Source organism: Leucopleurus acutus (genome assembly GCF_964270905.1).
Source record: "Leucopleurus acutus genome assembly, chromosome: 5".
NCBI lineage: Eukaryota > Metazoa > Chordata > Mammalia > Artiodactyla > Delphinidae > Leucopleurus > Leucopleurus acutus.
Window position 1 is genome coordinate 83,692,137 of NC_139147.1, and position 134,557 is coordinate 83,826,693.

General features: G+C 40.2%; 2 protein-coding genes and 1 pseudogene across 3 annotated transcripts in view; 1 reads left to right on the forward strand and 2 right to left on the reverse strand.

The window, feature by feature from the left end:
* Positions 1-2,303, forward strand: part of MAP6D1 (MAP6 domain containing 1) — a gene marked incomplete at both ends in the record, with an annotated part of 6,110 nt that extends 3,807 nt beyond the window's left edge. Inside the window, 2 exons of the mRNA XM_082840163.1 lie at positions 1,525-1,642; positions 2,223-2,303. Coding sequence (XP_082696289.1) covers positions 1,525-1,642; positions 2,223-2,303 — 199 coding nt within the window. The remainder of the gene's footprint in view (positions 1-1,524; positions 1,643-2,222) is intronic.
* A 3,483-nt stretch (positions 2,304-5,786) lies between these two features.
* On the reverse strand, positions 5,787-115,034 carry YEATS2 (YEATS domain containing 2). Its single transcript, XM_082840147.1, has 32 exons — positions 114,889-115,034; positions 95,712-95,785; positions 88,414-88,531; positions 84,395-84,492; positions 83,785-83,877; positions 79,630-79,875; positions 77,997-78,112; positions 65,280-65,441; positions 55,713-55,824; positions 51,997-52,045; positions 49,571-49,747; positions 48,351-48,593; positions 46,706-46,864; positions 45,049-45,152; positions 43,599-43,706; positions 42,946-43,128; positions 35,096-35,354; positions 32,786-32,947; positions 30,686-30,837; positions 29,764-29,922; positions 27,926-28,102; positions 26,669-26,855; positions 21,300-21,428; positions 20,711-20,809; positions 16,179-16,281; positions 14,942-15,015; positions 13,795-13,874; positions 12,643-12,844; positions 10,766-10,992; positions 9,807-9,881; positions 9,043-9,116; positions 5,787-7,656 (listed from the first exon to the last, which is right to left on the reverse strand). The coding sequence occupies exons 3-32, from the start codon at positions 88,511-88,513 to the stop codon at positions 7,548-7,550; spliced, it is 4,218 nt and encodes a 1,405-aa protein (XP_082696273.1). The 5' UTR covers positions 88,514-88,531; positions 95,712-95,785; positions 114,889-115,034; the 3' UTR covers positions 5,787-7,547.
* Positions 92,731-93,606, reverse strand: LOC309962022 (large ribosomal subunit protein eL29-like; annotated as a pseudogene). Its single transcript has one exon. The product of its transcript is annotated as a large ribosomal subunit protein eL29-like (transcript).
* Positions 115,035-134,557: the final 19,523 nt, after the last annotated feature.

Genomic DNA, 134,557 nt, shown 5'->3' on the forward strand with positions numbered 1-134,557 from the left:
TTGACTCAGCTAGTCCTGTGTTATCTCCTTGGCAGGCCATTAGCCTGCCCTCCTCATCTCCTGGGCAGTCACCAGGCCCTGCCAAGTCTGTCTTCAACATCCCTTCTCCATCCCCACTGCAGGCCTCCCTCTCACCTGGGCTCCAGCACCAGGCCTGTCCCACAAGGAACCACAGGCACTGCTCTAGCCCCTGGCTCTGGTCACCTCCTGCTCTGGGACCCCTGCAGCCACCCTGGGGCAGCAGGCTTGGGCTGCCAGACCCAAGGCTCAGTTCAGTGTGGGAACAGAAGGGCACACCAAGGGGAGGACCTGCTTCCCCAGGAGAAACAGAGTAGCAGATGGCTCGGGCAGCTGGTCTTTGAAACCTTGCAGCTTTGGAAGCAAAAGTTATCCAATAGGGCCTTGGCCCAATTCGCCTCCTGGTACCCGAGTGCTGGCCACAGACAGACACAGCTGCTCCCTGCACACGTGTCATGCCCAGTGGTGCCCAGCTGTGCTGCTAAGGAGAAAAGGCTGCTTTGTTGATCTCAGGGCCTGAAACCTGGCCAGGGCTGTGGATGGGGTGAGATAGGCTGGGCTGGACCCAGCCCAAATACGGATGCTGCCTCTGGCCATCTGGTCCCTTTTCCTCAGAACATCACCTTGGCCAGCAGCTCCTGTGGGCACAGGAGGTCTCTGCCATTTAGTAGGGGAGTTGATAGAATTAAAATAGGTTTTTTTTTCTTTTTTTTAAGAGGAACTGAGGAATTGAGTCTTTGTCAAAAGAATGCTACTCTGAGCACTTGGAGCTAGGCCGTGCCAGCCTTGTCACTTCCCTCCAGGTAGCCAACACCTACCCCCTGTGCAGACCACCGTCCCTCCCTGCTCCTGCGCATCAGTGCCCGCGGGCACAGCGCCAGGCTGTCTTTAGTTTCTTGAGATGGTCACTACGACTTATACTCTTTTGCAGGAGTTAATAAGACAAGTTATTAAAAACTAAACACAACACTGAGCCTCATTTTCTTCCTCAGTTGTAACCAGGTATGGAGGATCGTGCAGTGTGCTGTCCAGTCCGTCACCTCCTCTGGACATAAGGGCCACCAGCGACGTGGGCTGCAGGCGAGCGACTTTCGCTGGTTCTGGGCCTCTAGGGCCCCTTGAAGTGGCCCGGAGGCAAGATAGGGAGCCCTGGAGGGCAGGGCTGGAACGTGCTGTCTCTGAGGGCCAGCACACGCCGGGAGCTCGCAGTTCAGGATGAATAGGATCCAGTTGTTGACTGAGCTCTCTGCTTACTCCCCGTGCAGCCTGTGCCACTGCTCCCCAGCAGCGTGAGAGAAAATTCCCGCTGGAGCTGTCTGGGGTACACTTCGTCTGCTAGTTCTGCCTTTGTAAGGGGAGAAAGGAACATCTGCAGCCAAAGCAGCATCTCAGCAGTGGACATTGGTCAGGAATATTCCAGAAGCACAGGGCAAGGGCCGAGGCCTCTGAGGGGTCAGGGGAAGGGACGGGAGACCCTGTGCAAGGTTGTGATGTGTTCTGTTCCAGACAGGAATTCCAGGCTTGGACTGGAGTGAAGCCATCGAGATCCACAAAGGTGAAACCCGCCACAGTCATCACAACCCACAGCTCTGGATGGGACAGCAGCCCCGGGGCTGGCTTCCAGGTCAGTCCGAAGCTGGTGCTGCAGGGCGAGGGGCTGGGTGCCTGGCTGCAGGGGGTGTGAGGACAGAGGCTTTTCTTCCAGGTTAGGGACTAGGAGTCAGGTTTGGGTGGTGCAGGATGGCATTATGCCAGGGACAGTGGTGTCTCAACACCCAATTGTCACTCGCGAACAGAAAGCCAAGGTGCTGCTTTGTCGTTAGCCACATGTGTGTCCCCCTAGTGCTGACTTCTCTGGGGAGAAGGGTGTCCCCTCCCTTCTAAATCCCAATCTTACCCTTGGCCACTGAGCCCTAGTGACAAGCTGTCCAGGCCCCAGCGTTCATGTAAGGAGGAGCTGGAAGGGAGGTGGGGACCGTTCAGCTTCCTGACTCAACCCAAAAGAGGCTTCAGGGAGAAAAGAAGGTCCACGTGCTCCATCTGGCCAATGTCCCCTAACGCAGGAACCCCGCGTTAACTGCAGACCCTTCAGGTTAGCAGTCCCAACTCTCAAGGACAAAGAGGGGATTTTTTTCCTGGAGCTGTGGGGAGGGGGGAAGTCGAGGGAAAGGCCCGCTGATCTGTGGCCACATTTCATTTTCCAGGTCCCTGAGGTGAGGAAGAAGTTCACCCCTAACCCCTCAGCCATCTTTCAGGCCTCAGCTCCCCGGATCCTCAACGTGTGATTGCCCACGGAGAGGAGCGAGCAGCCACAGAGGATCAGAACCCACTGCCCGGGGACTGGGTGAGGTCTCAGGACCAGATGGCCCCTGCTGTCAGAGGGGGAGGGTCCTCCGTTCTCACCGTGGGGCACTACTTCCTCTCCAAGCTGCACGAGCCTGCGGGCAGAACAGAGGCACAGAGGGACACAGCACCACCCAGCTCAGCTCTGGGCCTCAGAGATGTGTGCGGAAGGCTTCAGATCTTTTTTAATTGCCTCTTTTGGCCACCCTTCATTTTTTAAATCTGAAGAACTTGATCAATTCTACTGTGAACTGAATTGGTCGTTGGGGGCTGAGGAATATGGACATAACAGGTCCTTGAAAGATCCAGTAATGTCCACGTTGTTGTTTTCGCAGGCTGCATGACAATTTTATAACCCATGGTAACCCAAGGTGGTGTCCTTGGATAGTCCCACCAACGGCCCCACATGTTCAGGCTGTAGAAGAAATCTTAGGTTATCACCTGCATGTGACTCATGATGATGCTAAGTAACCAGGAAGAAGTTTCCCAAAGAAGCAGAATATCAATCATAGGGTTTCAGTTTTAAAGACAATTTCTTTATGGCCAAGACGACCCTGGTTTTAACAAAACATTTCTTGGGATGAGTGAAGTACTGAGTGAATGACATTTACCTTAGTATTACTGACTCCAGTTTTGTTCCCTTAATGTATTGATGACTAGATGGGAACTACTATACTAAGAACTGGGAGCTTCTTTGGGAGAAGGGTGGCATTAGCTTCATTCCCTGAAAGACCTGAAAACGTCATCTCATTACAGGGAGCTCACTAGCTGTTGAGGCAGCTCATTCTGTTTTTGTTCTGTTTTTGGAAGGCCCTCTCCTTTCTTGACAAATTCCAGCCAGTGCAGCCACCTGGAACTAGCCTGGTCCCCTCTTTGCACAGCAGCCCTCGAAACATTTGAAGGAGTTTGTGTTCCTTTTAGAGATTAGAGGCACAAGCTAAGGACAGTTTCGGTAAGGAAGCTCAAGGATTTCCCTTTGGATCTTTACCTCTTTCCAGCCCTCAGGTGGCTTAGCCAGGTGAGCATTTACTTTCACCACAGGAGGTGGCATTCAGGTTTTAGAAGCAGCTCAGAGCGGAGGCGGAGCCCTGTTTCCAGCTCAGGCTGCGAGGGGCCATCAGTCCCCTCAGAGGTGCTAGCTCCCAGCTCTGGCACATTTCCAGCAAAGGAAATGTTGAGAGAATCATTTTAAAGGGAAAAGCAAAACCATATGCTTACACAAAGGGTCCTATTATTTCAGACTTCATTGGTTTGCATGTTAGATGCTTCTAAGGGAAAAGAGACTGCGTGCTGGGCATTCTGTGAGAAGCAAACAGATTAATGGTACAATCCCAGATTTTACTAAAACGCAAACATATTGTTTCAATTTAACATTTCTTTAAATTAATTATAAACACGAACGCCTTCTCATGTCTTCCTTTATCTCCTCTTAGTAAGAGGACTTCAATGTGCCATGGCTACTGCTGCTCTCCCTTGGAGGCTTGTAGATTCTGAGAACGCTGACCCTGGGCTGCAGTCGCACTGCTGTCGTATGTAGTAATATTTAACAGAACCCACGAACTTCCTCTTTTACACTTACCCATTTCCCCCCAACCCCGCTAGGAGCCTAGGGTAAAAGGACTGTCTTTGAAGCTAGTCTTGGGCTCAAATCTTGGCTTTTCCATTCACTAGCTGGGAGCAGTTTAAGCTTCTGTTTCCTTATCTGCAAAGTATGGGTAATGCCACTCCCCTCCCCACCCCCGCTAGAGAACGTGTTTATGTGCAGCGTGCTTAGTACAGTAAATGGCCAACAAAGCACAGCTGCTGTACTTATTCTCTCCTGCCCAAGCACCCCTTCCTGGGAGCCTGCTTTACTCCCATCTGCAGCTTTGGTCCATCTGATGCCACTGACAGGCCCTCTCAGTAGCCCCTGCCTGTGTCACACCACATAGCCAGCCATGCCCATCCCTCCCCCAGAGCCTGTCCCAAGAGCCCATTCACTGAGCTGGGGGTAAAGCAGGCTGCCCCATGCTGGCAGTGTTGGCACTGCAGCAGCGGTGGGAGCACCACTGCCTGAGAGAGGCCTGACCTCTGGAAGGCATCCTGCACACCCAGGAACAAACAGCTTTTCAAAAACACCCCAACCCAACAGCCTTCCTTACTAGACTTCATTAATTATTAGATCTGGATTCTGAAACAGCAGCTTCCTCCCACTAGGTCTTCATAAGGCCTTAACACTGAGATAATAGCCTCAGCCACGTGGTCCCAACTCACCTAGGTCATATGTATGATACAAACAGACGAAGACCGAAAGGAACGCACTGGAACACTGATGGTGGCCATCTTTGAGAAGGGGAACTATGGATAATTAAAAATTTTTTACACCTTACAATATTTGCTAAAAGTTTCTATATAATTAGCATTTTTATATTAAATTAAAAAGCAGTTTAATCTGCTTGTTAGGTAATTTTAGCCAAAGGAAAGAGTTGAAATTAATTATTCCATGACCAAAGTTAGCACTGCAGTAGCAGCCTTGACCAGCCGTGAGGAGGCCCAACCACAGGGAGGCCCCTGGGTCCTGTCACCACAGTCATTTAGACCAAGACTGATGGCTCCGTAGTGAGTCGAACTCAGAAAAACCCATTACAAACACTAATACTTTCATCCTTGTAATAACTCCAGGATTTTTGGCCAAACTCCAAAAAGCAGCTTTTGAGAGAACCTTGGCCATGCAGCCCACCCTGGGCCAACGGGGGACCCTTTGAGCAGGATCAGCTCCGCTGGCCTCACTCACACAGGCGCCTTCAGTCAGTTAAGAGGGAGTCCCCGATTAAGGTACTGTGACACTGTCCCGTGGCTCCTGTCAAAACCGTGGCTGACACAAATAACATTCAAGAAGGGGGCCTAGTCAATGCCCCTATTCTCCTTCCTCCAGACCATCAACTTTCTAAAGGTTGACACTAAGTGAAGCCTGGTCCCAGGAAAGCTACATACTTGGATTGTATTACAGGGCCTCCTCTCCAAAGAACTTCTTACCTGTGAAGAACCAAAGCTTTCAAAGCTTTTAGTTCTTATTAAGGGTGGATATAAATAATAGTCATTTCTGAAATATTTCTGTACTTGCTGTAATTTTTTAGCCACTGTGATAGCAGATGGTCCCAGCAGGACTGGGTCACAGGAGTAACTTCTTTCTGGCTTCAGCACAGACCCATTCTTGCCAGACGAACCAGTGTGCTTCTTGATTGGACAACAGGAGCTGTTTTAATCTTTGCCTTGGCTTTGAGGTAGTTTTCCTTTGCTCCAAGCTGTCAGAAACCACTATGGCCAGGACCAACATGCATTTTTCCAAAACTTTTTCAGATTTTTATATAACTGTAATCCTTATTTTAAGTAGCTGCAAATTCTTTTTGGAAAGAAGTGGAAGAATTAATTCAAGTACACAAACACCTATACCTTTGCCTCATCCCAGCTCTTTTTGACCTAATGTAAGAAAAACCCTACCAAAGTGTAGTGCTCCAAACTCAGAAAAACCCATCACAAATACTGAAAGATTTATTGTAGATATTTTTGTTACACAATTATGTTACATATTATGATACAAATACATTTCACTGCAACATTAACATATATGGGGACTGTTAAATCGCTTACTATTTCTTTTGCAAAAAGATAATTTCTTGAGGCTTTCACACCTGTAATAACTGACTCTGTTCTCATTTGGAGCAAATCTTCATCCTTTAGATCTGAGTCACAGTCCACTGCTGAATGAGTCTACACTTGCCCATTAACCTTGCTTGGAGTATTTTATGTATGGAATATCTGAGCCTTTACTACTGAACTGTTTTATTACTAAGTCAGGACATGCCCTATGCCTTACTGAGTAATTTCCCTCTGCTGTCCTCAGATGCTGAATAAAGGGCAGATTTCTTGTAGTTGCCTCCCTGCCTTCTCCTGACTCGAACATCTAGAGGATTCATGAAAACGTGAATTATGTTGCTTGGATAAGTTTCTTTGGCTCTGACTCACAGCTTTCAGTTTTTCTTGGAGCAGATTCCTAACTGCTGAGAATAAATTCTTTACTTCTACAGACTGTCAGGAGAATTGGGGTAAAGTGTCTATAATGAAACTGGACATCATGCAGGGCGCGGCTAACTTTCCTTTTTCCGACCACTTCTGCCTCCCACTGAGATGGCCTCTGCCTATGACACAATCTGTTCTCACTGCTTCTGAGCACTGACATCCCTGTGTCTTGCCTTTGACAGTCCTTTCTCTACCTTTAAGGCACTCACAAGTGTTTAAAACACTTTTCTTCTTGGGAAAAACTCCTTGACAGAGAAGAATAAGACACCAAATCCACTGGATAGGTTGAACTGTCCAAGGGGCTGCTTCCCACTGGCCACTCAACGTGGATTCAGCAGCAGAAGCTCCAGCAGACCACGCCAATGGTGAGGAACCAGCTCTCTGCCCGGCACACACTCAAAGCTGGCCTGAGTCTGCCAAGTGCCCGGGCTTTGTGGGTGCTGTCTATGGCTAAGAGCTTCTCAGTTGTAGTCAAACCTTTTCCTGACCTCTGCTGGGATCTGTCCATCCCTTGACAATGCTCTGAGACTGGTTGTAGTAATGCTCCTGTGTCCCATGAAAGAAGCATTCTCAGTCTGCAGCCTCCCAGGCTTGTGTGTCTTCCACACAGCATCACTGCTTCCTGAGCCGATGCTTGGGGTCTGAGTGCCGAAGCCCAGCCCTCCTCCAGATGTTATCAGGGTAACTAGAGGGTGGTGGTGGTGGTGCCTGTAACCCCAGCCCACAGAATGGGTGAAATCTCTAGCTTGCCCGACTCATTTTCTGCCTCCTGGAGGGAGACTCAGGCCCAAGGTGCCCACTGGAAAACACGCAGAGGACAGAAGGGCCTGATACATGGGGCCTGACCCTGCTCTGATGGAGACCCTGATGGAGCCTGCACGGAGAGGGAACAGATTCAAGCTGACAGAGCATGCATCCACTCATGGCTTCACTCTAGAATCGGGAAACAAACTTCTCTCCTAAAAGGATTTGACCTGGAACTGAACACTGGTGTTACTAAGTGGAGGCAATGGTTTAGTAGCCATCATACTCCGAGGCACACAGAAAACGACCTTCTCTCCCCAGTAGAAGAATCATCACAGTTCAAGACTTCGAATCCTGCTTTCCTAGGGGCATCTTCATTCTGTTCACTGATCTTCATTCAATATCCCCATGTGTTTGTTTGTGAGGAAGTCCAGAAAAGGAGTGTTGCAAATGGCCTGGTGAATATTACTCACTGTAATTTCTTTGGGAATCCTGGTCCAAGAAACAAAGATGTTAGTGATTCTCTCAAATATCTAAATAATTTAACCAATTAAGTTACCGAAAGGACCATCCCATGCACAGGCTCCAGTAGGTGGGGATGATGATGAGTGATAGGCATGGTTTAGGGCCACTCTGGGGATGGGGAGTGGGCAGGTGCCTTCTCTCTCCCCCTCTTCTTTCCCACTAATTCCTTTGACTCTGGTGGAGATGTGGCCTACCCTCTTCCCGGTCAGCCCTATTTAGTGCTCAAATATGACTTCCTACCACAGGCATGAGATGGATTTCAATAAGGTGGTTGAATGATTGATTAAGAAGAAGAAAAAAAGACTGGGGATTGAGAAAAGAAAAAGGAAGTAAAGCAGAACAGAACGTTATTGCTGTAATTCAGTCTCAGCCGAACGAAAGCTGAGTCAATGCACCACAGAGCCCAACTCTTAGAAAGATGGGAGATGGAGTTATGGCAGGCCAAGTGTGACGTTCAATGTTCTTATCAAAAGCACTCAGGTCACTCTATGTCTTCACATTTGGGACCAGAGAGGCGAGCAGGGGCTGCAGAGGCACTCCGCCCACTCCTGGATCTCCAGCAGGACAAGCAGCAGCATTACTAGAACTCCTTTGTTCCTCACTTTTTGTAAAGACCTCTCTACACTGCCTGATGTGTTACATTCCTGTTAAGTCTGACCTAATCATATTCCTCTGATTTAGGTCTCTTCATGTCCTCAGGTATTCTGTTAGTTATATAAATTTATGACAGCCTTTAAGCACAACAGAATAAAATAAATTTGTTTCCTTTGAAAGGAATGCCTGTCTATCATTCTTTCAGGGCCCAGGAAAAGAGCAAAATTCAGCGTCCCAATCAATGACAATTAGAGAGGCTGCAAAGAGCACTGGTGAGCCTGTGGGCATAGAGCCAGTGAGATCTAAGTTTAAATCTAGGTTCTATCATGTATTTGCTGGGAAAGCCAGGCAAGATTACATTTCAGAGCCCGGTTTCCTGATTTCTAAAATGGGAGCATGAGTTCTGAAATGAACAACAAATTAGGTAATATATGCAGTGCCTGGCCCTAAACCTGACACGAAAGAAACACTGCTTTTATCTTCAATGGCAACGAATTGGTATTTGTTCAACCCTGTAACATATGAGAGTCCTACTGAACAGGGTCTATGCAGTAGAGACGGGGAAGATACAGACCTCTCACAACCACGAGACTGTCTCAAAACAACCAAGTAGACCCCCAAGTCTGTCTGGCTCTGAGAATGTCCCAAGCACTGACACCTCCTACTGAACTGACTTAGGTCTAAAACATCATAATGGGCAACTAAACTGTGAGGAAATATCTGTCAGCCTGATACCACCAACTAAAGAGATAACAGTACCTGTTGTGAGACGCTGCCTGGTATCCAACCGCCAAAGCCTGTCTCAGGATGTCACTGACCAGCTGCTCTGTAGCCTACAACAGAAGATGCTGTTACTCTCAAAAGGGCCACCTGCTTGCTGGCAAGAAGGGATGCAGCTGACCCCATCCCATACCCTAAACTTGGAAACAGCTATATCTAAGGATCAAAAGTCCTTAAGGAAAAATTAAAGGTTCGAATAATAGACCACAAATAATAGCCCACAATTACAGAGGCTATGATTCTGAGAAATTATGAAGGGGGTAATTTTCATTAATCAGACATTATTTTTAAGGAGAACAGGTGAGGGCTATTTGTGAGGTATCCCTGCTCCTGGAGGAGATCTACCAGGAAAGGAACTGCTGAGCTAGGATCTGGCTGGGTAAGGAACCTGGGTTTGTCATCCTCTCACCGAGGGATGGGACAGTTGTGGCTACTGTTGTGACATGTGAGTCACCTCTTTAAGCACTGAGACCTATGACTCTCACCTCAGGCTACTTAAAAAGCACTTGAAATGGCACTGAAAGGTATCATTAGAGTGACATCAGCACAGAAACTCTTGTAGCACTACAATTTAATTCATTTAAAAATAAGAAGGAAAAAAAAGAGAAAACTTTAAGCCCGAATAAGCTGAGAAATCGTAAAGCCTGTCATCTCTGTTCCATTTCTGTCCTGCCTGGCTGGCCCCTCAGCACTTCAGCCCCTGACGGCAGCTCACGGCCCCTCTGCTGCCCGCAGGCACCCACCTTCAAAATCATATCTTCCACCACTGACGCATACACATTCCTATGCAGCGCCACAGGCTGCAGGGTGATCCCAATCTGGAAGAGCAGAAGAAAGCCATTTGTTCCTATGTCTTCATGAAAAACAAGCACGCTTCTGATACCCAAGATGATGTCCGGGTGGAAGAATAACTCCACAAACGTTCTGGACAAAACTCATGGAGAAGTAACACAGAATATAACCACCCGAAAATCTGTTATCCTACCACTCCATGTTTCTAAGGGATTATTAAAAATGCTATTATAATCCTGCTCTTACCCCCAAATCTCCTTCATGAGAGAACGTAGGATTTGCCATGAATTCTGACAGTGGGAGCAACATATTGGAAAGCCTGGAATCAGACTCTCAGGCCCTATTTGCAATAGGTGATAAAGATATACTTGGAAACGGCCCCACTTGTCATCTCCTTCTGTAGGTGAAAAAAAACTAGTCTTTCATCACTTGGGTCCCAGGCAGCCGTGCAGCAGGCAGATGCTGAAGTGAGGCTGCGTTCCACTGGAGGTAGGTAGATAATTCTCTCCTGTACCATAAGGGCACTGAGTGCCACGTCCACACCCTGGCAGGGCACTTGGGAGCTATTAGTGTCAGGGAGAGCTCATTATGACATGCCTCATGAGGGAAGGGTGCTTCTACTGAGGCAAATGAGAAAAGAGCAGATGAAAAGTAAAAAACTGCCTACATCTAGCTGCCTTTGCTTCAATTTCATGTTCAACGAGCAGCCTCTCTATACATGTAATTCATTTTCCTGCCCAAGGGCCCCGATGTAGGAAGGCAGGTGCCCAGAGAGCAGAGCCCAGGTTTACCAGGCAGAAGGAAATCATACACCTGCTTCACCAGAAAGTCTGGTGTCAGTTTCTAAGGCTGAACACCTTGCACCTTGCACCTGGTTAGGGATCCAGCAGCACAGGCCTTAGTCCCCTACCTTCTGTGTGATGTCACCAATAAATTCAGAGCCTGGTGTTGGTGGCAGGTAGAATTTCATTTCTTCCTGTTTCTCGTCCTGTTCTTTTTTGATGTTTATCTTTAACGGCTCTGCGAGGTTGAGGATGTCCACCTCCTCCTCATTCTCCGGCTCTCTTTTCTGAAACTGCTGCAGGTCCTCCAGTTTCCGGCAGAGGTTGTCAGCAGAGGAGAATGATGACGGGCACTCTAAATGAGAGGTAATCAGTCTTATGACAGCTGTGGTGACAAAAGAAAGGGACTGTCCATCTCCAAGGGACCAATAGCCTGAGACCCAGAGAAGAAGGGTAAGTATCAAGGGAGCTGACCTTCTTTCTGGTTCTAAAATTCTATGAATCTATAATTATGAGAACTAGTAATTCATAAGGGAGACAAGCACCAAGACAGGCATCTTGTGTTAAAACATATGTGCTATTAAGGACAATCTAAGTCAAAACAGCACATAATTCATACTTATGCCACCAAAAACGAGGCCATCCTCCCACTCCACTAATTTGTTTTCAGATTTTAAATCTGGAGAATTTAGAAATGCACAATGAAGAAATTAAAAATCATCCATGCTCTGCTTAGAGATAAGTACTACTAACATTTTAGTGTATACCATGCATCCAGTCTTTAATAAGTTGATTTATACAAAACCCAACAAAGAGTATTAGAAGTTTAAAGCCAGCAGGGGCTCTGGGAATCTTCTAGTGCATCCCTTTCACTTTATAGATAAATAAGTGAGGTCCAGACTGGGACAAGATGGAGTTAAGGGCAGCCAGCAGGATGGAGGTAGAGCATCCAGCTCCTGGCTTTCCCTGTTTTATTGGCAGGATGCTCACAGATCAGTCAGTCATATTAACAGAAAGCCTAGTACAGGTAAAGTATTGTGCTTTACATACACTACCGGTGAAGCACAGAAGTAATCGACATGGTCTCTGCTCTCCAAAGAGCTTAGATATAAATCTGACAAACTCTCAAGCTTCTGATATTAAATACCACTGGAGATCAGAGAAAGGAGAGGCCACCCTGTGTTAGGGCTCTGGGGAAAGCTTCATGGAGAAAATGGGACTTGTGCTAAGTCTTAAAGGAACCCCCCCAGACCCTCCCTGTGCTCCAGGTTCCCTCAGACTGGGAGGTGGAGCATCTGTTTTTCTACAGAAATGGGGCTGAGAGGAGAAAACACTCCTTATTCATTAAGGTGAAACTCAAAATATTTTCCCCATATGTCTTTTATACCCAGCTCCCCTGCACCCCTGCCCACATATAGCTCAGTTATTTGTGTCTTTATCATAAAACAATTCATTTTATCTGCAACATTATTAGTTGTTTAAACCTGTGTCTCCAGCACTGGGCAGTGCACTTCCAGGCTAGGTTTTGGAGATAAAGTAACAGATAAGACATCGTCCCCATCTTCAGGGAGAAGACTCGTCTGTGTGAGGGTGGCTATAAGGTCACAAAGGAAGAAGGCACTTCTACCACAAGGAAAGGAGTTAGATCAAGAAGGTCTTCAAAGGAGAAATGATGCTGAGGAAGGGGGCTCCTGAATGAACAGTGTGTTCCTGTTGCGTGTCACGGGCCAGAACATTCCTGGCTGGGGCACAACACTTGGGACACTTGGGCACAAATAGTTCTGTAGGGACCATCCTGGGGGGTGGGCGGGACACCCAGGGTGGGCTCCTGTTCTCTAAGGCAGCTCTTGGAGTCCTCAGGTCCCTTCACCTCAGCTGAAGGAAAGAGCATGGAAAACTGCTGGGGCTGACGTGGCCCGAAAACCATGGAGGCTGACAGGTGACCACGTGCTCCAAGGAAACACCTCTCGGCTGCTGATGGTGCCAGAGTCCCACCAGTGCTTACCTGGCTCGCTGTCAATCTGGGTCAGCACATCCTCGATCGAGTCCCCGTCGCTCCTCAGGCTTTCGGGGTCAGGTGGGGTGTAGCCATGGCAGCGACACCAGTGGGCAATGTGCTTGGTTTTAAGCGGGGTCAGGTGATGAAATCTTGGATTCTTTTCCAGTATTTCTTGTAAGACTTTTCGCATTGTCATCGCTCTTTGCCACTTAAAAAAATTGAGGTGGGGGGGGGAGAATTCTTCAACTTAGCGTGTTCAAATAAATCACCCAACTCTAAACTACCATGCTAACTTGTTAGAATCATTTTTTTCTAAGGAAAAAAAAATCTGATGGTGTTACTTCTCAGTTTTTTAAAAAAGTAAAAACTCTTACCTAATGCTTATAAAATAAAACTGAAATTCCTAGGTTTGGCCTACAAGGTGTTTCACCTGGTCTTAACCTGTGATCTCCCACTTCCCCAGCCTTCCCAGCCTTCCCCAAACTCATCACACAGACTTTCTCAAAGCTTCCTAAGCATGCCTCTGTACCTGCTACTTCCCTCTTATAACCTTACTGTCTGGCACAGTTGCTACCACACTGAGTAATAAATACTTGACTTAACTTTAATATAATTCTTTAAAATTTTTTAGAAACTTTTACCAATGCAGGAAAAAGTAGATCTTTCAAAGCCTAGCTACATGTCTTTGGAGAATGAGATTTTTAACTAAGGAAAAAGTTCTACCATCAAATATTTAACGAGGGACTTCCCTGGTGGTCCAGTGGTAAAGGAATCTGCCTTCCAATGCAGGGGACGCAAGTTCGATCCCTGGTAGGGGAGCTAAGATCCCACATGCCACAGGGCAACTAAGCCCTCACGCCGCAACTACTGAGCTCGAGCACCACAAACTACAGAGCCTGCGCGCCACAACTAGAGAGAGAAAACCCACATGCCACAACTAGAGAGAAGCCTGGCGCTGCAACGAAGAGCCAGTGTGCGGCAATGAAGACCCGGCACGGCCAAAAAATAAAGTTAAAAAAAAAAATTTAACGAAACATGCTGCAAAATTTATCATTGCCCCATGTGACGAGGTTTATGGAAGCAGCCAGAATGCACATGTGTTTTGGTTATTTTCTCTAATAGGCTCTCAGTGGTGGCCTGCAGCAAACATGGGATTACCTCAGCAGCTCTCCTTTTCCCAATGTTCCAGCCATAATACTGCTCCACAGATTTTGCAGAAAAACAGCTGGCATCTTCACCTAGAATGCACATATCCAGCAAACTCTGAATAAAGTTATGATTTAAATAAAATCTTATTTGCTGGAAGCATGTCCAAAAGTTTCTTTAGACCTCTTTATTGGCTATGTTCCTTAACAGGCAAGTTCAGATGCAACATAACACACTCATTCGTGTGTTCTCAAAACAACAGCCCTCCCTGGGAAATCAGCTTCTCTGGTAGAGAAAGTATCATGGCAGTAGACTACCTATTAAAATAAGTGGAAATGGCACTCCACTGGGAACAGGAGACCTGAGATATAGCCTTGGCCTTGCCATTCACTAAGCTGCCTTGGGCAACCTATATCATCTCTCTGGGCTTCAGTTTTCTTAACTGTAAAATGACACCACTGGGAAAGACGGTTCCAGAACTGCCTTTCAGCTCTAATATTCTGTATTTGTATCTGAATTTGTAAAAAAATTTTTTTCTTGCTGGGCTAGAAAAATCAGAGTTTACTCTGAGCTACCTTGAAATGACCCCTTTGAGGGGAAAAAAAATAGTTTCTTTGCTATTACAGCTGGAAAAAATAAGCAAGGTAGTCTGTACTTGGCCTATTGTTTTCATATTCCCATGAATGTGAAATGATAATCTGCTTCATCCCTTCCCTCTAAATGTTCGCGGGTGATCTTGCCCGAGAGCCGAAGCCTAAGTATCCACAGGCTGTCGGTCATGCCCTTGGTGAGGGCTGTTGATTCTGTCAGAGCAACTGGGGCTGAGAAGCAAACTGTTCAGTCTTGCTGACAATGGGCAGGGATAGAGGAGACATCACTGCAGGAGGTCTTGACAGTTGTTTATTTCTACAGAGTGAGTATTAGATGAAAGATAAAAAAATTCCTTCTGCAGATCAAACCGTGCAAATAGTAAGACTAACTGACCAAGATATTGTTAATTCTAAAACCCTGCAAATGAGCTACAGCTGTAGCTAAAACCCTCTATGATAACTACCATGTCAGTATTAATTACAACACCAAGTGATTCAAGTTGACTTAATATCCCAAGTACTTCACAGCTTTAAAAAAAAATGCATCCATATATTCAGTATTGTCTTACTTTTTGCAGTGATTAAAGGGATCTTCTTTACTACTGCTGTTAAGAGTTGCTGGATAGTCTCTAAATGGTCTATCCTGAGAAGGACAAAGAAAAGAAAATTAAGGTAGGGAATACACAGAGCAGTTTCTAACTGTGTGTGTGTGTGTGTGCGCATATAACACATATGAATTTATGTATATATTTCTCCTTTCCAAGGGAATTAAAATTTAAACCAACTATATTGGTATGTCCTTCCTTCTATGCATAGCCTTCTTTATAAATGAAGAGCATTCAATGCTTAAAAAGTCAACACTAAGATGAAACCCCAAGAATGACAAATTATGCAAACCTGACATTTCATTTTATCTATATTTTAAAATTAAATAGCCACGTAATCTTTTTGCAATGTGATTGTCAATAGAGTAGGGGATTCTATCATACAATGCCTATCTTAGGGGTTATTACAGTTCATGCTGTCATCTGTTATGTGAAAGTGGCTAAGCTTCTACCATTCCCAGCAGTTTGAAATACTTCAAAATATGCAGTCAGAGGTGGGTTCCCAATTCGGAAATTAGAAAATCTCTGGGAGTATTTTTAGAAGAAGCACTGATGGGCTTCCCTGGTGGTGCAGTGGTTGAGAGTCCGCCTGCCGATGCAGGGGACACAGGTTCGTGCCCTGGTCTGGGAAGATCCCACATGCCGCGGAGCGGCTAGGCCCGTGAGCCACGGCCGCTGAGCCTGCGCGTCCAGAGCCTATGCTCCACAACGGGAGAGGCCACAACAGTGGGAGGCCCGTGTACCGCAAAAAAAAACCCAAAAAAAACCCGAAGCACTGAGTCTGTATGGGCCATGAAAAGGCAGCTGTTTAAGATTAGGCAGGTGTGTGGATACTCCGACACAAAATGTATACACACCTGAGTAATTACATCATGAAAAATTTCATACCCAAAGATTCAGCAAAGAAACTTCGTGTTGGTAAGCTCAAATGGAGGGAGATCTGTAATTGCAGCGGAGGCTTTTGAGGCAACAAATCAAGTGCTGCTCAGAGGTCACGTCAAGGGGTTAAATGAAGACTCCTGAGCTGTGCAGCAAATGGTAATACTTGTTCACCACACACAGACAGAAGGTTTCCACCCATCAAAGGGCTTAACTCATACACACAACTCTACACATATGCAGCTGTCTCGGGGATGGTTTTTTAAAAGTACCATAAACACACCGAAAGCACAACTCCCTTAGAGAGGACTGAAATAATTACTTAATGACATAGTTTCCCAGCTCAGAACTTTCTTCTGTTTTCACTGCTGTGTGACCATCCTGAGAGGGGCAGCTTGGCACAGGTGTTTCTGGTTCAGTCTTCACTACAAGGGAAGAGCAACAATGAGAGAACTGTTAGGGTTCAATGATGGAAGGACACGTGCGGGCAGAAACAAAAGCTCTTCCATGGAAACTCAGTGAGGACACTGCCACAGCAGCTGCTGCAGAGACATGGCCAGGGCGCTGAGACGGCGCCTATCATCACAGGATCAGCAGACAAGGGGAGAACTGTTAGCCTGGGTCTCATGACAAGGTGGGGCAATAAAGTCGCTTTTTAGATATTTCTTAGAGGGCCAACCACAGTGCTATGTGAGATCTCTCTCTCTCTCTCTCACACACACACACACTTGAACAATGCCACATTAAAATACAATGCTGGCTTGTTCTAAGTTCTAATATCCTTTTGCTTATCATCTCTCCAGCTAAGTTTATCAACTTTTAGCATTATCTTAGTGTTCTAAGACACAGGGCAAAAAGCAAAAATCAGATATGTTGTGCTTGGAAAAATCCAAGCTAATCACATGCAGCCTTTTAATATCACCAGATCTACTGATGGAAGAGAGCAATGTCTCAGGAGCATTGTCTTCCTTTACTTTCACAGCCTTCTTTGATCAAAATACTGTGAATACACACTCGCTGCTTCTGTATCAGCATCCCTGCCTTCAGTCTCTTCCCTAACAACCCATTTTGTACATGAGCACCAGAAAAATTTCCTAAAGGACCGTGTTAGTGTCATTTTCCTACTCAACATCCTTCAATAGTTTCATAAAAGCAAGGGTCTACAAATGAGATCTACTAGTGCATCTTTCCTTTTTTTTGATGTATAACATAGCTTGCATAAAATGCACAAATACTAAGGGTACAGTTTGATAAATTTTACCTACGTATTCATCCATGTACCCATCACTCCAATCAAAATAGAGTATTTCCAGTCCTCAACCTGGCACCCTTACGCTTTTGGCATTCTTTCCTGCCAAAGATAACCACCTTTTGTCCACTTTAAATTTCATATAACTGGAATCGTACTGTGCTACCCTTTTGTGTCAGCATCTTTTTAGCTATCAAAAATAACAATGTAATGGACCTTTGGGTGGACATACACATGCGTTTCCTAGCAGTGTATCTGCTGATAGGGCAGATATATGTTTAACTTTATTAGAAACTGCCAAACTGATTTCCAAAGTAATTATATCCATTTGTAGTCCCATGAGCAGTGTATGTGAGTTCCAGTTGCTTCACATCTTTGCCAACACTTAGTAATGTCAGTTCTTTTCATTTTGGTGATAGAATAGTATCTCACTACGGTTTTAACTTGCATTCCCTTGATGACTGATGAGGTTGAACAACTTTTCATTTCCTTAAGAGATATTTCAATATCCTCTTCTGTGAAGTACCTGTTTACATTTCTTGCTCTTTAAAAAAAATCGGTGTCAGTCTTTTTCATATTGATTTTTAGGTCTGTGTATATTCTGAACAGAACTCCTTTGTCAAATATATCAATTGCAAATTATCTTCCAGGATGTGGCTTGACTTTCACTCTTAATTTTGTCCCTCTAATAAAATGAGGTTCCTAGTGTTAATAAAGTCTAATTTATCAATCTTTTCTTTTATGGCTAGCTTTCTTGTGTGCTCTTTGCCCAAGGTCATGAAGATATTCTCATATTCTTTTAGAAGCTTTATTGTTTTACCTTCACATTTAGTCTATGATCCAATTCAAATTAATTTCTGTTTATGGTGTAAGACAGGGGCGAAGTTTTGTTTCCCCAAATGGAAATATCCAATTAACTCAGCTCTATTTATTGAAAAGAACATCCTTTCCCTACTGAGTTTGCTGACTATATATGCGTGAGTCTATTTCTGGGCTCTTTTTTCTGTTCAATTATTCTTTTTGTTTCTTTTAAAATTTTTTTTATTTTTAAACAATTTTTAAAGGTTATTTTCCATTTGCAGTTATTACAAAATATTGGCTATATTCCCTGTGTTGTACAATACATCCTTTGAGCTTATCTTACAACCAATAGTTTGTACCTCCCACTACCCCACCCCTATATTCTGTCTATTCTTGAACCAATACTACACTATCTCAATTACTGTAGCTTTACAGTATATATATATCTGGTGGCCCAAGTCCCCTGGCTTTTTGTTCTTCAAGACTGTCTTAGCTACTCTAGGCCTTGCATTCCCATATACATTTTAGATTTAGCTTGTCAATTTCTGCACAAGCACAAAAACAACAATGCAGGGATTCTGACTGGGACTGTATTGAATCTGTGTCATTTGGGGGGAGGATTAATAACATATCAGGTCTTTCAGTAAATTAATATAATTAAATAATATATTTATAATTTATTATATTTATAATGGTATATCCTTCCATTTATTTAGATCTTCTAAATTTCAGAAATGTTTAGTGGGTTGTTAGCAGTTAATTTCTATATAGAAATCAAAATGGCTTTTGTACGTATACAGACTTGTATTGAGTGACCTCGCTAATTTCACTGTTAGCAATACATCTTCCCCCAACCCCTAGTGATTCCAAGACTTCAAAAAACAAAAGGAAGGCCTCAGAAAAAGTTCAGATACTCCAGTTCTATAGGTGCAAGTATAGTCACTTTATTTACTTATTGTTTGGCCACACTGCATGGCTTGCAGGTTCCTAGTTTCCCAACCAGGGATTAAACCCAGGCCATGGCAGTGAAAGCGCCTAGCCCTAACCACTGGACCTCCAGGGAATTCCCGCAAGTATACTCACTTTAATCTGGCACGCAAACAATTACAAAATTATATAATCAGCATATTCAGGCTGGGATAGCTATTCTACTGGAGAAATGAAAACATATGCTGAGACTTACATATAATAGCCCCAAACTGAAAATAACCCTAATCTCCACTAACAGGAGAAAGGATAAACAAATTATGGTATATCCATCCATCCCTACAATGTGGAATACTACTCACCAACAACATGGTTGAATCTCAAAAACACTGCAGTGAGTGAATGAACTTGGACACAAAAGAATGTATGTTCTTCCATTCACATAAAGTTTAAAAATAGACACAAGTAATCTATCATAATAGAAATCAGAACAGTGGTTGCCTATACGGGATGGGAATTGACTGGAAGGGGGCACAAGGTGATGGAAATTTCTATAGCTTGAATGCAATATTGGTTACTTGGGTTTATGCATTTGTCAAAACTCATCAAATGGTATGCTTAGTATCTTTGCACTTTACTACACAAAATTTTCCTCAATTAAAATCAAAACAGAGATGCTCTGGTCCCAGTCCAAAATTAATTGAATCAGAATCTGTATGAGGAAGGCCTATGATATACACCTACTGCTGAGAAGAAACGCTGGTCTAGATTAGTATCAATTCTTCCATCAGGACTAGCTAACTTTTCCTATAAGGAACTAATCAGTAAGTATTTTAGGTTTTGTGGGTCATATCATCTCAGCTAGAACTACTCAACTCTTGAGGTTGCAGTGCACCTATGGACAATATGTAAATGAATGGGCACGGCCATGTGCTCATTAAAAAACGAGCAGCAGACTGCAGTCAGCCAACCCTTGCTTTGGATGGTCATGCTCTAAGTTCCAAATCCATCTCTTCACAAGACTATTATGAGACATCCTGGCATGCCTGGAAAGTATTTCAAATTCTGACTGTACTGCTTTCTAGTTTTCCAGACTTGGGAAGTATGGACTTAGTATCTCGAAACTTCAGTTTCCTCATTTGCAAAATGGGTGTAATAGCTGTCCTAAAGTACTGTGATAATTAATGATATATATATAAAGCAGCTAGCATAGTGCCTAGTACACTTTAGGCTCTTACACATGGTAGCTATCATTATTGTAGATGTTACAAATGTCAAAATGTGTTAACCCACTGCACTATCTCCATCTACTCAACAGTCAGAAATGTCCTCACTGCCAGCTGCCAAGGTCTGGCCCTACCTACAGCTCCTTTACCGCAACTACCCCAGATGAGTCCCTTTAATTGGTCTACTCCCCCAAACAAACCCTCTGAGTCTTTGTCTCTACTGTTCCCTTAATCTGGCATGCCCCTTGACCCCTCCACAGCTAAAAATGCTTCACTCTAAAGTCCAGGTTATAATCCGTGTCCCATACAAAGTGCTACACAAAAGTGCTACCCACCTAAACACCCACAGCTTCCCTGACCAGACATCCTAGATTGAAATACTTCAGCATTCATTTTCCAGATCACTTACCCTGCATGTATCAATCATTGCTTGCTGTCTACTGCAACTCTCTTCAAACTGATTATAAGTTCTTGGAGGGCAGAAATGATGCTTTATACATCTCTGTATTTCCCTTAATGTCAAGTCTATATATAAACACTCTACATATTTTTGAAGTGACCGATTCATGGATGCTGAAATTCAAGGGAGTCATATTACAGTAATGTCTTGCACAAAACTTCTGGGCAAATATACTGTGGGAAACTACATACCTTTTGTAACAGTTGCTGGAGCAGAGCTGGGGACAACTGGAGTTGGGGCAGCTACAGGCAGAATGGCAGGTGATTTGTTGGTAGGAAATGACTGAACCACTAACAGGCAAAAAAGGAGGGGAGGATATAAGAAATATAGAAATTATTTTAATGAAAATGATCTAACTCCCAGGTGGTAGCCCCTCTGTAGGCTACCAGCACAAAAACAATTTCAGTACAACGGATATGGTCCTTTTTTAATACAGTGGTTGACAAGGTGGCTGTTTACTATTAGTACCAGGGTAAATGAGCTGGTATCTTCAACTGTGGAAATGGGAGCTTGTCACTAAACTCAGAAAATAAAAATCCAATTAACCTGCACTCATAAATGCTTAAAATGTAACCCCCCTACTCAACTTAAGAAACGGGCAGTTATTTAGAAGTCAGTGGATCATTTGGGTTTTACTTTCAGTCCTAGAGGTGGTGCCAGGGAGTATGGTGACAGCTCAAGGGCAGGCTAAAAAGGGAGGAGCGGCCACCAAGTGACGGAATACAGACTTTCCCACCAGACAGACCCAGAGACAACCACACCCACAGGTGAAGAACTCACCTTTATTCACAGGCATCAGGATAGTCTGCACCCCTCCAGATGTGTTTACACTGAGTGGTTTGAGCTGGCTGGGGATTGTCAGAACAGCCTGCTGGGGATTGGACTGACTGGAATGAATCTTTAACAATCCTAAAATAAGTTGGAAGATAAAGCCAAGCTGAAGATCAGATGCTTCCTTGAAGTTCATGCCCTCTTCAGCATTCATATTTTCTCACAGGAGGACATTCTTAGGACATTTACCCTTTCAATAAAGAAAGAGCTGGAAGCATAAGCCAATGGATGCAGCTGATTTCTCAATGAAGCAATGAGGCAACAATAATGATTTATTTTTACCCTGCTATCATAAAGTAATACAAAAACTTTTAGAAAAGTGGGAATAATAGAAAAGAGAAAAGTCACCCAGAGTCCTACTGCAGAGACAACCAGTATCATCATTTTGAGATAGTTCTTTTCCATGTTTGCTTTATATGACAATTTATTTGTTTTGTATATAGCTGTGATACGTACAAACTGGATGTAAAATTTTGTATTTTGATTTGGGTAACTGTCATTTGCCTACTTAAAAACCTTCTCTGGCTCTGGACTGCCTAGAGAATGTTTCCAAAATTAGTCAAAGCATTCAGAGTCCTTTTTTTTTTTTTTTTCTGCGGTACGTGGGCCTCTCACTGTTGTGGCCTCTCCCGTTGCGGAGCACAGGCTCCAGACGCGCAGGCTCAGCGGCCACGGCTCACGGGCCCAGCTGCTCCGCAGCATGTGGGATCTTCCCGGACCGGGGCACAAACCCGTGTCCCCTGCATCGGCAGGTGGACTCTCAACCACTGCGCCACCAGGGAAGCCCCCAGAGTCCATTTTAATCTGGTCCTAATTTATCTACATCTTCTTTACAACAACCTTTACATATCTAATACTTCAGTCTGTCTACTCACCATATCTTATAATTTCCTATCTCTGTGCAGCCTTTATTTTTCAAACCAGATATTCTCCACTTATTTTAGAAGGGGTCATCCTCTCCCACTTTGCTTTAAAAGAACTTCCATACTCCCATTTCCATTATAAAACTATTCTAGACATTCAGAGGGCCAGTAAAAAAGTGACAAAAAGAGAGTACACAAGATACAACACAAACACATATTATAACAACTACTTAAAAACAGCGACAGACAGGACTTCCCTGGTGGCGCAGTGGTTGAGATTCCGAGCTCCCAATGCAGGGGGCCCGGGGTTCGATCCCTGGTTGGGGAGCTAGATCCCACATGGATGCTGCAGCTAGGATTTCGCATTATGCAACCAAGGAGCCTGCCTGCTGCAACTAAGACCTGATGCAGCCAAATAAATAAATTAATTAATTAAATATTTTTTTTAAAAAAACAGCGACAGACGCTAAAGATACTTTAAGGCACTGGAATGCAGTTAGCTTGAGTTAAGAAAAGGAATAGTCTTGGGCTTCCCTGGTGGCGCAGTGGTTGAGAGTCCGCCTGCCGATGCAGGGGACACGAGGGCAGGGAAGATCCCACATGCCGCGGAGCGGCTGGGCCCGTGAGCCATGGCCGCTGAGCCTGTGCATCCAGAGCCTGTGCTCTGCAACGGGAGAGGCCACAACAGTGAGAGGCCCGCGTACCGCAAAAAAAAAAAAAAAAGAGAGAGAACAGGAATAGTCTTAAATACTTTCAAGAACAAAGCCTTAAATAAACAAGAAAATCGTTCTTTGGAATAGATGAGTGTTAGATCAGTCAAGTAGTAATTACTTAACTGAGATGTGCCCTCCAAGAGTACAACAATGACCTGGTTTCTTCATATTTTTAAAATTCTTATTTCTATCAAAACATTACATGCTCACCAGTTGAAAAGTTAAGAAGTGCTAAAAGGCATATAACTAAACATAGCCATCCTTTGCTCCAACTCCCTGTCTTCATCTGGTTCCCCAGTAGCATACACTTTTAACCTTTTGGTGTTTTAATATTGATCTCAGCATATTTTAAAAGAATGTGTATATTGTAGGCCTTGATTCATTTTGATGTTACACACTGACTTACTATTAAGGTAGATAAGCACTGTAAGGCATTTATACCTGCTCTTCCCTCTCCTCCAATATTGGTCTCTATCGATCCAAAGAATATCATGATGCTATGACTCGATCTCATTTTCTAGAGTTAATAATTTCCTTCTTTTTCATTTGCTTATTTAGTTCTCCTTCAACATCTTACTAAAGTCTTCCCACGTCCTTCAAAAATGCTATAAATCACCCTTTATACAGCTCTCCACATGGTCAAACCTCCTAAATAATTTACAGTTCCATTTTTAAAATAAGAGCTATCCTTCCTGGGACTCTCTGATATGCTCTAATTTGGACTGTTGCTTTCTAGGCCTGCTGCAAAGCCTTCATTCGGGGAGCACCCTTTCACAGTTACCCTGGGAATTCCCTTTGCCTTCCTCTCTATTTTTGTCCTCTTTCTTGGTCTACACCTCTTCACTCTGGTGAAACATGTATTTTAGTTATGTTTTGAGACAAGGTCATAGAAAATACATTTGAAACGTCTGTCAGAAAATATTTCTACCCTCATACTCAGTAAAGATCTGGCCAACTATAGAATTCTAGACTACAAGAATTCCCCCCTAGAACTTTGAAAAGCAATATTCTAGCTTCCAGCACTGCTACTGAGAAGCCCAATGATAATGTAATTTCTGAACTTTTCTGTTTATTTTTCTGACAGCTTTTCAGATCTTCTCCTTGTCACTGGTGTTCTGATTTCATGAACAAACTGTCCCTTCTTGTGAGCCACCTTTCACTCATTGTGCTGGACACTGTGCCTCTTGAACCTGGAAGTTCATGCCCTTCAATTTGGGGATAAACTCTTTCATTTCTTGGATCATTTCTTTCCCATTATTTTCTGTTTTCTTTCTGGAATTCCATTTAGTTTCATGTTGCCAGGGCTCCCTAATACATCATCAAAGTTTCTTTCTTAGTGTCTACTTCTTGGTCTATTCCCTGCTTCCACCTTGTGCCCCATAGTTTAGTCTAAATGCTGTAGCCAATGTGCTACAATTTAGCTGTAGCTAAATGTGACCTGTTAAAAGGAAAAGGCAGCTCGTGTTACTCCTTAGCTGAAGACCCTGCAATGGGTTCTCCTGAAGTAAAAATCAATGTTCTTACAGCGACCTACAAAGGCCCTATGTGATTTGGCCCCCGCCACTCTGACTTTATCTCCTGGTTCTCTTTCCCTTGCTTACTCTGCTCTAGTCACAATGGCAATCTTGTTCAAAACAGTTTGTAATGCACACAAAAAATTTAATTGAAAAATTAAAGGTTATACCTCAATTTAAAAAAAAAGGATACACACACACACACACACACACAAAATGGTCAGTAGAAAACAGTTTGATTCTCTTATGAAAATAATATAAAGTTTCATCAGCAGTATCTCAGGAAACTAGAACTTAAAGCAAGAGACTTCATTTAAAAATCAGAAAAAAGGAGGGCATTCATTTCTTAAACTAGTAATTCCTTCTATTTCTACAATTTCTACTCCAGTGCTAACCCAGTACCTCTAAACATTCAGTTAGCAGAGAACAAGCACTCCCCACATAAAAACTTGGTCGATTTTAACTGGGAGGTAGAAATCATGGGAAAAATAAACCAGCCTTAATCTTTTGGTCTCTACCCAAAAAGCAAACAAAACATAGGGGCTTGATTTAGACTCATGTATGGAATCTAGTGGTAATAAGAAAAAAACAACAAGAATATCCACAATCTTTTTTTTTTTAATACCCAAGAGTCGTTAAGATGATTTATTTATAGACCAAAAAGCTCACAAGCCTATGCTTTTATTTTAGCAAACTACATGCAGTAACAGTGAAGAATACCCACAATCTTTATGCAGAGATAGTAAGGTATGTGTGTGTATGTATTTATGTTTCTGTGTGTATATACATGTGTGTATGAATATATATCATATATATATTAGCAATACTCAGTTATTTTTCTGTATACCAGTGCCAGTTGGTAAACTATTATTAATCTGCAACAAGGCAATACAGATACTGAGTGTTCAAAAGTTTTGTAACAGTTTGACTTTGTTGTGATATTTTTATTGTATTTCACAGAAGTATCTGTCTGTACTAGATTATAGTAAAACAAAGCTGACCTTTCAAGTTTGAGAAGTAATGCTGTATATTATATCAGCCCCTGGCATCTGGGACAGTACAATGTAATCAAACACATTAATATTTGTGGCAAAAGATGAATATTCATATTAAGTAGTATAAACAGCCTGTCAATGGAGGTCAGATTTCGCCCTAAAATTCATTATGGGGAAAAACAACAATAAACAAACCTTTGGTTTTCACAGCTTTTTGGATTTCAGAATTGCAGATAAGGGAATGTGGACTAACAACAATGATGACACTAAAAATGATAACAGCAGCAATTATTTATATAATGGCAACTACATGTCAGACGGTATCCTAAGCATTTTTATATTAACTCATTTAATCGTCTCAACTTTATGAGGTAGGTATTAGGCAATCTGGCTCTAGGATTTGTGCTCTATGTTACCCAAAGAAGTAAAAGGCACACTCTTCCGGGGCCATTCAGGGTGGGCACAGAGAAACGATACATCTTACCAAAGCTCAAGCATGTCATTCTAACACTACCCAATATAATAACTACTGTTAAAAATCATATCTTGGGGCTTCCCTGGTGGCACAGTGGTTGAGAATCCGCCTGCCAATGCAGGGGACACGGGTTCGAGCCCTGGTCCAGGAAGATCCCACATGCCACGGAGCAACTAAGCCCGTGCACCACAACTACTGAGCCTGCGTGCCACAACTACTGAAGCACTCGCATCTAGAGCTCGTGCTCCGCAACAAGAGAAGTCACCGCAATGAGAAGCCTGCACACCACAACGAAGAGTAGCCCCCACTTGCCGCAACTAGAGAAAGCCCGTGCACAGCAACGAAGACCCAACACAGCCAAAAATAAATTAATTTATTAAAAAAAAAATCATGTCTTGGAGTCAACAATGCTAATTTAATTTTATATACTTTGTTTATGAAAGCAAAAAGAGATGTATGATGTTTTACCATGAGCTCCATGCAAAACTGCTGACAAATACCCAGAAGAGTTCCAGATGGCTAATGTTTTATTATATCAGTTAAGAATTGTTATTCAATCCATAAAAACATTTCAGACTTGAAAATTTACACCTGGATTTTAAATAAGAGTAATTCATCTAAAAGGCAGCTATATGGAAAATGCTGCCGAATTAATGATTTTTAACAATTTATTATTAAAAACTGTTATTATGTAAGACCTTCCACAAATACTCTAGCCCAAAGAAGGGAGCGAGAAATAATATTATGGTACAACTGACCTGATACTGTGGCCTTTCCAGAGATGGGGTTTGGTGTGGACACCAGGGACGTAGCACTGATGACAGAGGAGGTAGCAGCCTTGCAGGGTCCCATGGTGGCTGGGCTCACACACACTTGTTGCTGCCCAGAAGTTTTCATTACAGAAGTCATAGTAGATGATGAACTGGGAGCTGTTCCTTCCGACTGCTAACCCACAGGACCAGAAATAATAGATATTAAGAAGAAAGTACTATAACTTAGAACAGTGACTGCCATGTAGCATACCCAATAAATACTAGCTATTAGCGGGCTTCCCTGGTGGCGCAGTGGTTGAGAGTCCATCTGCCGATGCAGGGGACACGGGTTCGTGCCTCGGTCTGGGAAGATCCTACATGCCGCAGAGCGGCTGGGCCCGTGAGCCATGGCCGCTAAGCCTGCGCGTCCGGAGCCTGTGCTCCGCAACGGGAGAGGCCACAACAGTGAGAGGGCCGCGTACCGCAAAAAAAAAAAAAAAAAAAATTAGCTATTAGCTACCTATTCAATGTCATGCCATTTAAAAAGACTGCTTCTCTAGTTTGGTGGTTCCTACACTTTCAGATTTCACGGACCAGGAAATTTTTTAAATTTTAAAGCAAGGAAGTATCATAGGATTACCACATTAAAAAAATTCACCACTTATTATATCACTTTATAAAAGGATATTTCAATACCCCCCCCATAAGAGGACAAAATCTCAGAATGTAAAAGTGGAACAATATGAGCTTTATTAAAAACTCACTACAGGGCTTCCCTGGTGGTGCAGTGGTTAAGAATCCGCCTGCCAATACAGGGGACATGGGTTCAAGCCCTGGTTCGGGAAGATCCCACATGCCGTGAGCAACTAAGCCCGTGCGCCACAACTACTGAGCCTGTGCTCTAGAGCCCATGGAGCCACAACTACTGGCCCGCATGCTGCAATTACTGAAGCCCAGTTGCCTAGAGCCTGTGCTCTGCAACAAGAGAAGCCACTGCAATGAGAAGCCCGTGCACCGCAACGAAGAGTAGCCCCCGCTCGCCGCAACTAGAGAAAGCCCAAGAGCAGCAACGAAGACACAATGCAGCCAAAAATAAATAAATAAAATAAATAAATAAAAATAAAATGGTGAATTTTATGGTATGTGAATTATATTTGAATTTTTAAAGAAGTAATATGGCCCAATAGTGTGCCTGATGAATATCTTACATTTTTACTGCTTTTATGCTTCATTATGGTTTTCCACTATCATGCTACTTCTCACCTGTTGCGCAGGACCATTTGCTGAGAGGGCTACAGCTGGGGAACTGGCAGTTGTAATAACTCCTCCTGCTACCCTCAGCATTGTGGTTCCAGGCTTTGAGAGTTGTGAGGTGGCTGGCACAGACTTCAATGTGCTATCAGATATTTTCATTAGAGATGCCTGTGCCCCCGGGGCCGCCTGCAGAAATAAAATGGATTGGAGTAATAAGTTACCCTGGTTAATAGGCACAATTTAATCCTTACCTACATACACCCCCCCCCAAATACTGCATCCCCAAGAAAGTCTTGCTAATTAAAACTATATGAAGGGGACTTCCCCAGTGGAACAGTGGTTAAGAATTTGCCTGCTAATGCAGGGGACACGGGTTTGAGCCCTGGTCCAGGAAGATCCCACATGCCGCAGAGCAACTAAGCCCGTGTGCCACAACTACCAAGCCTACATGCCACAACTACTGAAACCCGCACACCTAGAGCCTGTGCTCTGCAACGAGAAGCCACTGCAATGAGAAGCCCGTGCACCGCAAAAAAGAGTAGCCCCCGCCTGCTGCAACTAGAGAAAGCCCGCGCACAGCAACAAAGACCCAACACAGCCAAAAATAAAGAAAAATAACAAAAATCAAGAATAATCAATACACACACGGGGAAATCTCAGAAACATTCTGTTCAACAATAGAAGCTAACATAAAAGACTATATACTATATAATTTTGTTGATATGAAGTTCAAGAACAGGCAAAAGCTAATCTATGGGGCTTCCATGGTGGCGCAGTGGTTGAGAATCCGCCTGCCGATGCAGGGGACACGGGTTCGATCCCTGGTCTGGGAAGATCCCACATGCCGCGGAGCGGCTTGGCCCGTGAGCCATGGCCGCTGAGCTTGCGCTCCGCAATGGGAGAGGCCACAACAGTGAGAAGCTCGCGTACCACACACACACACACAAAAAAAAACAAACCAGACAGAAATTACAATGAAAACTACTGACCAATATCCCTTGCAAAAATTCAAATTCAATTCAACAATACATTAAAAGAGGATAACGTATCACAACCAAGTAGGGTTTATTCTAGGAACGCAGGGTTGGTTTAACATTTGAACAATCAATGTAATTCACCTTATTAACAAACTAAAAAAGAAAAACCATAGGATCCTCTCAATAGACACTGTAAAAGCATTTGACAAAAATCCAATATCATTTCATGCTTTGAGAACTGCTGATTCATTCAGTCATTAAAAGTGCATTATTTGTTGATATCCACACTGTCTATATCCTTCTACACTTTGTTTCATTTGGTAAGTTTTTGAGATTTAGCTATAGATGATTATGATATCCCTCGCCCAGTTAAAATTCTCTGTCATTGTTCTTCCAGCTATGCTAAAGACGCTGTAGAAACATACACCAAACTCCCTATAGCATTTACTTACGATATGGATATCGTGGCTGAAATCACCTATAACACTATTCAGAATCTCCTATATGAAGTCCCTCCAGAGAAATTTTAGAATGAAGTGTCTAGAAAATCTTTGTTTCTTCTAAGAAAATATTGTGTGGTTATTTTTTTTCCTCTCACAAATAGTGTGAATTTTATAACTTATCATTGTTCTCATTTTGCTTTGGCAAATTTTATTAAATATACAGGACATTACTGTTTGCATATCTAAACAACTCTCTGGTCTTATCTTCTCATTCTACTTATATTTTCCCAAATCTTATGATTTTATTCTTATTTTTCTATACTATTTTATTGCTTATTTTCTTAGGTAACGATAATTTCTTTGTGGAAAGAGACAAGCTGTAAATATTTGTGTGTGTGTGTGTGTGTGTGTGTGTGTGTATATTTACCTGGGTAAACAAAGTGGTTTTTTGTCCAGAGATGACTTTTAACGTTTGCTGTCCTTGTGCAGAGGATGTGCTGACTCCCAGTGTTCCTTGCACCACTGACCCCGTAGTCAGCTGTTTTCCAGATGTCTGGGGTGATGGCTGGCCAACTAAAAACGTGCCCTAAATTACAAACAAATAAAGACCTGATCAGTAATTTGTTAAGTTCAAATGCCTTGCTCTGATTCTTTAAATCACAAGGTCCCATGTTATAAGCGACAATGCTACCCTTCAATTCTACAACTCATCAAAATGATGAAAAAGAATCGCTCTGCCCTCAGTGTCACTACTAACAGTTATCCCCACTTCTCAAACTTTGCACTGGAGTTACAGAGCAGGCTGTGGGAAGCTCAAGTTTTACAATCTAGTCCCCTCATAGCTGGATTTAATCCTTCAGACTGATAACTATCTACTCTCACTAAGAACATCTAGAACCAAAATTCCATTCCCTTCCTTAGAGAGGAGCCAAGACCAGCGACAAGGGGAAAGAAAGGAGGCAGAAGCCTGTTCCTAATCTTGAATCCAATGGAACTCCAAACCATAACTTGATACTATCTCTCTGGTTACGTCTAGGAGAAAATTTTCAACTGCACATTAATACTATTCCAAATCCACGAGAGGCAACAGCATAGCAAAAATCTTTCAGAAAGATCTGGGTTTAAATCCAAAACCTACCACTAGGCTTAGCGGAGAGATCTTAGATAAGTTACGTAGGTCCACTCGCTTTTCTCTCAAAACAAAGCAAACCCAAAATAATACAGATTTATAACATGACTAAAATGTTAGTATTGACGCCTGATTCCAGAGCCGTAAAGGTAAATCCACTATAATTAAAGGCAGTCATTAAATAAATGATTTAAAAGATACCAGTCACAAATGAGCAGACCTGAGGGGTTTGCTTGAGGATGTAAGATGTGTACGTCAGGTGCTGGGATATCCCTCCAGGGCCGGCAGGGCTCTGGGCTCCTCCTGTTCCTCCTCCACTGCCACTGCCACTGCCACCACCACCGCTACTGGCAGCTGAGCCAGACTGGAGGTCTGAAAACACAACCAATGACAAAGTATTAAGAGAAGGCTTAAGAGAAAAAACAGATGAGCCCAGAGAGATGTTTCCCTTAGGGCTCCACTCCTTCCCTTTCCTTCTTTCCTCCTTTTTTTTTTGTAATATACAAGTTTGTGACAAGAGTGCGAACTTTCTAACGCTGAAGACTGAAATATATTTATGTTTGACTGAATGATGGTCGACTAGTTCAGCTCTGAGTACTGTACTACAATGAAGAACTTATCTTTGCAAGTGTTTTAGCTTAGTTGTGAGAGATTGAGAGTCAGATACATTTTCTAACCAAGTGTTTTTAACCAACACTTAAATGTGTTCAGAGAAGTGCTCCCAAACTTTCTGGCATCTGATTCAATTTCAGTGAACCTGCTGGAATTTAGTGTAATTTTGCAATACTCTCTCTTTTCCATCTCCCCCCCTGCTCCGGAAAAAAACAAGACTTTCTTCATATTTATAACGACTCCAGGTCTTTTTTGCTTTTCAAATTCCACTTTAAAGCCTTCGTACCCTTTTTACTTCCCTTTTGGTGACATTACATATGTAAACTACACTCTAAGTAGCTCTCTGGATGAATTTTGGAAGACTTACATTGTCTTTCTCTTACATATCTAAATTTTTGATACACCACTACTTAGGTATGAGGAAAAAACACCAGGGTAAGAGTGGAAATCATCCATTACAGTCAGTAAACAAAATGGCTGACTAGCTTTTGAAACTGAGTCCCCCTAAAACCAAATTCCCCTGCTGAGTTTATGATTAATCTCTCTATCCAAAACTTTATTCCCTTTCTTGTCCCCTCTGACCTCAATTCTGTGCTAATTGAACATTAATCAACCAGAGTCAGATGACTAAACCTGCCGCTGTTAACAACATCATTAATGTACTAAAAGTGCTGTTGTAGATAACATCGCTAAGGTAAAAACTCAGATTGTTTCCCTAGGGCAAGATGAGCTAACAGACCCCCAAGCCATGGACCACCTGGCCAGAGAAATGTAAACCAGAGACATCCTGACACCCAGAACTATGATTAAGAAACATCACAAGATGATGATTAACCCCAGCTTCCCTGTTCCTCCCCTTTAAAAACCCTGAACTCAAAGACCAAGTTGGAGTGGATCTGAGACTTGTTTCCCACTCCCTTGCTTGGTGCCCTGCAATTAACACTAACTTTGCTGCAAACTCCCACTGTCAGAAATGGTTTTCTGTACCACGGGCACACGAGCTCTTGCTTGATTACAATTACAACACTGCACTTTGGCAAGTGACTAATTTCAAATGAACCTAACTGCTGTACCAACTATACTTCTGACTCAGATGGAAATAATTCCTCTTACCCTTTCCTTTGCAACACTACCCAAATTGTTTTTCTCTATATGTCAAAGCAAAAGTTTATATAAGCCTAGATAAACCACCTAATTTCCTTGGGGCTTTACACCTTACACACTAAGGCTGAGCCTGTATTTCTCTTGCCATCTCCAAACCTAGCAAACTTAAGACGCACATCTAAATAATGGCAAGCAGAGACACTTGATTCCAATCCTATTCCCATCCCCTTCAAAATAAAAACAGGCTTCCAGCAATCTTCTCAGGTGCCACCAGTTTTCAGATACCACTGACAGGAAGAAGTCTTCTTTATTTCCAGCTCACATATACAGCTTTCTCCCAACACAGGCTCAGTAGCCATACCTCTTCACTGTAATTTGTTCCCAAACCCAGACTCTGAGCAGATAAATCCAAGACAACAGTGTCACCTCCTAAGACTATGATTATTTAAACCCACTTCTAGTTAAAATGTGTGCATGTTTTAAATCCATTTGAGCAAACAGAGCTATGAAAATGCTTCCTGAAACAGGTAAGAACTGCCCCTCAGGTGGACGAGATGAACGTACCCAGAGACCCAAGAACCAAATGATTTAATGATGGACTAACTAGAATTGTTGGTAGCCCGCAGGATGGCTCCTTGAGGGATCAGCAGCAGTTTTCCTTTTCCTGAAGGGTTCTTGCTGTTCGTTGTAAGGTAGAGTTTAGTGCCAGGAGGCAAATTTGCCAAGTTGGCCAAATTAGTGGCTGGCAGCTGCAATGTCGCCATTACTAAAATGGTGAAGGGAATAGAGGGAAAAAAAGAAAGAGGAAAAACATTAAGATAAATTGGAACTGAGGGCAATGCTATCTCTAAAATTAAAACATACACAGAGTAATAAAATACTTATTCAAAAACACGAACAAACAATAAACTCTACAGTTTGCTTCCTAGATGCACAGTGCTTTAAAGGCTGACATTTTTCATTATGTTGCTAATTAAAATATTTACATACTAGAAGAGCCTTCTACAAACTATAAAGAAATTTATATCTGTATACAGAGTGACCATATGTCCTGGTTTGCCCAAAGCCGTTACAATTTATACCTATGTCCCACTATAATTAATAGTGACTCTTAACTCTCAGAAGTACTGTTGTTTAGACAGTCAGTAAAATAACCACCCTCTCTATGGATGAACACACATTTGCTTCTCATTTGTTTAAAGCCCCTTTACAGTCAATTTCTAGTAACGATGAATCTACTGATTTGAAACAAGACTTCTAGTCTCCCTCACTTTCTAAGAACTAAAAAATGCTACAGTCAACAACTGGCACATACACTATGAAACTATAATTCATCTTTTAAAAGTCTCACCTATGTCAAACAGCTTCCACTAACCCCTTAGAATTTACTTCTCGATGCACATGGCTGTGATACCTCTAAACATGAAAACTTTCTGCGGTTACTTTGTATTTGAATCTCCAGGAACTGAAGCCTACAGGACCATGTGAGTCCCACAGGGAAAGGACTCTCAGCCTCCTGCCACCTGCTAGAGTAGTCCCTCTCAGGACCACTTCACTGTGCAAAGCTTTGGGAGGCAGGAACCCTGGAAGCTGCACCCAATATCAGGGACTGATATTAAACTGAGGGCCATCCCTCTTCATTATGACCAGAACTAATCTCATCTTACACCACTGTGCATCGCAGCCACGCCAGGACTGCAGACCTCTCTGCCACCCGCACCCGGAGTCCCATCTCCACACGGCTCACGGTCCCTGATCTGAACCATCTCCTCATGCTTTCTTCCTTCCCTGACTCTTTCACCAGGCACCCCACTCCAGGAATTCCTGCTGTGATCACTATACCCTCTAGAACATCAACCTCCTTGAACATTATCTCTTTTTGTGGTAATTAAACTCATCAGTCCTCTGAAGATAAGACTTCCCCAGAAATCCCCTAGCTACGGGCTGTTTTCTGTCTTACCTCAATATCAGAGGGCTAGGACCAGGAAAGGAACATTTTTGCTCTCCAGTTAGACTTTCAGACCATTATCACGGCTCATGCCAGAGGGGGAGAAAAAAAAGCCCTGCCTCTTTTGAGGCTCCTACTTAGCTATTCCATCTCCCTCTCTTTTCTGCTCTCATTTACTGAACTCCCAAGTCACTTCCCCTCATTAGCTGAAGGCGGACTCCAGACTCAAAGTATTGTGCTCTGTGCTAAAGGCTCATTCTCAGTGACAACACTATAGATGACTTATTTAATTCTCTGCCTTCTCAGTGCTGTATCTTCCAAACTCCAAAGGTCACTTCTTCTGGCCCATCTCAAACACTCATTTTTAATGCCACAAAAGAACTTTGTCATCAGCAGCAATTCTTCACCTCTGAAATCTTTATTTTGGACCTCCACTACCCTCCCAACTCACTGCTACCATTCTTTAGCCTCATCAAGACCTTTAAAAATTAGTAAATATCAAATACCTGAGGTATATTTCTTCATGCACTCACAGAAACAAACACTAAGGACTAAAACACATTCAAAGTATTTAAACTTTTGTTTAGTAGAGAATGCCTTAGTCAAGTATCTCAAAATGCTGCTGGCAAATGACCATACCAAGACTGTAAGTCTGAAATAGAACGCAACGTGGAAATAAGGACAAATGAGAATTATTCTTCAGACTTGAGAGCAGTATCAAGAAACACCTTCTATTTTTACTATTCTTGCTCATACCCACACATGCACACACACAACTTAGAGCAAAAGCCTTACAGGCCTCTATGTAAAATGTTACATGAAAAAGATTAACATGTTTTTATATACTCCTTAAAACATCAACATCCTAGGTTTTTCTAGAGAGAACCAAATAGCAAATAAAATCACTAGCACAGAGCGTTTTGGAAGGGGCTGCTGCTGAAAGGGCCCCCGATTAGTATCAGTTACCTGAACCCTGGGATCCACTCTTCTGAGGGCCAGCAGCAGTGACCTGAGCCTTGGTTAAGGCTTGCATCGGCTGAGCGACAATGGTTCCTCCACCTCCACTCACAATTGCCTTGGCAACTCCTTGGGTCACAACTTGCTTTGGACCAACTGCTTTGGCGACAGACGAGCTGGCCTTGGCTACGAGGATCTGGCCACCACTGATTGCCACTGCCTGCTTCACTGCCGAAGGTAGGGTAGACCCAACTGGAACCCCAACAACCTGTTCAAAACAGAGGAGAACCCAGCAGTGCTTCTTCTCATAGTCCCGTGAGGGGTCTTAAAGCAGCACAGACACTCTGTTCCAGCAAACAACAAAAGCAAACTCCTAGATAACAACACACGGAGTCTAATTCAATCATCTAGGAATTCTACCTATGATGTGAACAGCAGTATTTCTCAGTCTGGATTTTATTACAATAAAATGTTACAGCTTTTGTCTTAACCCCAGCTACTATCTATAACCTATTTTAATTATAAAAAGTAATATGTGTGTTTTTTTTAAAAAAAAAACACAGGAAATACAGAGATATAAAGAAAAAAACTCTACTCATCAGAAATAATCTCTTAATTTTTTTTTTTTTTTTTTTTTGCGGTACACAGGCCTCTCACTGTTGTGGCCTGTCCCGTTGCAGAGCACAGGCTCCAGACGCGCAGGCGAAGCGGCCATGGCTCACGGGCCCAGCCGCTCCGCGGCATGTGGGATCTTCCCGGACCGGGGCACGAACCCGTGTCCCCTGCATCGACAGGCAGACTCTCAACCACTGTGCCACCAGGGAAGCCCTCTTAATATTTTTAATGTAGTATTTACTTCTGATTCTTTTAAATGTACATTTTGAAACCAAGATTAGGATACATATAGTTTTATAATTTTTAAATTTAACATCATGTTACAACCATTTCCACTGTTATTTTTCAAAAACATTTTGAGATGACCAAAAAATAATGTATTAGAATAGATATACCATAATCTAAGTATTTCACTACTGTGCGACTATTTAGATAATTTTAAATTTCACATTATGAAAAAACTGCAATAAACATTCTCATATATGAACTATAAACTCCACTACATACTTTTAAATATCACCTCTTCAGTAACCCCTTCTGTGTTATCCCCATCTGAAGCAATATTTCTCCATCACTAGAACATCTAACAATTCATGTCATTTATTATATGGTATAACATGTGACACCTCTTCCAACTTATTTTTTTTAAAAAGTTATCTTTTTCGGGCTTCCCTGGTGGCGCACTGGTTGAGAGTCCTCCTGCCGATGCAGGGGACACGGGTTCGTGCCCCGGTCCGGGAAGATCCCACATGCCGTGGAGCAGCTGGGCCCGTGAGCCATGGCCACTGGGCCTGCGCATCCAGAGCCTGTGCTCCGCAACGGGGGAGGCCACAACAGTGAGAGGCCCGCGTACTGCCAAAAAAAAAAGAAGTTATCTTTTTTTATACTTTCTAATCTTTCCTTTTCTTAAAGGTAGACATTTCATTAAAAAAGAAAAAGTGTAAGCTAGAAAAACGTTTAATTCAATTAAAAAAAAAAAAGATCCCAGCACCCAAAGAAAGTTAGAAGTACCTAGTTCTAAAAATACCATAAATTTTTTCAAGTAAAAGAATACTTCAGAGTTCTTTTAAAACAAGGTCAATAGTACAATGTTCAATTAGAAGAAACAACTTAATTAATGGAAAATTGGGGCAGTGTTTCACACTCCCTAATTCTTTATTTCATAAAAAGAACTTCTCACCAGAAACTAGATAAAAAGACTTTTACATTCTTTTTTAAGAATGGAAAAGATCTGTCTTCTAAAGGCAAAAAAGATAAAGAAGAAAGTACTTTTCAACCATCAGATTGGAGGGGAAAATTTTAAAGCCTGATAATACCAAGAATTGGCTAGAGGATATGTGGAAACAGGAACTTTTGTTCACTGCTGGTAGAAAGGTAAATTTGTACAGCCACTCCAGAGAAGTACTAGGATATCTACTAAAATTGAAAATTCACCCTCTACTGGTAGGGATATATCCCAGAGAAATCTTAGACATGTGCTCAAGGGAACATACACAGAAAGTCGAAGGTAGCATTATTTGTAATTACAAAAAATTGTAAGTAATCTTAATGTCTACAAAATGAAATATGCTTAATGTCTATAGATAGAGGAATGGATAAAATGTGGTATAAGACAGACTGACGGAATAGCATTCATTAGTTACAATGAATGAACTGGAACTATATATATACCAACATCAACAGACTTTGCAAGTACAAATATTGAGTGAAAGGGGAGTTGCAGAAAAATATGAGTATAAATTTTTATGTAAATCTTCAAAATTCACAACACTACATGTTACTTACGGCTATTACGTATGTAATAAAAAGTATGGACTGTCAAGCTACACATCCAAATTCATGACTGTTGTTTTGGGGAAGAACAAAGTGGACTACAACTTTATCAGTCATATTTTATTTGGAGAAAAAAATGTTGAATTAAATATGAACATGTTAATTCACAGTGGAGGATATGTGGATATTGATTATATTATTCTCTGTATTTACTGAAATTTTAGAATCTTCCCAAATTAAAAAATAATAGCATTACTTAAGGTAGAACAAAATGTCAAACCATATAACAACTGATGAATGGGATTTTTAAGTTAAATAATCACTAAATCATACATGGTTCCTTTTCAAAGAATGTGAATATAGTAAAATAGACTTGTCATGTGCTTGGACAATATGGCTGATGTAAAGGAAATGGTCCCCTAATCAATTGTTATAAACCAGTGTATCACAGAGGAAAGAGTATAGGTTTTTATAAGCAGTCAGACCTGCTTTCCCAGTTTTGTTCCATCAGTTAGTAGCTGCACAGTTGTTTAACCTCTTTGAGTTTTAGCTTTGGATATCTCATCTATAAAATACCTCATAAGATCATGAGGCATAAATGAAAATAAGTTTATAAAGTGCCTAGCCAGCATGATGTACACAGTAAATGACAGCTGCAGCCAGCACAACACTTGTTACTATGAACTGAAGACTGGTGATCTATGAGACTATGTAGAGACTCAGGACAGAAAGCCAAAGGATAAACACCTGTCACTATCTTCAGCATTTGGCCAGGGCAGAGGACCTTGATCTTAAGGTTCACTTAATCAAACAGAAATCAAAATATATAGATAACAGCTCGTATCTGCTTTAAAATATTCTAGGAGGAGAAGCTCAGCAAAATGCTGGTAACTGCTGAAATGGAATAATGGGCATGTAGGATTCATTAAAATAGTCTCTGCACTTTTATGTACGTTTAAGGAAGGAGGGAAAGAAAGGAAGAAACAAAACAATCAAAGAGGGCTTCCCTGGTGGCGCAGTGGTTGGGAGTCCGCCTGCCGATGCAGGGGACGTGGGTTCGTGCCCCGGTCTGGGAGGATCCCACATGCCATGGAGCGGCTGGGCCCGTGAGCCATGGCTGCTGAGCCTGCGCGTCCGGAGCCTGTGCTCCGCAATGGGAGAGGCCACGGCAGTGAGAGGCCCGCGTACCGCAAAAAAAAAAAAAAAAAAAAATCAAAGAACCAATGGGTTGGGGGGAGAAATAAGTTCATCTAGAATGGAGAAGAGAAAACTCCCAGCTATCCTGGCTTGGTTAAAACAATCCCTGATGATTATCCAAATCTCTTCATTCTGACTGTATGAGCCTCATTATATAGGCAACATGGAGTGTTACTGTAGCTACAGAGCTGGGCACACTCATTCCCCCTAGAGATGTGGAGATATACAAACTCTTCTTACTAATCAAGAACTTTTCTCTGCATTGATTAAAAAAAAAAGGCTTCTTAATCCAGAAAATTATTTTTAAGGTATGGCAGAAACTGCCAGCTGAACCCCAATATGTATTCTTTGCTTCTCTCTCATAGTAACAGAACCCCCGATTTTCAGCTAGGGACATGGCCACACAGAATACCTACTATATTTCCCAACTCCTTCACACCTAGGTCTGACATCTCATTTCTGGCTAAAGGGACGTGAACAGAAGTGATGAGTGCAAATTTTTGGTTCTGCTCTCCCCAAACCCTCTTCCCTTCCCTTTTCCTGCTGGCCAGAAATGTGAACATGGTGGCATGAGATGAAGTGGCTATCATAGCCCACAAGCTGAAAACCAAATTTTGAAAATGACAGAGCAATTAGATGGAGTCTAGATTCTTGATGATTGTGGAACCAACACACCAGGGCCGCCTACCAGACTTTCATGTGTGAGAGAAGTAAACTCATTTAAGCTCCTGGTTTGGGAATTTGTTATAGTAGTTGAACTTTTTTCTAAGATGTCTGTCTTTACATTTCCTAAATACATCACACTTAATAATCCCTTGTATAAGCTAAATTACACATAATCTATTTTCATGTTCCTAAATTAACAAAGAAAGCAAAGATCTTAAAGGAAAATAATATATACATGTGATATCACTTATATGTGGAATCTAAAAAAAAAAACAACAAACTAGTGAATATAACAGAAAAGAAGCAGACTCACAGATATAGAGAACAAACTAGTGGTTACCAGTGGGGAACAGAAAAGGGAGGAGGGGCAATATAGGGGTAGGGGATTAAGAGGTACAAACTATTAGGTATAAAATAAGCTACAAGGGTATACTGTACCACACAGGGAATACAGTCAATATTTTATAAGTAGAAATGGAATTTAACCTTTAAAAATTGTGAATCACTATACAGTACACTGGTAACATATAATATTATATACAAACTATACTTCAATTTAAAAAAAGGAAAATAATACATACATGTGCCTATTTTAATTTCTTTCCTCCAATCCCATGCATCTGACTTGCTTTTCCCTCCTTGTGCCAACCTCTATCCTCACACTCAACTGCTTCAAAATGTCCAGAATATGACACACCTAATCCCTCCGAGAGCCAAATAAAACATAACCATGCTGGCCACAGGAGGGCAGTTTTTACTAGCAGAGCTTGTCCACCAAGAGCAAACTGCTCACAAGATAAACAACCCCCCTTTATTCTAAAACACTGAGGAGAATGAGGAAGTCTGGCATTCTACTGGGGAAAACCCTATGCACAGCTGTCTATGACACCACAAGCAAGTCTCTTGAGTAGGACACTGTAACCCCAAATTAGTTTTGTTTTTTTTTTTAATACAACATTTTGGCCTAGAACCTGAAATCACCTACCAACTGTTTTCCTCTTCCCCTCCCACAGCACTGCTCTCCAAATTTCCTTAGTTTCACCTTTGTTCTGTACAGTTTTAAGTACTTAATTTTGATTCATGCTTTGATTTGGTGTTTCTATTCCTGCCCTCCCTGTGCCCTGTACAGACCTTTGCAAGTCAGAATCTACTTTAGCAACCTGAAGGTAAGGATTCTCTATATGTGATTTCTCCCTGGATGCTGAAAAATACAGCCGCTTACGATTTAGTTCTCAATGACAGTAACTACTACATGGTACTCACACATATATACATAGGACTCATCCTCACATAACTTTAGCTGCTATCACTTATTTAGCACCTGCTCTGTGCTAGGTCCTCTATATACAATGATCTCTAATTCTGCTACAGCACTGAAAGGCAAAGGGTATTATTTCCTTTTACTAGATGAAAAAACAAGGCTGAGAGAGATAAATTTGTCCAGCTCACACAAGTAATGAGTGGCTGAGATCTGAGATGTGTAACAAGCTCATGCTCTTTTAACTACACCACACTGCTTCCTTCCCATATGAACCACCAATTCCTCAACTGTCTCTTTTCATGTCAAAAGCAGCACCGCTTTCTACTTTTATGAAAATGATAAACTGTGTTTCTATGGTGCCAAAGTTGTGTGGAAAGTGAAACAGTACCATTCTGTTCACCCTCCTGTTTTCTGGCATACTTTCTCTGACTACACCTCAGCAATAACCAGGGACACCCTGTACTTGCAGACAGCTCTTTATCTCAAGTCTAAAGCATGTACTAAATTTCTGGGATAGATGTCTTGTTTCATGTTCTGCTTCTCTGTAGTTTTTTCACACTCTTCTGTGGCTTTTCTTATCAGGTACCTTTACACTTAAGGCATTCTAGCACAAACCCAGCCATTTTCTCTTGGTCCTACCTTGCCATTAGGTAGGTGGGAATGTGACAAGAAAGCCAATACAGTTGTTCAGTATTACTGGGTGAGCAGATTTGCAAAATGCAAAAGTGGCAAAAAGCAGAAACTTTTCAGAGCTTCTGAGCATAAACAGCAATGCTATCATGATTCAAAAGCCTAAATCAGTAATACCATGTATTTCTAGGTGAAGCAAAATAGATTTTAAACAACATACAGGATGTGTCTGAGTACGAAGACTAGATGACAATAACTGATTCACGAAAGGACTTGAAGAAAATGCTTATCCCTGAAGCCAAAACAACAGAGGGAGCATCAGGAAGTAGTTGGGGGTTGCCTGTTTTAGTGATTCTGGCTATGGAATCCCCAAAGTCAATTTTTTTTTTTTTTTTGCGGTACACGGGCCTCTCACCGCTGTGGCCTTTCCCGTTGCGGAGCACAGGCTCCGGACGCGCAGGCTCAGCGGCCATGGCTCATGGGCCCAGCCGCTCCGCGGCATGTGGATCTTCCTGGACCGGGGCACGAACCCGTGTCCCCTGCATCAGCAGGCGGACTCTCAACCACTGCGCCACCAGGGAAGCCCCCCCAAAGTCAAATTTGATGCTGTAATTCCATGGTTCCTAAATTTACCTAATCATGTGAGTCAGTAGGAGAGTTTGTTAAAAATCCAGATTCCCGGGGTCACCAAGAAGTTCTGATATTTTTAATCATCAGTTGAGTCTTATGAGCAGCAAAGTTTGGGAAAGTGGTTAATGAACTCTTACAGATTTTAGAACCACCTATAAGACTATGAATTTTTAACTCAATCTATATGCAACCATCTAGACTAACCAAAATACCTAAAACCTATTTTAAAGTTGAAAAGCAAGCGCTTCACATAGTACTCTTAATAGCTTTAGGATATATCTGCCCTAAAAGTAAGATTATTTAACTCTGGATGTTCTAGAAGCATGCTTAGGTTACACACAATGGCTCACAAATTTTAACAGTTCTGGAATGGGGAATTTTGGAGTCAACTAGACCTGGGTTCAAATTCTCTGTCACTTATTAGCTGTATGCTCTCAAGGATGTTGCTTAACCTCTCAGAGCCACAATTTCCTCATTTGTAAAATAGCAGTGAAAATATCCACCTCGCAAGGTTGTCTGAGGTTTACAGATAATATGCAAATAAGAGCATGATATACTTTGGCACTCCTAAGTACAACGGATACAGGGAAACATGTATCTCTGTTTTAGAGTTCTCCCAATGTGTAAATTCCCCAAACCTCCAAATTATAAAGAAAATAAACTCTCTAAAGAGCCAAGAATCATTTAACAGATCACACAGTCAAGACATCAGAGGTGCAAACTATAGCAGTCTCCTATCAGAAATAAACAGGTAAAACAGTGGACCTCGATCCTGTCAGTTACACTTGAATCAAGTGTAAAGTTGTGTCCATGACGTCAATCATCTTCACTGTCGGAGAGATAACACGGCATCCCTTCACTTCTTGAACTGTCCCTGGGCCCTCTATAAACCATGTGCCTGCTCTTGTTAATAACTATGAAAAGAACAGGTGGGTTAAACACCAACTTATCTGCTTTTCCTACAGGGCTTTCATCCACAGGTTTTCCCGGGACCATCAACACCGTCACCCTTTTCAGCACTTGTCCATTACTTAGGCAAACAACGTTCACTGACATGTTGACTTCCCCATCCTTACCCAACACAAACCTTAGAGGGCTGAATCTTTGGTGACTGGGCAGTCCCTTCTCCAGCAGTTAGGACTTGTTTTTGAGGGGACACAGCTATCATGTGACCCCCTTTCACAGTCACATACTGAGGGAGTGGTGACTGGCTGGCAGCTCCTGTTGTTGGTACATGAGAGGCTTCTCCAGGTTCCTGTTTGATGATTACCTTGCAACAAACATGATAATGACAATGAATAAACAGCCCATGAAAAATGCTACTAATATTTGAATTTATTCTGTCTGCAGGAATTAATGAAGCCCTGTATGTAAACAATGACTCCACTAGAAGGGTAAAAATACTGCTTAAGTATAGCCCATAATAGCTATTAAAGGGACCAAAAGTAGGATGTGGACTAGATCCAGTGTATCTGCAAACCAACCTCGTCATTTATTTTAGACATTGGTGGCAAAACGGCACCAGGAAGTTCCCATCTTGCTAGACTCCAAGGGCTGCCCTGTGAACACCGCTAAATAAATGGAAGCATGTCTCAGAAGTAGGATCCAGTCTTAGAGATGAGACATACTAAAAAGTTCCATGATGTGGGGTAGTAGCATCAATCAACTCCAACAAGCCACAAAAAGATTCTGTAACAAGAGCTTATCCACTTGTGGGATAATCCTCTCATAAATACTTACTTTTGTGAAAGCTCCAAGTCCTCCAGTTATAGGTTTGGGGCTTTGAACCTTAGGGTGACTCCCAATTGGGCAAAGAGGTGGCATAGATGCGAACAAAGAATCCTCCTGCTGTGTTTGTAAAAATACGTATTGTACAATTAGGATAAAGTGACTGATTTCACTCTAGTCACATATTTAATACAAACCTGTGACATTCCCTAGCAACAAAAACAAACAAAAAGCCCAAAACTCTTTGGGGGCTTCTGAGTCCCTACACCTGCATTTTAATATTGCTTGAAAAGACAATTCAAAGTAAGGCTATAAATTGGCAAGAACCTACTCATCTGTGCCCACTGTAAACTGGAAAGACTCCTATCATACTACCTGTAATATTTGGCTGACTCATTGGTTTCATGTCCAGTCCCCTGCCAGATGCTACTAAAGGATAGGTACTGTATTCTATTTCTTTTCTATCCCTAAGGTCTATGCACTAAATAAACAAATGAATGTAACAGGCAGTGACAGTGTTTCAGTATACCACACCGTTGTAACAGTACTTGCAACTTGATCTGTTACTCTGGAATAAATACCCAGGACGCAGGGGGAAATTTTTCACTAAAAATTTTAAAAACAATACAACAAAAAGAACTTGAACAATTAGCAAATACAAAGACAGCAAAGGTCAAAATTCAAAATTACTGTCATTTGTCTCCAATTCTCAAATACAAAAGGCAAGTCTCAGAGGCAATTTTCCATAAATAAATGTTGGGGGCAAGAAACAAAGTTAAGAACACTTTAACTATGTAATGCAAATATCATGAACAAACATGCAAAAATACACTGGTAGAAAATTAAGACCTTCAAGGAATTCTTACAATTCAGGCATTCATAGAACACAGTGCTCACAGATTACACTGCATTAGAGAAAAACCTCGCCTTGGATCAGGAAACTATTCAATATCATCACAATTAAGTGCCTAGATATAAGAAATGCTGTGTTAGCACCAGTCATGTAAGAGATGATCTTTGAATTCTCAGGAATTCTCAAACAGGAGTTTATACCTCAGAGGCTCTAGCCTTAAGGTAGCCAAGACAATAACAAATAAGCTGAATAAGTCAACAGCAGTGACTGTCTCTGCGGAACAGTGAGCAGATATCTAGCACTATGATCCGAACAAGTCAGAACATATTTGGAATCCTAAATTTCAAAGGACTTCTTATCCTGAAGAAGGTGGGGGAAGGGGAAAATACACTGTGGAAAGATACGAATTATTACTTTGTAAAGAAAAATGTATAACAAAGCTGTCAAAAAAAATCATAGGTAAGGTAGGGGAGTCTGAAGTACTTGATCTTTATGATACTTCTTAGCTTGAAGATTCTACTTTATGAAATCTGCATTATCACTTGCAAATTCTGGCTCAACTTGAATGTACCACGTTTAGAAACTAGCAAAGTGCAATAAGAGTGTTACCTTGACAGCAGATGTTACAAAACTACTTCCATGAATTTTAGGAATCGGGGAACCTGTTCCTTGGGAGGCCTGAGAGGCAGTAGAGAGCTTGCTGGTAGGACTTCCTGATAAGCAAGGTAGATTTAAAAATAAAGTATAAACAAAGTAAAATTTACAAAATGGAATTTTAAAGCCATTTTCCACCACCCTCGTCTTCTCCCCACTATGTATTGTTCATTTTGAAGGGCTGAAAACTCACAACCATGATATTATTATAGAAAAAAACACTTAAGGATTCATCCTGTGAAGCTGACTGCTTCATCAACCTAAAAAGGGACAAGAAGCTAGTAAGGAAGTGTAGAAGAATAAGTAAAGTAAGTAGACATTATATATTCTGCACTCATATAGAAAGAGATACTGTAACATAATGGTGTTGGCTAGTTCACAATGTGCCAAAATGTATGCATTCAACTGAATGCTAGTTCCTTCAAAGTAGTTTCACTAGAAGGTTATACCTACTCCAAAATGCTGACATTAAACACTTTATACTCCATCAGTACAACTGGCTTTAGGGTCTGATCAAAATAAGTCACATTATCTACAGTCAACAGTAAGTCAAGACTAAAAATGGTACTTGGTCACCTCCTCCATTTACCAAGCTTGCCTGCAGAGACTTTGGCTGATTCCTAAAACTAAACATCCTCAAAAGACACCTACTTGGCATCCTTAGGTGTACTCAAAAGGGAATCTCTGAAAGTAGCATTTTTTAAAGGAGTCCCACAATTATAATCATTGTTAAAGAACATAACTTTCTAAAAAAATAGTTGGAAAGGCCCAACACACATTAATCTGTGTTAAAATCAAACATGTTAGAAAAAAATCAGTCTCATTATTTTATAGCTATTTCTCTCATTTCTCTTTTCGATATTTCTATTAGAAGTAAAAGCTACAGGGAAGTTTACACAGAGGTGCACGTGTTTAAACAGTTTAATTGAAGGGAATAAATAAATGTTAGTGAAAGTACCTCAAAGAAACCTGAAAAGCTCTCTGTATTTATATGAGGTTATAATGATAAACACGGGGAATCCAAAGACTTCTTATGCTTCCTATTAGAGTTGTTTTTTGTTTTAAATAACTACAGGGTTCAGCTTCCCTCCCACATGCAAGTTTTATCTTATTCACTGAAAAGTAAAGATCACTTTTTTATTTCACTGGGGAAAAATATGTATGGCTCACAAAGCTATTCTTGCTCTAAAGCTTAATTTGGAAAAGTTAATCACACATTGCCTAAAAAGAATGTCTTCTAAATGAGAATAAAATCCCCTCTTTTTTTTCCTTTTTTAGAAAATTAATTATGGTTCACTACGAATCTTAAGAAATTAAAAAATAAAACTTAAGTAAATTCCTAAAAATATAACTTTTACAAGAAGTAAATCTTCCCTCAAATAGCACTGGAAAACAAAAAAGAATACATATATATATATATATAAACACACACACACATATATATATATATATATATATATATATATATACACTCTTATGTATTCCCTCCTCTTGTTCATGGTTGAAGATTTCATTCTCCCATTATATGGCTACTAAGTCACATTAGGATTCCGCCTCTAAAAAAGATCAAATCTTGGGGATTGCATGAATATTGTTCCATTCAAACACACACCTGCAGTAGGAGTGGTGGCTCCAATAACCTGCCCTGGCTTGTCCACGATAACATAAGGATTATTAATAACAGAACTGGCAGTGCCTTGCTTCACATGGACTGGAGTGGAAGTTGGGGTTCGAGGCAATGGCGATGGACTTGGGGTTGATATAGGGGAACCTTTATTAATAAAAAGAGAAACAAAATAAACTAAACAAAATAGATATATTCAGCCCATCTAAGAGGACGCTAAAGAAAATGGAAGAGGGGCAGGGCCACCAGTACAAAGGCGACAAGTTGGGAAAAGAGAATGGGACTGTAAGTTTCAGGTACTGAGAGCAGCCGCAGCAGCTGAGGCCAGGAGTTAGTGCATTTTACTCTCTACATCCTTATCCATGTAGCAGCAGCAGCAGTCAGCCTGTTAGAAACAGATACTGAGGTCCTGCCCCAGATCTACCAAATATATCAGTAAATCAGTATTTTAACAAGAGACTCCAGCAGGCACATTAAAGTTCAAAACACAGTGCTCTACACAAGTGTGGAACTGCTGCATCCCCAGGTAACAACAACTTGGGCAGGTTGTTATAATACTGGTTACACTTGAAGAAACTGAAGTTAGGGAGGCAAGTGAACAGCTAGACTTAGGAACCAAGTCTTGATTTGCAATGAATTTCCAACAGGAAAATATGAAATTCATCCACCAAAACAAAAGTCTCTCTCAATACCATATCACAGCCACAATCCAGAGATTCGTGTTCCCATAGCTCTCAGAAGTTACCGACAGATACATCATTAAACATCCTCAACAGTTATTGATCAAATCTGTTATCCACGAATTTCTCTAAACTTCAAAACAATTTATATGTTCAGCCTATTCCACCTCTGAAGCAGCAAGCTCCAAAACGCTTCTAACTGGTGGGTAAAATTATACATTCTTTACCTTTTATCAATTTCAAGGACTTGGATCATATTTCTGCTTAGCTATTTTTAGCACTGAACACTCCCCCCACCCCCTTCATTTAAGAATTATATAGAAGTCTCCCACTGCCTACGTATTTCTATTGACTCACTTTCATGGCTTTTCTGAGGTGGCACAGTCAAAACTATAAAGCATATTTCTACTAGAAGTTTACCTAACATAAACTGTTGCGTGGCAATGGACAATTCAACCTCAGTGAAAATGAAACCTCAGAACGACCTACTGATCATAGGAATGAGTAAATTTCTAGTGTTGTTATAGAGTATAAAAGATATCTCAATCCCAAACCAACCCTTGAAGCTTAACTACAAACCAAAAGGCATCTAATTTTTTTCTATTACTAGTCACTCTGGTTTCCATATATAATTCCCAAACTTAATTCCTACCTTAGTTTCCTCCATACATCCTAGCAAACAATTTACCTGTGCTGATTCTAGATGAAAATTTGGGTGCTTTGAATTTTATTTCTTTCCTCATTCAAAAATTGTTTCCATATGAATGACTTTTGTTTTTGTTTTGTGACACTTTTGCTTTGCTAATCAACAGTGATGAGCTTGCTTGTTAACTAAACAAAAACCCTGCTTAGAAAAACTAAAAAAAAAAAACTAAAAAAGAAAAAAAAAAGCCATAGTACTTTATCATTCTAACAATTTTTACACACACCAAATTCATATATACCACGTATACCTGAGACAATCTTGCAGCTCATGGTGATAGGCTGGAAGGATTTTCCAGGTGACTCCGGATTAGGAACCTGACTTTGTGGCACAATTTTGCAACTTGATGCTATTGGCTGAAAAGCTGAATTGCCATGAGAACAAAAGGTGACTTTCTGGGATGTTGTCATTTTGGTGGGTGTTCGTTCCAATGAAGATGGCAAAGAATAAAATGTAGTGTGTCTCTCAGCTTCAGTGTTGGCTGGGAATCCTTCTTGAAATGAAACACGCAAATAAGTCATCAACCACTTTGAAATCCCTCACCATTTCAAGAACCATTTAAGCCATTTACCAGTAGTAAAATAAACACAGTTGACTGGTATTTAACACTGCTTTATGTATTTTCTGGTGAAATGTAAATATCATGCCTAGAATCATGTTTCATTAAAATGCTTCTTTCAAAAAATTAGAAAACATATTAGCTAACACTATATAATAAAATTTATAAGTTCATTATGTTCTCCCATTCTTTATATATGAATTGACAAACTGTTTAGAAGAAAAACTCAAAAGAAAGCATTAGCTTAATCTAATGATGTCCTGTTTTATTAAATGCCCATAAAAAGGATGCAACTGAAACTTAAGAGAAATAAAGTTGAGATTTTTATAAAAGAACTAAAATATTAACATCACATTAAATGTAGACTTACAGATCATACTAACACCATTTAGAATCAATTTTATATCGTACTTGTATATGTTATATAAGTGAACACTTAAATACTTAACTATATACTTATATATTTACTAAATAAAAAGATGCCATAGTCAAAATACATTTGTTGATGATAAGTCTTATATTGTATTTTAAATAAGATTAGATACTAATATTTGAACTTATTGTTCACACAATTATGGACCAAACAAGAAAGTCTTCCTGTAACATATTAGAGGAAACCATTATATTCATCAAAGAATAAAAATGTAATGCTTTTCAGTGAGTTTTGTGTTCTATAAAATGTCGATAAAACTGCATTAAAAATTTTTTCTGAGAAGAGTAAGGGCTTGGCTATTTTCATAATAGGTCTGTGTAGAAGAGCAGCATGCCTACTTATGCAAAATTTATTTTCCATACACTCATAAGGCACTGAAAACAGCAGTTCAACATCAAGTGATGGAAAGGAACACGCCACAATGACTGCTCTATACAAGGTAAAAACGCATTTCCATACAAGGAAAAATATATACTACCTTTCTCCACAGAGGTATCAGGTACTGGCTCATGTGACTGCTTTACTGGTGAGGACGCTTTCACAGGGGCTGGAATGGTCAAAGGCAAGGATGGTGGGGCATCTGAGATGTCTGACTCGGAGGACTGAGGATAAACGGTGTCTTCTCCAAGAGAATGCCGATGGAGCTCAACATCCACTACCTACACGATTGGGCAACAACTGGGCTCATGAATCCATCATCAATGTCACAGAAAGCCCCAAACCTGTCTCAAAACATGGTGCTCTAACAGACGTCGCAAATGATTTCTATTCATACTTCAAAGGCAATTTCAATCTCAATAACTAAAGGATTTATCCCAGAATGTAATCTAATCTGGCTTAACAGATCACTCAATGAAACCAATCATAAAATTGGGGAACTTCCATTTAGTGTTTCTGCACCTTAGAACACTCTTTCCCCCAATCTCAGCATGACTGCCTCTTTCTCACCATTAGGTCTCAATCAAATGTCACCTTCTCAGAGAGGCCTTACCTAACCAACCTACCTAAAGCACCCAACTTGTCCTCCGGCTACTCTCTTCTTTATAGCACTTATTTGTAAGTGAAATTATCTTATTTGCTTTTATATTTACCATATACCTTCTCCCTACTCTCAACACAACCAAGAATAAAACTCCTTGAGAGTAGTAGCTACTCTCATTTGTTCATTTTTGTATCCTCAGTACCTGAACCAGTGCTTAGCATATAGTATGTGCTCAATAAATAACTTCTGGCATAACACAGCACATTTCCCTGAAGAGAGTAAGGTTTAACTTAGTTAATTCTAATCATAATGGCTACTGCTGATATATCATGAATACCAAAAAAGGAGGGGGAGGATGGGGTGGGAAAACGAAGTTAAAGGTCTAATACTTCCTGATTTCAAAATTTATTATTACAAAACTATAGTAATCAAAACAGTGTGGTACTAGCATAAAGACAGACAAATAGACCATCAGAATAGAATACACTCTCACATACATGGTCAAATTATTTTTGACAAGGGTGCCAAGACCACTGATTGGGAAAAGGACAATCTTTTCAACAAATAGTGCTGGGAAAACTGGAGATCCACATGCATTAGAATGAAAGTGGAAGTTTACTTTACACCATATACAAAAATTAACTCAAAATGGATCAAAGACCTAAACATAACACCTAAAACAATAAAACTTAGAAGAAAATATAGGGGCAAAGTGTCATAACACTGAATTTGGAAATGATTTCTTGGATATGATACAAAACGTACAGATAGAAGAAAAAACAGATAAATTAGACTACATCAACATTTAAAACTTCTGTGCATCACAGGACACGATAACAGAGTGAAAAGGCAACCCACAGAATGGGAGAAAATATCTGCAAATCATATATCTGATAAGAGATTATCTCAAGAATATAGAGGCACCTCCTAAAAATCAGCTACAAAAAACCAAACAACCCAATTCAAAAATGGACAAAGGATTTGAATTCACATTTCTCCAAAAAAGATATATAAATGGCTGATAAACACATGAAAAAATGCTCAACATCAATAATTATTACAGAAATGCATACCAAAACCACAAAGAAATACCACCTCACACTCCCTGGATAGTATCAAAAAAAACAGAAAACAACAAGCACTGGCAAAGATGTGGAGAAATCGAAACCCTTACACACTGTTGGTGGGAATGTAAAATGATGCAGCTGCTATGGTAAACAGTGTGGTGGTTTCTCAAAAAATTAAAAATAGAATTACTGTATGATCCAGCAATTCCACTTCTGGGTATACACCCAAAAGTACTGAACACAGGGACACAAACAGAGAGACCCACATTCTTAGCAGCATTATTCACAATAGCCAAAAGATGGAAGCAACGCAAGTGCTCATTGACAGATAAGTGGTTGAACAAAATGTGATGTATACATACAACAGAATGTTACTCAGCCTTTAAAAAGGAAGGAAATTTTTATTCAGGCTATAACATGGATGAATCTTGAGAACATTATGCTAAGTGAAATATGGCAGTCACACACAAAAAAGAATACTGTATGATTCCACTTATGTGTTACCTAGAGTAGTCAAATTCATAGAGACAGAAAATAGAAGAATGGTTTAGGGGTTGCGGGAAGAGGGTGAGTTATTATAAATGGGTAGTTTCAGTTTTCCAAGATGAAGAGTTCTCTGGAGATGAATGGTAGTGACAGCTGCGTGAAAATGTGAATATATTTAATACCACCTAACACTTTAAAATGATTAAAATGGTAAATTTTATGTGTATTTTATCACAATTTAAAAATAAATAAGTAAATAAGGGGGGAGAGAAACTTTTTATAAAATTAAGCGTTCATTTTTTTTCCTAATTAAAAATGAAGATCAATTTTCATTCTACTTGTTCCCAAATAATACTGTAGGAAAATAACCTACCGTCTCTGCTCCAAGAGTCTGCAAGCCAGTATAAGTTCTGTCCAGCTATTGAAAGACAGAAGAGTATTAAGTTTCACTATGCTTACTTATAAAGCTTAGGATACAGTCTTATCTAAAACCCCTTTCACTGCAAGTCTTCATATCATAGGCTCTACTTTTTCATAATGTATAAATTCATCATGTCAATAAAAACCCTCAATTTTCTGAGAGAAAAACTGAGTAAAATAAATAAAAACAACCTCAGACATATAGGTAGTTATTATAAAAACAGGCTATAAAAATATACATGCAGTGTGATGACACAATTATATACTTAGGGTATATTTACTAAGCACTTGTGCAAAAAATGAATGAAAATTTAGGCAATATAGGCAATACTAATAACTACCAGTATATTAACTTCATGGATGATTTATTTTAGAGGAGAGAAAGGAGTATAAATTGAGGGAATGTCAATAATATAAATAAAAAAGTTTACAATTACATACAAAGAGGTTAGGTTCTTATTCTTATACTTTAATTTATATTTAAAATTAAAATTTAAAAAAAGGATTTGTAGCAGCTTACCATATAAATCTTATACAGTAAGATCAATAGGTAAAAATGGTTAAGTTGGGTAGAAAGGAAAGAAAAGGAAAGGAGAGATGGGGGAAAAAATGAAGCCAGGGATAGGTTAGTAAATAGAAAATTCTAAAGGCTTGCAAGAAGTAGATTTCAGTCTGGCTGAGTTCCTTAGCAGGGAACACAGAGAAGACAACTCAGTCATGAGACCTAGTGTTCGTAATAGAAAAGGCAATAGAGGGTAGATTTATAGTAGCACCATGGAACACATCTGGAGTTTTAAACCTTCGCCAACAGGTTGACTCTTAAAAAGATACAAGCAATTTTAAGGCTACATCCATTCTGCATATTCTCCAGAGCACAGATATAATAGTCTCTGTAATCTGCACTGGCCTATGTTTTATTCTTGGGACCACATTTTGAGAGAGACACTGATAAAACAGAACTATTATCAAAATGACAAGAGAAACTGGAAAGAAAGCACAGCATACAAGAAACATTACAAGAACAGGTTTTGGCTGAGGAAGAAATGATTTAAGGAGAGACACAAACGCTATCATTAAACATTTTTAGAGTTCTTACAAAAGAAAACAAAGTCCTGTTCTGTACTATTCCAGAAATCAAACTAGGATAAATGAGATCAAGGTTAGAAGGGGGGGCGGGGGAGAAACGGGTAACAGTTTTAGGTAAATTTATGAAAGAAGCTTCTAAAAGTTTATTTACTAAATGGATAAATGGATTGTTTTGGGAATTACTGTGCTCCAGTGATGGTTGAGGAGAGGTTAGATGACTACCTGTCAGGGATGCAGATATGTGAATTTCATCCCAGAAACTTTAAATTTTATTGAACTCTTAACACTTAGAGTATTTAGTATATAATGTAATTATTACAGTATCAAATATAGATTGTTATGTACTACAGAATTTCAGAATACAGAGGGAGTGCTATGGACTTTAATAGCCAGGAAAAGCTACATAGGAACGTGAAGAATGGAAAGAATACACACAGGCATTCGAGGAGGGAAGAGCATAAAAGACTTAAGAGCTGGCCTAAGGCATTTCTGGGACATGAACAGACTGACCTGGCGGGAGTAGGAAGTTCATGCAGGGGATCAGTGTGAGATAATTTAGGGTAAAGTATGTCAAGTCAAAATGTGAAGAGCCTGGAATAGTAGGCAGGGGAGTCTGAACCTGAATAACAGGAATTCAATCAAAGCTTGTCAGAGAGGAACAACATAATGGTTCTCCTGTTTTAGGAAGACTAATCTGATGGCGGTGTACAGATGGACTGAGGGAAAAAAGACAGACTGGCATTAAAGAAGCTAATCAGGAGACAGAGTATAAGAATAGCCTAGTAAGAGTGGAAAGGGCGAAGGGTAGTCTAAAAGAAAAATTAATGGTCTGCAAGTGAACAAATATTTAGAACACAGAGGGAAAAATCAAAGATGGTTCTGAGAGTTAACAAAGAAATTGCAGGAAAAATGATACTCCAGAATAAATAAAGATCAGTGGTCACAACAGAGGTGCTTAAGTTCTCAAGGCCAATCAACATGTAATATATGGTAAAATTAAGGAAAATCTGGGAAGAAATACTTTAAAAACTGTCTCAATCGTTCACCAGGAACTCTAAGGACAATAAAATATGTGTAAAAACTATGTAAACAATTCCCTTTATTTTAGGGATTAGGGTTGGGCCCAGTGCAATATAAGATGGTATGTACAGTGCTTAAAATAAGTTAAGAGGAAAGCAAAACTATTTCAGACCTTCCTCTAAGTAAGTGGGAACATATCCTGCCCCTCCGAACCAAGTGGCTATATGTTCTTTATTTGGTTTCAGTTCTTCTCTGAGGTTATAAGGCAATCTTGTTTTACAGTAATCTCTAGAAAATAACTTAAACATGAAGTTAAGTAGTGCTGTTTACCAACAATGGAGGACAAATCTCAGGCGGCCTTAAGGTTGAAAAGGGTACATTTGTGGAACAAAGGGAACAAAACAGGAATTAGGAAAATGTACTCAGATTCACTTGGAGGCAATTAATGAGAATAATGTGGTAAATCACAAAGTAAGGGCATTTGGGGAGAAGTTCAATATTAGGATTATATTTTACAGAGAGAAAATGTACATGAGGTTACAACAGAGAGGGATGTGGGGAACTTTAAAAAAATGGTCTGTCTTCCAACTATGAAAGTTAAATGTTTATTATATAAAACTGGAAAAGAAAAACACACACATGCACACACAGAAAAAAGGGGCAGGAGAAACCTCCCACAATGTCATTACTTCAATTACTCCAACTTTTTAGGGTATTTCTTTTGTGTTTTTCCCACCTAGTTAAAATCTCGGTTGACCTCATACTATATACATAGTTTTCTACTCTATGCTTTTCATTTACTAAAATGGTAGTTTTTCCCATGTATAAAAAACACTTTTTAAAATAAAATTTGTAATGGTTACATAATAAACCATGTGGATATATCAGTTAAGGATTTCAAAAGTATTACAACCTTCCACAGTACTTAATATTTCCTAAAATATGTTCACTTCTATCTTTATCCTTAAAAGATAAATAGACAAGGCTTATTATTTGTGCCTCTTTTTACAGAAAATTAAAATGTACAGAGTAAAATACAGATTAAAAAGAAAAAGATTTCATTTACTTGTTAGCCCCAGGTAGCACAGTACAAGTGAGCTCTGATCAGAGATTCAAGTCTTCTGATTATCTGACCAGTTCATCTTTTTAAAGAATATACATTCTGCTGTAAAGTGACCCCTTCCCCAACCTTCAGAAGGCAAGTGTTGTAGCAGTAAGCAAAACACACTCAAAAAGATTTATCCTGCTCCCACTATCCGTGGCCACTTCTCTCAGAGGGCTAACCCACCACTTTAAGTGGAGGTGAACAAAGATACTTCAGGGCTTCCCTGGTGGCACAGTGGTTGAGAGTCTGCCTGCCGATGCAGGGGACACGGGTTCGTGCCCTGGTCCGGGAATCCCACGTGCCGCGGAGCGGCTAGGCCCGTGAGCCATGGCTGCTGAACCTGCGTGTCCGGAGCCTGTGCTCCGCAACGGGAGAGGCCACAACGGTGAGAGGCCTGTGTACCACACAAAAAAAAGATACTTCATTTCTGGGGAGCAATGTTTTGTTACAATACCTTCAGATTATGTATGATATCTATCCGCTTGTTCTGGCTGTCCTTAAAGTGTACTTGAACTCTGACAGGAAACTCACCCCAGCCTCTTCTGGTCAAGTGAAAAGGAGGCTCTCTAGGGAAAAGCAGATATTAATGTATTAGTCCATGTTCACTCTCTCATTCTAGAAAGAATAGTTTTCCCATAATGGCGAAGTCAGAACTTCACATGTTTCTAATAATTATTTAGATTTCCTCACTTGATGCTAAATCAATACACTGAATTTTGCTAAAATGCTAAATCATAAAAAATTCAACTCAAACCTACATTAAGCTTTCAACTACTGAATACTTAGAGCTAAGACACTTATACCATACAATCCAATGTCATTATTTTCACAGACAGGGAACTAAGGTGATTTGATGGATCTCGCAGTATTAAAGCCAGAATCCTTGATTGCTACTCGATAGACATAGGCTGGGAGGTATGTTCCCTACCCCAAGACAATCATTTATTCCTCCACTCTGGCAAAAACAAAATAAATCATGAATGCTCAATCTGAAAGTGACAATTTATTTGAAACTATCTACTAAGAAGACTTAAATTATATATGACTTTATATAATTTTAGTGAATAGAGAGGAATGTGTGTGAATGCTAATTGGACTAGAGAATTTTCAGCAGTCAAAATGTAATTTGTGAAGAGAATAAAAAGGAAGATTGATGAGAAAAAGACTGGCATGCTGTTGATAATTGGTGTTGGGTACGTGAGGATTCAATATACTCTACTTTGTACTGGGTGGGCCAAAAGGTACGTTCATTTTTTTCAGTAAGATGGCTCCTAGTAGCACTTAGTTGTCTTTAACTTCATTTGAAACAATTTTGTTAGACTGTATGATGACAGCTGTCATATCAGCGTGCGTTTAAAAAAGAACTTATCAAAATTGGTGAATTTTTGTGTAGCCATTTTAATATTGAAGATGGAAGAAAAAAGCAACATTTTTGGCATTTTATGCTTTACTATTTCAAGAAAGATAAAAATGCAACTGAAATGCAAAAAAAGATTTGTGCAGTGTATGGAGAAGGTGCTATGACTGACCAAAATGTGTCAAAAGTGGTTTGCAGAAGTTTTACGCTGGAGATTTCTCGCTGGACGATGCTCCACAGTTACGTAGACCAGTTGAAGTTGATAGGAATCAAATCGAGACATTAATTGAGAACAACCAATGTTATACCACGTGGGAGATAGCCAACATACTCAAAATATCCAAATCAAGCATTGAAAATCATTTGCACCAGCTAGGTTATATTAATCGCTTTGATGTTTGGGTTCCACATAAGCAAAAAAACCTTGACCATATATTTCCCCATGCGATTCTCTACTGAAACATAATGAAAACAGTCTGTTTTTAAAACAAATTGTGACGGACGATGAAAAGTGGATACTGTACAGTAATGTGGAATGGAAGTTTTGCCTGTGGGGCAAGTGAAATGAACCACCACCAACCACACCAAAGGCCGGTCTTCATCCAAAGAAGGTGATGTTGTGCACATGGCTGGACTAAAAGGGAGTCCTCTATTATGAGCACCTTCTGGAAAACAAAACGATTATTTCCAACAAGTACTGCTCACAATTAGACCAACTGAAAGCAGCACTCGACCAAAAGCGTCCGGAATTAGTCAAAAGAAAATGCATAACCTTCCATCAGGATACCACAGGACCGCATGTTTCTTTGATGACCAGGCAAAAACTGTTACAGCTTGGCTGGGAAGTTCTGATTCATCTGCTGTATTCACGAGACATTGCACCTTTGGATTTCCATTTACTTCAGTCTTTACAGAATTCTCTTAAATGGAAAAAATTTCAATTCCCTGTAAGACTGTAAAAGGCACCTAGAACAGTTCTTTGCTCAAAAAGATAAAAAGTTTTGGAAAGATGGAATTATGAAGTTGCCTGAAAACTGGCAGAAGGTAGTGGAACAAAACGGTGAATCCACTGTTCAATAAAGTTCTTGGTGAAAATGAAAAATGTGTCTTTTATTTTTACTTAAAAACCAAAGGACCTTTTTAGCCAACCCAATATATGTCTGGAATTTTCCAGAATAAAAAGTTTAAAAATTTAATTGAGACCTTCATGTACTCAAGAATAATATGGTTTAAGTTAATGGAGGAAAGAGAGAATGCTTTAAAATTAAAGTGTTCATTATGAATCAATGGCTTGGAATTCCTATAATGAGAGAGAATGCCAAGATTGCAGGGAGAAAGGAATTTTCAGTGGGATGTGCTTTTGGAAAACTAAGGAGGGACATGAATTCAGTAAGGGCAGAGTCCAAGAACACAACCTGACAGGAGTCTAGGAACAGATATGAATCATCAGGCACAAAACCAGAGGCTACCAGGAGAGCCCAAAGCAGGAAAAATCCCTGAGTGTGAGAGAAGCCTGGAAAGTAGAGGAAGCAACAGCTGTATTATAAACTAGAGAAAAGAAAGCAAAGAAACACAGTGCCCTGGATGGAAGGAACCAGCTGAGTTAGTAAGAGAAGTAGCCACGATGTCAGCATAGGTTCAGACAGCATTAAAGACAGGCTTGGGGTCAAATGAGAATGCTGACTTGAGACAGCAGCTTGAAAAGGAATCCAAAGCCAGAGATACAGTGGGGCCTACAGACATGGTGGACTTAAGAAGAATAATTAAGGGAAATTCTATTGATGACAAGTTTAGTCATTTAAATTCCAGTAAAGCTAAGTGGAAGGTCCAAATTCACTTTGCAATATTCGTCAATCTCATGGTTTGTATGCTGAATTTCTCTTACAAAGGATATAGTAAATCAGCTGTGCTCCTCAATTTGTGTGCATAGGCTAAACTCTAGTGAATGGACAGGAAGGACTGCTGCCAGGGAAGACAGAAGACAGACAAATCAGGAAAAAGGAACAATGCTTTTTAACAGGAAATTCCTCCCTAACCATATTTTTGGAAACAAAAAAGAAATCCAAGACCTACCAACAGATAAGACAGCTACAGAAATGTTATTCTTCAAAAGACATATGTATTTCACACAAAAAGGGGACTGCTTCCCCTAAATAGACTTCTATATTTCTAGATTCCTCATAGAGGGTGAAATATATCAATAACCAAGAAGACAACCCACAGAATACTAGGCTTTAAAACACTAGGCTTTAAAATTTCCTAAAAATACAGAATGAAGCACAATTCCTCGCCCAAATAATTCAAATGGGCAACCAGTCTTTTAGGATCACTTCTAGTGACACAGAATTCATTACTTTAGTGACACTCTCTATCACATTTCTAAAGAGCTCTGTTATGAAAATATTTCATCTTTCTCCTGCATGTTACTTCTAGTATGCCTTCTACAATCACAAATTCCTCCTCCACATGACCTTCAAAAAACTAAAACATTCCACTAAGTTCTCTTCTTTTCAGGGTAAACACATTCTGTTCCTTATAACAGCAGCAGAAGCAAACACTTATATTGTCTACTATGATCCTACCACTGTTCTAAGCCCTTTATATCTATTAACTTATCTAATTTTTAAATCACAATATGAAATATCCCCTCTGAGACACAGTGAGGCTAAATAACTAGCCCAAGGTCATGCAGCAAATAAGTAGTGGATCTGAGATTTAAACTCCAGGGCCCATGCTTATTTTTTTTAATGATACAAATGTTTTGAAGAGGCTCACTAGGACATTCCCTTGGGGGCTGAGCACACTCTAGTCTCTCATGCACCAAGGGCAGGAATATTCTACTGACACAGTAACCAAGTGTTCTTCATCTCTGCTAACCCTGTATCAAGTCCTGAGCCTGGCATACACTTAGTGACTATCTTGTACCTAAAAGCAAAGTTTACAGTCACAGCTTTTAAGAAGTTGGCTAAGGAATAACTGAACCAAATGGAAAACAGATGGTCTACAGGAACAGAATCTACTTATGCTCTTCATCGGGTAATGTGCTCTGACGAGGAGATTCAGAGTGCACGATGAAAATACACGTGCTTTGGTCCAGAGATAAAGATTATCCCCAAGTTTCAAGGCAGCTGAAAAGATCTCGCCTACTCATCACGTTACTTTAGATACCTGACACAAGAACTACCTTAAAAGCCTTGTAAAGAACACAGATTTACAATTAAATCTATGACACATGCTAATGTTCTGTCCTACCTGAAATTTAAAGTTCAGCTCTAAGAAGAATATTTTAAGAATACAGACAGGGCTTCCCTGGTGGCGCAGTGGTTGAGAGTCCGCCTGCTGATGCAGGGGACACGGGTTCGTGCCCCGGTCCGGGAGGATCCCACATGCCGCGGAGCGGCTAGGCCCGTGAGCCATGGCCGCTGAGCCTGCGTGTCCGGAGCCTGTGCTCCGCAACGGGAGAGGCCACAGCAGTGAGAGGCCCGCGTACCGCCAAAATAAAAAGAATACAGACAAACCAGAGTGTGTCAGAGAATATAACCTGGATGGCAGAGGAACATAAAACAAAGTCACACGAATGACAACTGAAATGTGGATATTTGGCTTGGAGGAGAATAGAAGAGACCTACCAGTTGCTTTCAAAATATTTGAACAACAGCTACATGGAAAAGGGACTACACTGATTCTGTGTGGTGTTACAAAACAAATGGACAGAAAGTGTACTGTTTAGAAGTTAAAGGAAGTTAGGTCTCTGCTCAATATAATTAAAAACTTCCAAACAAACACAGCCACCTACAAATGGAATAGCCCACATCATGAATTCAATAATTCACTCAACAAGAAATGACATTTACTACATGCTGGACACTGTGCTAGATCACAAGGAGAGAAAGAATTAAGAAAAGGTCCCAAACATCAAGAAGTTCTAAATCTACTAAGGGAGACATACATGTAAATTAATAAGTGTAATAATAAACTTATATACATTACTTGCTATAAAAACACAGAGATGTGGTTGATCATTAACAAATTATTTCTCAGGAGTTTTAAACACCAGAAGCACACAAGCAAGGATCTCTTATAAAATACTATTTAAAAATCATAACCCAGTAGTTAATAAAGTATGGGAAAGTATGCTCTTGGGAAAGGTATGTAGTAATGGTACAATTCACAAGCTGTGAAAAACTAACTGGTCAGATATACCACCACAGCCAGTTATGCAATACTGTCAGAGTGGCATGGACTAGACAGAAAATAATTGTCAGAGGCTATTTCCATGATGTGAAGCCTCATAAATTTCAGAAAACAAAGTTCATTTACTATTAACAGAAGATACTACAGATGTATAAGATGAGAGAGAAATCTGAAGAGGAGCTATATGTATGATCTTTTCCTTGGATTTCCTCAGACCGTTACAATACAACCTGATAAGTGTGATTTGCCACCTTTACCTGCAGATTAGTAAAGATTTCTTAATAAATACAACTTCATATATTACTGCATGATATAGTCTAAAACTTAAAGGAACTCAGTGTGTTTCACAAATTCCAATTCCTGGGGTGGGAACTGAGAAATAAAATAGGCATTGATTTGCATCATTAAGTATTAGGGTTTTATGTAATGAGTTTTTAATCCCATTTTTGATAAATCAGATGTTTATCATCAATACAAAATATGATTAATACATTTTAACTGATTCACATGCTTTATATCAAATAAAATGTTTTCCTAAAACAGTATTTTTGTTGCTGTTTTTAACTATATAAAGGAATTTCTTGCTGGTCTGGACATTAAAACATATATATATGTATATATATATATATATATATATATATATTTTTTTTTTTTGGTACGCGGGCCTCTCACTGTTGTGGCCTCTCTCATTGCAGAGCACAGGCTCCAGACGCGCAGGCTCAGCGGCCATGGCTCACGGGCCCAAGCGCTCTACGGCAATGTGGGATCTTCCCAGACCGGGGCACAAACCCGTGTCCCCTACATCGGCAGGCAGACTCTCAACCACTGCATCACCAGGGAAGCCCCCATATATTCTTTTTATTATTTATATTTTTACAAAGTACTTTTTAAACTCATCTACTATTTCTTACCAAACTCACTAAAATATGTGTATTAAAATACCGGACTTATCTGGAGTCAGTATATCTAAACTCAGAAAATACTGTTACTCTGTAAGCTATCTTAAACTATAAAATATTGTTACTATCCCAAGAATTCAAGTAAACAATCATTTACTGTATTTTAACCCCTGTAAGAAAGTAGAGCAAAGAAGGATTCACTGAGAAAGTAACCTGAGTTATGTCTTGAAGCATAAACAGCAGACCTTAAGAAAGACAGTGTGTGCATGTATATATGCATATGTGCATGTGTGTGTAAGTGAAGAAGACAGACAATAGGAAGATGGTATTCCTAGCAAAGAAAACAAGTCTAGGTCACCAGTGGAATTCCAGGTGAGGCTAGATGAGCTGTATCGGGTATTTCTGAAAGAGTTCATGAATCAGGTATAGACTGAAACAAAATCACAGACAAGGCCTTCTCAATACTAATGTTTGAGAGCCTAAGAATGTAATTGCTCCTCTATCAAACTCTACCATTAGAAAAAAACAGACTATCAACACTTTTCTGAGGTTCTATCCAGTGAAAAATGTCAAGAAAATACAGGAAGTTTTATAAACATTAAAAGAAAAAAATCTTGTTTACACTGATTGATTCTCCAGGATAGACAAGACAAAAAGATTCAATATCATAAAAAGTGTGAAAATTAATCATTATTAATTCAATGCAATTTCAATCCATAACTTGACAGAGATTCTAAACTAATCTGGAACAACATATATACTCAAGAATGACCAAGACAAAAACTGTAAAATAATAATAATCAGGGGAACATACTCTACCGGACATCAGAATATACTATACAGCAAAACAATTAAAATAGTAGGGTGGGATAGGGAGGGTGGGAGGGTGGGATAGGGAGGGTGGGAGGGAGGGAGACACAAGCGGGAAGAGATATGGGAATATATGTATATATATAACTGATTCATTTTGTTGTGAAGCTGAAACTAACATACCATTGTAAAGCAATTATACTCCAATAAAGATGTTAAAAAAAAAAAAACATTTGCGAGATGGTTAGGAAAATAAAAAAAAAAAAAAATTAAAAAAAAAGAATACTATTCAGAAATTAAAAGAAATGATATATGTTACAACATGGATGTATTTCAAAAATAATTCTGTGGAGTGAAAGAAGCCAAACAAAAATAAATATACTTCATACTTTTCAAATATAAGTTCTAGAAAATGTATACTAATCTATAGTGATAAAAAAACAATACACTGGTTGGCTCAAGAATGGGGTTGTGAAGAGGGTGGTAGAGAAACTTTTTGGAGGTGAGGGGTATGTTCATTATCATGATTGAGGTTACAGTTTTAATGGTTGAAATTTATCAAATACTTTAAATATGTGCGGTTTATTGTATGTCCCTTATACCTCAATTAATAAAAATAAAAGATAAAAGCAAAAAAAAAAAAAAAAATAGTATAGGGACATCCCTGCTGGCGCAGTGGTTAAGAACCGCCTGCCAATGCAGGGGACACAGGTTTCAGCCCTGGTCTGGGAAGATCCCACATGCCGCAGAGCAACTAAGCCCATGCATCACAACTACTAGCCTGCGCTCTAGAGCCCACGAGCCACAACTACTGAGCCCCCACGCCTAGAGCCCGTGCTCCGCGACAAGAGAAGCCACCGCAATGAGAAGCCCACACACCGTACCACAATGAAGAGTGGTCCCAGCTCACCACAACTAGAGAAGCCTGCACATGGCAACAAAGACCCAACACAGCCAAAAATAAATTAATTAATTAATTAAAAAAAAATAGTATAATACTAGTACAGGAATCAAAATCACTAATGGAATCTAGCATCAGATCCATGTTTATGCCAGAATTTAGTGTGTGTTAAAGGACAGATCAGCTGGTAACTGATAAACGCATAACTAGCCATATGAAGAAGATAAATGTTCTGTATTAGCTACAAAAAAATCTCATTTCCAGGTATTTGACCTTCTGACCAACAACTCCTATCTTCTGACTCCATTCCTTTGACCCCCACAGAGATTTCCATTTCTTGCCCACACCAGTTTGCACTACCCATCACTGCTCTTATGTAATCTCCTTCTCTCCTTACTCAGCTTAGATTCTATGGTATATCACTACCATAACCTTATTATTAAAGTGAGGTTATCAATGAACTGGGAGACCAGGGTTTTGGACGAATTGTCTATCTGCATGTCAAAGCTCTTAAGAATGAGGGCAAGAGTACTGCTAGAGGGACTTCCCTGGTGGCGCAGTGCTTAAGAATCCGTCTGTCAATGCAGGGGACACGGGATCAAGCCCTGGTCCGGGAAGATCCCACATGCTGTGGAGCAGCTAAGCCCGTGCGCCACAACTACTGAGCCTGCGCTCTACAGCCCACGAGCCACAACTACTGAAGACCACATGCCACAACTACTGAAGCCCATGCGTCTAGGGCCTGTGCTCCACAACAAGAGAAGCCAGCGCAATGAGAAGCCTGCGCACCGCAATGAAGAGTAGCCCCACTCACCACAACTAGAGAAAGCCCGTGAGCAGCAACGAAGACCCAACGCAGCCAAAAATAAATAAAATAAATATTAAAAAAAAAAAAAGAGCACTGCTAGACAGAAAATCAGTACACCAGGTGCTAAAACTGTTTTTGAAAGAGAGGATTGACTGGGAAATCAGTAGATGCCTGCGACAAGGAGGAGCAGCAGATCTTACGAAGCTTCTAAGGAGCTGAGGTTTTTAGAGAGAAAAAGGGAAAAGGTGGTCTAGAAGCCACAAATATGAGCAAGAAAGACATGCACCCCATTTTTAGACCCAATGGTACATGCTGTGTGAGAGAAAAAAACAGCTGCCACTTGAAAGTTTTCTTGGGAGAAGTGGTGTTCTCAGGAGATAGCCATGTTTTACTTAAGAGTCAGGAGTGGACGGAATGTTCTGAAGAAAGCTGAGGATACAGGAGATTTCACTGATGAAGACCCACAACCACTTCCACAATACAGTCATATAATGAATATATATGTGATATGTAACATCACATAAAGATGTAAAGAATACACCTAAATGAAACAAATTTCAGAACAATATATATATTATCATTCCATCTTTGTGAAATAATGACAACAAAGAACCTCAACAACTATACTAGGTTTATATATACAGGAAAAATATCATTAAGGGTTACTTCTGAGAAGGTGAGATCATGGAGAACTTTAAACATTAAATATTTCTGTAATTTCAGAAACTTTATTTAATTCTATTATATTCTGATAATCATAAAAAACAGTAACGTTGTATCTATATAAACAAGTTAAGCTATTTCCAGAGGAGAGGAGAATCAGCTAATATAATTCATATGGTAACAACCTGACAGAAGGGGATGGTACCTGTTCAGTGAGACAGAAATCTGCAAGACGGAACCACAGCTAAAACTATACTGTGACTAAAAGCCGAAGCTGAGTAAATTATTAATGACACAAGAATTTCAAGGGAGTGTTCTCAAGTTAAATCACTTTCCTTCCACTTCAGTAAATCTGTACTTCTCAGGTTTAATAACTCAAGTGTGCTCACCTAACTTCCACAAGGTCATTTGGTTTATAGCTGGGATGAAGAAAGAACCAAACTTTCTTGACAAAATGATTAATGCTGGGTTCTCTACGAGACCCTCGGACATATACCATCCACTTGTGGGTTGATTGGTCGTTTTCTTCTCTCTTATCAGGAGGTATGTACCTAGAGTAGAGAAAAAAAAAAAAAACTACTCGAATTCTTTTTTCCTAACAAACCAATTACCTACTACTTAAAACAAGATTAAAAATCAATTACAAGACGAAAACAGGAAAATTTACATATATGTGAAGATTAAGCAACATGCTACTTACCAACAAATAGGTTAAAAAAAAATCAAAAGAGAAATCAAAAAACATCTTGAGACAACTGAAAATGGAAATAAAGCACACAAAAACCTAAGTGATGCAGCAAAAACAGTTCTAAGAAAGAAGTTTACCGTGATAAATGCCTACATTAAGAAAAAAGAAAGACTTCATATACACAATCTAACTTTACACTGTAAGGAACTAGAAAGAAAAAAACAGACTAAGCCCAAAGTTAGTAGAAGGAAGGAAATAACCAAGATCAGAGTGGAAATAAATTGAGACCAAAAACACAGTAGAAAAGATCAAAGAAACTAAGAGCTGGTTTTTTGAAAAGATAAAATAGACAAAAACCTTTACCCAGACTTACCAAGAAAAGGGGGGGGGAATAAATAAATAAAATTATAAATGAAAGTGGAGATGTTACAACTCATACTACACAAATACAAAGGATCATAAGAGACGGAGAACAATTAAACACCAACGAACCAGACAACTTAGAAGTAGTGAATAAATCCTAAAAATACACAGCTCACCCAGACTGAATAGTGAAGAAATAGAAAATCTGAACAGAACAATTACTAAAAAGAAGACTGAATTCGTAAAAACCTCCCAAAAAAGTACATTCCAGGACCAGATGGCTTTAAAGGGTGAATTCTACCAAACATTTAAAGAATTGGTACCAATCCGATTGGATTAGTAAAAACCTCCCAAAAAAGTACATTCCAGGACCAGATGGCTTTAAAGGGTAAATTCTACCAAACATTTAAAGAATTGGTACCAATCCTCAATCTCTTCCAAAAAACAGAAGAGGAGGGAACACTCAACAAACTTTTTTTTTTTTTTTTTTGTGGTAGGCGGGCCTCTCACTGTTGGGGCCTCTCCCGTTGCGGAGGCTCCGGACGCGCAGGCTCAGTGGCCACGGCTCACGGGCCTAGCCGCTCCGCAGCACGTGGGATCTTCCCAGACCGGGGCACGAACCTGTGTCCCCTGCATCGGCAGGCGGACTCTCAACTGCTGCACCACCAGGGAAGCCCAACAAACTCATTTAACAAAGCCAAAATTACCCTGATATCAAAGCCAAATAAGGATACTACATGGAAATTACAAACCAGTATCCCTGATAAAAGTAGATGCAAAATTCTTCAACAAAACATTAGTAAACAGAATTCAACAGTACATTGACACATTACTGACCTGAGAGGTAATAATGCGTCTTTTGTTACCCGAATGTTATTGACTGGAGACGTATCAATAGAGTGTGATACAATTAACATCACAGTGTGAAGTTGTTACAGCTTAAAATTGATCAAGGGTTCATTATACAACTTATGACTGTCATTATCATTCACATTTTGCTCTGTTAGGTTTTTGTCCCAATCTTGTGTATATTATAAATGCAAGTTTATTACCATAAAATTTTCAAAAATGACGCATCACAAATTTTGAGTGAAGAAGAACTTTTCGGTGAATTTTATATAGATACTTTCTCTGACTGTCCCAGCAACATATACACTAGTGCCTCAGAAGATGACAGTTCTTCAGAATATAGTTCTGATTCAGACGATGTGAATTATTAGACCAACAAAAAGACAAAAAACCTTAGTGATTGATTCTGATACGGAAAGTGAAAATGAAACTCACGGTGCTGGATAATGCTCCTTTGCTTCTACGGAAGAGTGGATTGAAGACAACACTTCACGAAAATTAGAAGACTTTATAGGTGTTATCAGGTGTAACTACTGAATGTAATAACCCGCAAAGTGTTAGTGAAATAACAGAATTAATTTTTGGTAACGACTTTTTCAAGTTGGTCGGTTCTCAAACAAACCTCTATTACCAACAGAATGAAAAATCATATAAAAAGTATGATAAGGGGCTTCCCTGGTGGCGCAGTGGTTGAGAGTTCACCTGCCGATGCAGGGGACATGGGTTCGTGCCCCGGTCCAGGAGGATCCCACATGCCGCGGAGCAGCTGGGCCCGTGAGCCATGGCCGCTGAGCCTGCGCATCCGGAGCCTGTGCTCCGCAACAGGAGAGGCCACAACAGTGAGGGGCCCACGTACACAAAATAAATAAATAAAAAGTATGATAAGGCTTTAAAATGGACTGATGTAACCAATAGTGACATGAAGTTTCTTGGATTAATAATTTTGATGGGGGCTTCCCTGGTGGCACTGTGGTTGAGAGTCCGCCTGCCGATGCAGGGGACACGGGTTCATGCCCCGGTCCGGGAAGATCCCACATGCCACGGAGCGGCTGGGCCTGTGAGTCATGGCCGCTAAGCCTGTGTGTCCGTAGCCTGTGCTCCGCAACGGGAGAGGCCCCAACAGTGAGAGGCTCGCATACCGCAAAAAAAAATAAAATAAAATAAAAATAATTTTGATGGGACAATTAAGAAAGTCACACTGGAAAGAATACTGGTTGACTGATCCCGAAACACCAATCTTTCCAAAGATTATGACGAGAAGGTTTGAACAAATAATGGTATTTATTCACTTTACCGATAACTCAGAAACTCCACTTGCTACAGACAGAATTTCAAAAACCTCTTTTGGATTATTTTCTACCAAAATTTCAATCAATCTATATACCCAAATAAGAGCTATCACTTGAGGAGGCAATGATAAAGTGGAGGGGACAACTCAGATTCAAAACCTATAATCCAAAAAAAAAAGAAAACAAAACCTATGATCCCAGAAAACTTACAAAATATGGAATTTTGGTCAGGATGGTGAGTGAAAGTGAAACCGGATATTTGAGATTTACACAGGTGAAGGAAAGAAACTGCAAGAAACAATATTATTGGTCCTACAACCTTATCTCGGTTCATGGCACCATATTTACCAAGACAATTATTACAACGGTGTGTCCACATCTGAAATATTGTTGAAAAATAAAACCAGAGTTTGTGGGACTATAAGAGAGACTCATGGTCTACCAAACCAATTAAAGGAGAAATCTAAAAATCTACAGAGGGGAGAAATGACATTCTTATGGAAGGGAGAAGTGACTCTTCTTCTATGGAAAGACAAGACGCTAGTCCTCATGGTGACAACTATTCATGACACCTCCATAGCAACTACAGGAAAAGAAGATGGAGGACTGGCCATCAGATAACTAAGCCCACCTGTATATTAGAGTATAATAAATACATGAAGGGAGTTGATCGATCCAATCAATATCTGGCAAACTTCAATATCCTCCGGAGAACTCGAAAATGGTATAAGAAAGTAGGTTTATATTTGAGTAATTGCAGTTTTATTCAATGTGTTTAAAATTTATTGCAGCCTTAATGCACAGAATAAAGTGACTTACAAGCAATTTTTGTTAGCAGTAGCTAGAGAATGGGGAATTGACCATTCTGGTAATACAGCGGTAGTCCCACACCTGGTCCTTCTTGTGGCGTTTCTAGAACAGTGCGCCGCAAAGATCCACCTTGTCAACTATCAGGTAAAATAAAAGAATATATTCTAGAGGAAATAATACCCGCAGGACCAAAAACAAATGCCACCAGGAAGTGTAGAGTCTGCTATTCCAGGGGAAAGTGCATTGAAACATGGTATATTTGTAATAGATGTTCTGTTCCCCTGCACAGAGGTGCCTGCTATACTGCCTATCACACTCTAACGAAATATCAGAATGCTTTAGTAAGACATGTACAAAGTTTCAAATAAATACATTAAGTGCAAAAAACGTTGCTGATATTTACTCAAACGCAGGTGTTTCAATATTCACTTACATAACAAACCATCAGCCACAGGTGTTAGTTTCTGCAAAAATCCCCTGGTCAATAATGTGTTAAAAGTATCAACAACATGATCAAGTGGGATTTATTCCAGGCATGCAATGATGGTTTGACATCCACAAATCAACCAATGCAACACACCACATTAATAAAATGAAGGCTAAAAATCATATGATCATCTCAATAGATGCAGAAAAAGCATTTGACAAAATTCAATACCCATTCATGATAAAAACTCAACAAACTGGGTATAGAGGAAGCATAACTCAGCATAATAAAGGTCACATATGACAAGCCTACAGCTAACATCGTATTCAATGGTGAACGCTGGAAGCTTTTCCTCTAAGATCAGGAACAAGACAAGGACGTCCACTCTTGCCACGTCTTTCTACACAGTACTGTAAGTCCCAGCCAGAGCAATTAGACAAGAAAAAGAAATAAAAGGCAACCAAACTGGAAAGGAAGAAGTAAAATGGTCTCTATTTGCACACAACATAATATCATATAGAAAAACCTAAAGATTCCACCACAAAACTGTTAAAACTAATAAATGAATTCAGTAAAGTTACAGGATATAAAATCAACATAAAAAATCAGTTGTGTTTCTATACACTAACAACAAACTATCAGAAAGAGAAATTGAGACAATAATTTCATTTACAAGAGCATCAAATACAACAACATACTTAGCAATAAATTTAACCAAAGAGGTAAAAGACCTGTACACTGAAAACTATAAGACAATGATGAAAGAAACTGAACACGGCACAAATAAACATATATTCTGTGCTCATGTATTGGAAGAATTAATAGTTAAGATGTTCATACTATCCAAAGCAATTTAGATTCAATACAATCCCTATAAAATTCCAATGGCATTTTACACAGAAATAGAAAAACAATCCTAAAATCTGTATGGAACCAGAGAAGATTCTGAATACCCAGAGCGGTCTTGAGAAAGAAGAACAAAGCTGCAGGCATCATCACACTTCCTGATTTCAAAGTATATTACAAAGCTGCAGTAATCAAAAGTGTTGTTTTGGCATAAAAACACATAAATCAATGAAACAGAATAGAGAGGCTAGAAATAAACCCACACTTACTGGTCAATTAGTTTCCGACAAAGGAGATAAGATATACAATGGGGGAAGGATAGTTTCCTCAATAAATGGTATTGGGAAAACTGTAAAGCCATGTGCAAAAGAATGGAACTGAACCTCTATCCACACCACACACAAAAATAAACTCAAAATGGATTAACAAGTTAAATTTAAAACCTGAAACCATAAAACTCCTATAAGAAAGTATAAGGGGGTAAGCTTTTTGATATTGGTCTGGGCAATGATTTTTTGGATTTGACACCAAAAACAGAGGCAACAAAAGCAAGAATAAACAAGTGGAACTACAACAAACTAAAAAGCTTTTGCATAGGATAGGAAACCACCAACAAAATGAAATGGCAACGTATGGAATGGGAAAAAATATTTGCAAATCATAAACCTGATAAAGGGTTAATATTCAAAACATATGAGGAACTCACATAATAGCAAAAAAACAAAACAAAAACCTGACTTGGTAATAGGCAGAGAAAGTAAATATTTTTCCAAGGAAGACGTACAAATGGTCAAAAGGTACATGAAAAGGTGATCAACATCACTAATCATCAGGCAAATGCAAATCAAAACCACAATGAGTTATCATCTCACATCTGTTAGAATGGCTATCATCAAAAATATAAGAGATAACAAGTGTTGGTGAGAATATGGAGAAAAGGGAACCCTTATGCACTGTTGGTGGGAATGTAAATGCAGCCACTATGGAAAACAGTATGGAGGGTCCACAAAAAATTAAAACTACCCCATTTCTGTGTATATAGGCAAAGACAATAAAAAAGGATATCAAAGAGATATCTGTACTCCCATGTTCACTGCAGCATTATTTACAATAGCTAAGACAAGGAAACAAGTGTCTGTCAAGAGATGAATGGATATACACTATAAAGCTACAGTTATCAAAACAGTATGGTACTGACATAAAAACAGACACATAGATTAACGGAACAGAACAGAGAGCCCAGAAACAAACCCACACTTATTGGTCCATTAACTTACAACAAAGGAGGCAAGAATATACAATGGGTAAAAAATAGCATCTTCAATAAATGGTGTTGGGAAAACCAGACAGCAACATGCAAAAGAATCAAACTGGACTACTTTCTCAAACCATATACAAAAATAAACTCAAAATGGATTAAAGACTTAAATGTAAGACCTGAAACCATAAAAATCCTAGAAGAAAACATAGGCAGTATGCTCTCTGACATTAGTCTTAGCAATATCTTTTTGAATATGTCTTCTCAGGCAAGAGCAACAAAAGCCAAAATAAACAAATGGGACCACATTAAACTAAAAAGCTTTTACACATTGATGGGAACTATGAACAAAACAAATAAGCAGCCTAATAAATGGGAGAAGATATTTGTAAATGACATATCTGTAATAAGGGGTTAATATCCAAAATATACCAAGAACTCACAGAACTCAACATCAAAAAAACAAACAACCCGATTAAAAAATGGGCAGAGAGGGCTTCCCTGGTGGCACAGTGGTTGAGAGTCCGCCTGCCAATGCAGGGGATACAGGTTCGTGCCCTGGTCCAGGAAGATCCCACATGCCGCAGAGCGGCGAGGCCCGTGAGCCATGGCCACTGAGCCTGTGTGTCTGGAGCCTGTGCTCTGCAACAGGAGAGGCCACAACAGTGAAAGGCCCGCGTACCGCAAAAAAAAAAAAAAAAAAAAAAAAAAAGGGCAGAGGACCTGAATAGACATTTTTCCAAAGAAGACATAGAGATGGTCAACAGACACATGAAATGATGCTCAATATCACTAATCATCAGGGAAATTCAAATCAAAACCACAATAAGATATCACCTTACAACTGTCAGAATAGCTATCATGATCCAGCAGTTCCACTTCTGGAAATTCCAACCATATTCAAAACACTAATTCAAAAAGATAAATATACCCTTATGTTCACTGCAGCATTATTTACAATAGCCAAGATATGAAAGCAACCTAAGCATACATCAACAGATGAATGGAATCAAGATGCGGTATATATATATATATATACAATAGAATATTATTCAGCCATAAAAAAGAATGAAATCTCGCCATTTGTGAGAATATGGATGGACCTAGAGGGTATTATGCTAAGTGAAATAAGTCAGAGAAAACAAGCACTATGGGCTTCCCTGGTGGTGCAGTGGTTGAGAATCTGCCTGCCAGTGCAGCAGACACGGGTTTGAGCTCTGGTCTGGGAAGATCCCACATGCCGCGGAGCAACTAGGCCTGTGAGCCACAACTACTGAGCCTGCGCATCTGGAGCTTGTGCTCCGCGACAAGCGAGGCCGCGACAGTGAGAGGCCCGTGCACCGCGATGAAGAGTGGCCCCCTCTCGCCGTAACTAGAGAAAGCCCATGCACAGAAACTAAGACCCAACACAGCCAAAAATAAGTAAATAAATAAATACATAAAATTAAAAAAAAAACCACTATGATTTCACTTCTATGTGGAATCTAAACAAAACTAACATAACAAAACAGAAACAGATTGATAGATACAGAGAATAAACTGCTGTTTGCCAGAGGGGAGGGGGTTGGTGGATGAAGGAAATAGATGAGGGAGATAAAGAGACATAAACTTCCAGTTATAAAATAAATAAGTCATGTAATATACAGATAATGTATAGCTATGGTGACAGATGGTAACTAGACTTATCGTGGTGATCATTTTACAATGTATAAAAATATCAAATCACTATGTTGCATACCTAAAACTAATATAATGTTGTTAGGTCAATTATACTTCAGTTTAAAAAAATGTTTTAAAAGGGATGGATAAAGATATGACCACATACACACACACTACACACACACACACACACACACACACACACACACACACACACACACACACACACACACACACACACACGGGAATATTCAGTTCTGAGATAAAAGGTAAATCCTGCCATTTGTGACAAAATGGATGGAGTTTGAAGGCATTATGCTAAGTGACATAAGTCAGACAAAGACAAATACTGCTTGGTATCACTTTGATGTGGAATCTAAAAAAAAGTCGAACTCATAGAAGCAGAGTAGAAAAATGGTTGCCAGGGGATAAGGGTGGGAGAAACTTTTCAATTTAAAAAACCCCCGAAATTCATTCAATATTTAACAGCTACATCAGCTAACCAAAGTGAATCTTTGCAGTTAACCCTTTTCTTTTAAACTTTTTTTTTTGGCCTAAGGGGCATTCCCTTAAAGTTTGTTTTGTTTTCTGATTATCACCATGCAATTAAAAAAAATCAATCTTGCTTTTCCTGCTAAGTGGGTACATTAGGTAGAAATAAACTGGCATACTTTATTCCTGGGTTAGGAAACCTCTAGCCTTTGGGTTGATTTCATTCAGGTTTCAAAGTGCTAGAACTTTGAACTCTTCTGTTTCCTACCCATTGCTGCCAAGAAGGATGCAACTGGTCTCTTGCCTTTTAAAAGCCAAAACAAGCCATTCCCTGAAGTCCTGACCATGGTAAAACTAGAATCCTTAGCCCTCCCTTTTGAAGCTGTCTTTATTTCACAAGGCCCCCTTATTACATTTTGTTGTAAAATATGGTCATGGACTTCTATACTTTCATCTATGTCTATGGTTATCCTTAGCAATGCAGTGGGCCAAGTTGCCTAACCTAGTTTTTCTTTAGGAGTATTCATGTCCCACCTTGACCCTTTGGTTTTTCACAAATAAAAGCCAGCCTGTGAATTTCCTGAACGCTACTGGGATTTTAATCAGAATATTTACATATCAACTTAGGGGGAAGTGGTATCTTTTACAATATTGAGCCTTCCTGTCCTGAACATGGTATAGTGATCTATTTATTTATTTATTGATCACACCCTGTGGCATGTGGGACCCTAGTTCCCTGACCAGGAATTGAACCTGTGCCCCCTGCATTGAGAACATGGAGTCTTAACAACTGGACCACCAGAGAAGTTCCTAATTACTTAGTTCTTTCATGCGTTTTAATAAAATTTTATTCAATTTCATGAAAGGCTAGCATATCTTTTGTTTGATTTATTATGTTGTATTTTTTATTGCTATAGTAAATGCATCTTTTCTCCCGTTGCGGAGCACAGGCTCCGGATGCGCAGGATCAGCGGCCATAGCTTACGGGCCCAACCACTCCGCGGCATGTGGGATCTTCCCGGACCGGGGCACGAACCCGTGTCCTCTGCATCAGCAGGCGGACTCTCAACCACTGCGCCACCAGGGAAACCCGTAAATGCATCTTTTTAGAACTGTTTTCTAAGTCTGTCATACAGAAACACAATCAACTTCTGTGTATTGATACTGTAATTCAATAGTCTTGCCAAGCTCTCTTAGTAACTCTAAAACTATCAAAAATTGTTTTAGATTTTTCTGTGTAGACAATTATATCATCTATTAATAATGACACTTTGTTTCTTCTTTTCTAATCCTCATATTTACTAATGCATTATGACTCTATTAGTATCTCCAAGTGCTGTGGTGAATAGGAGTAGTAATACTGAGCATCTCTTGTTTTGTTCTGAACCTAAAGGGGAAGGTGTTTAATTGTTTACCATTGAGTATATTTGTTGAAGGTGTTTTGAGATAATCTTTATCTGATTAACTGAATTCCAAGTCTGCCATGAGGATTCACCACAAACAGACTTGAATTTTGTCAAATGTTTCTGCATCTTTTGAGGTGGTCATGTTTTATGTCCTTTATCATATTTATTAATTTCTAATGTTAATCCAAACTTGCATTTCCTGGTCATGAAGTACTATCATTTCTATAGTTACTGACTTCAGTTTGCTAACGATTTTGTTCAGCCCTTTCACCTCTATATTTATGAGTGTCAATGTCCTATAATTTTCCTTTTCTTATGAACTCCCTGTTTGGCTCTGTTAACAAACTTATGCTATCTTCATAATGTAAACTGACAAATGTTCTCTTTTTCCCCATAAGATTTTCTACACAATTGGAATTAGCTGTTCACTCAGCCTTTAAAGCAATCTAAGCCTCATGGTTTAATTTGGTTTTATGAAGAAAACGTTTTAAAAATCAATAATTAAACTTACTTAGTAGTTCTAAAACTATTCAAGGTTTTTCCTTTTTTGAGTCATTTTAAGTTGTGTTTTTCTAGGAATTCTCTATTTCATCTAAATTTTCAAATGCATTAGCATAAAGATGTTATTTTATCTCAGTATAACTATTTCTTTTCATTAGATAATTAAATCCATATGCATTTTTTATGATTGTTGATACATTTAGATTTATTGCTACTAAATTATTTTATACTATTTGTCCTTTTCTTTTTTGCTTCTTTTCCACATCCCTTCTCCTGCTCCTGCTTGCCTTCCTTTGGAATCAGGGGGGTTTTCCCCTTTTCTTCATTCAATTCTCCTCACACCTTACTACATTTTTCTTTTTGGCTACGTTGGGTCTTCATTGCTGCACGCGGGCTTTCTCTAGCTGCAGCAAGCAGGAGCTTCTCTTCGTTGCGGTGCGCAGGCTTCTCATTGTGGTGGCTTCTCCTGTTGCGGAGCATGCACTCTAGGCACGCAGGCTTCAGTAGTTGTGGCTTGTGGGCGGCTCACGGACTCTAGAGCACAGGCTCTGTAGTTGTGGCACACAGTATGTGGGATCTTCCCGGACCAGGGCTCGAACCCCTGTCACCTGATTTGGCAGGGGAATTCTTTTTTTTTTGTTTTGTTTTTTTGCAGTACGCGGGCCTCTCACTGTTGTGGCCTCTCCCATTGCGGAGCACAGGCTCTGGACACGCAGGCTCAGCGGCCATGGCTCACGGGCCCAGCTGCTCTATGGCATGTTGGATCCTCCTGGACCGGGGCACGAACCCATGTCCCCTGCATCAGCAGGCAGATTCTTAACCACTGAACCACCAGGGAAGTCCAACCCCTTACTACCTTTAAAGTTTAAATCTCTATGTCTGTTCTTTTCACTGTTATCTTAGATATGCTAATGAGCATTCTTAACAAAGTCCAAAGTAAATCGATATTTTTATCCTCTTCCAGAACAAACAAGGACTTTATAATTCTCATGCCAATCATTCCTCTCTACTTAAAATCCATGGTTAACCAGTATTTTAAGTTCTAGCTGGTCTTAAACCCCAAAACCTACAAATCAGACATAATTGTTTGAAAATGTCAGTAACTGTTTCTCCCCAATCTTCTGGTGGCCTGGTGAGTCTTCATGAATTTCTAGTTTTGGCCTTTTCTGGGCTGACCTGTCTTGTACTATAGTTCAGACCTCAACACTTCATATTAGTCCCCTTAGCTGAATGCATGCTAATTCTAAAATAATCCATGAGGGGCTTCCCTGGTGGTGCAGTGGTTGAGAGTCCACCTGCCGATGCAGGGGACACGGGTTCCCCAGTCCGGGAAGATCCCACATGCCACGGAGAGGCTGGGCCCATGAGCCATGGCTGCTGAGCCTGTGCGTTCGGAGCCTATGCTCCGCAACGGAAGAGGCCACAACAGTGAGAGGCCCACGTACCGCAAAACAAATAAAAATAAAAATAAAATAAAATAAAATAAAATAAAATAAAATAATCCATGAAACAAACCTAATTGCCTTAGTCATATTTCATGCTTCTGTTTAAATACTACGACACAGACCATTGAGAATCTTTGTTTTTATTATCCTGAGATTTTTAATGTACTTCTTATTTGTTATCAGTGGTCCATCAACTGGGACTTGGAAGACTCCCCCGAGATCTGATTCCCCCTCCCCAGATATTTACTGTAATTCTGAATCCTTTATTTTCAGTAATTGAATCTAATTACAATTTTCATAAATATACTGATTCATTCATCAGTCAAATATTTACTGAACACCAACTACTGCAAGATACAAAAACAAACAAGATATACTGCCTACCCAAAAGAGATTCAGCCTGATTTGAAAAAATATATGAAAATAGGAAATAACTATATAATATGATAAAAATGACAAGAGAGCATAGAGGAAATAAATATGCCTAGTGAGGAGAAGGGCAAATAAGGCTTTGTGAAGAAATAACATTCTTATGCTGTTTGAAGATTTATGATGTCTTTATCCATTCCTAGATACTCGGCAAAAATGATGATGTTACCACAAGACAGCATGAAATCATACTGTTAAAGAGATAGCCCTTTAGCTTGAAGGAATTCTGTCTTCAAGACCTGCACTACAACCTTTTGTTATATATTTAAAACATTTCAATTTGGGCAACCAAATAAACATTTTTAGGAATAGGTAAGGCCCCTAAGGATAGAACTAGATCAGAAGAAGTCAAAAGTTCCTCCAAAGTTATCCACAGTTACATGCTTAATAAAACACACCATTTGCATAAAAGTTCACATCTACAAAATTTTTACCAAGCACAATTTTATCCTACATCAAAGATTAGCAGACACACTGGAGCAGTCTCAAGTCTCTGGACTTTCATTCACTTTTAAAACAACTAAGAGTTTGGGAAAAAGAATCCTTGAGGCCTATACTTACTGTAATACTGTGATAATAAGAGTATGCCAGAGTATTACCAAAAATGGATGACTGAAAATGAGACAATTCAACTGAATACTCACTTGGACACATTGCCCACTACTATTGTTTTCTTTACAAAAAGTCGTGAAGTCTCATCTCCTGTAAGATCAGTATTCCGCTGCTCTGTTTTATGGGAGCCAGTAATACCAGAAGTGTCCTAGAAAAAATCATAATCAAGTTTCATTTTCAATTTAGACAATTTTCAGTAGGCAGAAACCACAAAATCATAAAAGGTATGGATGGACTAACTCAATTTTTTTTTAATTACAAAATTCTCTGGCTTTGTGGCTGCTCTCAGAGCATGAAAGAATAATTTTACTATAATTTTTGCATTAGTTTATAGAAAAAGTTTGTACACTGTAATTCCACATATGTGTGTGTGTTTTTAAGTCATAAACAACTGCTTTGTATATGCAAATAGGATGTGGAAGGATACACAAGAAACTACTACAACAGTTACCTCTGGGATATGGAAATGGGGGAAGGGGTCAACGGAATTTACTTTCTTTTCAATCTTCTGTACTATTACAAATTTTTCAATAAGACGTAACATAAACATAATGATTAATTTAAAGTTTGACTATGGAGATAAGACAGCCAGTGTTTAAGCTTTGGCCCTTACATGTACTAGATGTGTCAGTTTGGGTAATTACTTAACTCTTCTGTCTCTATTTCCTCATCTATAATATAAGGATGATAATAGTATCTATCTCAGATGATGGTTTTGTACAGTTTTTAGAAAAATGCTTGGTACACAGTAAACACTAAATATCTGTTACATAAACATGAGCATGCATATTACATAAATGATAGTAGGTTTCTAAATCCTATGACTAGTGTGACCTAAATTCATTTTAATTAAAAAAAGAAAAACATATGCAGTATTTTCCAAAAAGTACACGAGAAGGAGACAACTAAATCCAAACACTAAGAGTTCTGATTTTGGGTGGTGGCATTATGAATGACTTTTCTACTCTCTCTTATTTTTCTGTAGTTTAATTTTCAAAAATGAACATATATGAATTTATAATCAGAAACATTTTTAATTTTATCAAAATAATCAAATCCTTGATGTCTGAGTATGTGGAAAGCAGCCTGGGAATTTTCTCTATCACAGAACATCTGGCTGAGAAAAACCACTGGTCTTATCCAGTAAGGATTCTATAGCCAAGTATTACACCAAGAAGATCAGAACAGCTTGAGATGGGAATTCAGATTACAAACTGACAGGATCAAAGAGCGATAAACAGTTTTCAATTCTACTTATTGTTTTTCAAATTTCCTCCAGTTATTAAAGCATCTTAGAACATAAAATTTCAAAGAGGAAACTGAAGAAGAGCCACTGCTCTTGAGAGAATAAACATGATAGAGTGGACACAGTACTGCCAACTCCTCTAAGTTTCTTTCGTATCTACATGAATGGCATCTAGGAGTTGGGTGGCACACAGGAGCCTTGAACTGTAAAATCAAAAAGACACAGGTTCGATTCTCAGTTCTGATACTGTGGACAAATATAACTTAAACCTCATAGAGACTCAGTTTCTCCATCTCTAAAAGGGCTATAATTAACTTATATCCTATGGTTCCTATGAAGGTTAAATGAAATAATATGTGCATTCTTAATAAATACTGGTTCCCTTCTCTTTTGGCTCCCTCCCATCCATCCAACTATACCCTTCCAGTATTTCGGCTTGGTCTCTGCTCTGTGTTGCTTGAGAGTCTTTCCTCTATGTCCACATTGCTGTTAGTGTCTTTGTCAGATAAGAAGTCATTGTGTTGAGATAAAGAATCACTTTCTGAATGATTGGCTGATGGTGTTTCTGATCTCTGATTGGCAGGAGATGATGACCTAGATGGTGATTCCAAAAATTTCTTGACAGCAGGATGATTAAAAACCATTGTATCACATGTCTTTGATCCCTGCAAAAATGAGGGTAAGCAAAACAAACTTTTAATCATATCCACCAAAAGTAGGCAAAAGTTTGATCTTCCCAAAAACCCTTATCTATTTCCAGTCATGCTTAAAATCCTTCAAAATCACCCCACTCCCATAAAATGAAGTCCAAACTCCTTAATGTGGCCCAAATCAACAAAACAAAAACTAGAGAATGATAAATAATTATGCAAAGGTCCTAACTCTAAAAGCTAAAGATGCAAGTCCTCAGAAGGTAAATGAAAAGTAAAGATAAATATATAGGGACTTCCCTGGTGGCACAGTGGTTAAGAATCCGCCTGCCAATGCAGGGGACATGGGTTCGAGCCCTGGTCCAGGAAGATCCCACATGCCACGGAACAACTAAGCCCATGCGCCACAACTACTGAGCCTGCGCTCTAGAGCCCGTGAGCCACAACTACTGAGCCCATGTGCCACAACTACTGAAGCCCACATGCCTAGAGCCCATGCTCCGCAACAAGAGAAGCCACTGAGATAAGAAGCCCACGCACCACAACGAAGAGTAGCCTCCACTCGCTGCAACTAGAGAAAGCCCGTGGGAGCAACAAAGACCCAACACAGCCAAAAATAAATAAATTTAAAAATTTAAAAAATATATATAGTAACACATGGAAAGTCAGATTTGACTTAAAAAAAATAAACCTCACATTGCTTGATACAAATACATCAACTGCTCTAAATAAAACATTCCTGTAAGAAATATAAAGATTTTTTAAAATGTGTATGTAAAATAGCTCCCACGTAGGAATAAAATGTAGCATAGAATGGTTTAAAATGATTAATAATGGTATATAGTTTGCCCTCAGTCCAGTACTGAAGCCTGCCTAGGGTATTTTTCTGTGTTTTGTTACTTGCATATAAAATAGTGTGTTGTTATAATGTAGTTACTTCCTAGGAAGCCCAGCTTTAGAAATTGCTTAATTGAAATTAAAAATAATTGTTTTAGCAAGTAAAAGGGAGCCAGAGACTAGTGTTTCAGAGTCAAAGCAAGAGAGCTGTTGTATTTCAATAATAAAGGTTTATTTTAGAGCTATAAATGTATTTTGTTAGAGCAAACTAAAAATAATTAATTGGCAGATCCTAAAAGATAAAAATATACCTAAATATCCTTAAATAAATCCCAATCAGAATATATAAGATAAAAATCAGTACATTTCTAGACTATCAAATAGCACAGTTCAGTACTGCTAATGGTTTAAAAAAAAAAGGCATCAAAACATTAAATGAATAACCAGCTCTTCAGAGTAGCTACAGTCCTATGTCAGGCAGCTGCTAGCTCACAATGTCCATCTTGTTGAGTCTAATATCAAGCCATACGACAGATGACTTTAGAATCTGCCCTGGGTTAACACTGTCTCCCAAAAATTCATGTCCACCTAGACCTATGAATGTGGCTACTTGAAAATACAGTCTTTTCAGATGTAATCAAGTTAAGATGATGTCATACTGGATTTGGGTAGGCCTTACTTCAATGACTAGTATTCTTAAAAGAGGTAAAGTTGCATACAGAAAGAAACAGAGAAGACACACAAAGGGAAAAGTCCATGTGAAGTTAAAGGCAGAAATTGGAGCGATACAGCTACAAGCCAAGGAATGCCAAGTACTACTAGCAACCACCAGAAGCTAGGAGAAGACAAGGAAGAATTCTTCCCTAGAGTCTTCAGAGGGAGCATGGCCTAGCCACCAACATACTTGGTTTTGGACTGCTAGCCTCTAGAATCATGAAATAATACATTCCTGCTTTGTTTTGTTTTGTTTTGTTTTGTTTTGTTTGCGGTACGCGGGCCTCTCACTGCTGTGGCCTCTCCCGTCGCGGAGCACAGGCTCCGGACGCGCAGGCTCAGCAGCCATGGCTCACGGGTCCAGCCGCTCCGCGGCATGTGGGATCCTCCTGGACCGGGGCACGAACCCATGTCCCCTGCATCGGCAGGCAGAGTCTCAACCACTGCGCCACCAGGGAAGCCCTGTTTTGTTTTGTTTTTAAAGTCTGGTTCCTTTATTTATTTTTAAAATTTATTTGGTTGCGCAGGGTCTTAGTTGCGGCAGGTGGGCTCCTTAGTTGAGGCTCTCCAGCTCCTTAGTTGCAGAACACGGGCTCCTTAGTTGTGGCTCATGGGCTCCTTAGTTGTGGCATGCGCGAACTCTTAGTTGCATCATGCATGTGGGATATAGTTCCCTGACCAGGGATCGAACCTGGGCCCCCCGCATTGGGAGCGCAGAGTCTTATCCACTGCGCCACCAAGAAGTCCCAAATTCCTGTTGTTTTAAGCCACCAAGCTTGTGGTAATTTGTTATGGTAGCTCGAGCAAAGTAATTCAGACTCTAAAATGTAATATGGAAACTCCTGCAGTAGAAGAAACAACTATCTACCATCTAAGATTAAACTCAAATAATGCTTCAGATTTCTCTAAGATAACATCAGGAGTATCACCAATATCTAATACCTTAAAGCTCCACAGGATAACACAAAAGCCTATACATGGCAGGTACCTCTTATCTGTAAAAACCACAGGGAATGATGCAAAGCAGCATGCTACTATGCTCCCTGCAGCCCTTCCACTATTCTCATTGAGCCAGTACTGTCCAAGAGGAGAATTATCTAATTCTAACTGGAAAAAACTTAAGAAAAAACGAAACTTACGCAGAAATTATCAAAACCTCAAACAAGAAGAAATACTTCTGTATCAGTTCAATCCTATCCCCATCCTTTATAACTGGAGCAATCTAGTGGTAATCACATTAACCATGACTAAACTTAGTATCACTAACAGTAGCACAACCTGATACTATGTCTCCTAATGTGATACAATATGAAGTATACAGCATTACCTATGAAGTACTATCTCCAAAAAGACTCAACCTTAATCTAATCAAATCTTTAGACTTGACTCTTATTTTACAGAAAAATAGAAGGAATGAAGGAACAAGCCAAGGGGAAAAAAGTCCAAAATGTGGGACATTCTACAACATAAATGGCCTGGTCTCTTCAATTAAGTCAATATCACAGGGGAAAAAAAGGTGGGAGAACTGTTCTACATAAAAAGAGACAAGAGAAACAAAACAGCCAAATGTAACCCATGAACCCTGATTGGATCCTGTCCAAAAAAAACCAAAAAAAACCCCAACTTTAAAGATATTTTGGGGACAACTGGGAAAATCTGAATATGGACTAGTTATCAAATAATATTAGGAACTCATTCTCTTAGGTATTGTGACTACACAGAAGACGAACGTTTAGGATTAAGTATTTAGGGATGAAGCGTCACGATGCTTGGAACTTAACTTTTTAATGTTTTAGACAAAAATAAGATAGATAAAGCAAACATGGAAAATGTTAAAACTGTTGAAGCAAAGTGATGCATAAACAAGTGCTTATTTCACCTTCTCTATATATTTGAAAATTTTCACAAAAAGTAGGGGGAAATATCAGGGCTTCTTGAATAGAATAAATCTACTGAAACTAACAATTGCCATTCATTAGCAGTAAAAGGTCAGAGAAAAATCAATCGATCTATAATTTATTCCAAAGCCATCCATAATCAAATGAAGAGGAATAAGGCAAGTTAGAACAGGGTCACACTCATCTTTGTATCTGCAAAGCCTAGCAACAGTGATAACAATTAGTTACAGAACAATTAAGTAAAAAGAAAAAAAGTTACTTAACGATTAATGACAATGTAGAGAGGTATAATTAAAGGATATGGTTGAACACAATGATAAATTTATGTATATTCCCAGGAAGGCAGGCTAGGCTTCTTGAATTCGAAAGGTCAATATAAGAAATGTTTTGAAGGCAGGGATTTCACATCAAGACTAATTTCTCTTCACACAACAATATGGGTGGCCAGAAATGACTGCATATGAGGAAAACTTACCTCAGAAACTTTCAGAAGTCCTGCAGAAGCATAGTAGTTTGCGACAATGCAGGCACGAAGTTTATCCATCATCCTTCTTGCCTCAATTAGTCGCTAAAATAAATATTACTTAATTACTTAAAAAAATGGAAATGACAGAAGAGATATACAATTTATAAGAAATGTAAATGAACCCAAAGGTTCAACTTGTCTAATAATCAAAGAAAGACAAATAGAAATGACCATTTTCCACCTATCAGATTGGCAAAATATTTTAAAAAATGACAAAATATGATGTTTGCAAGAGTATATAGACATATTAATATGTATTTGTATGTATATATGCATATTCATTGAGAAATGTCCACAAAGATATTGAGCACAAAAGCAAAGAAGAATTATCTTTTGGGATGGAATTTCAAGTGATTTTTTTCTTTATCTTTTTCTGCAATGTCATTTAAAGAAAAAAAAAAAGGCGCAGGTCTTTTTTTCCAAAAACGAGAAAGCTACTTTTAAAAGAACAGCAAAGGGGAAAAATATACCATAATTCCATCTCAACAGATTTTAAAAAATTCATCATAGTTTTTTTCAATAGTTCTGTTCCTTTATTTTTAATTTAACATCATTATACCTGGTCAATGACCTCAATTTCATGTTCCTTATTCTTCATTTCAAGTGCAAATTGTTCCTTGATAATAGTCTCAATCTTCTGCACAGCAGCATCTCGAGCTGCACAAAGAACATACAATAATCCAACGTCTAATTAATCAGTTGCCGCCTTGATTCAAGTCAGCAAGCAACAAAAGAAACCCAGGAACAGTAACTCTGAAGTGGAGAAACCTAATGGTCATCACCTTAATCAATAATGAAAAGTTAACATCACCAAATATTCAAGCAAACTGACCTCGCATGTTTTCTGATATGATATACTGATAAGACTCCACCACTCTGTGGCATTCCTGCTAAAAATGCAAACCTAAATTGAAGGACACTGTACAAAATAACTGGCCTATACATTCAAATACTAAAATCAAGAAAGACAAAGAAAAGTTGAGGAGATTAAAAGAGACTAAAGAGATATAACAACTAAATGCATTGTGTGATCCTGGAGAGGGGGAATAGTTATAAAATACTGGGACAACTGGTAAAACTTGAATATGGACAGCAGATTAGATAATGTAATGTAACATGTTAAAATTTCCTCCTTCTGATAATTGTACTGTGGTTACATAAGAAATTTGTCCTTAGGAAATACACGTGTTTACAAGTGTCTAATGTATCTTCTGATGATTCTGAAAAAATGATGTGCATATATACCTGCATGCATACATGCATTTGTGTAGTATGTGTGTGTATGGATTGGGGATGGGGGAAAAGAATGATAAACCAAATGAGGCAAAATGTAAACAATCGGTGAATTAATCTGGACAAAAGACATACAAATTCTCCTTGCAATTTTTCTGTTTGAAATCACATCAAAATAAAATTACCAAAAAAGAAAAAGAAACCCATGAAGATTCCGAGAGGAATACATGGTGACTTCTGAAAAACCATAACCCCAAGGAAAAAGAAAGTAAAGAATTAGCTAGAGGAAGAGGTAGTCTGTGACACAAGAGCAGTTCATAAGAAGGCAGGAAGTTAGGATCTAGCATGCAATTCAGCAGTTTCTGATTACAACTACCTGAAGGAACCAGCAAAGAAAGAATTCAAAAGGACAGAAAATGTCTCTGAAGGCAATTCAATTCAGATAATGACTACGCAAAGTAATATGCAATTCAAAGAGTTAAAAACATCAGATATGAAATGTAGTTTGATTACAAGAGAATAAAAAAAGAAGAGTCGAATGACTGCTTGAAAAACCTGGGATTTTGCATAATGATCCTGTGTTTGTAATATGAAAAAATCACCACCCATGCTTTGGGGTGTAAAAAAAAATTGCAGACAAAATTTGGACCCTTAATCACCCATGTCATTTTCTCCCCGTAAAATATGCCACTAGACTGCCAATTTAAAACTAGTGCTGATATATGGTCACCTTATTTTTGATAATGGAGGCAAGAATATACAATGGAGAAAAAACAGCCTCTTCAATAAATGGTGCTGGGAAAACTGGACAGCTACATGTAAAAGAATAAAATTAGAACACTCCCTAACACCATACACAAAAATAAACTCAAAATGGATTAAAGACCTAAATGCGAGGCCAGACACTATAAAACTCTTAGAGGAAAACATAGGCAGAACACTCTACGACATAAATCGCAGCAACATCCTTTTTGACCCACCTCCTAGAGAAATGGAAATAAAAACAAAAATAAACAAATGGGACCTAATGAAACTTCAAAGCTTCTGCACAGCAAAGGAAAACATAAACAAGACAAAAAGACAACCCTCAGAATGGGAGAAAGTATTTGCAAATGAAGCAATTTACAAAGGGTTAATCTCCAAAATTTACAAGCAGCTCATGCAGCTCAATATCAAAAAAACAAACAACCCAGTCCAAGAATGGGCAGAAGACCTAAACAGACATTTCTCCAAAGAAGATATACAGGTTGCCAACAAACACATGAAACGGATGCTCAACGTCACTAATCATTAGAGAAATGCAAATCAAAACCACAATGAGGTATCACCTCACACCACCAGAATGGCCATCATCAAAAAATCTACAAACAATAAATGCTGGAGAGGGTGTGGAGAAAAGGGAACCCTCTTACACTGTTGGTGGGAATGTAATTAATACAGACACTATGGAGAACAGTATAGTGGTTCCTTAAAAACCTAAAAAGAGAACTACCATATGACCCAGCAATACCAATACTGGATATATACTCTGAGAAAGCCATAATTCAAAAAGAGACATGTACCACAATGTTCACTGCAGCTCTATTTACAATAGTCAGGACATGGAAGCAACCTAAGTGTCCATCGACAGATGAATGGATAAAGAAGATGTGGCACATATATACAATGGAATATTACTCAGCCATAGAAAGAAACAAAACTGAGTTATTTGCAGTGAGGTGGATGGACAAATAAATTTGTATTTTTAAAAAAAGGGAAGCATCCTACCAAACCTACTTTGAGAAAAATTCTGAAGAATAAAAATAAAATCTTTATTAGAAATTAGGTTGAGAATGGACACCAAGAAGAAGAACAGCAAATTGGCACTTAGTAACAAAAAACTGTCCCTGTTTAGGCTACGTATTTGCGAACTTACATTAGATTTAAATTGAAATTACGATGTTTCCTAAAACAATAAGTTTTCCCTATTCTTATTTTTATTACAAAAAAGATATGCCATGTGATGCATTTGAATAATGAATTTAAGTTTCATGATACTTTCATATTTATCTGGCTTGTTATTGAAAGCAAATGACGTATCCTTGTAAATAAAATTACAACTGAATGGAGAGAAAAGTTGCAGTGAAATGTTTATATTGTTTGGAACTGGATTTAATCACTTCCAGTACACAGAGACTTTTGTGGGGTACATATGACTTGACTGCACTGACACAGACAGGAATTTCCTTCACCACTTAACCTTGGAGGCCTGATCTCTGTGGAGCTGCAGCACCTTATCTATGACTTTGAGACCTTCTTCATCTACCTGTAATAACTTACATAGATTTATTTTTTAAATAAACAGTAATGAATTTTAGCAGTATTTTGATTTAGAAACTCAAATATAGCCACTTTTTTTGAGACAGCTTAAAACATTCTGGGTAACTACAGATGATCTGGTCTTCAACTAATTAAATGATCTTGGGCAAGTAATTTAATGCCTCTGAGCCTTAACTAAGCCACCACCAGCTAAGTGCAGAGATCAGTGTTTCCCAAATTTCCATCATTCATATACCACCTTCAAGTTACCTACCACATCTGAGAACCATGTGAAACATCTAATTAACGCCATTAAATAGTATTTTTAAAAAGTGTTAGCCCTTGGGGGGAGGGATAAATAAGGAGCTTGGGATGAAGGTACACACACTTGGGATGAAGATACACACACTACTATACATAAGATAGATAACCAACAAGGACATATATGTATAGCACAGGGAACTCTACTCGACATTCTGTGATAACCTATATGAGAAAAGAATCTAAAAAAGAATGAATATATGTATGTGTATAACTGAATCACTTTGCTGTACACCTGAAACTAACACAACATTGTAAATCAACTATACTCCAATAGAATTAAAATTAAAAAAAAAAAAGTTAGCCTTATCCTAAGCAGTAGCCATGAAACTGCAAGTCTGATAAGACCATTCTTTTCTATAGACATTAACATTAACGATTAAAATAAAAAACCTTAATTCATGTACCACCTATAATCATCTCACATGATACCACATTGTAGTACACACATTGCTAAGACTTTATGATTACACCTAACACACAATGATAGCTAAAACTTAGAGCCTGTCTCATTACTGACGCTTTCACAGTCTACCTGATTATGTTCCAGGCTTTTATGCCACACATGGTATATTACTATTAAACAGAGCACTTAGCTAATCCCTCTCACAAACCTCTTCAAAATATACACAATAGTGGACATGCATTTCATTTTAGTTCCTATAAATCTTATAGGGAGGCATATGTCAACAAAGAAATAATTTCCTAAGGCAAGTGAATTTCTACCTGAATTCTCAACTGCTTTATGCCGCTTATTTGGAAGGGCCACAGATACATCCTCATAATCAGGGTCAGTTTCTTTGACTGTTCGCTTGATTCCAGACATGATGACATTCGTTCTTCACTGTGAAGCAATAATACATTAATTAATAACACTGCTTGATATCAATACATATATGTGTACACACATACAAAAGGAATATTACATAATACTGATGTTTATAAGTCTGTGTAAATACACACACACATCCCCTTTAAAGCTAAAAACATAACTAACTTCAAAAGTTCACTGAAAAAAAAATCATCATCTGTTACAAAGCATGCGTTTCCCTTTCAAAAGAAAATCCTTTAACAAGGCAGCACATTGTTCAGACCTTCCAAAAGGAGCCAGGCTTTCACAGAAGGGACCTCATATAGAAAGAAAAGAAACCAGATTTTCATGAAAACATGGTAAGCCCACAATATCCTGGAAACCACAATGCATCAAATATATTACCGAATATAGCTCAGTAAATAATTTATTATAGAAATCCTCAGTAAATAATTTATTATACAAATCCTCCCTCTGGTACTTACATAGTACATGCTATATAACAAGTACTTAATAAATATTATTGTTACTGATCATTTATTATTATTCATAATAAACAGAAACTGTATAGACTTATATTAAACTAACAAGCTTGCAATATGGTAAACACGTCCTAGGTATACAAGTCTTTAAATAAAACCGTCCCATAAATCTTTAGATCTGCACTGTCCCAATACATTAGCCACTAGCCATATGTGGCTCCTTAAAGTTAATTAAAATTAAATAATATTTAAAATTCAGTTCCTTTTCCTACATTTCAGAACACTAGCCATATTTCAAGTGCTCAATAGCCATCAGGGCCAGTAGCTACTAAATTGGACAACAGAGATGCAGACCATTTTATCACTGCAGAAAGTTCCACTGGACACCGCTCCTCTTCCAAACTGTGTTTCACTGAGCACTTATTATTTCATGAGTCAGTTTAGGAAATGCTGTACAGATCAGCACTATCCAGAAGAAACATAATGTGAGCCACAAACAGAAATAAACATTTTCTAGTGCCCACATTTAAAAAAGGAAAAAGAAATGGGTGAAATTAATTTTAATAATATATTTTATTTAACCAATGTACTCAAAATATTATCATTCCAATGATATAATCAATATAAACGTATTAACAATAAGATATTCTACATTCTTACCTTTGTACTAAGTCTTTTACACCTAGAGTACACCTTAATTTGGACTAGCCACATTACAAAGTTTCAATAACAACCTGTGGCTGGTGGGTCCCTTACTGGGCAGCGAGGGTCTACTGACAGATAAGAGAACAGGTCCAGGGAGGATAGATGAGTTGCCCCTTAGAAGACTGATCTATGACAGAAAAGACAAGAGTTCCCTAATTTCCAAACCTCTCCTCTACCACTGATGGAGATTATTTACCTAACCAAAGGCAAAAATACACAAAATGTATTTATTGAGGTAATAAACAGTTTTAAAATAAAATTAATGAAAATAAAATATAACCCAAAAATAATTATTTTTTTATTCACTCAAAGTTAAGACAGAAATAACAATTTAAAAGCCTCTCAGCTCTTAGTCCAGTTCTTTCACCAATCTCTGAGGTAGACTCACTTGATTCAGCTGGGAGAGACTCATCATGTAATGATATGTATGTAAATCCTGGATCTAGAACATTTTTCCTATAATTGTTATTTTGCATAATGGCCCTAAACTTTAAAATGTCCTACCTGCCCACCCCCCCCCCCAGCATTTATAAACATCCTAAATCAAGCCATTTAATGTTTGTTCACAATCATTACCTACTTGCTCTAATTTAGAATATAAATGAATCTTTTTGGAGAAGTCCTGAATCCAACTACTATTTTCTGTTTTTAAAGCTTATAAAAAGTGAGAGTAGGGTATTGTTCTTTTAGCCTTCTCCATTTGGTCGGCAACTAGTTATAGACAACCTGAAAAGATCTTGGGCAATTACATAAATAATACTTTCTTAAAAATCAATAAACCTCACTCCTTTTTCCCTAATGCAGATAGGAAAAGAACAACAACAAAACCTCCTACTATCAAGATAAACCTGGTATCAGAAGTAGATACATCATAGCAGATCTCCAATCTGTTTTGCACCATACCATTTCCTCAGTGACTACCTGTCTTCTACAGTTTACCAAGTCTTACTGGCTTATCTGTAAAAATGAGTGAGTCCAGCATCATCTTCACTCATCCATTCAGCGGACTTCATAATCTCCATATTCTCCTCCCACACCCCCTCTCTCCCCAAGTACTCTCAGGAGTAATGGTGGCTCCTCCCCCAAAACGTTGGGGATTCTTGAAGAAAACAGTATTTTGTTTTACCCTCACTTAAGGGATAAAGCAAAATTCTCTTTTGACTTCTGCTCTAAAACTGAGAGAATAGAAGGGAAAAAAGAGAAGATTTTGGAGGTGCAAGGGGGTGGGGTGGGTAAGGAAGAAACCACCAATGAATTAACTTATGCTGCCAAGGTTATTCACATTTTCATGCAGCCCCTGTAATAAAGCCTTTCCTGTCATCTTTGGGCATAGGTTTGAGCTCCCCCCGATAAACATGTTGAGGAAGATTTAGGTCTGTACTGAGCATTTTTAGTAATTGAGGTCTGCTTCTGTTCTACCAAGAACAATACTAAAGGACATAAATGCCACATTCAAGTATATGCTACCTAAGGCTAGACACATCTGCCAAGGCATGCTCTCACCATGATGTAAGAAGTAAGTATGTGGAATGTGTAACAAATGAACTCATAGTAAGTTTTGGATTCTTCTTGTCTTTGAGATTTATGAAAAGGAAATACGAACAGTTGTTAGATATTGTCAGGTTCAACTTTGAAACAAAATGTCCTACTAATCCTCTTAAGGGTTTGAATCAAATGAAATTGAAAAGAATACTGATGTGGTAAACTGTTAAAAAAGAAAATCAGTTACTATTCATAATTTGTCTGTGAGAAAGGATTTTCTCCATACCATGGGACCAAATCCAAATACAGAAATGTATGTAATGCTGATTCCTCTAATTTAAAATTTTTCTCTCATTGAAATAGCTTCTTTATAAAAAGTAAACACTGGCAATTTGAACTTTAAAAAGACACATTCTCCTCCCCCCATGTACTGTAATACAATGTAAGAAAGCAAAACCACCCTGTATCACACCCATTCAAATAACATAAACAAGTCTAAGTTTCTGAGAAAGGTTAAATACCAAAAACAAAACAAAACTTTTTAATGCTCTACACTTTGAAAAGAAAAATAATTTTTAAAGGAAAATTGTACAATTTAAACCAAAAATTATGTAATATAGAGTCACTAGAAATTATTAGTAAAAGGTCTTAGTTCTCATGTTAGAGAAGACCTAAATTCTCTAGAATCTAGTCCTGGAACCCTGTCTTGCAAACACCACATCATACAAGATATGGCCAACTCTTGGGTAAAGGAATAAAATCTGATAAATAATGTTCCTGGAAACTTTACTAAGTGAGGTACCTTCTCAATATATAAAATTCTGTGATCCTCATGGCATTTGAATCTCACCAGAACCACTGTATTTCGTGCTTTCACTCAAGATGACTTTTCCTATCTGGTTTAAGAAGGGGGATGGGGAGCAACAGTACAATCATTTTCCATCTGCTTCCATACAGACAGATGCTCCTAACATGTTAATAATGATTTTATAATTCTTTAGCCCTGTCCTTTCTGTAATTTTCATTTCAAACAAAGTATTTTCCCCTCTGTAAATAAGACAACTAGTGCTCCTTTATTAAACATGTGAAAGAGAGAATGCATTCTCCTCTATTAGCCAGATAGACATTTCAAAAATGTCTACAAAAAACAAAACAGGAAAAAATAAAAATAAAAAAAAATAAAAAAAAACAGGAGAATGGGTAAACAAATTGTAGTATAACCAGTGAACTCCCGATCCAACCAACAACAGGAATAAATCTTCATTATGGTAAGTAAAAGAAGCCAGACACATAATAGGAGCACATACTGAATGATCCTATTTACATGAAGTTCAAGAACACACAAATTAATCTATGATGAAAGAAAACAGAATAGTAGTTGGGGTGCTGGTAGTGGAGACAGACTGAGAAGAGGAATAAAGACTCTTTCTGGGGTGAAATATTTTACATCTTTTTTCCCCCTATTTATTTGTACAAATAGCACAGGAGGACACCAGTCCCATGCAGACAGCAGCCCAGGGGTCACACCAGTCCTTCTGTCCTCACATTGGTAGATAAAGGCCTCTACTCTGGAGCCTTTGTGGGGGCCTAGGCAGCTTTGGGAGCCTGAGCTGGACTAGAGTTGGAGCTGCAGCTATACCTGCAACTGCGGCCTTGGCCTTGGCCTTTGGCCAGCAGAGCCTTAAAGCTTTAGACCCTTAGCAATACGGGCACGAGCCTGTTTCCCAAACTCGGGGTGAGCGATGTAGGCAAGCTGACTGAGGTTGTGGCTGCTGCCCTTTGGGATCTTGGGCTTGACCTCCTTGGGCTTTACGAGGGCCTTGATAGCCTCAGCATGTGCACTCATGACCTTGGTGTTGTTGGCGTGCATCTTCTTTAGGCCCTTCTTGTGCTTCTTGGCAAAACACATACTTCTCAGGAGCTTGGGGTCCACACGCTTAAGAGATTCGTATCATTGTGATTGGGGTTTCTTGATGCCATTTCTGTGCCATTTTTGGGACTGGTTGTGCATGGTGTGGTTCTCGGACTTGGCCATGTCTGCACCGGGGCCCACCAAATTTTTTTTTTGGCTGTGTTGGGTCTTCGTTGCTGTGCGCAGGCTTTCTCTAGTTGCGGTGAGCAGGGGCTACTCTTTGTTGCAGTGTGCGGGCTTCTCATTGTCGTGGCTTCTCTTGTTGCAGAGCACGGGCTCTAGGCGTGCAGGCTTCAGTAGTTGTGGCATGCAGGCTCAGTAGTTGTGGCTTGCGGGCTCTAGAGCTCAGGCTCAGTAGTTGTGGCACAGGGGCTTAGTTGCTCCACGGCATGTGGGATCTTCCCGGGCCAGGGCCTGAACCCATGTCCCCTGCATTGGCAGGCTGATTCTTAACCACTGAGCCACCAGGGAAGCCCCAAAATATTTTTTATCTTAAAGGTGTGGGTTACACGGGTACATGCAATCGTTAAAAACTCATTCCAACTGTACACTTAAAATCTGTGTATTTCACTGTATGTAAACTGTAGCTCAGCTCAGAAAAGGACTATACAAACATATCTGAACATGCCCTCTCCTGTGTGAAATCTTCCAGTGGCTTGCCATAACTCTTAGAATAAAATCATACTCCCTAATATGACCTACAAAATGTTACATGAATTGGGCCCTGCCTGCTTCTCCATCCTTAATCATTAAGATCCAGACACACTGATTTTCTTTCTTTTTTTTTAAATGTTTTTTATTTTTGTTCTTTTTAAAATTTATTTATTTCATTTATTTATTTTTGGCTGCATTGGGTCTTTGTTGCTGTGTGTGGGCTTTCTCTAGCTGCTGTGAGCAGGGGCTACTCTTCGTTGCGGTGCGCGGGCTTCTCATTACAGTGGCTTCTCTTGTTGCAGAGCACGGGCTCTAGGCGTGCTGGCTTCAGTAGCTGTGGCACGTGGGCTCAGTAGTTGTGGCTCGCGGGCTCTAGAGTGCAGGCTCAGTAACTATGGCGCACGCGCCTCGATGCTCTGCAGCATAGGGGATCTTCCCAGTCCAGGGCTCGAACCCGTGTCCCCTGCATTGGCAGGCAGATTCTTAACTACTGCACCACCAAGTAAGCCTTGGTTTTCCTTCTATTCCTCAAAAACACCTCAATCATTCCCTAGGGTTTTTGGACTTATGGTTCCTTCTGCCTGGAATGCTCTTCCCCCAGGTTAGCTTTACCAGATGCTAGCTCAAATGCCCGCCTTATCAGAGAAGGCCTTCCCTGATCATACTACCGAACACAGCTCTCCCCATATTCCCTCTCCAAAGTTCCTGGAAGGTCTCAATAAATTATTTACTGAATAAATAAGTGAAGGGATAACTAAAATACATGCCAAAATAGAAATACCCACAGGGAACAAACTACTAGCTTTCATCATTCTTCCTATAATACTTACAAATCTATTTGTTGATACTGCTATACCTTCAAAGGTATTATAGCTAAATGTTTAAGATAAAGGGATATGCAAAGAAATTACATACAGACACATGCAAACAAAAAGCACACATGGCAAGATTACTGGCAGAGAGAATAATTTAAGGCAAAAACCATTTAATACAAAAAAGATTGTTACTATTAAAAGACACAATCATAAAGATATGTCATAAACTATAAATCAAACATCAGCATCATGTCAAGACATACAAAACACAAAACCAGAACTACAAGAATTTAAGAAAATCATAAGAGAAGAATTTGAACATATGTCTCTCAGAAATTTAAAAGATCAAGAAGATAACAGATGAAAATACAGATGATATAGATAATACAATTTACAAGCCAGATTTAATATATACATACAACTCTGAACCCAACAAAAAATATTTTAAATAGCTAGAAAAATTCATTAAATTAAATTATATAAGTTATATGAAGAAAGTCTCAATTACTGCAAAATTAGGAAAAGTTACAGCTTTATTCTCTGATTTTGATAAAATTAAATATGAAATTATTAACAAAAACTCACTATGATATGAAAGAAGGAAATTTCAATAAGACTATTTAAAAATTATCAGCAGGACTTCCCTGGTGGCACAGTGGTTGAGAGTCCGCCTGCCTATGCAGGTGACACGGGTTCGTGCCCCAGTCCAGGAAGATCCCACATGCCGCAGAGCGGCTAGGCCCGTGAGCCATGGTCGCTGAGCCTGCGCGTCCAGAGCCTGTGCTCCGCAATGGGAGAGGCCACAACAGTGAGAGGCCCGCGTACCGCAAAAAAAAAAAAAAAAAAAAAAAAAATCAGCAGAAAGGAAACAATATATCTAAACCTATGGAGATGTGGTCAAAAGACATCCTCAGAGGAAAACGAGAGACCAGTTTTCATTTGTGAATATAAGCAGATACAAATCCAGTCCAGCAGGGTATTAAAAGAACTGTGCATCGTGACTAGAAGGTTTTATTACCAGCAATAAATAAAGCATTGGGGAGCTCCAGAAGCAAGGTGATTTGAACTGCATAGGTCTAACATTGGACCTTCAGAAATACATAAATGCAACTGACTTTCAGTAATCCAAATACATATGATTCATTTCATGAATTATACCTTACCTTGCAAACTAAAAATAGCAGCAGCTTTTACTCCAACACCATCCAGGCTTCTCAAAGACTGCCCAATGTGCATGCTGAGAAAGAATAACCATTTTAATATCATACTGACAAAAATCATTAGGCATGAAGAAGTCCTTTCAAAAAAATCAAAATATATATTTCAGTGTCAATTTAAATTTTTCCTCTATTTGAAGATTACTCATAGAGCTGTCATCTCCCATTGATACTGATAACTGAAAATCTTCTTCCCAAAATTATGCTTATTTTTCACAATACAAGCAATCTGAAGTAGCCTATTTATAGGAAAGACTCAGATCAAGGGAAATCTAAAAGGGAGAAGAGAAGATTTTGTTCTGATTTTCATTTAAGTTGGTAGCAACAAAAACTCTATCCTAAATGAAACTGAGTTATTTGTAGTGAGATGGATGGACCTATACTCTGTCATACAGAGTGAAGTAAGTCAGAAAGAGAAAAACAAATACCGTATGCTAACACATATATAAGGAATCTAAAAAAAAAAAAAAAAAAGTGGTCCTGAAGAACCTAGGGGCAGGCAGGAATAAAGACACAGATGTAGAGAATGGACTTGAAGACATGGGGAAGGGAAAGGGTAAGCTGGGACTAAGTGAGAGAGTGGCATGGACATATATACACTACCAAATGCAAAATAGAAAGCTAGTGGGAAGCAGCTGCATAGCACAGGGAGATCAGCTCGGTGCTCTGTGACCGCCTAGAGGGGTGGGATAGGGAGGGTGGAAGGGTGGGAGGGAGGGAGACGCAGGAGGGAAGAGATATGGGGATATATGTATAGCTGATTCACTTTGTTATGAAGCAGAAACTAACACACCATTGTAAAGCAATTATACTCCAATAAAGATGTTAAAAAAAAAAAAAAACTCCATCCTAGTTATTCTAAGCCAGGTCTTATACACAAAACCCAGTCTACCATAGTCCCCCCCTTATCTGTGGGGGATACGTTCCAAGACCCCAGTGGATGCCTGAAACAAAGAACAGTAATGAACCCTGTCTTCTGTTCATCTTTCACCACAAATTTAATGCCTTTTCCATCTTAACTAGGTACTCTTCACACACTGTAGCCATAAATTTTGCAATATGAGGTGTGAAAAAAAAAAACTAGCACGAATTTGTTTTTCCTTCTTGACAATTTCACAGATGGAAGATTCGTCTGTAAGGCAGATCTTAGCAACCTCAGCATACAACTTTTTTCTTTCCTTATTAACTTTCACCTTTTCACCTAAAGGAAGCACTTTACGGCTTCTCTTTGGCATATCTGAATTGCCAGCATAACCACTCTTTCACTGTGGTGCCATTATTAAGTAAAATAAGGATGACTTGAACATGAGCACTGATACCTCAACAGTTGATGTGATACCAAGATGGCTACTAAGTGACTAACGGGCAGAATACACAGGACAAAGGGATGATTCACATCCCAGGTGGGACAGAACTGGGATGGCACGAGATTTCATCATGTTAACTCAGAATGGTGAGAAATTTAAAACTTCTGTCTGGATAAACAACAAGGTCCTACTGTATAGCACAGCGAACTATATTCAATATCCTGTGATAAACCATAACAGAAAAGAATATGAAAAAGAAGAACGTATACATACGTATAACTGAATCAATTTGCTGTACAGCAGAAATTAACACAAATCAACTAAACTTCAATAAAATAAATTTTAAAAAAGAGATCAGGAGAGGTGGAGTCAAGATGGCGTACTAGGAGGACGCAGAATGCCTGCCTCCTCACAACTAGGGCACCTACCAGGCACCAGTGGGGGACCACAGACACCGAAGGGGACAGGAGGAACCCCCAGCAACCAGGTAGGACATGCGGCATGGGGGGGAGTGAAGGCAGAGGAGAAATGGAGGCAGGAGGGGACTGGCTCCCCAGAGGGGAGGCTAGGGGAGGGGAAGGGATCCCACGCCAGAAGGGGGAAATTGGGGAAGTGATGGGAGGGCAGAGGATCAAAAGGGAGTGTGGCCAGGTTTCCCCTGTCCACTTGGACCCCCAGGAACCTGCTGAGATCCTGGGCCTGATCCTCTGCCCACCTAGGCCCCCTCCAGCCGTGCGGGTCCTGAGGGAGTGGGAGGGATGGAAAGGGGAGCAAAGGTAAGGCCGGACCTCCGGGACCGGCATCCCTGAGAGGCGGCTGGGATAGGGGAGGAGTTCCTACACCCAGAGGGACCCACCCACGGTTAGGGGGCCAGCGGTGACGGGGGAGGCCCTGGGGGAGAGGGTTGGGGAGGGGCACGGTGTAACAGAAGGGAACGGGGCCAGAGCTTTCCCTGTCCACTTAGGCACCAGGAAGCCTGTTGGGCTCCTGGGCCTAATCCTCTGTCCTCAGAGCCTCCTTCCTGCTGTGCAGAACCCAAGCCCCACACCACACCCCCACCCTGGGCCCCACCTCTACACTCGGAGTCCCCCTCCAACACTCGGGGCCTAAACCCCACCCCCACACCCTCACTCAGTGCCCTACCTCCAAACTCCAGGGAACTCCACATTCCAGAGGCCCTCCTTTCCACGTGCTGCCTCTCCCCTTCTGCACAGGTCCTGAGCAGAGAACCGGACCCAGGCTTGAACGGTGCCTCGCCTAGGCCCCGCCCCATGCTCAAATGTCACCGCCCCCACTGGCCTAGGTCCCGCCCCACCCTAAACCCCGCCCCTGCCTAAGTTCCACCCCCACCTAAATTCCGCCCCCAAAGCCAAGGCTTTTTTCTTTTTTTTTTTGTTTTCTTTTCTGTTTTCCTCTTTTAGATTGGGTTTCTGTTTTACCTTGTTGATTCATTGTTCTTGATTCTTTTATATTTTTATTTTTCCTAATAAATCTTTTATTTCTCTAACTTTATTTTATTCTTTATATTTTGTTAGTGATCCCTCCTTTTGACTTGTTCCCCCCCTTTTCTTTTTTCTGTTGTGGTTTTCTTTTACCTTGTTGCAGTTGTCTCAATTATAGTTTTATTTCTACTAATACATTTTTTATCTTTCGAATTTTATTTTGTTTTTTATTCTTGATATTGTACTGCTCCTCTTCTTCTTTCTTTCTTCCCTTTTTTTTTTTAACCATGCCACGAAGCTTGTGGGATCTTGGTTCCCAGTCTGGAGGTCGGGCCCGAGCTCCTGTGGTGGGAGTTCTGAGTCCAAACCGCTGGACTAACAGAGAACCTCAGACCCCAGGGAATATCAATCGGAGTGAGGTCTCCCAGAGGTCCTCACCTCAGCACCAAGACCCAGCTCTATCCAGCTGCCTGCAAACTCCAGGGCTGGACATCTCGGACCAAATGACCAGTAGACAGGAATACAGCACCACCCAACAACAACAAAAAAAATATGAAACAAAAAAATACATTACAGACGAAGAAGATAAAAACCTACAAGACCAAATAAATGAAGACAAAATGGGCAACACACCCGAAAAAGAATTCAAAGTAATGACAGTAAAGATGATTCAAAATCTCGGAAACAGAACAGAGAAAATGCAAGAAACATTTAACAAGGATCTAGAAGAACTAAAGAGCAAACAGTGATGAACAGCACAATTACCGAAATTAAAAATACTCTAGAAAGAATAACAGAATAACTGGGGCAGAAGAACAGATAAGTGAGCTGGAAGATAAAATGGTGGAAATAACTGCCAGGGAGCAGAATAAAGAAAAACGAATGAAAAGAATTGAGGACAGTCTCAGAGACCTCTGGGACAACATTAAACGCACCAACATTCGAATTATAGGGGTCCCAGAAGAAGAGAAAAAGAAGGGGTCTGAGAAAATATTTGAAGAGATTACAGTTGAAAACTTCCCTAACATGGGAAAGGAAACAGTCAGTCAAGACCAGAAAACACAGAGTCCCATACAGGATAAACTCAAAGAGAAACACACCAAGACACACATTAATCAAGCTATCAAAAATTAAATACAAAGAAAAAATATTAAAAGCAGCAAAGGAAAAGCAACAAATAACATGTAAGGGAATATCCGTAAGGTTCACAGCTGATTTTTCAGCAGAAACTCTGCAAGCCAGAAGGGAGTGGCAGGACATATTTAAAGTGCTGAATGGGAAAAACCTACAACCAAGATTACCCAGCAAGGATCTCATTCAGATCTGATGGAGAAATTAAAACCTTTACAGATAAGCAAAAGTTAAGAGAATTCAGCACCACCAAACCAGCTTTACAGCAAATGCTAAAGGAACTTCTCTAGGTAGGAAACACATGAGAAGGAAAAGATTTACAAAAACAAACCAAAAACAATTAGAAAACAGTAATAGGAACACATACATCAATAATTTCCTTAAATGTGAATGGATTAAATGCTCCAACCAAAAGACGTAGACTGGCTGAATAGATACAAAAACAAGACCAATACACATGCTGTCTACAAGAGACCCACTTCAGACCTAGCTAGGGACACATACAGATTGAAAGTGAGGGGATGGAAAAAGATATTCCATGCAAATAGAAATCAAAAGAAAGCTGGAGTAGCAATTCTAATATCAGACAAAATAGACTTTAAAATAAAGACTATTATAAGAGACAAAGAAGGACACTATGTAATGATCAAGCGATCAATACACGAAGGAGATAAAACAATTGTAAATATTTAGGCACCCAACATAGGAGCACCTCAATACATAAGGCAAATGCTAACAGCCATAAAAGGGGAAATCGACAGTAACACAATAATAGTAGGTAACTTTAACACCCCACTTTCACCAAAGGACAGATCATCCAAAATGAATATAAATAAGGAAACACAAGCTTTAAATGACACACTAAACAAGATGGACTTAATTGATATTTATAGGACATTCCATCCAAAAACAACAGAATACACTTTCTTCTCAAGTGCTCATGGAACATTTTCCAGGACAGACCATATCTTGGGTCACAAATCAAGGCTTGGTAAATTTAAGAAAACTGAAATCATATCAAGTATCTTTTCCGACCAAAACGCTGTGAGACTAGAAATCAATTACAGGAAAAAAACAGTAAAAAACACAAATACATGGAGGCTAGATAATACGCTACTAAATAACTAAGAGATCACTGAAGAAATCAAAGAGGAAAGCAAAAAATACCTAGAAACAAATGACAAGGAAAACACGATGGCCCAAAACCTATGGGATGCAGCAAAAGCAGTTCTAAGAGGGAAGTTTATAGCAATACAATCTTACCTCAAGAAACAAGAAACATCTCAAATAAACAAGCTAACCTTACACCTAAAGCAATTAGAGAAAGAACAAAAAAAAACCCAAAGTTAGCAGAAGGAAAGAAATCATAAAGATAGATCAGAAATAAATGAAAAAGAAATGAAAGAAACAATAGCAAAGATCAATAAAACTAAAAGCTGGTTCTTTGAGAAGATAAACAAAATTGATAAACCATTAGCCAGACTCATCAAGAGAAAAAGGGAGAAGACGTAAATCAACAGAATTAAAAATGAAAAAGTAAACTGACACTGCAGAAATACAAAGGGTCATGAGAGATTACTACAAGCAACTCTATGCCAATAAAATGGACAACCTGGAAGAAATGGACAAATTCTTAGAAAGCACAACCTTCCAAGACTGAACCAGGAAAAAATAGAAAATATAAACAGACCAATCACAAGCACTGAAAATGAAACTGTGATTAAAAATCTTCCAACAAACAAAAGCCCAGGACCAGATGGCTTTACAGGCGAATTCTATCAAACATTCAGAGAAGAGCTAACACCCATCCTTCTCAAACTCTTCCAAAATACAGCAGAGGGAGGAATACTCCCAAACTCATTCTACGAGGCCACCATCATCCTGATACCAAAACCAGACAAAGATGTCACAAAAAAACTATAGGCCGATATCTCTGATGAATATAGATGCAAAAATCCTCAACAACATACTGGCAAACAGAATCCAACAGCACATTAAAAGGATCATACACCACGATGAAGTGGGATTTATCCCAGGAATGCAAGATTCTTCAATATATGCAAATCATTCAATGTGATACACCATATTAACATATTGAAGGATAAAAACCGTATGATAATCTCAATAGATGCAGAAAAAGCTTTTGACAAAATTCAATACCCATTTATGATAAAATCTCTCCAGAAAGTAGGCATATAGGGAAACTACCTCAACATAATAAAGGCCATATATGACAAACCCACAGCTAACATCATTCCCAATGGTGAAAACATGAAACCATTTCTTCTAAGATCAGGAACAAGACAAGGTTGCCCACTCTCACCGCTATTATTCAACATAGTTTTGGAAGTTTTAGCCACAGCAATCAGAGAAGAAAAGGAAATAAGAAGAATCCAAATAGGAAAAGAAGTAAAACTGTTACTGTTTGCAGATGACATGATACTATACATAGAGAATCCTAAAGATGCTACCAGAAAACTGCTAGAGCTAATCAATGAATTTGGTAGAGTAGCAGGATACAAAATTAATGCACAGAAATCTCTTGCATTCCTATACACTAATGATGACAAATCTGAAAGAGAAATTAAGGAAACACTCCCATTTACCACTGCAGCAAAAAGAATAAAATACCTAGGAATAAACCTACTTTAGGAGACAAAAGACCTGTATGCGGAAAACTATAGGACACTGATGAAAAAAATTAAAGATGATACAAACTGATGGAGAGAGATATTATGTTCTTGGATTGAAAAAATCAACATTGTGAAAATGACTCTACTACCCAAAGCAATCTACAAATTCAGTGTAACCCCCAACAAACTACCAATGGCATTTTTCACAGAACTAGAACAAAAAATTTCACAATTTGTATGGAAATGCAAAAGACCCCAAATAGCCAAAACAACCTTGAGAAAGAAAAACGGAGCTGGAGGAATCAGGCTCTTGGATTTCAGACTATACTACAAACCTACAGTAATCAAGACAGTATGGTACTGGCACAAAAACAGAAATATAGATCAGTGGAACAGGATGGAAAGCCCAAAGATAAACCCACCCACATATGGTCACCTTATCTTTAATAAAGGAGGCAAGAATATACAATGGTGAAAAGACAGCCTCTTCAATAAGTGGGGCTGGGAAAACTGGACAGCTACATGTAAAAGAATGAAATTAGAACACTCCCTAACACCATACACAAAAACAAACTCAAAATGGATTAAAGACCAGACACTATAAGTGTAAGGCCAGACACTATAAAACTCTTAGAGGAAAACATAGGCAGAACACTCTATGACATAAATCACAGAAACATCCTTTTTGACCCACCTCCTAGAGAAATGGAAATAAAAACAAACAAATGAGACCTAATGAAACTTAAAAGCTTTTGCACAGCAAAGGAAACCATAAACAAGACGAAAAGACAACCCTCAGAATGGGAGACAATATTTGCCAACTAAGCAACTGACAAAGGATTAATCTCCAAAATTTACAAGCAGCTCATGCAGCTCAATACCAGAAAAACAACCCAATCCAAAAATGGGCAGAAGACCTAAACATTTCTCCAAAGATGATACACAGATTGCCAACAAACACATGAAAAGATGCTCAATGTCACTAATCATTAGAGAAATGCAAATCGAAACTACAATGAGGTATCACCTCTCACTGGTCAGAAAATGGCCATCATCAAAAAATTTACAAACAATAAATGCTGGAGAGGGTGTGGAGAAAAGAGAACCCTCTTGCACTGTTGGTGGGAATGTAAACTGATACAGTCATTACGGAGAACAGTATGGAGGTTCCTTAAAAAACTACAAATAGAACTACCATATGACCCAGCAATCCCACTACTGGGCATATACCCTGAGAAAACAATAATTCAAAAAGAGACATGTACAGTGTTCACTGCAGCACTATTTACAATAGCCAGGACATGGAAGCAACCTAAGTGTCCATCGACAGATGAATGGTTAAAGAAGATGTGGCACATATATACAAGGGAGTATTACTCAGCCATAAAAAGAAACGAAGTTGAGTTATTTGTAGTGAGGTGCATAGAGCTAGAGTCTGTTATACAGAGTGAAGTAAGTCAGAAAGAGAAAAACAAATACTGTATGCTGGGACTTCCCTGGCGGCGCACTGGCTAAGAATCCGCCTGCCAATGCAGGGGACACAGGTTTGAGCCCTGTGTCGGCCAACACAATCACTGTTTCTTCAACCCACCAGGTATGGGAAAAAATAGGTCTTTTAAATAAAAATAGCCACAATTTTACACTGGACCAGAATGGTGGGAAGCTGACAGACGTTGGTCATTTGCATCAAACTGATGTGATCCACTCGGTTGATGTAGCCGTCCCCAGTGTGACATGTAAAGAGGTGAGCAAAATGGGACAGTTAGACAGCTGAGCTCAAAAAAACTGTTTCATTATTTAAGTATTATATATTTCCAGGTCAAAAACACCTACTTTCCTATTATAAATAAAACTGCTTAAGACTACAAAAGTTGCTATATAAGGTCTGTCCCAGGATCCATTCAGGACAGTATTCTGTCTCCAGTCTTACAAAGTAACAAGAAAAAGAGTTTAGGATCAAACAGCTATACTAAATTATGAACGCCCTGCTTCTATCCATTAGTGCAACAACTGGAGAGCTGGCTTTAGGTAGGTTTACCCTTCCTTTACCTGACCTCTTAAACATACTCTTTGTAGACAGACTGAGCTATCTGGGAAGTTTACAGGTTTTGATATATTTACGGTAAATTCTTCTTAAGTTGACAGAAGGTAGGCCATATAACATTCCAGTAACTTCCTTAGAGCCACTTTCAGACAAAAATCACTGGAATTCTCTAAAGTGATAATTCTGACTCATATGACAATCTTGTTGCTTCAGTTGTGACGCCATAAAAGTTTTCTTTCCAAGAGAAGCAAAAAGAGGAAAAAAAAAAGACTTGTCTACAGATAAGGGCTGAAAAGGAAAGAAAGGAACTGGACCAGATCAAGACTGTGTCAAACTCTTGGCCACAGTCACTGAGAATATATAAATTAAGCCAAATTTTGCACACTTCACTAAATAGGGATTTTTTCACTGGAGCTTTCAAACTGACAGTCAATCCTATGGGGATAAGTCTCATGCCTTTCTATCAAGAGCTGAGATTCTAGAAAGAAAACAAGTACCTTAAAACATAAGACATTTTTCAGAAATTTGGTTTTTCTTTAGCAACACTGCCTAATCTAGAAAATCTACATATTTACAAAAATCTACCTATTGATGAAATTTTTCTGGAATTAGATACAGTGATGGTTGTGCAACTTTGTAAATATACTAAAAACAACAAACCAAAAAACCCCCCAAGTATTACACTTTAAAGGAGTGAATTGGTTTTTTACATTGTTTACTCTATTTATTTATTTTTTAACATCTTTATTGGAATATAACTGCTTTACAATGGTGTGTTAGTTTCTGCTGTATAACAAAGTGAATCAGCTATACATATACATATATCCCCATATCTCCTCCCTCTTGCGTCTCCCTTCCACCCTCCCTATCCCACCCCTCTAGGTGGTCACAAAGCACTGAGCTGACCTCCATGTGCTACGCAGCTGCTTCCCACTAGCTATCTATTTAACATTTGGTAGTGTATATATGTCCATGCCACTCTCTCACTTCATCCCAGCTTACCCTTCCCCCTCCCCGTGTCCTCAAGTCTGTTCTCTACATCTGTGTCTTTATTCCTGTCCTGCCCCTAGGTTCTGCAGAACTTTTTTTTTTTTAGATTCCATATATGTGTTAGCATACGGTATTTGTTTTTCTCTTTCTGACTTACTTCACTCTGTATGACAGACTCTAGCTCCATGCACCTCACTACAAATAAATCAATTTTCTTTCTATGGCTGAGTAATATTCCATTGTATATATGTGCCACATCTTCTTTAACCATTCATCTGTTGATGGACACTTCGGTTGCTACCATGTCCTGGCTATTGTAAACAAAGCTGCACTGAACATTGTGGTACATGACTCTTTTTGAATTATGGTTTTCTCAGGGTATATGCCCAGTAGTGGGATTGCTGGGTCGTATGGTAGTTCTATTTTTAGTTTTTTAAGGAACCTTCATCTGTTCTCCATATTGGCTGCATCAACTTACATTCCCACCAACAGTGCAAGAGGGTTCCCTTTTCTCCACACCCTCTCCAGCATTTGTTGTTTGTAGAGTTTTTGATGATGGCCATTCTGACTGGTGTGCGGTGATACCTCATTGTCGTTTTGATTTGCATTTCTCTAGTAATTATCGATGTTGAGCATCTTTTCACATGCCTCTTGGCCATATGTATATCTTCTTTGGAGAAATGTCTATTTAGGTCTTCTGCCCATGTTTGGATTGGGTTGTTTGTTTTTTTGATATTGAGCTGCATGAGCTTAAAGGAGTGAATTTTATGGTATGTGAATTAGAACTCAATAAAGGCATTATAAATAATAACAATGACAAACCCACTATACATTAACCTTAAACAGAAATCTATTTACAGACTACCCTTCCCCAAGTATGCGTGTACATGCTATGTGTACACTTGCAGGAGGGCAAGGCAGTCACCTGGGGAATCAACCTTAGGAAGACCAGTTCCTAATCAACATTTGGAAGACCAGAGGCATGGACTGTTAACACTTTCAAATTTAGTTTTTTAATCAAATGTTTCAGATATTCAGAAAAGGTATAAAATGATCAGCGAGAGGAACACAAGGAGGTTCAAAAGTATTAGTGATTTCCTATGGTTTTTTATTCATTCATTCATTCATTTATTTATTTATGGCTGTGTTGTGTCTTCGTTGCTGCGCACAGGCTTTCTCTAGTTGTGGAGAGCGGGGTCTACACTTCATTGTGACGCACGGGCTTAGTTGCTCGGCAACATGTGGGATATTCCCGGACCAGGGCTCGAACCCATGTCCCCTGTGTCAGCAGGCGGATTCTTAACCACTGTGCCACCAGCGAAGTCCGACTGATCTATTTCTTAAAGCTGGGTGATAGCTAAGTAGGTATTTGTTACTTTATTATTATTCTTTAAAACATACCTCCTTATTATATGTGCTCTTTAATATACATATGATGTATTTCATAATTTTTAAAAACAAAACTTAAAAGAAATTATGTACGTTCATACTATGGAATAAATCAGTTCCACTGTAATGTGACATATGCATTTCTAAAAATCACCACGCTGTATAAAATTGCATAACAAAAACCACAAGGCTTATAGGAAAAATGGGTTTGGGCCCAACACTCAAAAATTTTATCAGTGACATTAAGAAAAAAAGGGAATCAAATAAAAAAAGGAATCTAATATTGTAAAAATGGCAGCACAGTTCTACACATTAAATGGTTAAGAAATACCTACGTGTGACAATAAACTTGGAAGTTTGCCTTGAAAAAGACCTCAAGTTTGCTTGTGGAAGTGGGCATTGAAAAGTTACAGCTTGCTGAGTTACCTTGAAGTGGTAATGAGGCTAATCTGAAATCAACAGAAAAGTGTAACACCAGATGTGGATGGGTGTGGCTCATAACACAGCAAACTGAGGTTGCTGGAGGATGTCTGAGGTGTGTGCCTGCGTGTGGCTTGTGTATTTTTGCCATGGCTCAATTCAGCAGGTGCCATTTTCTGCATTCACCTAGCATTTCTTGCAGATGAAATCACGCATGAGCGAATGTGAAATTCACGTTATACTCAAAATAGTTCCCTATTATATCAATTGCACTGGAACATATTCATGTTTTCATATAGCAAAAATGTTCTGCAATGTAGCCATTAAAAAGAATGTGTTGATATGGAAATACCTCTAAAATAAATTGTAAAGTGAACAAAAGCCAAGGTGCAGATGGTGTGTATACTTTGATTCTTTCTGTGTAAACTAGGGGAAAGAGCAGAGAAACCCAAAAATATGCGGGTAGATGCCTGTGTAGGTTTTTCTGGAAGAAAGGATAAAAAATGATTTAACAACAGTTGCCTCTGGGTAGTGGTTTTGCATTTCATTTTATTCCTGACTACAATGTTTGAATTTTCTAACCATGTACATGCATTATTTGGGGGAGGAAAATGCCAAAAGGGTTTATGTCTCTTTCTGTTTTCTTCTTACTTCTCTATATGTTTAAAAGACACAACTACAGAGAATGTGAAACAACTGGAACTTTCATGCATTGGTGGTGGGAATGCAAAATGGTAAACCACTTTGGAAAACAGCTTGGGAGTTTCTTAAAAAAAATTAAAAATTCCCTACCATATGACCCAGCCATTCCACTCCTAGGTATTACCCAAGAGAAATAAAAGCCTATGTCCATACAAAAACACAAACATTCACAGCAATGTTATTTGTAATAGTCAAAAACTAAAAACAACCCAAATGTCCATTAGTAGGCAAATGGGTAAACAAATTGCGATATAGCCATACAATAGAACATACTCTTCAATAAAAAAGAATTAACCAGGGACTTCCCTGGTGGCACAGTGGTTAAGAATCTGCCTGCCAATGCAGGGGAGACGGGTTCAAGCCCTGGTCCAGGAAGATCCCACATGCCACGGAGTAACAAAGCCCGTGAGCCACAACTACTGAGCCTGCGCTCTAGAGCCTGTGAGCCACAACTACTGAAGCCTGTGTGCCACAACTACTGAGCCCACATGCCACAACTACTGAAGCCCGTGCTCCACAACAAGAGAAGCCACCGCATTAAGAAGCCCGCGCACTGCAGCAAAGAGTAGCCCCCGCTCAACGCAATTAGAGAAAGCCCGCGCATAGCAACAAAGACCCAAGGCAGCCATAAATAAATAAATAAATAAACTTAAAAAATAAAATAAAAAAGAATTAACCAATACATGCAGCAACATGAATTAATTTCAAAATGATGCTGAGTGAAAGAAGTCAGCTTAAGAAAAAAGTATATACTACAATGGTAACATTTATACAAAATGCAAACTAGTCTATAGTGACAGAAACCTGATCAGTGGTTGTTGTGGTATGGGGCAATGATGGGGAAGGGAGAGAGAAGGATCGCAAAGGGGCATTAGAAAAATTGGGGGGATGATGCATATGTTTACTATCTTGATTGTGGTGATGTTTTCACAGATGCATAAATATGTCATAACTTATCAAATTATACACTTTATATATGTGCAGATTGTGGTATGCCAACTGTACCTCAATGAAGCAATCTAAACACACACACAGCTATTAAATATAGACTGTCAAAAAACGTATAAAGAATACACAATGGTGGGCTTCCCTGGTGGCGCTGTGATTAAGAATCCGCCTGCCAATGCAGGGCACACGGGTTTGAGCCCTCATCTGGGAAGCTCCCACATGCCACGGAGCAACTAAACCAGTGCGCCACAACTACTGAGCCTGTGCTCTAGAGACCGCGAGCCACAACTACTGAGCCTGTAGGCCTAGAGTCCTTGCTCCGCAACAAGAGAAGCCACCACGATGAGAAGCCCAGGTACCACAATGAAGAGTAGCCCCCGCTCGTCCCAACTAGAGAAAGCCCGCGTGCAGCAACGAAGACCCAATGCAGCCAAAAATATATAAATAAAATAAATTTTAAAATATAAAAAGAATACACAATGGGAGCCCTCATACATTGTTGGTGGAAATGTAAAATGGTGCAACTGCTGTGGAAAACAGTTTGGCAGTTCCTCAAAAAGTTAAACACAGAATTACTATGTGACCTAGCAATTCCACACCCAGGTATACATTCAAAAGAACTAAAAACGTATGTCCACAAAAAAACTTGTATGTATGTGAATGTTCATAACAACATTATTCACAATAGTGAAAAAAAATGGAAGCAACTCAAATGTCAATTGATGATTGGATAAACAAAATGTGATATAATCATACAACGTATTATTAAGCAATAAAAAAGAATAAAGTACCAACACATGCTACAACACCAATCAACTTTGAATATATCATGCTAATTAAGTGAAAGAAGCCAGACACAAAAGGCCACATGTTACATGATTATATTTCTATGAAATGTCCAGAAACAGGTAACTCCATAGACACAGAAAGTGGCTGCCAGGGGATGAGGGGAGGAGGGAACTGGGACTGACTGCAAATATGTATGGGGTTTCTTTCTGGAATCATGAAAATGTTATGGAATTAGATGGTAGTAATGGTTGTACAACCTTGTGAATATACTAAAAAAACCACTGAATTATACACTTTAAAATGGTGAATTCTATCTTATGTGAATTATGTCTCAACGAATAAGTATACACTCAAATAAACTAAATTAGTTTAAAAAAACAAAATAAATAACAATCATCAACATATCCACAACTCTGTAAGTAAAAACATTATGAATAAAGTTGAAGCTCCTGCTCCTTGGCATTCTGGTCACCGCCAGCCTTCATTACCACCACATAACAGGTCTCTCCCCACACTTACCCCAAGCTCACTCTTCAGCTAAACAGAATAAACAATCGTTGGTTAGGAGAACTAGTTCTTCTACCTCTCCCTGCCTACATTCATCAAAGTTCACATGCTTGAACTTCTCCTAATTACCTTCCAACGGGTTCACATTTCATCCCTAACTTCTCTCTGCTTACTGAAATGCTATTCATCCTTCAAGAATCAAAATAAATTCTAATTCATCCATGAAGTGCACCCCAGCCTTCAAAAGTTTTTTTTCTAACTCCCACAGAACAGATGCTATAGAAACAATCTGCTTCATAAGTCTTGTTTTCTATGAGGGAAAAGTGCACCAATGCTGACCCTCACCCTCCATTCAGTGGCAGTGTAGAAAACAGACTGAAAGGGGGGCAGGTTTAGTTAAAAGCAAGGAGGTGGGGGCCACTTTAAGGAGATGGCAATGAAGAATTCTATTCTGCATGAGCAAATGAGAAGAGAAGAGGATCAAGTATTTCTTGGAATCTATACTAAGGAAATACTCTCAAGACTGGTGATATACATCATACATGGGCTGTAGTTAACAGATCTACAACTTAAATATTAGTTCTCCACTTTCTATATATTTAGAATATAATAAAAAACTTCATAATAAAAAACTGGAAATAGTCCATAGCAAATTACAGTGTATCCATTGAATGACTATAAAGGAATTTTAATATGGGAAGATATGTAGAAAACCCTAAAGATTCCACCAAAAAACTGGTAGAATAAATTAATTCAGCAAAGTAGCAGGATACCAAGTCATCACATAAAACTCAGTTACATTTCTATACACAAACAATGAACAATCTGAAAAGGAAATTACAAAAATATTTCTATTTATAATAGCATCAAAAAGAATAAAATACTTAGGAACTAACCAAGAAGGTAAAAGATATATACAATGAAAACTACAAAATATTGCTGAAAGAAATTAAAGAAGACAAATAAATGGTAACACATCCCATTTTCATGGACTGGAAGATCTAATACTGTTAAAAAGTCAATAATACCCGAAGCCATCTACAAAGTCAATGCAATACCTACTGAAATCTCAATGACATTTTTTGCAGAAATAGAAAAACCCATCCCAAAATTCATATGGAATCTCAAGGGACCCTGAATAACCAAAACAATCTTGAAAAAGAACAAAACTGGAGGACTCACACTTCCTGATTTCAAAACTTACTAGAAGCTACAGTAATCAAAACAGCGTGGTACTGGCATAACACAGATATATAGACCAATGGAATAAAATAGCCCAAAAATTAACTCTTGCATATATGCTCAAATGATCTTTGGCAAGGGTGCCAAGACCATTTAATGGGGAAAAATCAGTCTTTTCAACAAATAGTGCAGGAAAACTAGATATCTATGTGCAAAAAAATGAATTTGGACCCTTAACTAATGCCAGGTACAAAAATTAACTCAAAATGGATCAAAGACCTAAACACAAAACTTAGAACTCGATTCAAAATGGGCAAAGGATTTGAATTGATATTTCTCCAAAGATATACAAATGGTCAATAAGCACATGAAAAGATATTAAACATCACTAATATTAGGGAAGTACAAATCAAAAACACAATGAAATATCATCTCACAGCCATTAGCATGGCTACTTTAGAAAAACAAAACAAAAAGCAGAAGAGTGTTAGCAAGGATGTGAAGAAACTGGAACCCTCGTGCATTGGTGGTGGGACTATAAAATGGTGCAGCCACTATGGAAAACAGTGTGGCGCTTCCTCAAAAAATTAAAAATAGAATTACTGTATGATCCAGCAATTCCACTTCTGTGTAAATACCCCCAAAGAACTGAAAGCAGGGACTCAAACCGGTATCTGGGCACCCACATTCCTAGGAGCATTATTCACATGAGCCAAAAGATGGAAACAACTCAATTGTTCATCAACAGATGAATGAAAAGATAAAATGTGATATATACATACACTGGAATATTATCCAGCCTTTAAAAAGGAAGGAAATTGAGACATATGCTACAACATGGATGAACCTTCAGTACATTATGCTAAGTAAAATAAGCCAGTGACAAAAAGACAACTGCTGACTGAATCCACTTATATGAGGTACTCAAACTAGTCAAAATCATAGAGACAGAAAGCAGAATGGTGATTGCCAATAGCTGTGGGTAAGGAAAAATGAGAAGTTTAGAGTTTCTGTTTTACAAGATGACAAGAGTTGTGGAGACGGATCGTGGTGATGGCTGCATGATGATATAAATGTATTTAATACCACTGAACTGTACACTTAAAAATGGTTACAGTGGTAAATTTTACGTTATGTGTATTTTACTACACCTGAAAAAAAGTATACGTAGGAGTTAAATGGTAAATATGCTTTTTCCATTATTAACCATGCCCTTCCTGATGGAGCACAGGTAATAAACTCAATTTATTCCCAGGGGGTGGGGAATGGCGACACACATAAGGGGGCAAATTCTGTAAGCTCTGTATCAGGCTACATATTTTTAGTATCTAGATAATTCTCGACAATTAGAAAGTCAATCAGGAAAAGACAAACACAAATAAAAAGACGCACAAAGGGCAGGAACAGAAATTCACAAATGGCCAATAAATGTGAAAAAATGTTCAAACATACTAGTAATCAAGGAATGAAACATTAAAGACACAATTTTTCATCTATTAAATTTAGTTTGGGGGGAGATGAAAATAAGGTGTCTTGAACAAGGGGCACTTGTTTCTAATTCACACTCATTGTCTTCACTTCCCCACTCCCATTCAATTACTCCCATCTGTTTCTACCTCCTACTTCTAGTACTCTGGATAATAATACCAATGACCAAACTAATAACCTCTGCGTTGCCAAATCCAAGTAAGCAACTCATTAAACATCTCAGAAGCACTGACGGACCAAGCCTCCATCATCCAGAAACTTCTCTCTTGTGGCTTCCATGACACCAGTCTCCTGCTTTTTTCTCTTACCTCGCTGGCTGTTTCTTCTGTCCTGTGCCCATCTTTTTCCTCTATAAGATTTCCAAGCATTATAGTGCCTGAGGCTCACTCAATTTTCACTTCTCTACACTCTTTCCCTAAGTGATCACAGGTAGTCCTATAACTTTGAATATCATCTATATACTGAGTACTCCCAAATTTTTATCTCCAGCTCTAGGTTCTCTTCTGGAAGCTCCAAACCTGTACATCCAACTGCTTCCTCAACATACCAACTTCATATCTAATATACATTTCAAATTTAATACACCCAAAACAGAACTCATGATTTCTCCCACCTCAAATTTCTCTCTTCCATTCTTCTCAGCGAATGCTGCCATCTACTCAAAGTTGCTCAAAACAAGTATCAAAAAGCAAAGAGTTCTCCCTTTCACCAATCTATTTCCAAGTCTTGTTCATTCTACCTCCAAAATATTTGTTAATCTTTCTACTTACTCTTCTCCATCCCCACAATCATGGACCTAGTCCAAGGTACTGTAAACTAACCGATCTTCTAGCTTCCGCTCTTGCCCTCTTCCTCCGCCCAGCAGATTATGCTACTTTCCTTCTTACAGCCTTCAAAAGAGTTCTCATAAAAACTAAATTCCGGGCTTCCCTGGTGGCGCAGTGGTTGAGAGTCCGCCTGCCGATGCAGGGGACGCGGGTTCGTGCCCCGGTCCGGGAAGATCCCACATGCCGCGGAGCGGCTGGGCCCGTGAGCCATGGCCACTGAGCCTGCGCATCTGGAGCCTGTGCTCCGCAACGGGAGAGGCCACAACAGTGAGAGGCCCGCGTACCGCAAAAAAAAAAAAAAAAAAAACTAAATTCCTAAGAATGGCTTCACCTGCTCCTATCTTTGAAAGAACATACAAAACCAAAAATATACACTCCATGATAATATCTCTGGACAGTAAAACTATGGGTACTTTTCCTCATTTTTCTTGTATTTTTAAATTTTTCTATGATGAATACCTACTACTTGCTTATTAAGAAAGAGGAAATTATATTGCTGAATACTACATAATATTATATTCTTACATGTTAAGGAGAAAAGGGAATGGAAAATTGTAGTTACAACTCCGTAACTGTTACAAGCTTAAAAGAAAACAGTAGCAAACAAATATCAAAATTCTAAGAATGAGGTGTCAGGGCTGTAGAATTACTGGTGATATTTTCCCTCAACATAATTACATTCACAATAGAAAAAAAAAAGTTATGAGATAAACCTCATTGTCTTCTGCAATCTGGCCGCAACCCACCAAAGCAGCCTTTCACTCCCACCCCGCACTGTCTCACACCTCTGGTGCTTTAACTCGGGCACCATCTCTGGAGTATCCTCCAACCTTTCTAAATCCTACTCATCCTTCACGGTGGAAGGAGACGGTAGGGAAGCCGACAGGTTGGAGAAAGATTCCAGGATTCTTGCTGATAAATCCACAACTTGCCGGTGCTGGGGCCAAATCTCGTCTCCAATCCCATCGCAGGCCACCAGGTTTAACGTGCTAAAAGCTCCCGCCAGTGGGGCCCAGGGGACCCCCATCCCCTCAGAGAGCGCGGTGTCCCTTAAAAAATGACACCCCTCACACACCCAAATTCCGGGTTCCCGCTGCGGAGATTCCCCCGGCACACACACTCACCCCGGACCCAGCCTCCTCCTTCGGATCCTCTCCTCTCGTCAGTCACCCGCCCCCTCCCTCCCTCCCCTCAGCCAGGGTGCCAGCGCGTCCGGCGGGGTGGGGGAAGGGCGCGCACGTGCCCGCGCCGCCCCCGCCCAGACAATGCCCGGGAGAACGGAGCGCGCGCCCGGCGGTCCCATCCCGCTCCCGCCAACACTCACCCTTTTTCCGGGTCTCCGGCTGAAGCGCAGGCCCCGCCGGGCGCCGCGAGAGGGTACGGGGGAGGGGAGGCAGCGGGCCAAGCCCCGCGGAGCCGCCCCGCCACGAGGCCCCAGCGACCCCGGAGCCCGCGGAAGCACACTGCTCAGCAGAGCCCGCCCGACCCGTCCGGCCCGGACGTCACCAGCAAGGGCGGTGGCGACGCGCGCGGTTCCGGGGGCGGAGTTCGCAAGGTTGTGGGCGGGGCCGGGGCGGGGTTGAGGCTGTCCTAGACTCTCACCCCGGGCCGGGACGCGCTGGCCCACACTGCCCAGCCCTGCCCCGCTACCTGGGGAGCATGGGCGCCGGTTCTGGTAAAGGCACCATCATATATTATTTTCCTCCTTAGAGAAAGATGGCGAGTTCCAGCCCAAAGACAGAATATTCATTTTGCCGCCATTTATGAAGCTTCTACAGCAAGGACCACAGTAGCTATGATTTTTGTATGTGTCATCTTGTACCAAGCTTTGTGCTCTGTGCTAGGGATACAAATAACTATAGTTATTACTAACCTATTTTACAGATGCAGAAACTGAGGCTCGGAAAGGTTATCTAGGTCATACAACTAGTGAGTAACAATCCATCGAGTACTGTTTTCCGCCTAAATATCTCTTGAGCCCAACCTTCCCTTTCCTTCTCCCTGTACCACCCTAGAGTAGACCCCATCATCTCTCTGCCCAAGGCCACTGTAGCCTCCCATGTGGTCTCCAGGTATCTATTTCTGTCCCCCTCCAATCTGTTTTCCTCACTACGTAAAGATTTACCATTGGAATTACCAAGGTCTAGAGGGGGTTCACTTTATAATTTGTTTTTCACTTTACGTATATGTTATCAATTTTTTGGATGTGTTTAATAAAAATGTTTTAAAGGATTTACTCGTATATCTCCAATTGCAAGCCCAGTGCATTGCACATAGTATGCACTCAAGAAGTATTTGTTGAATAAATGAATAGTAGGGCCAGGAACTTACTCCAAAGCCCTGCATGATAAGGAAATAGAGGGATTTATAAAATGTCACTGTTGGCCTCCTGACCTTAATGTCTATTAAGGGTAAAGGCAGATTAACAATATTTGTTCAACAAATTTTTTGTGTGTTTCTATTCTATGTCCTGGCACTGTGTGCCCAGCACTATGTTAGATACTGAGGATCAGAAATGAACAAAACAGTTTCTGCCCTTGTGAAATTTACCGTCAATCTAATCTGAAAGGCCAGGAAAGGACTCTCTTAGCTTTAAGCTAAAACCCAAAGAGAGAATGAGAATCAGGGAGATAAAAATAAATTTCATGGAGAAAGAGGTAGGGTAAGTGGTCAGCATGGGCATGTCTGTATTCTCCTACTTTGGGGGTCTAACCCTGAGGCAGGGGCTTAGAAATATCCAGCTGAGTGTGGAGGAGGCTAGAAGCCCACTTCTCCTGGCTCAGCTTGGAAGGCTGCCCAATTCTGGCAGAAGTCTCACGTTGAGCAGGGCTTAGGAGCAGACAGTAGCATTAGTGAGAAAGAGGAATCTGAGATAGTGCTGCTGGGTGTCCACAATTTGCAGACGGTGTGCCAGAAACCCAGACTTCTCTTATGCCTTCTGCCAGGCAAGCAGAAAGTAGCATGGGTGAGAGCCATGGACAGGCCAATGGGCACTGTGCCAGGGGCCAGGTGATCCTAAACCAGAGGCTTTATGGTGGACTAATTGACAGGTAATGATGTGGCTAAGACCCCAAGGATGGGCAGAGCTAAAAACCCCAGCAAGAGCTGAAGTGCTCCCAGGTCAGCTGGTGAGAGGAGCAGGGATGAAGGAGTCGGGGTGGGAAGGTGAGACGTCAGACTCTCAAGGTGCTGAAGCAACAGATCATGAGCTTGACAGCCAACAACCTCAGCAGTTGATGCCAGTAGGGCCCTGGTGACCAGGTGTGACTAGGCACATGGCTGCAAAGGCCAGTGAGGACCCAAGCTATGGCTCACATCTCTGCACACAGATCTGAGACCCGTCTGGCCACTCCCTCGAAGCTTCCCTTTGATCCCACAGGCCATCCTGGGAAGTCAAGAGTGGGGAGGGGGGCTTCCCTGATGGCGCAGTGGTTGAGAGTCCGCCTGCCGATGCAGGGGACGTGGGTTCGTGCCCTGGTCTGGGAAGATCCCACATGCCGCGGAGCGGCTGGGCCCGTGAGCCATGGCCGCTGAGCCTGCGCGTCCGGAGCCTGTGCTCCACAACGGGAGAGGCCACAACAGTGAGAGGCCCGCGTACCGCAAAAAAAAAAAATGATTAAAAAAAAAAAAAAAGTGGGGAGGGGTAAGTTCTGATAGGACTACAACTTTCAATTGACTGAATATTTACCCAAAATGAGATGGTTTAAGACCATATAACTTTCACTGGCAAGTTGTTTTTGTTTGTTTCTCCAGAGTATTTTTTTTAATCGAATGAAAGATTCTTGAAATGCTATAGTGCTTTACGATTTTCAAAATTTCACACACGTGATTTCATGTAATTCCATAATAACCCTTTTTCCCCCCTACCCCTATATTGCCTCTCCCCCTTCCCTCTCCCCACTGGTAACCACTAGTTTGTTTTCTATATACGTGAGTCTGCTTCCTTCTTATTTTATTCACTAGTTTGTTGCATTTTTAAGATTCCACATATAAATGATATCATACAGTATTTGCCTTTCTCTATGTGACTTATCTTACTTAGCATAATGCCCTCCAAGTCCATCCATGTTGCTGCAAATGGCAAAATTTCATGGCTGAGTGAAATTTTATGGCTGAGTAGTATGGCAAGCTTAAATTTAGCCCACTCCCCAACAGGAATGAAAACCCACCAGAAAGTTTTCATTATTTAAAGAGAAATAACAGCTACGGATTTGTATACATACGCACACAGTGTGTACATTTCAGTAACAGAAATAAGCTCTGTGAAGCAAATGGGCAGGGTGCTAAGAGAGCACAGCACAGGGGGACCAAATTTAATATGGAGGTAGAAAAAGCCTCCCTGAAAACATATTAAGTGAAACTGAAAGCAGTAGGAGCTGTCGGGTCACGATAAAGCCTAAGACAAAGTGAGAGAAGTTCAGGGTAACTTAAGAGCAGAGTGGCTGGGTTTGGGGCTGAGTCAGGCAAGAACAAGATGGTGCAGGTAGGTGGTGTTAAGATTTTTATCTTTACCTTAAGAACAACAGGAAGTCATCAAAGTGTTTTAAGCAAGGGAGTAATGTACTCAACTTGCCCTTTTCAGGTAATATATTCGACCTAGCAAATGGGTGGGGAATGACTGGAGGGGTGTGTGAACAAAGAAGCAGCCACACAGTTGGAAAGCAATTTGATCATCCAGGTGAAAAATGAGGGTACCTTACAGTGGGCAGCGGAGATGGAGGGAAGCTACCGAGAGACTTGGTAATGAACTGGGAGAAGACGAGGGAAGTGAGAAAAAGCAGCCCCAGCCTTCAAGCAGATGGTGCCCTGCAGTGGAGCCCACGGCTGGAGATTGGATTTCAAGCCCCTCCTTGGCCAGGCCTCCTGCACTGGAGGGGGGCCTGGAAGGAGAAGATTAGGAGAAGAACCGAGGGGGACTGGTTTCTGGAGTTGGCAGATGGTGGACGGTGATGCCATTTACTGAGAGGAGACAGACTGAAGGGAGAACAGATTTTCTATGTTGGGGGTAGTGGTAAGTGAATCAAGAATTCTTGGGACATTTTAAGTTTAAGACATCTACCTGAAGACATTAAACAGGCATCTGTGCACACAATTCTGGGGCTCAGAGAACTGGTGGGTAGCACTGTCAATGTACCCTTGTCAGCAGGTAGTTCTGAGAGCTGATGAGATTGGAGAAAAGACAGCACAGTTCAGAGGGGTTGCACAGTCACAGCCCATAATGTCACACTTTGCTTCATACAAGACAAAATTCCAAATGTTGAGAAATATCACATAATAACCTGGATTTCCCCTTCTATGAAAAATCAAGGGACTTCCCTGGTGGCACAGTGATTAAGAATCCGCCTGCCAGTGCAGGGGACACAGGTTCGAGCCGTGGTCTGGGAAGATCCCACATGCTGCAGAGCAACTAAGCCTGCGGGCCACAATTACTGAGCCTACGCTCTAGAGCCCGTGCACCACAACTTCTGAAGCCCGCATGCCTAGAGCCCGTGCTCTGCAACCAGAGAAGCCACCGCAATGAGAAGCTCGTGCACCACAACGAAGAGTAGCCCCCGCTCGCCGCAACTAGAGAAAGCCCGCGCGCGGCAGCAGACCCAACGCAGCCAAAAATAAATAAATAAAATTTAAAAAAAGCAAAAAGGAAAAATCAAGCTGTGGTAACCTGGGCCCACATTGCTATAATTAGATACTAGTTAACACTATGAACCAGGCAGTGTTCCAGGCACTTCACAAATTTAATCTTAGTAACAACTTGATTTTTATCGTTCATACTTTAAGTAAGAGAAAACGGAAGCACAGAAAGGTTGAGTAACTTATCAGAGAGCTAAGAAGTTGTGGAGCTGGGCTGCAGACCCAGGCTATCTGGCACCAGGGCCTGAGGGCTTAGACACCTTGGGTGCAGCTGGGAAGCTGCAATCCCATTTAGAAAAGCCCTGTTGCCTGCAGGGCATGGTCCCACCACTTCCTATTGTTTTCCTGTCCCCGGCAAACCCCATCCCAGTCTGAGCATCAGTTGCTATTTATTGTTTTATTTGCACTGCTGTTTTCTGATATTGGAGAATTATTTATCTATACCAAGTAGAATATTAAAAATATTAAAGGCATCTAACTTCCATGGGTGAGAATTTTAAAATTATTTATTTGTGAAATTTCTGTTTGTATGTTATCTGGTCAGATAGAATTGATAAAAACAGGTTAGTATTTAGGTTAAATATGTATGAGAAACTCATAACTATGTTTCCGTGCTTCTGAAACAGTCACGCTTCTGATACATACTTGGGATCTATCATTCCCAAGTATAAAAGATGAAAATGACACAGAGTGAAGGCAACATAATATTAAATAACTAACTTTTCAATTTCAGACAGTTTTATTTAGATAAGGTTGATCTGAGACTGAGGTCTTGGGAGACTTTGACAGTATGCTTAAACTTAGTTTCAAGTCTTGGGGGAAAAATACGGTTCATGTCAGTTTGGGGTCTTACAGTCTCTCAAGTGGAAGAGGGGGTGGGGTGACTTCGATAGCTCACCAGTCCCTTCCTTAGTAAAAGTGTGAGAGGAGGGAGGTGGGGGTGAATGTTAAACGTACAGTATTAATGAAAGGAAAAGCAACAATTATTAAATTTAGTCAAGAAGGTTCTAGGAATGATGGCACTGACCCAGGAGAAGGAGCTGGTATTTGGAAGGGAGGCTCACTCTGGGAGCTGCAGCCCCCGGCTTCTTGCAGGGCTCCACTGGAGGGGAGGGGTGGGGCAGACTGAAAGCAGCAATCAGATAACCAAGGAAAGCCTGGGAAGTGTGGTGAGGCTCAGGCTCTGTCTGAGAGTGGGAGGGGAATCTGGCTCAGATGGACAATTTTGCTAAGCTCTGCCCCAGAGGTCCCCAGGCTGGAAGTATCCTCCTGGCCTCCACCCTGGAAAGACCAACCACCCTTCTGAAGATTAACAGGGACCCCTGGAGCCCTTGTGGTCATGAGGTTCCCCTACCAGAATGCAGTCACTAATTAGACTTCTAAAATGAGAACCTCACACGTACAGTGCCAAGCAAACTGTTAAAGTAGTTAGTGCCTGGGAATTATGCTCGGGTTGTTAAAAATAAATGATTGTCCACAACCAAGTCCAAACAAGAAACCAAACGTCTGGTTGGCCTTTTTGGATTTTGACAAAACTATATCCCACCCTTGAAGATCTTACTGGACCCCATCCTAACCCACAAAGAAACCATGCATTGTGCTTCTCCTCTGTGTGGATTGGGCAGTCACCACAAATGCAGACTTGGGGAATGGGGAAGATGATGCAAAACATTTTCACTGGTGCAAAAAAAAAAAAATGGGTATTTGCCCTGAAAGGAAACTTTCTATGGTTGGAAGTGGTTGGGTTCTCTGTATTTGTTTCATATGAAAGTGAAGATGAGGAGAACTTGGAACTCTCATACATTGCTGATGCGAATGTAAAAGGGTGCAGCCGCTTTGGCAAACAGCTTGGCAGTTTCTCACAATGTTAAACACAGAGTTATCATGTGTCCCTGCAGTTACACTCCTAGGCAAATACCCAGGAGAAATGAAGCATATGTCCACACTGTATTTGTACAGGAATGTTCATAGCAAAAGCATGTATCTCAATAAGGTTGTTTAAAAAAAAAAAAAAAAAAGAAGTCATCTATGGGCACAGGCTAAAAATATCTGAAAATTACTTGTAAAGTTAACATAAATATACAATTTCAGCTGTAATATGATTTGATTGTGGTGGAATCTAGACAATGTAAAAAGAGGAATGTACAAAAGTAGTCCTGCTTAAACTTCTGGGTCAAGCTTTAAAGACCGAAGACTTCTGATTTTAATTTGGTTACATTTCCTTATATCTTTCATCAGCTGTTAGGTGTCTAGTTAATACAATACTGTGATATTTTCATTTATTGTTTATTGTTTTTAAAGTGGTTTTCTACACTACAGCCCTCTGTTATTAAAGATAAATAATGACACTAGTGCTAAGCTTATTAATTTGTTGACAGAATTTTTATATACTTTAATTTTCTTGATGGTATCTACTTATATTATCCTCTGGTAGCTTTTATCATGATCTTTTCCTGGCTTCCTATTTTATGGCTCATCTGCTCTAGAAATGCTCCGCAAATGCCCTCAGTCAAGAGGTATAGTTCTGGCTGTAAACAGCCCTCATTCCCAAATATAATAAGAGGCCTCTGGTGGCCTAGATGAAGCCAAAACAAATAATATTGCATATACATCAGGTTTCGAAAAGCAGTTACTGCCCAGAGTGCTATCCTGTTGACCCTGATATTGGGAGGCTTATTTGGCCTGTACCATGGGGCACCCATTAGTAGATTGTGGGATGTTGCCCCTGTAGTCAGATCTCAGATTCTTAAAATGCAAGTGAACAGGGGATTTTAGTTGGGAAGAGTAATCGTCTATAAATTGATCTTGGCAGTGAGACATACCACCTGCATAATAACTTTTATTCTCCAAACACTTATACTTTTTTTTTTTCTTTTTTTGTGGCGGTACGCAGGCCTCTCACTGTTGTGGCCTCTCCCATTGCAGAGCACAGGCTCCGGACATGCAGGCTCAGCGGCCATGGCTCATGGGCCCAGCCGCTCCGCAGCATGTGGGGTCTTCCCAGACGGGGGCATGAACCCACGTCCCCTGCATCGGCAGGCGGACTCTCAACCACTGCGCCACCAGGGAAGCTCTAAACTCATACTTTATATGGCCATTATGTTTCTCCTTCTGTGCTTACAAAATGCCTTATTCATATGTTCAGAGTAAACTCATCCGGGTTTGGTGTCCCCAGCTGAGCATCAGATAATGTCAGAACAGTCATAAATGTGCCTAGAGAAGAATTGTTCACATTATAAAAGGAACAAAAGGAGGGGAAACTGTCAGTTTTCTGAGCTGCTTTGTATTCTATTCACTATAGAAAACACTAACTGGAGAATTTCAGTAGTCAGAGTTTGTGTATAGAATGAGTTTGGATCTTCATAGCCCAAAATGCAGGCAGTCTGTTGTAAAGATAAAAAAAAAAATCATAATATTGGGAATGATAGCTGGGAAAGCTGCTTTTTGTTTTGTTTTGCTTTGGTTTTTGATTCAATTTTATACGGCTTGTACAGTGTTGACATTTATATTTTGTGTAAAAGATTTATTTATGCAACAGCATAGGGCTGAGAAGCTGTCCGTCTCCTTGGCCCCCTTCGTCACCGTGTCCCTCTCCTTGGAACTCTCCTTTTGGATGTGGCATACATGACAGCTTGGCAGATGTCACATCCACTCCCAACCCTTTTTCCCTTGCCTTCTTCTATAGAAGCCAGAAAGTTAAACACTCAATTTCCTACCCTCCCTTGAAGCCAGGAGTGACCATGTGACTCAGTTGTAGCCAAGAAGATGAAACCGCAAGTTCAGTGAATAAAAAGAGAGACTCCCAAAGAAAGGGGAGAGTTGTAGCTAGTCCTGCCTCAGCCTCTCTGTCCCCTTCCTCCTGCCTTGAGTTTGGATGTGATGCCTGAAAGTACGGCAGCCATCTTTCAACCATGGAGTTTCAAGCCAACACCTTAAAAATGGGACAGAAAGAAAGCTGGAGCCTGGGTCTTTTATGATGGTTCCAGGCCTGGACTGCCAACTTGCTATGTAAGAAAAACATCATTTGTTTGTTTAAACAACTTGTGGCCAGACTTTCTGTTATTTTCAGCCAACCACATTCCTTTATGACACACGAGATTTCTTCAATGTTCTTCTTTCCTATTCTCAACTTCTCAGATGGCTCTTTCTCAGTCTCCACCCCCAGCTCCTCTTTCTCTGCCTATGCCTGAATACTGAGATTTCTGTGTCTTCTCTCCTTGTTCTATTCTCATTTCTTGAATAATTTTCTCCATGGGCACAGCTTCAACTGCCCCTTACATACCAACAAGTTCCAAATCTAGATCATGAATTTGGGCCTCCAACCTGAACCTGGACCATTATTTTCAAGTGCATTTAAGACATTTCCCTTTGTATGGCCCTGAAGCAAATTCCGCCTATCCATAATTAAACTCATTTTTTTCCCCAGCCAAGGCTTACTTTTCTCCCTTCTCTTACTATTTTGATTAGTTTCACCACCCACTCAGTTATCTGAGATAGAAACTTTGGAATCATCCACTCCTTGTTTACCTTCACAGGTCACATCCAGTTAGTCTCCAGGTGTTACTGAATCCATCTTTTAAATTCTTCTTAGGTCAGCTCTCTCTCCTTTATTCCCTCACCATTGCCCTGGTCCAGGTGCCCACCCTCTCCACCTGGACTTCTACCCTCTCCTCCTAATTGGTTGTGCTGCCTTCCTACTCTCCCTATCTAGTGTGTTTCAACCGCTGGGGTCAACTTTCTAGAACACATCTGATCACTTCACTCTACTATTTAAAACACCTCAGTGTCTTGGCCCCATTACCTAGGGCCAGTGGTTCTCAAATTTTACTGTGCACCCGCATAACCTGAAGGACTCATTTAAACATAGATTGCTGGGCCACTCCTCCAGAGTTTCTGATCCAGTAGGTCTGGGGTGGGTCCTAAAATGTATATTCCTAACAAGTTTGAGGATGGTGCTGATCAGGGACCACATTTTGAGAACCACTGGTCTAGGCTAAAATTAAAACTCTTTAACATCAGGTTTAAATCATTTACAACCTACCTTCCCAGTTTCTGGCCGCTGCTCACCACGTTCCATAAATTTTTTTGGGTTTTTTTTGGCCGCACAGCATGCAGGATCTTAGTTCCCCGACCAGGGATTGAACCCTATCCCCCTGCAGGGGAAACATGGAGTCTTAACAACTGGACCACCAGGGAAGTCCCCGTAAGTTATTTCTGAGGTCACCTGCCACTCTTATGTCAAGGTCTCAATCATTCTCTTCCCCGTGTCTGGAATGCACATCCCCCTTCTCATTCCTGGCAAACTCCCTACCAGTTCTTCAAGGAAAGTCCAGCTCCGGCTTCCCTACTGAAGAATTAATTTACTGCTTCCTCCTCTACACTCTTTTGGCACTTCCTACACAGGGTACTTTAGAGTCTTGCTACTTAACTGGTGGTCCTCAACCAACACTAGGGCCATCACCTGGGAGCTTGTTAGAAAAGCAGAGTTTCAGGCTCCACCCCAGACCTACTGAATCAGAATCTGCAATTTAACAGGATCCCCAGATGATTCCCATGCCAGCTGAAGTGTGAGAAGCACTGCTGTGCAGGGCCTTGTGATTGATAGATGCTCTGATGACAGTATTTCCTTTAGTTCCTCCAGCATTCCCATGGCTCGTTATTATTGTCCACGATTTAAAGAGAGGAAACAGGCTGGTAGTAGCAGAGCTGCGATTCAAACCCAGGGCCGTCAGGCTTCAAAAATCTGTGCTTGCTCTCCATACTATACCCATCATCTGCCTATTACTGGTCTTCACACATAGTATTGTAATTATCTATCCATAAGTCAGCTCCCTGTCCAGGTAAGGAGAGGCTGAGTGGGGCAAAGTCCTATTGTCTCTAGAAATCAAGGAAGAAAACTGCACTGGAAACAAGGAAGAACCTTTGTTCTTTCTCACTGTCAACTACAGTTCTAATAGCAACTTTGGGTAGGATGAGGTTCCTGAAAGAGTTTATACAAATTTTAAAAATATAGCAGCTTTATTGAGATATAATTCATAAATCATATAATTAACTCAAAGTATACAGTGGTTTGTAGTAAATATATTCACAGAAGTGTGCAATCACTACCCCAAAACAAACCACATGCCAATTAGCAGTCGCTCTCCATTTCCCCCAGACCCTCCATCTCTAGGCAACCACCAACCAACCTCTGTCTCTATAGATTTGCCTATTCTGGTGTTTCATATGAATGGAATTGTACAATAGGTGGCCTTTTGTGACTGGCTTCTTCCACTTAGCATAATGCTTTTAAAATTCAGTCATGCTGTAGCATGTATCGGTTCTCTTTTCCTTTTTATTGATGAATGAAATTCCACTTTTTACTTATCCATTCATCAGTTGATAGACCTCTGAGTCACTTCCACCTCTTGGCTGTTACAAATAAATAATGCTGTTATAAGCACTGTTGAAGTTTTGGTGTGGATATATGTTTTTATTTCTCTTGGGTACTCACCTAGGAGCTGGGTTATGTGGTAACTCTATGTTTGACTTTCTGAGGAGCAGCAAGACTGTTTTCCAAGGTGGCTGTACCATTTTACATACTCAGCAGCAGTGTATGAGGATTCCATTTTTCCTACATCCTTGTCAACATTTGTTATTATCTGTCTTTTTTAAAAATTCAATTTATTTAAACTAAAAACAAAAAACCACCCCAAAGCCTGTGTTTTTTATTATAGTCATTTTAGTGGGTATGAAGTGGTAGCTCATTGTGGTTTTGATTTGCATTTCCCTAATAACTAATGATATTGAGCATCTTTGCTTATTGGCCATTTGTATATCTTCTTTGAAGAAATGTCTACTCTGATCTTTTGCCCATTTTGAAGTTGGGTTATTTTATTTTATTTTATTGAGTGGTAAGAGTTCTCTATGTGTTGTGGGTTGAATGTGTCTCCTCCAAAAGATATGTTGGAGTCCTTGCCCTCGACACCTCAGAATATGACTTTATTTGGAGATAGAGTCTTTACAGATGTAACCAAGTTAAAATGAGGTTTTATGGTGGGGTTAATCTAATATGGTGGGTGTTCTTATAAAAAGGGGAAAATTTGGACACAGAGAGACATGCATACAAGTAGAACATCATGTGAAGATGAAGGCAGAGAACAGGGTGATGTAGCAGAAGCTAAGGAATGCCAGAGATTGACAGAAAATACCAAGAAACTAGATGAGTGGCATGGAACATTTTCTTCCTCGCAGTCCCCAGAAGAAATCGAGATACCTTGATCTCAGACTTCTATCTTCCAAAACTGTGAAGCAATAAATTTCTGTTGTTTAAGCCACCCAGCCTGTGATACTTTGTTATGGCAGTCTCAGGAAACTAGTACACTATATATTCTAGATACAAGTCCCTTAACAGATTATATGATTTGCAAATATTTTCTCCCATTCTGTGGATTGTCTTTTCAGTTTCTCAATGGTATCCTTTGAAGCACAGAAGTTTTAAACTTTTATGAAGTTCAATTTAATTTTGACTCCTCTGCAGGGTTAGTTTTTAAGGCCAGCCTTTGAGATTTATTCTGATCCCAGGAGGGGTCTTCTTAGCGGTTTCTTTCCCTAGCTGAAGTGTGACTGGTAAACTAGCTGACCTGTGTTTGTTGACCTCTTGGAGCCACCAGCCTTCTCTTAACTGTCTACCACCATTGTGGTGGACAGTTTGAACATCTCCACACTCTGTTAGAAATAAAGTCAGTCAGCTTTACAAGCAGGGTGCTATGCTGGGGTCGTAGGCTCTGGTCTTCTTGACCTGCCTTTTTTGGTGTGGAACGTCTGCCAACCAAGTAGGGGCTGGCTGGAGGAAAGGTGCCTCTACCTCTCAGCGATACTCACCTGGAAATTAGCCTAGGCAACATGGAGTCGTGGGGGGATGCGAAATGCTGGTGGCCTGCCCTTCCCACGGAGACCTCTTTGCCTGGGAGCAGGGGAGTCCCATCTTCTTGACCACATCCACTTGGAGTGTAGCTTCTGTCACGTTGAGTTGGGAGGGAAAGTGAGGTAGAGCGTGCATAGTGGTTTAAGTGCTACAGACTCTGTTCTTACTAAGTTTCAGCAGATTTTTTTTGAATAAATGTTTCTTTACTTATTATACGCCCTTAGGATAATTTCTAGAGACTTTAAATGTTGTTATTTTTAAAATAATTTTCACCAATTACAGTTGTTTTGCTGAGGTGGGGGTCTGTGAAACTCTTTACACCACTATTCCAGAAGTAATTTATATACTTTTGATAAAAAATGGGATCATAGCAGTTGTGGAGGTAGGGGTAGGGGTGGGGTTAGGGATAGCAGTAGCAGAGTAAGTCAGGAATAAAAGATTGGGTAACAACCCATCAGGACTTCCAGTTAGCGAACAAGAGAGAAGCAGTAGATGTGAACAAAACCAGGAATCACTAAAGAAATTTGGAGGCTTTATAACTTCCCCATTCCTCTATTTTTCAATATATCCCTTCTGCCTCCCATACTGATAATCAGTCAAATAAATATTCATTACCTACTCTGTGCCAGGCACTTTGCCTGGTCCTAGGGATAGAGTTAGGTTAACAAGATAGACTTGGTCCTTGCCCTCAAGGAGTGAAAAATAAATCCCTTTGGGGAATCAGGAAAGGCATCATAGATGAGGTAGCATTTGATCTGGACTCAGAAGCAAGGAGAGGGTTATTGCTGAACCTAGATTTAGACAGAAACCCAAAAGCTAATGATAAGATCAGGGAAAGTCACTGTTATGTAAGATGCCAGGAGATCATTAAAAATATGATTTAACACATTTTGATGAAATTTTTCAGGTCTAGGCAAATTCAAAACAGGCCATTTGTCATTGGCACCCTACGTTCTAGCCACTTTCTCTCTCCTTTCACTTTCAAGTGACCTTGGGCCTTCCAAAACTACCTACTAAGGCATCTTACCCCAGCTGGTCCTCTCCTCTGGGCTGGATTCTTGGCTAGATTCTTGGACCTCACCAAATAAGGGATGGTATCTAATTTTGAAGAGTCCATAATCTGGGAGAGGGAGGTAAAGAGTCAAGTAAACAGTAAAGTACTCTCACATAGGTATATCAAGGAGGTAATGGGGGCACACAAGAGCCCATCTAACTCAGACTGGGCTTATTACCAAACCAAACTTGGGTCCACTTGCCCGCACGCAGTAAAGCCACTCTACTGACACCTGGTTGTGGTGAAGGATAGTACAGCATTCATTGCAGGGCCAAGCAAGGAGTCCAGGGCAGCTAGTGCTTGAAAGACCAGAATTCTCCAAATGGTTTCAGGAAAAGGTTTTTAAAGATAGGGTGAGGTGTGTGATCAACTCGTGGACATTCTTCTGATTGGTTGGTGGTGATGATCAGAAGTCAACATCATCAACCCGGTTCCAACTGGTCTAGGGTCTACATGTTGTGGGCAGCATACAGTTAATTTCTTCCACCTGGTGGGGGTTTCAGTATCTGCAAAACAGCTCAGAGGACATGGCTCAGAATATTATCCATAGCCCTTGAGAAGGAACCAAAGGTCTTTGAGTTTGTTTAACGGCTACAACTATTATTTTGTCTTGCTTGACTGTTTTCCTTTCTGCATTTTCTCACTTCTCTGATTAAATTTATTCTTTGACTAAAGTTTATCTATAGACAAAAGGCAGGCCAAGGATATGAGGGAGGGGATCCTGTTCTGGGAAGGCCCCATAGGGCTCTGCTTGGTTACAGGATGGGAAGAGGGTGATCACGGAAGCTCCCCTGAGGAAATGAATCCTAGCTCTTTCAGAGAATGTAGGGGAGATAGCTGGAGGCCAGGCATTCCAGGAGAAGGAAACCAAGGCACAGAGATGGGTAAGCCCAGGAAGCGTTCCTCCTCTCTCCCCCACCCCACCCAAGATTTGGGGAATTCCAAATTGTATTGATTTTGACAAGAAACAAAGCTTCCCTCTCCCTAAGGAATTCAGATCTGTCTCTCTCCCTCTCTCTCTCCACTAGCCCTTAGCAGCCAGTCAGGTACATGAACTGGTGTCAGCTGAGTGTTTCCATCGCAGATTTCAATCAAGGCGTCAGTGAGGTAAAGATAAATTTATTAGCATGGTGGCTGGGTAGGGATGTTCTATCCAGATTATTTTTGCTTAAAGATAATTGTGTGTGTCCTGCTTCATAGCTCTCTAGAGCTGCCCCAGTTTATGCCTATTTTCTAGGTAGGATACTTGGCTGCCTCATCAACTCTGTGAGCCTCTGCTACCTTCCAATAAATTTCCTATTCAGATAGTGTTGTTTCAGTCACATGCCAACAAGGAATTTTGATCTTAGGCAAACCACTTAGAAGGCTCTTCCATAGAGATAATGAAGGCCTGAACTAAGGCATTGGTAGGGAGGAGGGAAAGTAAGATGGATGGATAGATAGACAGATAGATCGATTTAGATATAAAGAGGAAGAGTTCCTGGCACAAGGTATGTACTCAATATTTGAATGCATGATTGAATAATAGGAAAAATTACTCTTAGGTTTCAGTCAATTTTGTTGCTATTAACCAGAAAGGAAAATACAAGATGAATCTTTTTGGAGAAAGCTGCTTTTGAGTTTCAGGTTCTAGTAGTCCCATATTAAGGACTCATACAGAAATTTCTAGAAGACATTTGGATATAAGTATCTTGTCTGAACATTTAGATTTAGGATCCATCAAATATAGTCATAACTGGGACCATAGTGGTGGATAAAATTACCCAGGATAATATTTGCAGGGTAAGTAGAAAGCCTGATGATTGAGGATTTAGGGCAGAGAAAGAGGAAGAGACCATGAAAGAGAAGGAAAAGGAAAAGGAAAAGTATGGCTATAGACAAGATAGGAAAATGTCATCAGGAGCATCAAATTTGTTAAATAAGATAGGGACTTAGAATTTAACAACAAAGATGTAATTGGAGCTCTTGGCAAATGTGATTTCTGTAGTGGTGTGAGTCTGTGAGCCAGATTGCGGTATATGAAGAAGTGAAGCAAAGGAGAGACTTTTAAAAAACAGGGTTTAGCCAGAAAGGAACTTGGGGGCTGCAGAAAGGATTTTAAAGATGGGAGAGGCTAGAGTATGTTTAAATGCTATGGGAGGCTTCCCTGGTGGCGCAGTGGTTGAGAGTCCGCCTGCCGATGCAGGGGACGCGGGTTCGTGCCCCGGTCTGGGAAGATCCCACATGCCGCGGAGCGGCTGGGCCCATGAGCCATGGCCGCTGAGCCTGCGCGTCCGGAGCCTGTGCTCCGTAACGGGAGAAGCCACAACAGTGAGAGGCCCGCGTACCGCAGAAAAAAAAAAAAAAAAAAATGCTATGGGAAAGTGCTCATAGAGAGGTTGAAAATCAGAGAAGGATGTAGGGGGAAGTCCCTAAGATGCTGGTTGAGTGGGATTCAGAGTTCAGGTGGAGGAGGGACACCTAAATCCTGAAGAAGAGAGACGATAGGAAAGAAGTATAGGAGGAGAGATTCTACTTCATGTCCTTTAAGTCTCTGAAGGAGAAAGCAAGATCAACTGCTGAGAAGAGAGTGGAGTACGCCAGGAGAGTGGCGAGTGAGTTGAAGCCTTGCCAACAGTATCTTGCCCAATTGAAGCTGGAGATCACACAATTTTAGAGGTATAAATTAGCTGATTTTCTCTACCTGTGTTCAATAGCTTGTGAGTAGGAGCAGAGAAGGGCCAACCACTGGGATGATACACGTGGAGGCAGTAGGAGAATAAGTGGAACGGGAGATCAAAAGGGTGAGCAAATTTTGAGTGCTGGTGAGTGTTGGAATGACATCGTGATGATGGAATGCAGGCTGGAAAGGGATAATGGGTAACCCAGGGGCCTGCCATGAAGAGGTGTTAGAAGACTGGAGATCTAGATAAACTCACAAGGAAAATCACAGAATGAGAGAGATGGAAGGAAAGGAAGGCTGTGGCAAAAGACAGAAAGGCTTTGGAGTTTAAGGTTTCATAGGAAAAATAATTCTGGGTGATGAAATGATCCGAGGAATGGCCTTCTGTGTTACTTGGGAGTGAGTGGGAGTGAAGGTCTGTTGACTAGAGGTCAAAACAATGTGAGGCTAGAGCAAAGGGATGGGTCCTATATGCTTAAATGACCCAGGATAATGGCAGAAATCAAAATTAAAGACTATGAGTCAGAGGTCAAAATTTGCTAACAAACAATTTTATGAATGGTAGGTATATGGAAACCACAAGTTGAGAAGTGGAAAATGCAACAAACTAGGACATTAATGTTATTTCCATGTGTCAGTAAGCAGCCCTTCCCTGATTGCTATGTATTTCCTCAATCGACAGAAAGCTCTGGAGGGCAGGGCCTGTCTTATTAATCCCATAGCATCTTACCCAGTTCTTGGTAGCAGTCGGAAAGAAGAGACCATACAATGTCTTTACTCTAGAAAGTGCTGATTCTTTATTCCCATTTACACAGTTCTCAGTCCCTGGAATCCTATAAGTTCCTCTATCATACTATATGTAGAATTTATCTATTCATATGTCTGCTTCTCCCATCATTCTACAAACTTTGAGAACAGGAACTGTCACATTCATTACTGTAATCCCAGAGGAAACATTCTGTCTGATCCACATTAAGGACGCCAGTGTTTTGTCAAATAAATAAATAAATACATAAACGAATGAACCTCTCAGCTGTTATGAACTACCATTCCTGATTAAGCACCACTGCCAAGTACTGGGCTTTGGTCTCTTCTTTCCCGTTGATGCCAAGCACTGGGTAAGATGCTGTGGAATTAATCTAATAAAACAGGCCCTGCCCTCCAGCAGCTTTCTGTCAAGTGAGGAAATACATAGCAATCAGGGAAGGGCTGCTTGCTGAGACATTACATGCTTTTATATTCTAATTTAATCCTCACAACAACAACAAGCCTAAGTAGGAAGAGGGGAAACTGCAGCCCCAGAAAGTTTGAGCATCTTACCCAAAGACACACAAGCAGTAAATGTTAAAGCTGGCATTTGAATACAGCTCTGACTTCAAAACCTATTTTCACATTATGTTGCCACCAAGCCTAGTCTAAGTGTAACAACTAGGACTTATCAGAAAACCAGGTTTAGTGGATCACTCCACAGTGCTAACTTTATCATTAAGGCAATGATTCCCAAGGGATTCTTTTTCCACTTGCTACATATGCTAGTCCCGTGAGAAGCAGATGCTAAGATGAGATCAAATGTGCAAGGATTTTAATAAAAACATGTAAGAAAATGCCCTGTGAGGGAAAACGTGGAGGGAGGGGGGGGGGGAGAGAGAGAGAGAAAGCTGGGAGAGCCATTAGACCCCAGAAGCAAGTGAAGGAGAGGGAAAGAAGTTTGGATAGAAGCATCTTACATTGCCATGTAGTCTAATGAAGGTTGCACAAAGCAGAAGGGGAGTCCTGGAGCCCAAATCCACCATCAGAAGGAATATGTGTGCCTTAGTATCCCTGTTACAAGTCACTGGCTGAAAGCAGCTGGTAGGAGGTGTGTGGGCTCAGCACAAATGCAAGATGGGTTTCAAAGCCAGCAGCTGGGGCATCATTTGGTCAATTATGCTCTCTGTGGTTGGAGGCTAGTCAGGCCCATTTCCATAGCTGTCAACCATGCTAGAAAGCTTCTTGGAATGTTGCTTTCTGTTTTGTTTCACCTCCTCTGTTTACTCACCTGCAGACACTGAATTCCTATAAAGCCTTACTATCTTTGGTATCATCCACCACATCTCAGTAGGAGTGTGTTAAGAAAGTTAATATGATCTTTTAAAAATCCTCTTTCCTCCTTTATCACACAACCGTGTTTTTCTCTAAATAAAAAGATATGAGTATTCAAAGCCTTGACTCTTTGGACCGATTGGCACTTTGGTTGTACTACATTATGCATTGATTATTGTTTATCAAACTATGACTCAAAAATCCTGTTTTGGGGCTTCCCTGGTGGTGCAGTGGTTGAGAGTCCGCCTGCCGATGCAGGGGACACGGGTTCGTGCCCCAGTCCAGTTAGATCCCACATGCCGTGGAGCGGCTGGGCCGTGAGCCATGGCCGCTGAGCCTGTGCGTCCGGAGCCTGTGCTCCGCAGCAGGAGAGGCCACAACAGTGAGAGGCCCGCGTATCGCAAAAAAAAAAAAAAAAAAAAAAAAAATCCTGTTTTAAGGTATATAGCCTCTTGTATAAAAAACAGAATTGGTGGTTTTATTCACTAAAACATTAAGCACCTCTGTGCTGAACATGCCATTCAAACATAAACATGAACATGTGACTTATGAGTCTTAATTTATAGAGGTGACTGGGTGATAACACGGAGCAGTCAGTGCCATTGAAAGAAAAGTTTAGTGTTACAGTTCTCCTAGAAACAAGAGGCACAGTGTGTCACACAGGGCCACAGGGGAAGCACCAGTGTCAGTCAGGAGGCAGAAAGAAATGAGGGGGAAGCATAGGACAGAGCCTTTACTGGGGTTTCCATGGGTAAGTCAAGGCATAGCAGGGTAAACAGTTTAGGATTGGCTAGTTTGAATAATCCCAGCTGGTTTGGTGACACAAGGGGTGGTTCTTAGCAGTCTGGTACCTGGCCCTAGGGTGATTTAGGGCACGGGAAATGTTGGTTTGGTGTGTGAGAGTTAAGGAGGCGGCTGGAGTTTTGGACAGGAGATTGGTTGGTTTATATATGAAAGCTGGGCTCACTGACAAGCTGTTTACTGCCTCTAGGAATTAGCCAGTCCTGGGAGGAGCAGTCCTCCCCAGCCAGCAAGGTCCCCCAAAGATGTCAAAACATCATATAAAAAATATAAAAGACCCCAACATAATTAAGAGGAAATCATGCCTTTTGATTTTCTCAGTCTCCATTAACAGTTAATGAATAGCAGAGAGGCAGAAGGCAGGTTTAGCCCATTTTTCCCCCTCATTCTGTTAAGAGCACAGGTTATTTTTTGAAGAGAAAATTTAAATTATGAGAGGCTTCTATTCTCTACCCATTGCTCATGGTTTTCCAAATATAAGCTAACAAATGCTTTTAATTCTTTCAACTCCTTCCCTGACTTTGCATACTGCATTTTTGTCCTGAAGACAAAATGCATAGAAAAGGAATCAACATCTATATTCTCCTCTTCTGTGCCAGAACTCTGTTCACTCTTCAACATACATCCCATTATCCAACAAGCCTGTAAAGTGAGTATTACGACTGCATTTCCTAGAATAAGCAAAGTATGGCTCAGAGAGGTTAAACGGCTTTATGGCAGAGCACAGGTTGGAATCAGAGCCGATGAAGCCTATCCACTTTCCAGGTGTGGCTACAGAGGAATTAAGTGAAATGAAAACAGCTTTACATTTATTATTTAAGACACACTCTAACTTGCCATTTTATTTTGATGGCACA

Coding starts and splice junctions, on each gene's coding strand:
- YEATS2 (XM_082840147.1), bottom strand. CDS start 88,513: ATGTCTGGAATCAAGCGAACAGTCAAAGAAACTGACCCTGATTATGAG. Junction 32,948..35,095: donor GAGTGGATCCCAGGGTTCAG/GTAACTGATACT, acceptor TCACCATTTTAG/TAATGGCGACATTGCAGCTG. Junction 15,016..16,178: donor CTGGGAAACTATGTCATTAA/GTAATTATTTCA, acceptor TGTCCTTCTCAG/GATAGACCATTTAGAGACTA.